General features: G+C 43.4%; 1 protein-coding gene and 1 long non-coding RNA gene across 2 annotated transcripts; one reads left to right on the top strand and one right to left on the bottom strand.

Moving 5' to 3' along the window:
• The first annotated feature begins 37,090 nt into the window (after positions 1-37,090).
• On the top strand, positions 37,091-126,855 carry LOC121550979 (heparan sulfate glucosamine 3-O-sulfotransferase 4-like). Its single transcript, XM_041863467.2, has 2 exons — positions 37,091-38,451; positions 124,755-126,855. Exons 1-2 carry the CDS (start codon positions 37,853-37,855, stop codon positions 125,407-125,409), a joined length of 1,254 nt encoding a protein of 417 aa, XP_041719401.1. The 5' UTR covers positions 37,091-37,852; the 3' UTR covers positions 125,410-126,855.
• LOC121550981 lies at positions 98,804-100,732 on the bottom strand. The gene is made up of 2 exons (XR_005997010.2): positions 99,278-100,732; positions 98,804-99,144 (listed from the first exon to the last, which is right to left on the bottom strand). It is a non-coding gene; the product is annotated as an uncharacterized LOC121550981 (long non-coding RNA).
• Positions 126,856-144,179: the final 17,324 nt, after the last annotated feature.

Genomic DNA, 144,179 nt, shown 5'->3' with positions numbered 1-144,179 from the left:
TTGCATCCAAAGAACACCATACCTACTGTGAAGCATGGGGGTGGAAACATCATGCTTTGGGGCTGTTTTTCTGCAAAGGGACCAGGACGACTGATCCGTGTAAAGGAAAGAATGAATGGGGCCATGTATCGTGAGATTTTGAGTGAAAACCTCCTTCCATCAGCAAGGGCTTTGAAGATGAAACGTGGCTGGGTCTTTCAGCATGACAATGATCCCAAACACACCGCCCAGGCAACGAAGGAGTGGCTTCGTAAGAAGCATTTCAAGGTCCTGGAGTGGCCTAGCCAGTCTCCAGATCTCAACCCCATAGAAAATCTTTGGAGGGAGTTGAAAGTCCGTGTTGCCCAGCGACAGCCCCAAAACATCACTGCTCTAGAGGAGATCTGCATGGAGGAATGGGCCAAAATACCAGCAACAGTGTGTGAAAACCTTGTGTAGACTTACAGAAAATGTTTGACCTGTGTCATTGCCAACAAAGGGTATATAACAAAGTATTGAGAAACTTTTGTTATTGACCAAATACTTATTTTCCACCATAATTTGCAAATAAATTCATAACAAATCCTACAATGTGATTTTCTGGAAAAAAAATTCTCATTTTGCCTGTCATAGTTGACGTGTACCTATGATGATAATTACAGGCCTCTCTCATCTTTTTAAGTGGGAGAACTTGCACAATTGGTGGCTGACTAAATACTTTTTTCCCCCACTGTATCTAGCTACCAACGTTGCAAATGGACCAACATTTTTTTTTACATGGACAGAAAGTGGGGTTGTTCTCACCATAGAATTAGGAATTAGAACTCTCATGTACTGTATGAGAAATGGCTGAAGTTAATGGGTGATCACTTTCAACAGGATAACTTGGATGGAAATACTATTTGGTGAGTGATAAATTATGTGTCCAGATGTTAAGGTTTGTGTGCATGTGTGAAGAGTACAAGGGGTGTGATATTGATGATTGGTTGGGAGTACTAGACCTACTCCAGGTGGGAGCTAACTTTCCAATTGAAATCATTGTATCCATTCAAATTAGAATATAGTGGAAAAAAACAGTAGAATACAGTGCTTCTGGATAGAAGTAACAAAATGTGGAATGAATATTGACAATGCGCTGTCCTTGAGCACATCAATGGACTCAATCAATATGTTTTGTCTTAGCATGGGCACTAGTGAAGCTCTAAGGATGCAGTGCCATTCCCCTTTACCTGTCTCTATATACACTAAAGGTCATACAGAAGGACAGTGAGCTAACTGCAGGACGACATTTCATGTTAATTATCCAGCTACCTGTCTCAGCTTGCACATTTAAATATATGTGTTCATGTTGATATAGTTCCCCCTACAGACCAGCATGGATATCACATCTTGAATCAGTGAAATGCTGACTAAAGTTATGTATCACTTCACATTTTGGTATAATTGACAGGATGTCTTTTGGAAAGTAAAATTGTAGTTGTATATGTAAATTTACATTAATTGAGTTTGAAATGATGTTGTTCTGGTGAATGTATGTTTAGAGCCCTAAACACTACTAGAGGAGAAAACCCCCTTGGATGAGTGGTTATAGCCATCAACATCTCTAGCATGCACTGCCAGTCCCCTGGTCTCCCTCTGAGTTCCACAGCATTGGTTTCTCTTAATGGAAGATGTCATGAAATCCCACGCAACAACACACTTTTGGAAGGATGGCAAATTGAATTTCTTCTCAATTTGCTGAATGCCCTTGTAAATGGATGCTTATTGACATCTGTACCGGAGAGCCCCAAATGTCCAAACCTCAAGTCAGATCAATAATATCTATCAGCACGCCTATGCAACCAGTCTACATGAATGAATGATATAACCCAAACTAATACCTATGCAAAAATATAGATTTATTGTTGGTCCTTAGATACGATTTCACATTATTGTAGACCTACTTTGATTCCTCAAGATGTGCCATGCATGTGGAACGACAATGGGTATCTTTGGCTCAGAACAAGATATGTCATATTACTTGACTCCATTCATCTTTGTCATTTCGACAACACTGTCTATCAATCAATAACTGTGGGCCAAAGTAGTCAAGATGAATAATGCTCTAAATTAGGATTCCTAACCGTTATCGATTATGAATTTGTCCCTGTCCTTGAACTCATTCACTGGGCCTAAATGCTTTTATGTGAAGGGAGTGCTTCAATCTCTTTATTTGCCAAATTTCTTTTAAACAAACAGTATCTATCCCATTGCCCATCATGTATATCAAGATGCAGGTTGTTAACATTACTGTATGTGTGGCGTGAGATTCCTTAACATTGCCCTTTAGAACTGAGCAAGGCAGTATTGCTGATTAATCATGGCTGCAGTGATTATCTGCATCTGATAACCTGGTGAGGGATGTAACGTGCAGAGTGCCAGAGAGAAAGGCCTGACAGCTGTGAAAATCAGCCCAGAATATTTCAGGCTTTGTTGCATCATGGCATGAGGCCTTGGCAAAGTGCAAGCCAGAAACATGGAGTCTGAAATTATGTCTCTGTCTCCCTGGGTAAACAAGCCAGCACATATTCATTACTCAGCTCTTGACTGGGCCTCAAATGTGTATTGACCAGCTGGGGGCAAATGGGAATCATTTCCTTCAATGAATTGAACCCATTTGTTATATTTTAGGATTGATTCTTTGTCATGGCAACCATCAATACCAGTATGTGGATGTGAAATACGAAATTAAGTTATCTCAACAAAATTGATTCCCATAAAAACGTCATCTCTCTCTGATAGATTGAAAAGCCTTATCAAGATGCCACCCAGTTGTGACCGTAAACATCAAAAGAATGTGGCTGTATTTTTTTAAACATAACATTTGCATTTTCATGCATTTAACAGTGTTATTGTGAGCCTTGGCCTGTCCAGCAGCAACAGTCTTTGCCTCCCTCAATACCCTGTAGAGAGCTATCCAACAAAGCAACTCTGACATGGCATCAGTGTTACATTTAACTGGTGTTTGAGAAGCCATTACCTTGGCACAGAGTAGACAGCTTTATTTAATCTACAAACTGCCAGGCCTGTCGCCTTCCCAGACTGGCCAGCAGGTGCTTGTTCCACCAATCTGCAGGGGTTGGCACGAGCCAGGTAATTTTATTAAATCTGGTGGGGCTGGAAAATCTGGCAAGGAACAAAGTTCAAAGCTGACACCTCCAGGTAAATGTATAATTATTGGTACCGACCATACGGTTTCAATCTTCCAGTAAACACCAGACAGAGGACTGCAATGGAGTCAAATTAAGAGTTCAAAATGAATGCATTGCTCTGGTGGAATTTTTGCCATATGGAGCATTTGATATACCTGATTATGTATTTAAACCTTTTTTAATGTATATTTTCCACATCTAAGCAAAGGAGGTTTGACCAAGTAATAATAGATATGTCTAGATATTGAGATGGTAAAATACCTCCCATATTGAATAGATATTCCCCATCTCTTTTTCATGTAATCTCGATTTAGGATCGGGGGAGCATTGTCCAAGACTGTCATTCAGAGTGGACAATTACCTCGTCTTATACAGTGATCATTTTTTAAATTAGGGAGAGTAGGGCCAGGTGCTGAATGTAATGTTAAGTTGTCAGAGCCACAGTGTGTCTGGAAATTCGGATCGAGCATTTGAATCAAAGTTAATAGTACATAAATGGCGTTTGTAGACCCTTCAACTGAATATGACTCATATATTCATGTAGCTCATAGAAGTGGTTGTATGCTCACAATCATTTTGGATAAAAGCATCAACATCAGAGACATCAGAAACAGACCTTTTGTTGCACCTCAATGGGAACATTACCATTGGCCATTGGACAATATGCTTACAATGGTTGACATTTAAAAATTGATAAATATTAATTTGACAAGGCCTTCACAGTATCATTGTTTCTTTAACCCCCCCCTCCCCCCCGCACACTTTTTAACAAAGCACCTTTTATGTATTTTTTAAACAGCATTGTCTTTTATTTTCTCATTTTTCTTGTTCTAATTTCTTTTTAAGTTCAGTTATTCTGACTCATGTCTCCCTTTAGTGGTACTGCATCTCTCCATTTCTATTTTTCTGATAGACAGAATATAAATTGAACATTTATATTGTCTTACATTTCTCATGACTCTTGAAGAAGAAAGGACGTGCCAGTGTCATCTGCTATCTGAGCTTGTTCGTTTTCCCCAGACTAAATGTGATTTGTCCGCACCAAATCCCCGCCATTTATTATGGGATGTGATCAAGTGTGCAGGCCGTATCTATAATGCATCACTGTGTTGCTCCGAACAAGGCAAGGGCTCTAATAAGTCCTCTTTCCCACACCATTAGAGAGCATGTCTCTTCTCATTTCAGTGTACACTGGTAATTTACACAGGGTCTGACACAGTAAATGAGAATAACCAGGGTTATTTGTTGTTTTTACTCTCCTTTTCCAGTCTTATCAACATACTGCTGGTTAAGGTTTTTCTTCTTCATATACATTGTCTGAAAATGAGTTATTGTATTCTGTAATTGTTGAGCGGTAAACACAATGCTTGTTGACATTTGCAGAAAATCATTTAGGTGTTGATCACTGATCCAGAGCAGATTTGCAGGGCCAGTAATTGAATAGTGAGGAGTGCAGTGAGGGAGGGAAAGATGTGGGTAGGGTAGGGTAGTGGGTTCGATCCCCGGGACCACCCATACACAAAAATGTATGCACACATGACTGTAAGTCGCTTTGGATAAAAGCGTCTGCTAAATGGCATATTATATTATTATGTGGCGAAGCCTGCTGTGAACAGCAGATGGCACTGGTTGAGCAGGAATGAGTGTGAGAGCTGAGCTTGGTCTATCCATGCTCTTTGAGGCTGGCTGGTCCATCCACTCCACTAAGGTGAATAATGACGGTGTATAACCCACCCGAACACTAGAGTAGCACTTTTTAATCTCGTTCAGATTTATGATGTCAACAGCGGGAAAATGCCCCCTGCTTCTTGTTCGGGATGAAATGGAATGTATGTGTGGGCATTTAATAAGAGGAGGGTGTTTTGAAAGGTGATAGAAAAAGGCCTTTGCCTCGGCACTCACTGAAGTGAGTGGAGTTGTGAGTCATCTCTCAACCTTTTAGATGTGCGAGTGAGGAGGAAAAGCATGAGGTGAATTGATAACCAAGGACTACATCAGACAGGAATGAATTGAAAGACGAAGTGTAAATTGCAGCAACTCCAAGATAGATGAAAGGCAGAAGCGAAGAAAGTTGAAATTGGAACTCAAAACAGGGCCGGAAAGAAAGATGATGAATAGCAAATATAGACTGACTGTGTCTAGTGCCTCATTCACCATGTGCAGCCCTGTGGCAGAGTTCCTCATTTCCATAAAAGTCTACAACCTCCATCTGAAAAGAGAGAAAACACTAGCTGCTGCTTTACAAGAACACTGGGCATGCCATTAAGAATTCTCCATTACATGGCTGTACATGTACTGTGCGTCTAGGGAAGCGTGTACTCCATTTATTTATTAATGAATTTATTAATTCACTAATTAATTTCATAATGATACCCATGGAAGCAGTTCAATATGAAATCCAACACTGGAATATATGGAAATACAATGTTTTGTTGCAATTGGAAGAATAATTTTAAGATACAGAGTAACTCTGCAATTGTTAACAACGAACAACAAAGAACGGATTAATTGTATTGCACAAAAGTAAATGCAAATCCAATTTAGCATTCATTTCAAAGGGATTGTCGGAAGGGTTAATGAACTGAAGACCTGATACTCCAACACCAGCCTCTAGCAACAAATGAGGGGTCAACCAACAAATAGACAGATTGTGAAAAAAGGTTGACAAGCCAGAGTGCGAGAGATTAATGTGATAGATCAATCTAAAGATTATTTCCTTCTCAGCCAAAGGTCTCCATTTCTGTCAAATGCCTTCTCACTAGATCACACAGGGCCATATCATTATCTCCCTGAAATAATTGTTTTGTTGGCTGACAAACAGATACCAGCGGATGACCTTAATTATCATGTGCCAGCAATGCTGGGTTTTAGATTACTGATTTACTTGAGCAGCCTGCCTCAGTAAAGTATGCTGCATGTTATATTGTGATTGTGTGGGCAGGTGCCGATAGCCCCTCTCCTTTCTCCTGTATGGAACCTGATGCCAGCACAGGGCACTCTGGGGAAGGTTTCAGCAGGACAAGGCATTCAGCCAAATAGCACTGCTGCTCCCACACTGGTCTGCAATTTGTCTTCCTGCTCCCATGGATACACCTCATGAAAACAAATGAACTCTCACCTTTGTTGCTACGGCGAGGAAGTACACAACATTGTTAGTGACAATGATTCATTACAGGATGCTCAGGGTTATTATGGGATTGTTGAACTCCACCCCCTCAGGATCCAGATGCCCTACTGTACGGCTGCATCTGAGATTTGATTGTGGTGAAAATTGGATGGGGGAGAAATAAAAGTGAAGGATATTTAGTGACCTCAGTTGTCCAGTGATGTTTTGGCCTAAAGGGTTTTCAGGACTACATCAAAGACAAGAGCAGAGAGCAAGTGTAGAAAATTCACTCCAGGGTCAGAGGTCATATGCTGTATAAGCACTCCCGGTGAGGGAAGATCATAAACCATGGGGTGTTAAATCGGTTTTCTGTGTTCCTGTGTGGCCCGTGGCTGAAACAGTGGGGGATAGACATGTCCGTCATCTTTATGTGTACGTTTATAGTGCCTATGAGAAACCGTGACCATCTAAACCTCGTATATCAATATATTTTAGACCAAGTAAAAATAGTATAGTAGTTGACTTTCAGTAGACTGAGCCTAATAAGAACATTCCTCTTTGTGTCATACGGCAATGAGAAAATTAAGTGAGCGATTGTAATGCACTATAATCATGAAATAGATTTATGAAATTAATGAATATCTAAAATGAGACTTGTGTCTTACTGTCATAACAGAAAAATTATAAAGTAGAATGTTAATCGTTATGACATTGTCTTTGTGTTGGCTTAGTTTAATCACAGTGCTATGGCCGTACCCCAAATGACCTTTTCACATATGTTGAAACTTTCTTTGGGATGTGCTTAACATGAAGGTACAGAAAGGTCAGCGTGGGATTGAGGGTAAAACACGGTAATCCCTGATTTTAAGGGATTTCAATGAAAATGAGCTTTATCTTTCATCACCTAATCAAAACTATAGTGGATTTTTTTTGTCAGCGACTGACTGGCCTCTGTGGTGCATCCCTCCAACCATGCATGCCTCATTGTTTAGTAAGACAGAATGAGTTCAAGAATTCAAGCTCAGATTCGGGCTAATTGAGTTTGTGTCTTCAAATAAATGCAGGTAGTCGCCTTTGTAGCTCAATTATAGGCTTTGGGGATTAAGTTGACCCAGGGTGGAAGTAAATAATCTAGCTCTGCATACATAAATGAGTGATTATCAATTATTGATCTATGGGTAGCATCCCAACGCAATTCACTGAGTGCTTCAATAGAAATGCTGCCATACTTTTATAGAGCTATTAAATGTTAGGACGTATTTTCCTGCCTAAAGCCTAACCATCAGAATGGGTTTCATACACAACCATTAGTATGTCATCATTGTTTTCCATCTGTCACCCCACAAGTGTCCTCCTTTAATGCCATTTCATAGCAAGACATCAGATGTTATACAGTTGAAGTCGGAAGTTTACATACACTTAGGTTGGAGTCATTAAAACTTGTTTTTCAACCACTCCACACATTTCTTGTTAACAAACTATAGTTTTGGCAAGTCGGTTAGGACATCTACTTTGTGCATGACACAAGTCATTTTTCCAACAATTGTTTACAGACAGATTATTTCACTTATAATTCACTGTATCACAATTCCAGTGGGTCGGAAGTTTACATACACTAAGTTGATTGTGCCTTTAAACAGCATGGCTTTAGAAGCTTCTGATAGGCTGATTGACATAATTTGAGTCAATCGGAGGTATACCTGTGGATGTATTTCAAGGCCTACCTTCAAACTCAGTGCCTCTTTGCTTGACATCATGGGAAAATCATACCGCTCAGGAAGGAGACGCGTTCTGTCTCCTAGAGATGAACGTACTTTGGTGCGAAAAGTGCAAATCAATCCCAGAACAACAGCAAAGGACCTTGTGAAGATGCTGAAGGAAACAGGTACAAAAGTATCTATATCCACAGTAAAACGAGTCCTATATCGACATAACCTGAAAGGCCGCTCAGCAAGGAAGAAGCCACTGCTCCAAAACCGCCATAAAAAAGCCAGACTACGGTTTGCAACTGCACATGGGGACAAAGATCATACTTTTTGGAGAAATGTGCTCTGGTCTGATGAAACAAAAATAGAACTGTTTGGCCATAATGACTATCGTTATGTTTGGAGGAAAAAGGGGGTTGCTTGCAAGCCGAAGAACACCATCCCAACCGTGAAGCACGGGGTGGCAGCATCATGCTGTGGGGGTGCTTTGCTGCAGGAGGGACTGGTGCACTTCCCAAAATAGATGGCATCATGAGGAAGGAAAATTATGTGGATATATTGAAACAACATTTCAAGACATCAGTCAGGAAGTTAAAGCTTGGTCACAAATGGGTCTTCCAAATTGACAATGACCCCAAGCATACTTCCAAAGTTGTGGCAAAATGGCTTAAGGACAACAAAGTCAAGGTTTTGGAGTGGCCATCACAAAGCCCTGACCTCAATCCTATAGAAAATCTGTGGGCAGAACTGAAAAAGCGTGTGCGAGCAAGGAGGCCTACAAACCTGACTCAGTTACACCAGCTCTGTCAGGAGGAATGGGCCAAAATTCACCCAACTTATTGTGGGAAGCTTGTGGAAGGCTACCTGAAACGTTTGACCCAATTTAAACAATTTAAAGGCAATGCTACCAAATACTAATTGAGTATATGTTAACTTCTGACCAACTGGGAATGTGATGAAATAAATAAAAGCTGAAATAAATCATTCTCTCTACAATTATTCTGACATTTCACATTCTTAAAATAAAGTGGTGATCCTAACTGACCTAAGACAGGACATCTTTACAAGGATTACATGTCAGGAATTGTGAAAAACCTGAGTTTAAATGTATTTGGTTAAGGTGTATGTAAACTTCAGACTTCAACTGTATCATTATAATAGTGTTCATTAGGGTTGCCTGTGTATAGTGGTAAGTATAGGTATGAACCACATTGCCTCAGTGATCACACAGCTTAGACAGATTCCAAGACTCACTTGCTGCCTACTGAGCAATCATGGATGGGTGCAGAGACCAAGGATTGGGTTTTATCCAGGACATATGCAACCTCTGACTACAGGACCCCTTGTACACTGTTGTTATTATGGACCTCTGAAACAGGTCTCAGTTCCTTTGATATTTCACGTTTGATGTATACCTGAAAGAGGAAAGGATTAGCAGGCTTCAACTGATATAGATCTCTATGCATATCTTTGATCCTAGACATAGAAGTGAACATAATCTACAGTATGCAGATTCAACACAAAGATATGTTATCTGCCCTTTATGAGTCGTTTGGAGTCATCTGGAGGTTCACACTGGTACTTCATGTTAGAAGTCACCATTGGTTGGATCTGAGGTATCTCCACAAGAAGCTTTTATACCATCTTAAGAGAGGATAGACAAGGTTGCAGGATCTCAGCACCAATTACACCAAGCCTGCATGTTGCATGCAGATATCCAGATGCCTTAACTGTATCTCCTCTCCCTCAGAGCCTGAATGGAGTTGTAGAAAGCAGAGGAGCCAGTGCGGGGTCAGTGACGATGAGTGCAGCTGCGCATGTGTCAGGAAGTTAATGGAGGCAGCGGTGGCTCCACTGTAACAGATTACAGCAGCTCTGTCAGAGGAAGAGTGGAGGCGAGGCCTGCAGCACATCCATCACTGGGCCCTGTCTCTGTGCAGCCTCAGTCTCCCTAAGCCGTGTGATAAAGGTGCATGTCAGCTCCCCTCCGCTGCTCAACTGCATCCAATCCCTGCAGAATCCACACAGAGGTTCCGGCACCTGCAACGACTCAACACTAGATAGGCTGGTACTGTACCTGCAGCCTGCTATGTGCACAGCAGGACAGAAACATATAGGCTTGAGCTCTCACCACTGTCTTCTTTCTTTGGTCCTTCGGATACCTCAGACTCCTCTGTCCAGATTATTTCCTGCATAAGACATGGTCCTCCCTCTGTTACCAAAGGCAATTATAAAGGGCTGAGCTTATTGTGTGGCAAATCCCCAATCGGCTTGTCTGCACAGGGGACTCTAGAATTAATCCTGTCTGAGAGAGGGAGAGAGGGAGAGAGAGAGAGAGAGAGTAGAGAGAGAAGAGAGCAAAGAGAGAGGAGAGAGAGTAGAGAGATAGAAGGCACATTGTGATTTCATGTCATTATTGTCATACTAGCAATGTGAGTTAAGAATCGTTTGTTCAGGTTAACAACCACTTGGTTGTTGTGTCTCTCTGCTCAAGATTACAACATCAGACATTCTTTAGTCCATTAGCAGCACAAGCTTATGTTTCTTTTAGACATGCTTGTGTAGGCAGCTGAGAAGTTGATTCATTTCTCATTCATATTGTTTCATTTTTATCGAGGAGGATAGTATGGAGTTGAAAAACACCAACAATTTATTTCTGCTAATATTCCTTATGACACTACACTGTCTGATCCCTAATGACAGTCATTTACCAGCTCAAATGTATGTTTATAGCACAAATACCAATAATGCTAGGCAATTCCACTTTTAATATTTCATACCTAGAGGCTAACGATGATACTCTGTGTTATGTAGATTGGTACAGTGGGGAGGCTTATAGACTCATCTGCACTGAACCCAGATGCCTCTGTAACACACTGATGTGGCATATCACCATTCATTGTAAATGTACCAATGCAATAAGCATTCGGTACAGCTCACAACTCCTAATATTGTAGCAGCTTTTACAGTTGAATACATGATTACAAATACATTCACAATGCATTACAGGTGGTTCCTCTATGCTGTTACTTACCGATGCATCGAAAACACTCTCAAAAACGGATTACTTATTTCTCTCAAAACTCTGCTTGTCAGATATCACTAGACTTCCTTGACTCCGGGAATATTCCATTTATTTTAGCTTGGCTGGCATGGGTTTTTCTGAGAGTGAAGCATATTTTATTTTCTGCAAGTCTCAAAGCAAATTGTTGAGTTCAGTGTGCAGGGGCGTAAATTGTATGCACTCTGTAGTTAAGATCAATCATATTGAAAATCTTGCTTTCAAAAGTTTGTGTTCCTTCCACAATTACCCCCCCAAAAATATTTCCTTTTTACATGAAATGGGAGGGACATCTGGAGCTCTACCAAAGCTGTGTGCTGGGAACGGACAGCATACTTTATAAGTTCAATTAGACCTTGTCCCACCAATATCTATTGATAATGTGATGTGAACATGTATCACAAGGCATACCTTTGATAATCAGAAATGGAGATAGGACATCTGCCAGTTACCATCAAACATGGTGTATCTTTAAAGAATAAAGTTCCAACTGGGTTTGAGAGAAGCCTTTAGTATTCAGTAAGCCATGTACTCAGATGTTCGATGTGGACAGAACAAAGATGACAACTGCCAGGGCTGAAGGTCAGCTACAAACATACAGGCAATCATAGATTTTAGCATTTGTTGAATTAACTGCACTGACTTCACACGGAAGCCTGATGGGAATCTCATAATTGTAATCAACTGTATTGCACATTCTAAATGATGGTATTTGTACAGGAGGTTATATTATTGGTATCGATCCCATGTTTTATGACGGAATGATTATTTTTCATGGTTGTGAAATAGAAGAGGTTGTGTGTTTGTGTTATGATTTAACTGGATAGAACCCAAATGCAGACAAGTACACCAAGCCAGAGAAGTTTTAACAGGTTTATCATAATGTTCAATAGTCCAGGTTTCCAATAAATGGGGAAGAGCAAGTCCAGGTTACAGGGAGGGTACAGATCCAGGTCAGGGCAGGTGTGGTACCGTAATGTCCTAGTGTCCGTGGTGAGTCCAAAGGAGAGGCCCGATAGTGGAGAGCAGGATGGTGGTGGCAGGAGTGAAGCGGAGGCAGGAGTCAGGTTCCAAATATATGGTCGTCTTGACTATGATCTGACGATGAGTGGAAAGTTTGACCGGGTCTTAAAGGCTGAGGTGATTATGGTGAATGAGCTGCAGCTGGAACCCTGACTCCCGCACACCAGACTTCACTCCTGCAATCAAGGACAGACAGAGGGGAGGGGGAGAGCAGAGAGAGCTACCTAGCAGCAGTAGGCCTAACAGTACCCCCCCCTCTACGGACGCCACCTGGCGGCCGACAGGGTTTATCAGGATGTAACCTATGAAACTCACGAACCAGAGCAGGATCCACAATGAAGCTCCTGGGCACCCAGGAACGTTCCTCAGGACCATAACCCTCCCAATCCACCAGGTACTGGAAACCACGACCCCGGCGGCGAACATCCAGAAGTCGCCGGACAGTGTAGACCGGACCCCCACCCACGATCTTGGGCGGAGGAGGGGGACGAGAGGGCGGGCACAAAGGGCTAACCGACACAGGCTTAATCTGGGAAACATGAAAGGTGGAATGAACCCGTAGGGAGGCAGGAAGCTGTAGCTTAACCGCGCAGGGGTTAACAATAGACAGTATCTTGAACGGTCCTATAAAACGAGGCGCCATCTTCTTCGACTCCACCTTCAATGGAAGGTCTCGTGACTTCAGCCATACCTCTTGACCAGGAGAGTAACCGGGAGCCTGGGACCGGTGACGGTTGGCTTGCCTCTGCATGTACGCCGAAGCTCGGGACAGAGCTACCCTGGCCTTCCTCCAGACCTTGCAGCAGCGGCGCATGTGGGACTGCACCGAGGGTACCGCAAGTTCCCTCTCTTGGGAAGGGAACAGGGGAGGTTGATAACCCAGAGCACACAGAAAAGGAGACAAACCAGAGGAAGCGTTAGTCAAGGTGTTATGAGCATATTCCACCCAGGGGAGCATGGAGCTCCATGACCCAGGATTAGACCCAGTGACACAGCGAAGTGCGGTCTCCATCTCCTGGTTCGCTCTCTCGGCTTGCCCGTTGGTCTGGGGGTGATATCCAGAGGACAGGCTGGATGTAATGCCCAAAGCTTTACAGAAAGCTTTCCACACCTGGGAGACAAACTGGGGACCCCTGTCAGAGACAATATCCGTGGGTAGACCATGAGAGCGGAACACATGTTCAACCAAAATATCAGCCGTCTCTCTGGCAGTGGGCAGTTTAGGTAGGGCCAAAAAATGAGCGAACTTAGAAAAACGATCAATCACCGTAAGAATGACAGTCTTACCAGATGAGGGGGGAAGTCCAGTGACAAAATCCATAGCGATATGCGACCAGGGCCGGCTGGGTATAGGTAGAGGTCGTAGATGACCAGCGCTGGCCTGGGTGGAGTTTTTACTTCGTGCACATACCGTACAAGCAGCAATGAAGGCTCGAGTGTCCGCCTCCATCGTGGCCCACCAGAACTTCCGTCGCACAAAGTCAAGGGTCCGCGAAACTCCAGGGTGACAGGTAAGGGGAGACGAGTGAGCCCACTGAAGTACCTGGGAGCGAGCAGACTCAGGGACAAACATCCGGTTAGGAGGACCCCTCCCAGGGTCAGCTTGATGATGTTGAGCCTGTCTAACAATCCCCTCGATGTCACATGTGATGACTGCAATACTGCAGGTAGGAGGCAAAATGGGTTCAGGGTTACTACCAGTATCAACAGCCGAATGAACACGAGACAGGGCGTCAGGCTTGACGTTGCGTGACCCAGGACGGTAAGACAGAGAAAAATTGAATCTCCCAAAAAATAGTGCCCACCTGGCTTGACGGGGGTTGAGCTGCTTCGCTGACTGGAGGTAAGCCAGATTCTTATGATCCGTCCAAACGATGAAGGGTTGTTCCGCCCCCTCCAACCAATGTCGCCACTCCTCGAGAGCCAGCTTAACGGCGAGCAGTTCACGATTTCCAACATCATAATTCCTCTCTGCCTGAGAAAGTTTCCTTGAGAGAAAAGCACAGGGATGCAGTTTGTTATCTTCAGGAGAACGTTGTGACAACACTGCACCTACCCCAGTGTCGGATGCATCCACCTCCACGACAAACTGGCGGTCGGGGTCCGGCTGCATCAGAATGGGAGCCGAGGCGAAGCGATGTTTCAGTTCTTCGAACGCTGATTCGGCCCCTTCATTCCAAGCGAACGGTCGTGAGATGGAGGTGAGAGCGGTGAGTGGCGCCGCAATGCGGCTGTAGTCCTTGATGAACCTCCTATAGAAGTTCGCAAACCCCAGGAATCGTTGAAGTTGTTTTGCGGGTAGAGGGAGCTGGCCAGTCCGTGACAGCAGAGATCTTAGCTGGGTCCATCCGCAGCTCCCCCTGAGCTATGATGTAACCCAAAAAGAGGTCTCAGACACATGAAATTCACATTTCTCCATCTTCACAAACAGTTTGTTCTCCAACAACCTTTGCAACACCTGGCGCACATGCAGTTCATGTTCCTGGGAGGACTCTGAGAAAATCAAGATATCATCCAGATAGACAAAAACAAACCGATTCAACATGTCCCGAAGGACATCATTGACTAGTGCCTGAAAAACAGCAGGGGCATTAGACAACCCAAAAGGCATAACCCGATACTCAAAATGTCCCAAGGGTGTGTTGAAGGCAGTCTTCCATTCATCACCCTTACGAATGCGCACCAGGTGATACGCATTTCGTAGATCCAGTTTCGTAAAGATGGTAGCACCATGAAGGAGGGGAAAAGCAGAATTAATCAAAGGTAGAGAATACTTGTTCTTAATGGTGATGTTGTTAAGTCCACGGTAATCAATACAGGGTCTGAGGGTCTTATCCTTCTTAGCAACAAAAAAGAATCCCGCTCCTACAGGTGACGAGGAAGGACGCATAATACCTGCCGCCAAGGAGTCCCGAATGTAGTTCTCCATAGCCTCCGTCTCCGGCCGGGAGAGATTGTACAGGCGACTGCTGGGGAGCGGGGCTCCTGGCTGGAGGTCAATGGCGCAGTCGTAAGGCCGGTGAGGAGGAAGAGAAGTAGCTCTGTGTTTGCAGAAAACGGATGCCAGGTCATGATACACGTCAGGAACAGCAGAAAGATCCATGGACTCCAGTGGAGGTTGAGGCACAGTACTGGCAGGAGTCTGAGCAGAACACAAACAATTCACATGACAAAATGTGCTCCATGAAACAATGCTACCTGTCACCCAATCAATGTGTGGATTGTGTTTTATGAGCCAGGGGATACCAAGGACCAGGGGAGTCTGTGGGCAGTCGATAATATGGAATTGAATGTTCTCCTGATGATTTCCCGACACTCTAAGACAAACAGGAACAGTCTGATGGGTAATGCGGGTCAACAATTGTCCATTTAGACCCTTAGCCTGCAGCGGACAGTCCATAGGAACAGTCTCCAAATCCATTTGTTGAGCCCACTCTCTATCCAAAAAGCTTTCGTCGGCACCAGAGTCAATCAGCGCACTAACAGAGAAATTCTGGGACTGCCACTGGAGGGATGCCTGGAGCAGAATGCGGGGAGAAGAGGAAGAATCCGCTGCTCGGCTCACCAAAACTTCTCCCATAAATGATGAGCCGGCCCTTTTCCCCGGACGAACTGGGCAGGAAGGAACGAAATGACCAGCTTCTCCACAATACAGGCAGACCCGAGCCTGAATACGACGTGCACGCTCCTCTGAGGACAACCGTGCACGACCCACCTCCATGGCTTCGGGTTCAGTGCTCCTCGTATCGACTCGGGAAGACACGGCTCTCTCCGTAGGGACGATGCAGGGAGGAGTTTGTTGATGACAGACAGGTTGCTTGGAACTAACACTCCTCTCCCGGCGGCGCTCCCGAATCCGATTATCCAACCTGATAGTGAGTGAAATAAGATTATCCAGCGTAGGCGATTCATCATATGACACCAATTCATCTTTTAAAGTCTCAGACAAAGCATTGATGAACACTCCTTGTAATGCCTCGTCATTCCAACCACTCACTGCTGCTAAAGTCCGAAACTCCACTGCCATCTCCGCCACACTACGAGCCCCCCTGCCGAAGAGAAAACAACCGTTTCGCAGCCTCCTTGCCTCGTACGGGGTGGTCAAAAACCTTCCTCATCTCCGTGGTGAAGGCCACGTAAAGCGTTGCAAATGTCCGACTGACTCTCCCAGACCGCGGATCCCCAGGCACGAGCGGAACCGCTAGTAGAGTTGATAAGGTAGGCAATACGGGCTCTTTCTGAGGCGTAGGTGAGGGGCTGTTGTTCAAACACTAACGAGCATTGAGTCAAAAAAATCGCCACAGGTTCCCATGTTCCCGTCATAGCGCTCTGGAGCAGGAACAAAAGGCTCTCTGATCTGGGCTGAAGGGGTAGTAAGGACAGACACTTGATTGGTGAGTAATTGAACCTGATTAAGCAGCACCTGACTGTCCTCAGCAATCGTCTTAAACAGGGTATCATGTTGGCCAAGTAGAATGCCCTGATTGGCTATGGCAGTCCAAATTTGAGTGCACTCTGGGGTGGTATCCGAGCTACTGTCTGCTGGGTTCATGTTGGTCAGATCATACTGTTATGATTTAACTGGATAGAACCCAAATGCAGACAAGTACACCAAGCCAGAGAAGTTTTAACAGGTTTATCATAATGTTCAATAGTCCAGGTTTCCAATAAATGGGGAAGAGCAAGTCCAGGTTACAGGGAGGGTACAGATCCAGGTCAGGGCAGGTGTGGTACCGTAATGTCCTAGTGTCCGTGGTGAGTCCAAAGGAGAGGCCCGATAGTGGAGAGCAGGATGGTGGTGGCAGGAGTGAAGCGGAGGCAGGAGTCAGGTTCCAAATATATGGTCGTCTTGACTATGATCTGACGATGAGTGGAAAGTTTGACCGGGTCTTAAAGGCTGAGGTGATTATGGTGAATGAGCTGCAGCTGGAACCCTGACTCCCGCACACCAGACTTCACTCCTGCAATCAAGGACAGACAGAGGGGAGGGGGAGAGCAGAGAGAGCTACCTAGCAGCAGTAGGCCTAACAGTTTGTGAACATGTACAGTACCAGTCAAAAGTTTGGACACACCTACTCATTCCAGGTTTTTTTTTTTTCTGCATTGTATAATAATAGTGAAGACATCAAAACTATGAAATAACACATATGGAATCATTTAGTAGCTAAAAAAGTTAAAGCTGTGTCCAGCTGAGGTATTTCTTTTCGGAGGGAATGTCATCCTAGATGTCTATATTTCAAACCATCTCAGTATCTGTCAGTCTGAATTTATATTCCGTGGACGTTGTGTTTTATTATACCACTTTGTTTAGTGAGGAAATGTGTGGTTATAGGCAACAGATGTACGGTCATAAACAACATGGCATCTGTATACGATTTGGTGACTATGGATTTTATTTTGCCTCAAAATTATGGTTTTATAGTCCCCAAATGATAAATCTGAAGACTACAGCTTTGCCACGAGGATATTAACATCCATCCATTATCACGTATCTCTCCATGTATATATACAGTTGAAGTCGGAAGTTTACATACACTTAGGTTGGAGTAATTAAAACTTGTTTTTCAACCACTCCACAAATTTCTTGTTAACAAACTATAGTTTTGGCAAGTCGTTTAGGACATCTACTTTGTGCATGACACAAGTAATTTTTCCAACAATTGTTTACAGACAGATTATTTCACTTATAATTCACTCTATCACAATTCCAGTGGGTCAGAAGTTTACATACACTAAGTTGACTGTGCCTTTAAACGGCTTGGAAAATTCCAGAAAATTATGTCGTGGCTTTAAAAGCTTCTGATAGGCTAATTGACATAATTTGAGTCAATTGGAGGTGTACCTGTGGATGTATTTCAAGGCCTACCTTCAAACTCAGTGCCTCTTTGCTTGACATCATGGGAAAATCCAAAGAAATCAGCCAAGACCTCAGAATTTTTTTTGTAGACTTCCACAAGTCTGGTTCATCTTTGGGAGCAATTTCCAAACGTCTGAAGGTACCACGTTCATCGGTACAAACAATAGTAGGCAAGTATAAACACCATGGGACCACGCAGCCGTCATACCGCTCAGGTGCGAAAATCAATCCCATAACAACAGCAAAGGACCTTTTTTTTTTTTTTTGTCATTTAGCAGACGCTCTTATCCAGAGCGACTTACAGTTAGTGAGTGCATACATTATTTGTTTTATTTTTTCAAACTGCCCCCCCGTGGGAATCGAACCCACAACCCTGGCGTTGCAAACGCCATGCTCTACCAACTGAGCTACATCCCTGCCGGCCAGTCCCTCCGCTACCCTGGACGATGCTGGGCCAATTGTGCGCCGCCCCATGGGTCTCCCGGTCGCGGCCGGCTATCGACAGAGCCTTGTGATGATGCTGGAGGAAACAGGTACAAAAGTATCTATATCCACAGTAGAACGAGTTCTATATCGACATAACCTGAAAGGCCGCTCAGCATGGAAGAAGCCACTGCTCCAAAACCGCCATAAAAAAGCCAGACTACGGTTTGCAACTGCACATGGGGACAAAGAATGTCCTCTGGTCTGATGAAACAAAAATAGAACTGTTTGGCCATAATGACCATCGTTATGTTTGGAGGAAAAAGGGGGTTGCTTGCAAGCCGAAGAACACCATCCCAACCATGAAGCACGGGGGTGGTAGCGTCATGCTGTGGGGTACTTTGCTGCAGGAGGAACTGGTGCACTTCACAAAATAGATGGCATCATGAGGAAGGAAAATTATTTGGATATATAGAAGCAACATTTCAAGACATCAGTCAGGAAGTTAAAGCTTGGTCACAAATGGGTCTTCCAAATGGACAATGACCCCAAGCATACTTCCAAAGTTGTGGCAAAATGGCTTAAGGACAACAAAGTCAAGGTATTGGAGTGGCCATCACAAAGCCCTGACCTCAATCCTATAGACAATTTGTGGGCAGAACTGAAAAAGCGTGTGCGAGCAAGGAGGCCTACAAACCTGACTCAGTTACACCAGCTCTGTCCGGAGGAATGGGCCAAAATTCACCCAACTTATTGTGGGAAGCTTGTGGAAGGCTACCTGAAACGTTTGACACAAGTTAAACAATTTAAAGGCATTGCTACCAAATACTCATTGAGTGTATGTAAACTTCTGACCCACTGGGAATGTGATGAAATAAATAAAAGCTGAAATTAATCATTCTCTCTACTATTATTCTGACATTTCACATTCTTAAAATAAAGTGGTGATCCTAACTGACCTAAAACAGGGAATTTTTACTAGGATTAAATGTCAGGAATTGTGAAAAACTGAGTTTAAATGTATTTGGCTAAGGTGTATGTAAACTTCCGACTTCAACTGTACCTTCCTGACTGACTTAATAGCCTCATAATTCAAGAATATGAGACATACTGCAATTAACCATGTCCCCTGACAATTTGAAATCTATTCTGTTTTGATTAAATGAGTAGAACACCAATCAATACAGTCATGCTTTGCTGTCTAAAAATGTAGCACTCTCATCCTGAAGCATAATTTCCTCCAAGGTTTATAGCAACCGGGGCTCAAATTAATACGAGATGACCAATGTGCTGCAAACCTTTTTCAGATTGCTTTTTAAATGCACCTATTTGTTTTAATCTCCAATCTCTGCCCTACCATTATGGTTTCCCATTAAGCCCTGAAAGACAGGCAGGAACCAGGCACATCATGGGAGCAGGAGTCCTAAACAGACATCTGTGTGCCACTCAGCCATGCCTTAAATACAATAAGGCTGTAAATACATGGAATTGAATTGGTTAACATAAACAATGAAACTTTCCCTCTAATTTGATTAAGTGATGGATGCCCTACTAGCATAGGGACAGACGTATAAGAACATCACTGATTGTTTCCATGGATTTTAGCTGAGGAAAAGAGGAAGGCTGTGATATGGATTGGCTGTCTCATAATGCAACCTGGTCTCAGAGCATTTGTTATTATTCTGTATGTAAATCCGAGATACTCCATTTAGTATGATATCTTACAAATTACAATTCGTATTATATGTTACGAATTTACAAAACGAACAATATGTTACGAATTTTCGAAACGTACAATATGTTACAAATTTGCTAAACTTATGATATGTTACGAATTCTAGCTAGGTGGCTAGGTGGCTAACGTTAGCTAGGCTAGGGGTTAGGGCTTAGGGTTAAGGTTAGGGTTAAGTTTAAGTTTAGGAGTTAGGTTAAAGGGTTAATGTTAGGGGAAGGGTTACCAAAAATGGTTAGGGTTAGGGTTAGGGTTAGGGAAAGCGTTAGCTAACATGCTAAGTAGTTGCATAGTAGCTAAAAACGAGTAAGTGGTTGAAAAGTTGCTAAAATGCCAAAGATGTCCATGATGAGATTTGAACTCGCAACCTTTGGGTTGCTAGACGTTCATTTTATATATGGGCTTTGCTTTTTTCGTTCTACATTCCATTTCGCTTCACCCCTCTGTTCTGGATCATGTGTCCTTGAGGGTGTGTTAAGGGATATGTTCCCTCAGAGCACCTAGGTGTTATGAAGGGAACCATGGTCAGGGCCTGGGCTCATTCTGCTAAGGCAGATCCCTCCTGAGCTCTATGACTCCTCACATGGAGGGTGCTCTCGGTAATAACTCTGCTAGAAGATATCTAATCCAGGTACTTGAAGTCTATCTGCACTCGCAATTGGTGTGTTTTTTTTTCTCAATTTCCCATCTCCCAACAACACATGGGTCTAAGAACTGCAGTACATATCAATGATAGCGAGGGCAATAGAAACATTATTAATGTGTTAATTTACAGGACAGGTGAGGTGTGCAGGGCTCAGGAGACTGCAGTTTTTTTGGAACGAAGGGAACAATTTCTATGATGATGGGGATCAAATAGGAAATATGAATGATTAATCACAAGCGTTTTGTCCCTGATGCCCCTGAGGAAAGAGAGACTGCTGCTAACACAATCCCCATCCCATTTATTTTTATGGAAAAGTTATTAAAGTATGTACTTGAGATGAAATGGTTAGCACAAGAGGAAACATGAAAATAATGAATGTCATAGTCCGGGTCCGGACATTTGGAGGCTTTTAACAAGCGATCAGACATTTGCTGCCGTCCAGCAATAAATTATGACCAAGAGAAAACTTAAATCCTCCCTATTTATTTCATTATTTAACTAAGAGTTGATTTTCAAAAGACAACAGTTGGCTGCCAAGTGACCGGAACTTCTTTGAGGGATTAGGAGAGTACACACAAAATAATCCAGTCTAGTTGGCCCTCATTAAACTAACCTGCACGTCTCTGCCTCAGCTCAGCCATATTCTCCAGATAAACCAGCCCCACCCCATTCTTCTCAATGTAACCAAATGTTTTACAATATTCTGCTGCATAGCATATATACCATAATTCATTATTTAAAACTCTCTAGCATGGAATTCCATTACAGAAAAATGGTCGCTCTGCTGTGCCAAATGATAATTAATCTGCTTGAGTGCAACTTTGTCGACTCAGGGTTGTGCTTACAATGGTAATCACAGTAATCTTATGTGAAATATTAAGCGGCACTAGAGAAATCCAATCAGTGTTGCCTATATAGCAAAAATAAAGCAAGTGTAAAATGGCATGGTACAGAGTACATCTAAAATCACATTACATCTTCTTCCTCACATGCGCCGAATACAACTGGTGTAGGCTTTACAGTGAAATGCTTGATTACGAACCTTTCTCAACGATGCAGAGTTTAAAAATAATAATACAAATAAAATAGTAACTAACACAAGAGGAATAAAATAAAATACACAAGAATGGAGCTATACTCTGTACAGGGAGTACCAGTACCAGATCAATGTGCAGAGGTATGAGGTACTTGTACATTAAGGCAGGGTAAAGTGACTAGGCATTTGGATAGATAATAATAAGAGTAAAATAAAGAATAGAGTAGAAGCAGCAAATTATGATTGTAAAAGTGTGCGTGTGTGTATGTATGTATGTGTGTTTGTGTTGTGTCGGTATACGTGTGTGTGTGTTATGTGTGTGTGTGCGTATGTAGTGTTTGTGAATTTATGAGGGTTTTATGTCAGTGTAACAGTGTAGTATGTGTGAGTGAGTGTGGATATGGTGTGTATATAAAGTCTAGTGAGTGTGCGTAGGGTCAGTGCAAGATAGAGTCAGTGCAGATAGTTTGGGTACCATTAATTTACTATTTAGTAGTCTGGCTATTTAGCAGTCTTATGGCTTAGGGGTAGAGCCTGTTGGTCCGAGAGCAGATGTTCCGGTACTGTTTGCCTGATGGTAGTAGAGTGAGCAGTCTATGGCTTGGGTGGCTGGAGTTTTTGGCAATTCTTTGGGCCTTCCTCTGACACCATCTGATATAGAGGTCCTGAATGGAAGGGAGCTCGGCCCCAGTGATGTACTGTGCTGTCCACACCACCCTTTGTAACACTTTGCGGTCAAGGGTGGTGCAATTGCCATACCAAGCGGTGATGCAGCCAGTCAAGTTGCTTTCGATGGTGCAGCTGTAGAACTTTGTGGGGATCTTAGGGCCCATGCCAAATCTTTTCAGCCTCCTGAGGGGGAAGAGGCGCTGTCGTGCCCTCATCACGACTGTGTGGGTGTGTGTGGACCATGTTAAGTCCTTAGTGGACAACAAGGAACTTGAAGCTCTCGACTCGCTCCACAACAGCTCCGTCGATGGAATCCATAAATTCTTTGCCAGACAAGGTAAATACCTTTCAGTTAAAGTGTCACGTGTAATTAATTGAGTATTTTACTCAGTTTCCCCCTAACTTCATAGCATACACTGAGTGCACGAAACATTTGGAACACCTGCTCTTTCCATGACATCGACTGGCCAGGTGAATCAATCAGTGTAGGTTGAAGGGGAGGAGAAAGGTTAAAGAATAATTTTTAAGCCTTGAGACAATTGAGACATGGATTGTGTATGTGTGCCATTCAGAGGGTGAATGGGCAAAATATTGAAGTGCCTTTGAACGGGGTATGGTAGTAGGTGCACCGGTTTGAGTGTGTCAAGAACTGCAACGCTGCTGGGTTTTTCACGCTCAAATGTTTCATTTGACATTTTAGTCATTAAGCAGACGCTCTTATCCAGTGCGACTTACAGTTAGTGAGTGTATACATTTTTCATACTGGCCCCCCGTGGGAATCGAACCCACAACCCTGGCGTTGCAAGCGCCATGCTCTACCAAGTGAGCTACAGGGGACCCGTGTGTATCAAGAATGGTCCACCACCCAAAGGACATCCAGCCAACGGCAGGCCAGTGGTCGAAAACGGGTCATTGATGAAAGAGGACAAAGGAGGCTGACACGAATTGTGCAGAGCAACAGACCGGCTACAGATAGTCAACTGACATTCCATAACAACATTGGTGCCCAAAGACCTATAAAAGAATGAACACCTCGTCGACTGCCATACGAATGGAGTATGGCAGCCGACAACCTTACAGAGTTGTAGAACTTTGTGGGGATCTTAGGGCCCATGCCAAATCTTTTCAGCCTCCTGAGGGGGAAGAGGCGCTGTCGTGCCCTCATCACGACTGTGTGGGTGTGTGTGGACCATGTTAAGTCCTTAGTGGACAACAAGGAACTTGAAGCTCTCGACTCGCTCCACAACAGCTCCGTCGATGGAATCCATAAATTCTTTGCCAGACAAGGTAAATACCTTTCAGTTAAAGTGTCACGTGTAATTAATTGAGTATTTTACTCAGTTTCCCCCTAACTTCATAGCATACACTGAGTGCACGAAACATTTGGAACACCTGCTCTTTCCATGACATCGACTGGCCAGGTGAATCAATCAGTGTAGGTTGAAGGGGAGGAGAAAGGTTAAAGAATAATTTTTAAGCCTTGAGACAATTGAGACATGGATTGTGTATGTGTGCCATTCAGAGGGTGAATGGGCAAAATATTGAAGTGCCTTTGAACGGGGTATGGTAGTAGGTGCACCGGTTTGAGTGTGTCAAGAACTGCAACGCTGCTGGGTTTTTCACGCTCAAATGTTTCATTTGACATTTTAGTCATTAAGCAGACGCTCTTATCCAGTGCGACTTACAGTTAGTGAGTGTATACATTTTTCATACTGGCCCCCCCGTGGGAATCGAACCCACAACCCTGGCGTTGCAAGCGCCATGCTCTACCAAGTGAGCTACAGGGGACCCGTGTGTATCAAGAATGGTCCACCACCCAAAGGACATCCAGCCAACGGCAGGCCAGTGGTCGAAAACGGGTCATTGATGAAAGAGGACAAAGGAGGCTGACACGAATTGTGCAGAGCAACAGACCGGCTACAGATAGTCAACTGACATTCCATAACAACATTGGTGCCCAAAGACCTATAAAAGAATGAACACCTCGTCGACTGCCATACGAATGGAGTATGGCAGCCGACAACCTTACAGAGTTCCACTTCTTTCAGGAAAAACAAGAAACTGAAGTTGCAGTGGGCTAAGGAACGAAAACACTGGACACTGGAGAATTGAAAAATCATGGCCTGGTCTGATGTATCCCAGTTCCTGTTGTTTCAAGCTGATGGGAGGACTAGGATATGGAGAAAACCCACATGAGTACATGCATCCATCATGCCGTGTGTCAAAATTGCAGGCTGGTAGTGGTGGTGTGATGGTGTGGAGTGTATTTTCATGGCTCACATTGGGCCCCTTGATAAAAGTGGAGCAACGTTTGAATGCCACAGGATATCTGAACATCATTGCCAATCAGGTGCATCCCTTCATGGCAGCAGTGTATCCATCTGCAAATAGATTTTTTCAGCAGGATAAAGCCCTATGCCACAAGGCTAGGATTGTCCAGGAATGGTTCCATGAACATGACAGTGAATTCAGCTTACTGCAGTGGCCTGCCCAGTCACCAGATCTCAATCCAATTGATAATCTGTGGGAGGAGATGGAACGAGCTATTCGGAGTAGAGATCCACTACCAGCCAACTTGACACAACTGCGGGAAGCATTGGAGTCAACATGGCCCAGCGTCCTTGTGGAAAGCTTTCGACACCTTGTAGAGTCCATGCCCTCACGAATTGAGGCTGTTCTGAGGGCAAAAGGGGGTGCAACTCAATATTAGGAAGGTGTTCCTAATGTTTTGTACACTCTTTGTATATTTATCATACTGCTAGATGACACTACAGTGTCATCTAATCCAATGCACTGGGTCAGTGGAATCCAATGCATTACGTATAGTACTTTGGGATGTGTCTGTGTTGACCAGGGAGTGTGTGTGCTCATCTACAGTACTGATGTGATGTGGATGCCTTCAGCTCTCAGCCTTCCTCTGTGGTTGTCCAGGGGAAGCTAGCTGGTGAAGAAGTACATAGCCATGGCCACCGGTCAGCAGTGTTTATGACTAGTGTCATCATGCCTGACAGGCTTCCCGGTGGATGATTTATACACTTCCCACAGCGAGCGCCACCTGCCGAGAGGGATGCAGATCGCCTGTGGAGGAATGGGGAATTGTTTCACGTGTCCTTCATGCCTAAGGAAGCTTGGCATGTGTTATGGATGCGTAGCTGTGCAATGTTTCTTTCTGAATATGAAACTCATTAAATAACATTGTAAATAACAATATTTTGGACCGGTATCTACTGTTGATGGATTGTATTTACTATGCTTTTCACTAGGTCTCCATTGAGTTAACTTTCCATCCACCACCAATGTACATCACCCACCAAATGTGGCAACCATTCTGCCAAGCACTTACCACATATCACAGTGGAGAGGTGAGGACTGATTGCACCAATTGAAGCTGGAGATGATTAGATGACCATGAAAATTGGAGGAGACAGGTTAGGAATTTAGCCAGCACACCAGTCAACACCTCAATATTTGCAATAAGTGCCATGGTATTTTGTCACCCTAGAGCCAGAACTGTGGTTCAAATGCCCAATCTCATACAACCCTCTAGATCCTAACTCACATGGAATGTCATGTGTTGCCAACTAAACTTGACAGTAGGAATTCCATGGATATATGATGATATGGACCATTCTGGCTTAGATAAGTTTTACTTACTTACTATGATGACGTCCGAAAGTGAACGCCGTGCTCTGAGATGGGCCTCTTCGTGCATGCATGTGCAAACTCACATATTGCCAAGCATATTGGTGTAGCGCTTTGTTTATAAGTTTGAAGGATGGCACCCTTTGCAGGGCAGTTTTTCAATCAGTACCCTTGGCAACTATGGTCTCTGATGTATGCTACTTTCTAATGTACACCTCTTTTCTTTCCCCAGTCCGATACTGCAGTTAATCAATAAAAGATGGAGTAACACACCTACAGGTCCTTGACACTGAGGCTTTGAGACAGAGCAGGATCATTTTCCTTCATGAACGCCATCTTTAATTGAAATCTTCATTTGTTATTTGGATTATCTTCCACAGTATAAAACAGTCCCTGACATAAGCAGTGCATTGGAATTATTATATAATTAGGAATTAAAAGGTAATACATTCTGAGCTTGACTCTGGGGACAGTTACATTCTCACATTTCTATCACATTTCTCTTTTGAATGACACATTTTTGTTCTTGCAAAGCAGAGATAAGGCTAATTGGACAGTTGAGAGGCTCATGAATTGATGATATGGCTTGTGTTGCTTTCCATTCAAGATGTGGACTGAATTAATGAATGAAAGGTCTTTCTCAGGTTCCTTGAGTTCTGTGTGACCTTGGGGATGTTTGTGAATATTTCTTAGTTTTTTTCTTCCCTTTTCCTTGTCTCCTTTTGACAATGACAAATGAGGCTTTACATGCATACCAATCTGACACATGGATGGAATATGGTGACACTCTGAATGTGAATTCTCTGAACGATTTGAGTCATCGCTAAAGTAGTCATTAGTGGTCAAATCAATGCCAATATAAAGACTGCATTAATAGGAAGCAGTACATTGGTCTTTAATAAGTCCCATCTTGTCTCTGCCATATGCTTTCTAAAAGTATGAATCTTTTCTCATCCTTGAAAGCCTTGTCCAGACATGAAATGCTATTTTTTATATATAGTGGATAAGCATCATGGAGGGGGTTTTCTGTCATTACAGATGGCTGTTAATAAACTTTGTATAGAACAGCTTGGCAATAATTGTTCTATTAATGTTGTTGTGAACAAATATGTTTCCATGAATCAATCAGCTGCTCACATTGCCAAAACGCCCAACTAGCTCTCACGGTCTCAAGTCTGAATTAGATCTTTATCCATGTTTATCAAATGTCAAATTTCTAAGTTGTTACAAACATCAAATGTTTAAGGTTAAGTTTACGCATTAACTCCGAATGGTTAAGGTAAGGGTTAATGTTTGGGAAAGGCTTAAAACAAAAATCTCAAAAACAACTTTCTATCACTGGATTCAATCTTGCAACCTTTGGAATCAGAGGCAGATGCTTATACCCATCCACCATCGCAGTCTACAATACCATTGCAAAACCGAAACCTACTTGAAGGTAAAAGCGCTCACTGTTGCCCCTCGTGCCAGTTTCCACGTCATCTCCCAACGTCCTCAGACATGGATGGACGTCGAATAGTGACTTGTATCACGGGTGAACTGGCTGAAAACGTGGTCCAGTATAGTATCACAGCCCCAACACAGTCTCCATTCTTCCATGCCATATTCATTGACCATCAGCAATAGGCAGTGATTGTGCTGTAACTCCTAAAGCAGAGCAATCAAAGTGAATCGACAGGCAGTGGAAGCATTATGCCACTTGTTATTGTGTTTCCTCTTAGTGAAGGGATTATGGCTGATGTTGTGGGCTGGAGGGAAGAGTGGGTGTTTACCTGAACTGATCAATAGAAAACTCTAAAAAGGGTTTATTTTTCAAAACAGAGATTTAGCTTTTTGAGTACTCACAATAGGATCACCAGCAACATTCTTTGAATAATCATAATTATAAAAGGGGTTGTTTGGATCCTGGATGCTGATTGGTTGATATGCGGGAGTTGTGGGACAACAACTCCCACACAATACCATGGCATGTTAGTCTCATAATTCCACTGTCCCGCAGCCCAGGCAGGAAATTAATCTCCCTCGGGAAAAACATTTTCCAATGCTACTATTTGGTTTGCAACAGTTGGGGGTTGTATAAATCTATCTGTCTGCCTCTACAACCTGTGCAACAATGTATCATTTTACTAATGCGATCTCTCCCATACCAGCAAAGAAGAGGCAAGCACTGGCCGTCACCAACCAGCTCCCGGACCATGGACAATTCTTCCACTCAACGGAAACGTCACTATTAACATCACCAACTAGATTGGTTAGCTCGGACTCGCCAACCATAATAGTTGTTGCCTATTTAGGCCTATTGGATATTTATTAAAGTTCTTGTCTCTCATCATTGAATCTCTGCTAGCTAGCTACATGCCAATGATTTGTTTAGCATAGCAACGTTGAATGAATAGAATTATTAGAATTAACGACTAGGTCAAAACATGAGATAATAAATAACTAACGACCAGCCCGCTTGGGTAGCTACTTCAGAATGCAAAAACAAACGTACTAATTAAAATAATATCTTTAATAAAAAAAAAGTATTAATATGTTTAGAAATATGTTGGCAACCGTTTTATAAAAGCAATAATGCCCTCAGGCATTATTGCTTAAATAGTATTCTATCTTTGTGTTTAGAATAACTGTCTGGTCTTGTGGTTGCTAAAACAGTTTTTTCTTCATCACAAAATGTCACACTTCAATGATAAGAACTCAATATGTCCTGGGTAGAAAAGGGAAAAACTAAAGCTGAATCTTTATATATTTTCTCTCAACACAGTAGATAATCTCACCACCTCTGTCCATGTGTTATCCAACTCCTGTGGGCAGAATCATATTTCTTAGTTCGCTGTCTGAAAATGTGTATCTTCCCACTCGCCCGGTATACAAAGGCTCTATATGAAAAGGTACTGTATCTCTATACGCTTAGTGTTTGATGAATAGCACCTTGTACATCGCATGTCTTATCCATACTAAATACTTAAACAGGGAGCACAACGTTCTGTTTCCCTGGAAGTCAAAGGGAATTATGCTCATGGAATTCTGTAGCATATGATATGTAATGCTGTAAATCTTCGCACGAACGCATCTGCTCTGCTGAAGAAATAAAGCGTTCTGTGTCTCGTCATCAGGACCCTTCTAAGCCCTCTAAGGTCACAGAGATAATTTGGCTGTTAAAAATGGCTTAACACCGACTGCAAATGATCACTGCTAGAGAATGATAAAGCTGATGATCTCTGGTGTCGATTCTCTGGGTGGTTCAGGGCGATAAATCTTCCTCACCAGGAAAACATTTTTCACCTTGTAGTTCTAACATAACATGAGAAATGATAAAAAGGCATGGTGGAACTCACTATTTTATAGGACTCCTAGCCTGAGGTCCTGAAAGGGCCACAGATGCCCAATGAATCATACACCTCCATACATTGTGCAGCCCACTACTCCCCCTCTGCTGTGGCCTACTGAGGCTGTGTAAATGACGTAGACTGGAGAAGCACAGTGGAGTGGACATGGCTCAGTGCTCACTATCTGAGGGGAAAAACGAGACTGGCATGGTGTTTCTGATAAATAAGACACGTTCAGAGAGGATGGGAGTTGTCAGAGGCCATGCTCTGGAAGTTCACAGTGAAGCGCTTCATGGAGTTCTGCAAAAGGTCTGTTGGGAATATCGCCTGAAGAAAATATATATCTCAGTGCCCTTATACCATACATACTGTGATGCATAGATAAAGCATAGCCTCCAGACACTGGTGAATCTTTTAACTTCACACACACATACAAACAGTACAAATTCTGTAACATATGTAAACATGATATTGTACACACAAGCTGCTCAGTTGCTATTATCTCTCCTGCTACAAAGAGTCTTTGTAATAACATCACATGCATGAGACGTCTACTACACGCTCGTGATGGAAGATCAACTTTTTTGGTGTATAGCTAATTGTAACAGCCAATTATCCCATGTTTTCATTATACTGGCTTGTCAATTTGAGGGTCATATTCAGATTTTCATGCTGCGTATGGAGAAAGCGAACAAGCTGTGATTTTTTTTTTTTAGCAGAGTAGCATGCCAAGTTTCTGATATGCGTATTTGTTTATGTCTTGGAGAAATATTGTGAGTATGTATATTTTTAATTGGTAGTGGGGGTGGTGGCAGGCAGGCAGGCAGGCAGGGGAAGCTGGTTATATTCAGTTTTTCTGCTGCATGCTTGTTGTGCATGGCTGCTGCCTTTCACTCCAGCTTGCTGTATGTTCACCCTGATATGCACCCTCAGGCAGTATGGCTTTCATTATTTCCTTTGAAACTTTCATCTGAATTCTCAGAGGGATTAGCCCTCTTGATTCCTGACACAGTCAATGAAAAACAAGCCTCATACACTGGGAGGCTTACAGCCGGCAAAGCCATACTCAACCCTCCCGCCCTGTCTTCCCTGGACTGTGTATGTTGGAGCTGGGATGATTTACACAACAAGTGGATGCTCTTTTTCTCTGTTGTTGTGTTTCATGTCAAAGTTAGGGTCATCTTCATTTTTCACTGAAATTCATCAAAGCTTCAGAGCTCGAGGTTAATTCAGGGGAAAATATGAGCCATTTCCCATTTCATATGAAATAATGAATTTGAGTAAGTCATGATTTGTTGCATAGCAGGTCCAACCCTCACCCTATGTTATTGGTATATGAGTCAACTATCAATATGAAAATAATGAGGTTGATTGAAAGGATGGAATTGATGATGTTGAAGAAATAGATTTAGTAGAACTCACTCCAAATGTGACTTTAAATTAATGTAAGCCGATTGAATTGATCTCTAATGAGAATTGAATGCAAACAATTATCTGGAGGATTTGAATGTGAGTTATCGGAATCGACCCTTACTTATCCCTCGTCTTTAGTATTCAATTCACATGTAGCTCTGAGCAACACTGTGCAATTGGTCTTTTGAGGACTGCCATGCCCCATTCTTCAATAATGAGTGGTGTGTAGCCATACAGGCTGCAGAGCACCTTGGAGAGCTGTATGTGAGATACACTGTTCACTTCATGTCTGCGAATAATAATTAGCCTATCTTACCTCCGGTGCTCCCAAACCAAGCATGTTCATTTAGAATGGACAGGGAACTATTATGACCTTCTGCGCCTGAAAGAATAATGTTAAGCCTTTTTATGTGGTAGTCTGGGGAAAATGTTGCAGTCCAGATTCCTACTGCTTTACGGAGAGTCGGTGGATTATTAAACAGTGTCTCTGAATCCTTTGGGGTTTTAAGTGCTGTGTGTTGTTGACACCCTCCCTCCTTCCAGTTCTCCTTTGTAGCTTATCTTTGTCAGCAGTTTTATTACTTTGCAATGTGCTACCAAGCAGGTGGAGCTAATCTATCTCTTTTGCCCTTCAGTTATGGTTTACTGTCCAGGGGACTGGACACAAGTGTCTCCAATAATCCCTTAATTAGGCAATGATGGACTGTTCATTTAGTATGCAAAGCTGCAAATCTGCCTCTCCACTGAGCGGGGAGTGCCTCTGCAGTGGTACGCCAGGCCAGCGCTAATGATCTTAGCAAGTGGCAGCAATCCATTGCAGCGCTGCAGCGAGGGCACATTAATCTTGCAGGTGATCTGGTTGATGAATGACCCCGGCCCAGAAGCCCTGGCAGATCCCGCCTTAATTATGCTGAGGGAGCCACACCTGGGAGGCAACGGGCCACACCGCACCGTGGGGATGTCTTGCAGATTCAGGGATGGCTGCCTGTCTGGGACTCAGAAGGAGTGGAGCCATCGCAGCAGCTTACAGGTTGTTCTCTTGTCACCATAGCCTACTGCTGGATGAGGAAGTAGAGGCTCCAAAGCACCCTGGGAGAGATGACAGTGTTTCCTGATGCCACCACTCCAGGGAGGAGATGATGTGTGGGACATGATCCCCAGGCGGTACTTAGTTTAAAGGGCAAATAGAAAGTCATCAATCCCAGACATATCACAATGATAGGTCATTAGAAGCCAAGTGATTTCGCAGGGTCTTCTCTCTGAATGTGAGACTCTTCGAAGGAGTTTTTATTTTATTTCTCGTGATATGGTTTCGAACGGTGCGGTGCATTTTCACTACTGCTCCAATGGCATTCCATTAATTCACAGTGCTCAGCAGGACAAGTGTTGCATCAGCTACACACCCAACGACCCCAAGACATATCAATAGTACCACAATGTATAAATACAGCATGAGAGAAAGAGAAGGAAATTATTTCATCTGACCAATTCCTGATTAACCTTATTTCTCTGAAAATGACTATAACCATTCCAAAATAGTCCATGCTAAGTGACTCATGTAGTGGATCAACAGACCAATTGAGTCTAAAGATCTCTGGCCCATTGTCTCTTTCAACATTCTTCTTGATCCTCTCTTGCTGTTTTACCAATGTGCAAGACCCTTAATACTGTAAAGGTCTGCTAGTGTTTAGGGACGGTATTATGCTTCTGTATCTCAAAGACAGATTGACCATACAGAATGTATTGCAAATTGCCATGAAGTATGTCAGGCAGAAACAACATGATAAAGTACAACCCATAGCATAGTCCTTAATGAAGCAAGAGCCGGGATAAAAGTTCTGCTCCCCAAGCACCTGCTGATGGTGGCCCTATGGTGATCCAGTGGGAGAGGCCTAATACATGTAACTGCCAAAATAAAGGAAACAGTTGAGTAAATGAGGAATACAAAGTATATTGAAAGCAGATGCTTCACACAGGTGTGGTTCCTGAGTTAATTAAGCAATTAAAATCCCATCATGCTTAGTTTGGCTACCATGGCTAGAAGAAGAGATATCAGTGACTTTGAAAGAGGGTTCTCAAAGGAGCATAGGGGGTTTTAAGTGTGTGTGTGTGTGTGTGTGTGTGTGTGTGTGTGTGTGTGTGTGTGTGTGTGTGTGTGCGCGTGCGCGCATATGCATGTACTTGTGTGTGTCTCAGACACCAGATCTCAACCCAATTGAACACTTATAGGAGCTTCTGGAGCGGTGCCTGAGACAGCATTTTCCACCACCATCAACAAAACTCCAAATTATGGAATTTCTCGTAGAACAATGGTGTCGCATCCCTCCAATAGAGTTCCAGACACTTGTAGAAACTATACCAAGGCCCATTGAAGCTAGTTCTGTCCCTATTAAGACGCTTTATGTAAGTGTTTCCTTTATTTTGGCAGTTACCTGTACATCTCAACTCTGGTGCTGCGTGAATATCAGACCCCCTCTGTCCTCCCTCTAAGTATGGTCTCTTGGTCTTCACTGGTTGCTATATCGAACATACAGTATGACCCATTCTGAGGTTATTGGATTATTTCGCCCAACAAACCCCACTGTGGATAATTTGTCCCTTTTCTTGCAGTCCTAGACAGTGATTTTTTATCAGGGCAAATTTGTGAAACCTCATTATCTTGTGTGTTTGGAATGAGGATCAATAGGGATTTATCCTTTGTTTTATTTATTACAGTGGAATCGAGGAAAATACCCATTGTCCATTTTCCAACTGCTTTCTATGTAGGATGTTGCCTTAAAAATTAGTTTAATTTGACTTCTTTTTCATTTATCATATTTATGCCTTTAATTGTTCTGCCGGCTTCCGTGGGCTTTTGAAGCACAGAGAGGCCACTCTTATCCGGCCACAATCTTGGAGCCAACTGCTGCATTGCAAACATCCAACAAATTGATTTAATTGCATTCACATACAATAAAGTTGGGATCTAAAAGGTCAGCAGGAAATGATCCAAAGCCCACAGGAGGTTGTTTTAAGGGGCCAGCTGAATTTAATTCACATCCATCACTTATTATCATCTAATTAGTTCACAGAGTGGCAGGCTGGTCAACAATGGGGGAAAACAGCATTATCGATCACATAAAGGCCTGGTATCTATCACTTCACCTCTCCATTGACAGACTCCAGCCATTTCTAACCATGGGATGTCTATGTGGCTTCAGCAAAGTGTTCTGAGCATCTCACTGAAGTGATGCTTAGCCAGACATCATGTCTCTACAGCCTGCTGCTGTCATCCTCTTGTGACAGTTTACAATAAATACTGTGTTTACTGACATTAATTATTTATATCATTGATTGATTCCAATCGATTTAAGGCAAATCATTACTTTGATATTGGACATGGCTGCTATCATTGCATTGCTTTTGCATACTGTATCTGTGACTGTGTGACTATATAGTGCTCTTGTGGTGCACCACAGCAGCTCATTATGTCAGAGTAAGGCTAAACCACCTGTATCGTTGGGAAATTATATGAATTCCAGTAAGCTCATAATGACTTCAAACAATGATTTGCCACATTGATGAGTTGGGGTATTTTTCTCTAATGAATGCATAGATATAATTTGGTAAGACAGGCACTAAAAATGAACTGTTCATTTTGAAATATTGACTCCATTTCATGCAAACTTTGAAGAATGCAATCAAAGTTGATTTATTGCAATAATCCCTCCCTAATCTTAAAACACAGACATTCTGAGACAGACTGTCTTCCTCCAGAAAAAGAAAAAGCAGCCAGGAGACAATGAGTCCTGGATATAGCGTCACAGTTATCCCCTTAGGCCAGGTCCAACTACCTCCACATTGTGCCAAAGTACTGTATAACTTTTCATACACATCTCCTGTTGACGCCAATACATGCATTATGCAAAAGTGATAATCTCAAGTTAGGTGTTATCAACCAGTTGTTATTGTGAGGACAGACGCTGGGAGACAGGAAGCAAGTACAGGGAGTGAACATTTAATGGAAAAAACAGACAGGAACAAAACACGGACAGCGTCTGGACAGGGGAAACTAAACAACATCAATGCTGACACAGGGATCAAACAGAGGAACAGACAGATATAGGGGAGGTAATGTACAAAGGGAAGGAGTCCAGCTGAGTCCAATGAGCGCTGATGTGCGTAACGATGGTGACAGGTGTGCATAATGATGGGCAGCCTGGCGCCCTCGAGTGCCAGGGAGGGGGAGTGGGAGCAGGCGTGACAGTTATATATAATTATAACTTACCAACCTTCAATTACCAATAAACAATTATTATATTAACAGTTATTATAACTTCTAACCAACCAAATGTCACATATGTGTGGACTGCTGTGTGGACTGGAGGATCCCTGATACAGTACTTGAATGGCAGTGGAGATACTGGTAACTGCCAAAATAAAGAAAACACCAACATAAAGCGTCTTAATAGGGCGTTGGGCCACCACAAGCCAGAGCAGTTTTAATGCACCTTGGCATAGATTTGACAAGTTTCTGTAACTTTATTGGAGGGATGCGACACCATTCTTCCACAAGAAATTCCATAATTTGGTGTTTTGTTGAAGGTGGTGGAAAACGCTGTCTTAGGTGCTGCTCCAGAATCTCCAATAAGTGTTCAATTGGGTTGAGATCTGGTGATTGAGACGGCCATGGCATATGATTTACATAGTTTTCATGCTCATCAAACCATTCAGTGGCCACTCATGCCCTGTGGATTGGGGCATTGTAATCCTATGGGTGCATAGCAATGGTACCCAAAATAATGGCCTGCCCAGCATTTTTATACATGACACTAAGCATGATGGGATGTTAATTGCTTAATTAACTCAGGAACCACACCTGTGCGGAAGCACCTGCTTTCAATATACTTTGTATCCCTCATTTACTCAAGTGTTTCCATTATTTTGGCAGTTACCTGTACATAACGTTACTATAATAAAACATACTGTATGCTGAAGTGGCTGTACAGTATGTACCACAACTGCTAAGAAAAAAGTACAAGGAAGGGTGTGATTTATCTGCCTTTCTCCGTGTCCTATTGGATTGTACAGCATTTCCTGTCCTGTGGGAGGCCATGGGTCTAATGCAAAAGAGCTGCACTTTGATTTTTTGTTCACTACTCCAGCATTATTGCGTTTTGCAATGTGCACCGTTTTGTCAATAAAATATCTTAAGTCTCACCTTTTTTCTTCTGTGCTCAGCCACTGTTTAATTTGCCAAACTACTGGTTACACGATCTTAGAGATGTGATGGGAAGAGAAATTTGGCCAAATAAGCATTCTCTCATACTTTTAGATGCTAAAACTTTAAGATGACCTCTGCCATTACGCTTTGAGAGCGATGAGCCCTCCATTTATTGTTGTCCAGGCATTGCTGTGGTGCAGATATTTCTGGTGTGTTTGAGGAGTATGATGAATGAGAGTTTCTAATAAAAGGAGACATTTCTCAGTGGCTCACAATCTAGAATCTCTTACTTTACCTCCCAAAAGGGCATAAGTCAAATTTGTCAACATTTTTCAATTCAGGGAACAATACTGACTGTCACCTCGTGTAATACATGTGGTATAGATATGTTATCCCTACATAAGCATCTTCAATGCAAAATGCCTCAGTAAGGCTACACAGCCCAGTGTTGGTTCCAGCTCACTTGCAATGCACTCCCTAGCACTGTCGTGCCCCTCCTTTGTATCAGACCAACATGCATGAGAAGCAACAACCTCTTTGATATGAATTGGTGGAGTGAAACGAGGATTTTTATCACACATAATTCTCCAACCATCCATCCTACCTTGTGTAAAATCTCCCAAGATCACGGTTACTGAAATTCAACTATTGCACTGTTCCAGAGAACACCAGTAGGGAGCAGCCATGAGCTGCTTGTAGAATCATTATTTAGTAGTAGTAGTAGTAGTAGAATAATAATAATAATAATTATTATTATTATTATTATTATTAGTTTTATTATTATTATTATTATAATTACACATTTTATTCAGTAAATAATTTGAGGCAATTCAGATATAGCCTACATTAGTTTAGCAAATTAACTTTAATATGTCTTCTCTACTGGGTTAAGTGTATACAGGGCAATACACCGCTTTCTAGGTTTCCCTACTCACCCTTACATTCATTCAGCAATATCTTTGCTGACCATAAGGCATAGAAAAAAGAGAGGAGGAATAGTCATCCCGCCTTCCCAATGCCATCTCAGTGCTATCTGGCTGTCGTATCTGACGTCTCATTGGGTTTCCTATACTCTGGCACGGATTGCGAAAAGTGGGTGTTCACTTACTGAGCTTGTGGTGCTCCTACTAATATAATAGTGCTTCGGTTCCGGTGAGCTCACACAGTTGATGCGCACATCGTATCTACCAATCAACAGAAGGCATTAGGACAGCAAGCAACATTCCTGGCCACTGAGAGAGAGGAGTCAATGAATATTTATGCAAAGGTTGCTCACTTTCTACTGCACAAAGTTAGCAGTGAGAGGACCAATGTGTGGCAGTTTTTTCAACCTTGTTGGGAAGAGCCTCCGGATTTGTAATTGGCCGTTTTGAATCTACTGTGGTGCTTGTCAGTGTATCGGGATGAAGACGTGCTTTGCACGCTACTTCAAACACTTTGCCGTTCCCTGTTTTATTTTCCAGTAAAATGCCAAGACTTCGTCCATCACACTCTGCCCATTTCAAACCAGGCTGCTCATTTGGAAGGACGCCAGACCGCAGGCTTTCTAATCTGCAAATTCAGGCCAATAAATTGTGACATTGCCTGCCAGCGTTGGAATAAGAAATCGATAGGCTACTCAAAAAAAGGGACGCGATATTCTTTCGGAATTTTAAAGATCTATTTCCTCTATCCTTATAACCATGCGAATTGGGGGTATGCTGGAGTGGTTCAGCTACTCTCATTTTCAAATGGAGCAGTGCTGATAGTGACAGATTATTGTTGTTGAGTGTCCATGCAAGACTTGGGGTGGAAACATGTCTGGCCACTTCTTTGAGAGGATCACTGCTATCAGAGATGGCATTTTGGTCCAGCACTTCGGTTTTTACCTCTAAAGTGCCCCGGAAAATTTTATTCATGTTCACCCTCTCCCTTTCTGTCACCTACTTGTTCTATAGCTTGATGAGCTGTTACAACTCGTTACAGTTCCCCTTGCAAGAGAACTACGTGTACCAAGGGAGGCTGGTGACAGAGGAGACAACTTTCGTGACATTAAGGGAGAAACTTTATTCCACTTCACCCCAGGGCTATTTGGACGAGGAGCTGATAGAGGTGACTGCTGCCGCCGAGCAAACGGTTGCAATTTCCACTGTCAAAGATAATGTGGAGACCGAACAAAGAACATTAGATTGGGTTAGGAATCAGGCGGCTCCAACTAAAGCTGCCGCTCTGGAAAGGCAGCACCAGGAATTCAGCACCAGGGACAACGAACTCCGGGTGAACTGCACCTCGGATTATGGGGTGAAAAAATTACCCCAAGCCATTATAATTGGGGTGAAGAAAGGAGGTACCAGGGCTCTGCTCGAAGCTTTGAGGGTCCATCCCGACATCAGAGCCGTTGGGAATGAGCCACATTTCTTCGACAGGAACTACGAGAAAGGGCTGGATTGGTACAGGTGCGCGCATCCACTCTCACTTCACCCTATCTGGTTCAGAGGTCTCACTACCCCACATAACATAAACCATGTGTTGGTAGTCTCTATTAGTTGATATATTAGATACATTTGATTATCTCTAATAATAATAATAATAATAATAATAATAAGTAGGCCTATACCACTGTATCAATGCCCTTATTCATGATAATCATAATCATAATACAAATAACAACTCTGCTTAAAAATAGCCTACCTATTAGATGGGTATCTGCCAAGGTAATTCTGCTTAAACATGTCTCTAGTCTAGGAAAATATCCCCCACTTGTTTTACATCCAACAATACAAAATGAGAGCTAGACTGATTTCGATGATAAGTTAAAATATGAACATCACTTAGAAACCACACCTAGAACAAAGTAGCCTTTATGCAGCATACATCTATATCTTGCTTCTGAAGTACAGTGAACCTAGTTTTACAATAATATACCATGTTTTATCATAGTATGAATTTATATGAATATAGCATACACCAATAGCCAAACTATTCAGTCAATCAGGTGTTCATGGGAGTGAATTTATTGGAACAATGTATTCCATTGCGCTTTTGCTTATTCAGATCCCCCCTAAAGTTGTGGTATTACCTTTCTATAGTGTTTAGAACTGCCCCTGTGCAACAGGTCTGGTACCTAAGCAGTGTACTCTGGGTTCGGGTAGTGATGTTGAGTTAGTATTCATACTGTACCATGTTCTAATGGTGTCCCAAATATAGACAATCTTGCCTCATTTCGACAAAATTTATTTCCTTGTGTATTTTTATCTGATACTAGCTAGTTCCCAACTATGGAATATTGAGTTTATTTAGCAAATGCTGTGTAATGTCCACCAGAGCTGAAACCAAATGCATGTAGCTAAAGGCCTATTAAAGTCCATCTATCTAAAGGCCATATTGCCAGCCTTTTGCTATACGATTGCATGGGGGTAGAGAGATCATCATTTTGATCTGCTAATCCAGATGTGTCTTTACTGATCCTGAGTGTTGTGCCATCCATGTCTTCTCACATGCAATACATTCAAGGTAAAGATTCCCCCAGTCAGGTTCATCACCCAGTCATGTCTTTTATTTGTTTTCCAACACTGCACATCTCACTTCCTCCTTTGTGATTTTTTTCTGTTTTTTAAAAGAAAAACAATCATGGCATTGAACCACGGTCTGTTTGAGGGTTCTTCTGTCCCTCTGTTTGGCAGTGACACTCGCTCAATAAAGCGCCAGCATCTAGCAAGATGACGATGGTCTGACCGACCAGGGGAATGCTGGATTTCAAATGGACTCAGTGAGCAGAGAATGAAAATGAAGCCAGCCAGTAGTACACAGAGTCCCTGACTGTGCCTGTGCCCAGAGGGATGAGGTGCTGTGGCTGTGAACCCAGTCTAGTACAGTGGCTCTGGGCTTTGGGTATACAGAGGACCATCTGTTTCAACTCATTGCAGTGTGGATGGGAGCTATGCTCTCCTCTCCTCGGCTGTTGGCTGTTCATTTAGCCCGTGTTAATGTGAGACGTTTCATTACACTTATGGTGTCAGGCTCATTAGATGACAAGATGACAGGCTTACATAAATAACACCAAAGTGTGCTTGTGTGTTTTAGTGCCCCTGAGCCAACCAAATCCCTTAAGCGCTCTTAACATTTATTTCCGCGTTTCGTCCTCTGAGTAATGTTAACCTCAGGATGACGTATGCAGAAATGTAAGTATTGGGTAGCGTTGTTTTTTACACCCATGGGGACGATATAGCAATGTGGCTGTTCAGTCTGCCAAATGTGAACAGTGTTGTAGTGTGACAAGGAAAAAAAAGGTTACACTCAGCTATGTGATCTGCTCACGTCCCGATGCTACAGACAATTCATGTCATTTTTGTGGATATTTGCTGTTTAAAAAATATACTACATTACATCTGTATGCAGGCTTACTGTGTAGGCTGTGTGCCTGATCATGACCATTTAACGTTAGCTTAGGAGGTTGAGTCCAATAATGTCATCAAATGCTCTGAATCAATTTGGTTGTGCAGCGGTGACCCATTTCACACTTTGTGATGGTTTGGAGTGTTAGACACTGGCAGAGGATGAATGTGGTACCGTTGTAAAATATTTAGAAGAAGCCAGTACAAATGCACAGCCTGAAGAGGTGTGCACTGAGAGAGCTATTCTGTGCTTGCCACAGTTATACAGTGCTTCAGAATCCCGGTATGCATACAGAATTCATCTTGTAGAAATATCAAATGAAAACATATTTTTATACCCCATCCACTGGGCATATATTTCACAAGGAGTAAGTTAATCTTCTTGTTCTTGAAATATGATGCAGCACCTTGGTGACACAATGTTTAAAAGGCTTGTCGGGGAGGACCTCATGCCTTGTTAAACTCCTTACCGCTTTTGAAAATAAGCTATAGTCTTTATTGAGTAGGTCATTCTTTCTGGGTGTAATAATAAAGCTATACCATCGTTAGAAGAATCCCGCCGCTGCCTGGAAGCCTATCTTGTGCTGCAAAACAACAGACGATTCATTGAGCTGGTATTTATGAACAACTCTATTGCTTGTAATACAATTGATTTTCCAGGAAGATTATTTGGGTTGTTCTACTGTGCTGCAGATCATATTGTGTGAGCTGTCAATGAAATGCAAGGCTCTGAAGCGGCTCTGAGGTCTCCGAGACCCTTATCATTGTGTTGGGAGAATGACACCTTGACCTTGTAAGCGATTAAAGCTGAGGCAATGTGACTGTAAATCTTTTAAGCTGTTTTGTAACTTTGCAAGGCTATGGCCCTGTGTTGCACAATGTGACAAACAATAATGTTAAATTACAGTGGTGCTTATAAAGTGCAGCACAGTGTTCTGAAAGTGTTTTCCTTCCCCAAGCTATTTCACCTGAGGTGGAGGCTTTTTTCCATCTTGGTTGCTGCCTGCTGGCTTTTATATGAGGTGGCCTTTAAAAAAGATGCCAAAGAATCAGCCTTGCCATCACCAAGGACTTTCTCTCTTTGTGTGAGTTGTAATACATTCTGATCAATATGGAGCTACACAGCTCTGAAGCACACACAGTGCAGGCTCTACACTCCGCCAAGGCCATGTAATGAAGTGCTCTCATTCTTTTATCTACTTTTTCATCGAGGCTCTCTTGTTTCCCACTGAATGGTGGAAAAAGCTTAAGGAAAGAATTTCCACGTTGCTGCTTCTTCTTTTTCTGTAAATATGAAATGCTAGTAGTGTAGAGACCATGTCAGAGCACCATGTCTTTGCACTGCTGCAGGCCCGTGGGGGACTCTGAGGAGAATAACATGAATTCCAGCCCCAGCTTTATCCGCACCCTTCAGTGTAGTAAGACAGGACCCTCTGACAGGAAGTGTGTGTCGGAGACAGCGATCTACTGCTGAGAGTAGCATCAGAGAGTCTAAATTCTGCGTTTATCCCTTGTTTACCCCTGCACTCCCACCTCAGCATGCGACTCCACAGCTCAGCTCCCTGACTCTTGCCACCAGACTAGGGGCCCGTGACTCCAGTCAGCGGGAGATGGGATGGAGGGAGGTGGGCCAGATCCCTGAGCAGCAGGCTGGAGACCATCCCTCCATCTTCCAGCTGGGCCTGTGTTGCTGCTGCTGTCCTCCGCTCCTCCCCGGCAAGCCGGAATCTGCCTATGCCTGATAAGGTGCCGCCAAGGCTCGCAAGGACGCACCTCTGGGTACTGGGATGCCAACGCGGCAGTCGTGGAATTCAACTTTTTAATTAGCAGCATGCCCCAGTGCCTGTCAAGAGAGTGGACCGCTGCAGTCAGGTCGGTCTCAACATTCACCTCCCCTTTTCCACTTGATTCAACTCCCAAGCACCACAGAGCCCAGAGATTCCACCAGCGTCCACAACAGAAACATAATGATTTCCCGTTCCACCGCCTTTGACTGGATGCAGACATGGCACAGCGCTATGACACAGACAGCAGAAAGCCTTTGTGTCATCTCTGTCTGGCTGTTAAACGTGATTATATGAAGGAGAATAATCAGAACCTTCAGATTGCTGCACCACCAATTACTGTCAGTCTGGATAAATATGGATATTGGATCACACTTAAATAACCTAATGTAACCCACTCTGTAGCAAGTTCCTACAACCGTGAATGGCAGGTTTGTGTAGCCATTTACTCTTGTGTATAATCACATGCACGATACCTGTTACACGGTAGCTAGCTAAATATCCTCTAGCTAGATATTTAGGTGTGTAAAGCTACCGTGTGTGTATGTATCTCTAAAGTCGTGGTCAAAAGTTTTGAGAATGACACAAATATTAATTTTCACAAAGTCTGCTGCTTCAGTTTTTATGATGGCAATTTGCATATACTCCAGAATGTTATGAAGAGTGATCAGATGAATTGCAATTAATTGCAAAGTCCCTCTTTGCCATGAAAATGAACTTAATCCCCAAAAAACATTTCCACTGCATTTCAGCCCTGCCACAAAAGGACCAGCTGACATCATGTCAGTGATTCTCTCGTTAACACAGGTGAGAGTGTTGACGAGGACAAGGCTGGAGATCACTCTGTCATGCTGATTGAGTTAGAATAACAGACTGGAAGCTTTAAAAGGAGGGTGGTGCTTGAAATCATTGTTCTTCCTCTGTTAACCATGGTTACCTGCAAGGAAACACGTGCCGTCATCATTGCTTTGCACAAAAAGGGCTTCACAGGCAAGGATATTGCTGCTAGTAAGATTGCACCTAAATCAATCATTTATCGGATCATCAAGAACTTCAAGGAGAGAGGTTCAATTGTTGTGAAGAAGGCTTCAGGGCGCTCAGCAAGCGCAAGGACCGTCTCCTAAAGTTGATTCAGCTGCGGGATCGGGGCACCACCAGTGCAGAGCATGCTCAGGAATAGCAGCAGGCAGGTGTGAGTGCATATGCACGCACAGTGAGGCGAAGACTTTTGGAGGATGGCCTGGTGTCAAGAAGGGCAGCGAGGAAGCCACTTATCTCCAGGAAAAACATCAGGGACAGACTGATATTCTGCAAAAGGTACAGGGATTGGACTGCTGAGGACTGGGGTAAAGTCATTTTCTCTGATGAATCTCCTTTCCGATTGTTTGGGGCATCCGGAAAAAAAGCTTGTCTAGAGAAGACAAGGTGAGCGCTACCATCAGTCCTGTGTCATGCCAACAGTAAAGCATCCTGAGACCATTCATGTGTGGGGTTGCTTCTCAGCCAAGGGAGTGGGCTCACTCACAATTTTGCCTAAGAACACAGCCATGAATAAAGAATGGAACCAACACATCATCCGAGAGCAACTTCTCCCAACCATCTAAGAACAGTTTGGTGACGAACAATGCCTTTTCCAGCATGATGGAGCACCTTGCCATAAGGCAAAAGTGATAACTAAGTGGCTCGGGAACAAAACATAGACATTTTGGGTCCATGGCCAGGAAACTCCCCAGACCTTAATCCAATTGAGAACTTGTGGTCAATCCTCAAGAGGCGGGTGGACAAACAAAACCCCACAAATTCTGACAAACTCCAAGCGTTGATTATGCAAGAATGGGCTGCCATCAGTCAGGATGTGGCCCAGAAGTTAATTGACAGCATGCCAGGGCGGATTGCAGAGGTCTTGAAAAAGAAGGGTCAACACTGCAAATATTGACTCTTTGCATAAACTTAATGTAATATAAAAAGCCTTTGACACTTATGGAATGCTTGTAATTATACTTCAGTATACCATAGTAACATCTGACAAAAATATCTAAAAACACTGAAGCAGCAAACTTTGTGAAGACCAATACTTGTGTCATTCTCAAAACTTTTGACCACGACTGTACAGTGGAACTGTGGGAATAATTCACAACACTTTATCTTTCCAGTTCAACCATATCAACAGCTATTATCAAAATAAGTCTAGTCATGAACACCATCCACACAGCATTGCGCTGCCTAGGAACATTGTTTTTCTTTCTGTAATGGAATCAGTGTTTTGTGTTGGGAGAATGTGGACTCAGTTAGTTTTGTGTTACTCCAGGGTCAGCCTTGGGGGTCTTAGTCTATTTATATTGTATAAGAATTATGAATAGAAGTAATACTGCTGCATCCTTTGTGGCTTTGAGAGAGGAACAATCTCTCTGGCAGTGGGTTAGTGCAGACAATTTCATTCTACTTGCTATTTCACATGCAATACCTTACCCTCTCTCTTTGACATTCATTTCATATTCCGTGCCGTAGACAAAGCAACAACCAAACACCTAAAGTGATCATTCTCCAATTCCAGTAAAGTTTACTTTACTTGAGCTTAGAATTTAATTTGCTGATTCAATTTGCCAACACAATGAATTGGCAGTGGGGCATGGTTGCCATCAAGGCTCAGCCTCCCTTTAGGTTTGTGTCTGTCAAAATAGAACTGGATGGAATTGTACTCCATTCCATCGCCAATGGGAAAACAGGGAATTCTTAGACCCCTATTTCAGTTCCATGTCATAGATGGATTGCCTGAAAATGACAGCCCCAGTCTCGCCTGTTAAATGATTTATTTTGGACCAAAAATAAAGTATAAGCCCAAGTCATTTTAAGCTTGAAAGGATTCCTATCTCCCAGGGATTATTTACTTGCTGCAGAATTGCCATGATGTGCATCTAGTCAGAAGGAACAATGATTCCATTCGGCAGAATGCTGCTTTACAACCATCTTTAAATCTCTCTGAATAAGACTTCCTTTTGTGACAAATAAGCATGTCAATCATATTCCAAGATTCCAATTTTCCTTTTGCCTCTCCTGGAGCACTTGGTGCTGTGCATGCATGCTCCTTATCAGTTGTGAGGGATGCAGTCTCATGACACAAACCCAAAAGCAAGCTGATGCATTGGTTCAGTCAGAGCAGGGTTCTCTCTGACAGGGCTGGCCATGGAGCTAAGACATCACGCAAGGGCTGTTGGGAGCATGTTTCAAATATGTGGCCAGGACCTGACATGTACTCCAGGAGTGTGTTAAACAGAGATGTGGGGAGAGTGGAGAACATAACTTCTCCCGCCACGCTCCACCAGTAGCATTATTCCGCCTGCATGCCCATGACATGTTACACACAGAGCGTATTCATAGGAAATACATCAGCTGGGCCATATCAACATGCAGGAATTATCTTGAGATATAGTCTAGGATGGGATGGTGTTATGGACATGGAAAGCAATTGTCTTTTTTTTTCAAGGCTCGCCAAAGAACAGGGCAGAATGAAAAGGCAGTTCTAGCTATATAAATATATGGGGGTCCTGTGAGCCCACATGCACCTCGCATCACTGACGCCATCCACAGCTCACAACAATCTTGACAGGCTTAATTCAATTATGGCAGCGCGATGTGCTGAGACTCCGGAGGTGTGAGCTAATTCCTCTGTTTCCACCCCTGAGTCACTGTCACAAACAAAGACCAACACATTCATTGGCTTCCAGGAGCTTGTTTGCTGTGATTGTCCCATTGCCTTTGAAGTTTCTCATCGCTTTATGTTGTTTATTTATTCATGCTCTTTCTTTGCCTGAAATCACCATGGGGTATTCCGCTATAATATTTTAGCACAGTGTGAAACAATGAAGGAGCTGAGTATTAGACGTGTAAACTACGCACAACACAGTCCTTACATTGAGATGGTATTCTGATTCAGAGGTGTTGGGTTAAATGTGGAAGACACATTTCAGTTGAATGCATTCAGTTGTACATCTGACTAGGTATCCCCCTTTTCCTTTCCTTTCTGTGTTGATTGGGATTTTCAAGTTGAACATCTTCATTGGGTGTTCTGTTTATAGAAACCCTTTTATAAGTATTTAGGTTCTCAAGTTTCAACCATATGTATCAAGAATACTTTATTAATCAGTCCTTCACCATGAGAATGCTGTCCTCTATCCTCTGTATAGGCTGGTGGAAGTGATTTGTATATAGAGGCTGCGGCATTGTGCCAAGCTCCTTTGAGACTTGGACTAAGCCGATGAAATGCAAAAGGTTGCTTTTAGGGATTATGCTAATTACTAATTGGTGTATCAGAAGGTGATTGTTTTTCCTGGATTATTTGGATCATTGGCATTAGAGATTTAGGGGCAAGTTGACGTGCTCTGCCTGTTTAATGGGGTCATTAGCTCCTCCCAACCATGTGAAGCCAACTCTTAGCTAATGTGGCTGATAGTTTTTCTTTATGCCTTTAACATGCTCAGCCACACACACATGTGCAGGGCGACACATGAGGAAATGTGTTTCAGTGAAATCATGTTAAAGATGATTGTGTGTTTAAAAGAAAAGTGACATATCCTATAATCCTTAATGTATGGGGGTATGTACAAAGGGATACACAGTCAGACATCACAGATACAATCATGTGTTTCCCATGGTCTTGTTTTTCTCTAAATATCCCATAGATGTCAAACTGTAGTTACAGTATAGTCACAAGATATGGTTCAGAGCAGGAAAAAAGAGAGGAGTGAAAACATGCCATCCCATACCCAGGGCTGTAGCAGGATTAGACTATTTCTTTTTGTCTGAGGTTTATCTTTAGATATGTAAGCTACACTCGGTTATTCACCCCGTTCATTTTCAGTATGCCTGGGATGACTCTGCTCACGGTCGCCTTCCACTCCCATCGACCTCCCGTTTGTTTCACATTTGCACAACTCGAGGAGGGAGAATGTTAAGTATTTAAATAAGCATGCATTTACCTTCAGACACCTGCAGAACATATTGGGCTTGTGCTGTATTGCAAAACAGGCTATTTTAATTGATCTCTGTGATGAACAATGAGGACAGGCCTCCCTGTCTTTGGAGTCAAGGTCACTTTGGCATCACAATCCTATACCGAGTCCCTTGTTTTTTTTTATGAAGGGACAACTTACCATGAAAGCGCATCTGGGCAGAGGTGAGAAGGTAACAGTGCTGTAACTAATGGGTTTATTTAATTTCATTTACTGGCTGTGGCCCCCAGATCATTGGAGGCATGCTGGCCACAGTGAGATTGAGGTTGCAGTGGGAAAGAAAGAAAGATTAACCCTCTTTTCAAGAGGGCAAATTTCACTCTCATGTCATGCTGGATTTTTTTGCCGAGATAGCAGGCCAGTATAAATCTGCAGAACTAAATGAATATAGGTTTGCGGTGAAATGGGCCTCTCAAGCTTATTTCGTACAAGCCACCTAAATAACGTCACACTGGGGCCATGCTCGCTTGGCTGGGGAATCGGTCATAAATGAAAGCTTTGTCAACATGTCCTCTGATCGATGCAATGGAGCATTTGCAATAACAATTGCTTGTTGATTCTAAACATAGACGTGCCAACGGAAGGTCAATTGGGCATATCTAACCCGACTAAAGTTTATTTGGGGGGATAGTCGTGAAGGCTAGTATTTTTCCAAATGATTATAGGTATGTCATTCTGTAGAACAGCTTGGTAGGGTTGTTGCTGTCATCATTAACACAGGCTTTTAGCTAAATATTATATTTGATGCCATTGTTGTAGTCACATGTCTCTCCGTATCTGTTTCTGGCCACATTGTCTCCAATTAACAGTCTCACAATTTTCTGATGCAATCTGTGGAATATAAATGAAGCAATCCCAGCAGCCCCTGGCTCTGCTTGGTCTCAGCCTCACGCTGAATCACTCGCTCTTAGATCTGTTTAGTAATAAACCCACTTTTTACAGGACTAAACACGTACTCACTGCACCTTGGGTAAACTCAACAAACGCTTCAGGGTTTCGAAATTAATGTGGCATAATAATTAGTTAACCAACAGAGCGATGCCAGAGGAAGGAATTTTACATCTTGTGTTTAATAACAGATAGTTTAATTTGCTTTGCTACTAATGTTGCATGTGTTTCTTCACACTATTTTATGGTTGGGACTCACTTAGCTGGCTCCTTCCCTCCACACAGCTGGATCTGCACAAACACACTCATTTGATGTTTTCTTTTTGGTTTGTGGTGGCAAGACAGTGTAAAACACTGAATATTGCCTACAAACCACTGATGGTTGCTCACGGCGGAATCAGATCAAAACAAAGAAGCTGTGTTTGGTTAGTTCACTCAGTCAGCCATTGGCTGCTTGATGGGTCGGTCTGCATTCCAGCTGATGTTATTGAAGTACATTTTTAGGACTGAGGCATCTTCTCTTATAGGCTTCACCAGGTGTAATACGACCAGTCTCCCTCTCACCTGTCTGTTGGGCTAACCCAACTCTAAAGCTGTGAGAAGGGTGTGTGTTGTTGTTGTGTGTTCGAGATGAGTGAATATCAAAAGCCAAACCAAAAAGACACTAGACATCCCACGGCACCACCCATACAGTGAGGGGAAAAAGTATTTGATCCCCTGCTGATTTGGACGTTTTTCCACTGACAAAGACATGATCAGTCTATTATTTTAATGGTAGGTTTATTTGAACAGTGAGAGACAGAATAACAACAAAAAAATCCAGAAAAACGCATGTCAAAAATGTTATAAATTGATTTGCATTTTAATGAGGGAAATAAGTATTTGACCCCTCTGCAAAACATGACTTAGTACTTGGTGGCAAAACCCTTGTTGGCAATCACAGAGGTCAGACGTTTCTTGTAGTTGGCCACCAGGTTTGCACACATCTCAGCAGGGATTTTGTCCCACTCCTCTTTGCAGATCTTCTCCAAGTCATTAATGTTTTGAGGCTGACGTTTGGCAACTCGAACCTTCAACTCCCTCCACAGATTTTCTATGGGATTAAGGTCTGGAGACTGGCTAGGCCACTCCAGGACCTTAATGTGCTTCTTCTTGAGCCACTCCTTTGTTGCCTTGGCCGTGTGTTTTGGGTCATTGTCATGCTGGAATACCCATCCACGACCCATTTTCAATGCCCTGGCTGAGGGAAGGTGTCACGAACGTTGACTGATGACTCGTGGAACCAAGGCGCAGCGTGATAAGCGTAAATTTTATTTCGTACACAACACACGAACAAAACAACAAAACGATACGTGAAGTCCTGAGGTTACACAACACAAACCTTTACGGAACAAGATCCTACAAACAATCTGGTGCCAACAGGCTGCCTAAGTATGGTCCCCAATCAGAGACACCGAGCTACAGCTGCCTCTGATTGGGAACCACCCTGGCCAACATAGAACTAAACGATCTAGAACAAAAAACATAGAAAACTAAAAATAGAAAATCCACACCCTGGCTCAACATTTAAGAGTCCCCAGAGCCAGGGCGTGACAGTACCCCCCCCCAAAGGCGCGGACTGCGACCGCGCCACACAAACACAAGAGGGTAGGGTCCGGGTGGGCATTCCGCCTCGGAGGCGGATCCGGCTCCGGGCGTGACCACCACCTTATCTCCACCTCCCCGTTGCGCCCCTGGTCTGGTCTGGCCCCGCTGACTGGAGCTGGACCCGACGATGGTGGACCAAACCTTACCGGCTCCGGACTGGAGCCGCTGGCCGGAGCTGGACTGGACACCGGTGGAGCGGATTGCTCTGACTCCGGAGTGGAGCAGCTGACCGGTGCCGGACCAGGCACTGGTGGAACAGGCACGGGCCGTGCCGGACTGGACACATGCACCACTGGCTTGGTGCGAGGGACAGGAACAGGCCGGACCGGGCTGGCGACGCACACCACTGGCTTGGTGCGAGGGACAGGAACAGGCCGGACCGGACTGGGAACACGCACCACTGGCTTGGTGCGGGGAGCAGGAACAGGCCGGGCTGGACTGGGAACACACACCACTGGCTTGGTGCGAGGAGAAGGAACAGGCCGGGCTGGATTGGGAACACGCACCACTGGCTTGGTGCGGGGAGCCGGAACGGGCCGGGCCGGACTGTGGAGGCGGACTGGAGGTCTGGAGCGGAGAGCTGACACAACCCGTCCTGGCTGAATGCCTATTTCCACACAATATGTGTGAAGCATCAGCACAGGACGTACAGGGCTGTGCACTCGTACTGGCGCTATAGCACGTGGCACTGGCGCAGGATATACGGGACCGAGGAGGCGTACTGGAAGCCACGAGCGTTGAGCCGGCACACCCCGTCCTGGCTGCATGCCCATCTTAGCAGGACACGTGCGTGGTGCTAGCACCGGACATACAGGACTGTGCCGGAACACTCGCGGCACAGTACGTGGCTCCGCATAACACGGAGCCTGCCCAGTCTCACGCTTCCTAGCCTGAGTACGGGGAGTTGGCTCTGCTCTAACTCTAGGCTCCGCCAACCACCCTTTTAGCCCCCCCAAAACATTTTCTTGGGGCTGTCTATCGGGCTTCCTCCTCGGCCGGTACCCTCTGCGTTGCCGCTGCTCCTCTCTGTAGTGCGCCTCCACAGTCTCCTCCCAAGGACGGCGATCCATTCCGGCCTGAATCTCTTCCCAAGTCCAGGATCCCTTCCCGTCCAGGATCTCCTCCCAAGTCCAGGCTGTCTGTTCCTGGACACGCTGCTTGGTCCTCTTTAGGTGGGATCTTCTGTCACGAACGTTGACTGATGACTCGTGGAACCAAGGCGCAGCGTGATAAGCGTACATTTTATTTCGTACACAACACACGAACAAAACAACAAAACGATACGTGAAGTCCTGAGGTTACACAACACAAACCTTTACGGAACAAGATCCCACAAACAAACTGGTGCCAACAGGCTGCCTAAGTATGGTCCCCAATCAGAGACAACGAGCTACAGCTGCCTCTGATTGGGAACCACCCTGGCCAACATAGAACTAAACGATCTAGAACAAAAAACATAGAAAACTAAACATAGAAAATCCACACCCTGGCTCAACATTTAAGAGTCCCCAGAGCCAGGGCGTGACAGGATGTTCTCACCCAAGTTTGACGGTACATGGCCCCGTCCATCGTCCCTTTGATGCGGTGAAGTTGTCCTGTCCCCTTAGCAGAAAACACCCCCAAAGCATAATGTTTACACCTCCATGTTTGACGGTGGGGATGGTGTTCTTGGGGTCATAGGCAGCATTCCTCCTCCTCCAAACACGGCAAGTTGAGTTGATGCCAAAGAGCTCGATTTTGGTCTCATCTGACCACAACACTTTCACCCAGTTCTCCTCTGAATCATTCAGATGTTCATTGGCAAATTTCAGAAGGGCCTGTATATGTGCTTTCTTGAGCAGGGGGACCTTGCAGGCGCTGCAGGATATCAGTCCTTCACGGTGTAGTGTGTTACCAATTGTTTTCTTGGTGACTATGGTCCCAGCTGCCTTGAGATCATTGACAAGATCCTCCCATGTAGTTCTGGGCTGATTCCTCACCGTTCTCATGATCATTGCAACTCCACGAAGTGAGATCTTGCATGGAGCCCCAGGCCGAGGGAGATTGACAGTTATTTTGTGTTTCTTCCATTTGCGAATAATCGCACCAACTGTTGTCACCTTCTCACCAAGCTGCTTGGCGATGGTCTTGTAGCCCATTCCAGCCTTGTGTAGGTCTACAATCTTGTTCCTGACATCCTTGGAGAGCTCTTTGGTCTTGGCCATGGTGTAGAGTTTGGAATCTGATTGATTGATTGCTTCTGTGGACAGGTGTCTTTTATACTGGTAACAAGCTGAGATTGGGAGCACTCCCTTTAAGAGTGTGCTCCTAATCTCAGCTCGTTACCTGTATAATAGACACCTGGAAGCCAGAAATCTTTCTGATTGAGATGGGGTCAAATACTTATTTCCCTAATTAAAATGCAAATCAATTTATAACATGTTTTTGTTGTTATTCTGTCTCTCACTGTTCAAATAAACCTACCATTAAAATTATAGACTGATAATTTCTTTGTCAGTGGGCAAACGTACAAATTCAGCAGGGGATCAAATACTTTTTTCCCTCACTGTAGATGATGACACTAACACTCGTAAAGGCCCAGTGCAGGCAAAAGTGTGATTTTCCTGTGTTTTATATATATTTCCATACTATAAGGTTGGAATAATTCTGTGAAATTGTGAAAATGATGATAATGCCCTTTTTAGTGGAAGAGCTGTTTAAAAATACCGCCTGAAATTTCAGCCTGTTTTGGTGGGATGCAGTTTTGGACTGTCTGGTGACATCACCAGGCAGTAAATTAGATAAAATAACAAAAATAAAGATAGTTCCAAACCTTTTCAGTTTTCCACCCCCCAACTCAGACTTTTAAAAAAAGATCAGTCTTAAAATCATAACTCTGATTATCTTCCCTTTCAGGAGATATAGACAGTTGTTTGCATCATCTCTTGTTTTGTAGCTTTACTATAAATATTATCAGGCGGAAAAGGTCTTTGTAGATCTCATTGAATGTTCCATTAATTTTTCCATACAGTATGGCATTTGGTTAAACTTGAATGGTAAATGCATTAGTTCCCAAATTGTCTTCGTTCTACTACATTCTAATAATCCGTGTTGAAGTATTTCATCATCAGTGCATGATGGCATCTGGCCTTTTTTTGTTTTAACGTAACAGCTCCATTGGACTACTGCTCTCACCGGGAGCCTTCGCACTGAGATTAGCCACACCGTGTCTCTAAATTGTTCTGACAGGTGATTTGCCCATAGTCTTTTGATGAGTTGTTCACATTCTGAAATAGCAAGGTTCCTGTACATAATAATTCCACCGTAAACGCCATTCACAATTGAATCATAGATGTTTTTGCTTGACTGGGTGCACCAGTTTACTTGTAGATGTCTGAACTTTTTGGTAAAGTCGCCTTAGATATGGTTGAAATACTTGATGCTGCTTCTTACTTAAACCACTTCCAGACAGTCCTAGCCAAATTCTTGCTTGCGAAATTTCTCATTGCTAAGAAGCTATTTTTGTTTATTTTTGACCATTTTCATTTTAACAATCACAGTAAGGTACTTAATTTTTACCCAGAAATGATTGAATATTGAGATAAAAATGACTGGATTGGCCCTTTAAATCTAGGTTATTATAAACCATTCCACTCAGGCTACCATCAGACTGCAGCTGAAGTGTAGGTTGAGTTTAGGTTATTGCTGTCACGCTCGTCGGGAACAGAGGAGGACCAAGGCGCAGCGTTGAATGCGAACATATTTATTTATATAATGATCACACGATCAAAAACAACAAAACGATGACGTGACAGTCAATGGTCAAACACAAACCAACACGAACAAGAAACCACAATGAATGAATGCCTAACGGCTACCTAAGTATGACTCCCAATCAGAGACAACGAGCTACAGCCGTCTCTGATTGGGAGCCACCCTGGCCAACATAGATATACAACAACTAGAACCAACACACATGAAAACTCACACCCTGGCTCAACATACTAGAGTCCCCAGAGCCAGGGCGTGACAGTACCCCCCCCTAAAGGCGCGGACTCCGACCGCGCCAACCAAATACCACAGGGGAGGGACCGGGTGGGCACTCCGCCTTGGCGGCGGATCCGGCTCCGGGCATGATCCCAACTCGCTCTCTAACCCCCCAAAGTACCCCTGGTCCGGGTCTGGCCCTGCTGACCGGAGCTGGACTGCACACTGGTGGAGCGGATTGCTCTAGCTCCGGCGTGAAGCAGCTGACCCGTGCTGAACCAGGCACCAGTGGAACAGGCACGGGCTGTGCCGGACTGACGACGCACACCACTGGCTTGGTGTGGGGAGCAGGAACGGCCCGAGCCGGGCTGACGCAAACGCACCCCTGACTTGGTGCGGGGAGCAGGAGCGGGCCGAACCGGCTGACGAAACGCACCACTGACTTGGTGCGGGGAGCAGGAACGGGCCGAGCCGGGCTGACGAAGCACACCACTGACTTGGTGCGGGGAGCAGGAACGGGCCGAGCCGGGGTTGACGAAGCACACCACTGACTTGGTGCGGGGAGCAGGAACGGGCCGAGCCGGGCTGACGAGCGCACCACTGACTTGGTGCGGGGAGCAGGAACGGGCCGAGCCGGGCTGACGAGCGCACCACTGACTTGGTGCGGGGAGCAGGAACGGGCCGAGCCGGGCTGACGAAGCGCACCACTGACTTGGTGCGGGGAGCAGGAACGGGCCGAGCCGGGCTGACGAAGCGCACCATTGGCCTGGTGCGGGGAGCAGGAACAGGCCGGACCGTACTGGGGACACACACCACTGGTCCTACGCAGGGATCTGGAATGGGCCGGACGGGACTGGTAACACACCCCAGTACCTCTCGCCGTGCCTCTACACCTTCCATCCCCTCTTCGACCAGTGGCCCCCGTAACCTGGCGGCCTCCTCTGCAAACCCGCTGGGCCGCTCTGCCGCGGTCTCCTGCTGGCCCGTCGTCCACGGCGTTAGCCCCCCCCTAAAAAATTTTTGGCCGTCTCTCCTACCCGTGGACCAGGTCTCCATGTCCCTCGCCAGCCTTTCGCCCTTCTGCCTCCATGTCAAGCCCTTCTCTTCCTCACCCGGCTTGACCCAGTCGAGGAGGCGAGGGAGATCTGCTAGAGATCTCCCTGGCGATGGCTCCTGGACACGCTGCTTGGTCCAGTCTTGGTGGTTTCTTCTGTCAAGCTCGTCGGGAACAGAGGAGGACCAAGGCGCAGCGTTGAATGCGAACATATTTATTTATATAATGATCACACGATCAAAAACAACAAAACGATGACGTTACATACACAAACCAACACGAACAAGAAACCACAATGAATGAATGCCTAACGGCTACCTAAGTATGACTCCCAATCAGAGACAACGAGCTACAGCCGTCTCTGATTGGGAGCCACCCTGGCCAACATAGATATACAACAACTAGAACCAACACACATGAAAACTCACACCCTGGCTCAACATACTAGAGTCCCCAGAGCCAGGGCGTGACAATTGCAGTGTAAGTTAAAATGATATGCCCCCTGTATCCTCACAAGTTTGAACAGGAGAAGAGAAGGTAGGTAATATAACTTTTTCATATTGCGACAGCGTCTTTAGAAAGGCAAAATTCAAAGAATAGCCCTAGTAATACAGGAGTATGGTAATGAATATCAGAGATATAGTGTTCAGACAAGCCTTGACATTGAAAGGGCATGCCCCCCACCTCAAATAAATGGTACCCCACAGAGCCAGACATGGCCCTCGCATTCCCTGATTTTAGTTCCTTTTGTTTCACGAGTGAAGGGCCTTTTTCTATCAGACTTGTCCATTATCTGAGTCTGAAAGACACAGCAAAGTCCACCACATGGTCTGTCAATTTGTGAAACTCACTAAAGCAGTCGTGATGTGATAATTCATGTAATTTTGTTCCTCCAATGGCACAGACACAGTTATTTAAAATGCAGTCAGGCCTGTGGACCTGTGCATGCGGCAAAGGGTAAGATACACCAAATAGTCATCTTCACCCTCTCCTAGATGAAAATAATCATCAATGATAATGTATTTCTTTATTATAATGAAAGTAAATGTTTTAATACAGAAACATATGGCTTCAATAGGGACAGGAGTATTTCCTAATAAGGTCACGTGGTTAGGAAAACTCCTGGCCCCAGCATCAGCCATGCATTGCTTTACATTCTACAATGCTGCCCTCTGTGCTGGTTCTTCTATCTGGCTTGCACTCAACCAGAACTGACAACCCACTGGATTGACTGACTGTCACCAAAGCACCCCCTATAAAACCATATCAGCCCAGCCTGCGGTTACGATCCCAGCCTCGTGTTGTGTCTGGCTGGGGCATGTTTGTTTTGGACAGCGCACTCTGCCTTCCTTGGCTGTCCTCTTTATTACAGCGGCCCCTAATGCCTTGATTTAATGCACTCTCAGAGGTCAGATATTACGCTGGCAGCCACAGACCACTTCCTTCCTCACTGCCCCATTAATAGCAGCAAACAAATCAGAGATGCACTGTACATTCTCTCCCTGGCATATTGGAGCTGTTTGGATGGGAGATGTGGACAGATTTATTATGGGGAAGAAGGATATCTCTAGAAAAGACTAGCCAGGTTTTTTTCCCTCTCTCTCCAGCACATGTCCAAAACATGGGCCGTGTGAACACTAATTAAAGGTACTATTCCCAGTAGGATAGCGTAGCTAGCGTTCCGTCACATATCGTCTGATGCGTATGGTATGTCTGTGCAAGATACTATACGTACTGTATGTAGAGTCATGTACAGAGTCACTCATCAACTTCTTTATTGATATAATAAAGGCTTGTAGCAAAGCCTGTTTATCCTGACCTGCTGTTCACAGGAATACTTCCTCCAAACAAGAGGCTCAATCTCAAGTGGTTTCTTTCGTCAGTGAGGTTCGATAATTGTGCCTTGTAAAAAAACTAAATGTGTACAGTGACAGTCAGAAGCATATCAGTCCAGAATCTTTGATATTGTGCATCTTGGCTTTGGAGAGTCATGTGTTGTGTTTAGGGGCTATCACCTAAATATATCTACCCGATAAGAAGCCGTCAAAACCATACAGAAAAAACGAAGCTTGTAAATTGGAAATAACCTATTCTCAGACATCCCTTTCCTTCCAATGACATCTCGGCTTTGCAGCAGTATGATGAAAGATTTCCTTTCATCAAATGATGCGTATTTGGTCAGACAGGATCATTATTATTCTTGTCAGCATGTGTTTATCTTGATGTAGCCCTCAATAATCAACTTGATCCAACAAGAACATTTCATTCAGGTGCCACTGCAGTCAAAGCCCTTGCATTTCTAAGGGGCACTGCACAACATCATTTTCAACAATAGTGGCAAAATTAGTTCCTTACACAATGTTAAACATTTTACTTATAATTCAGGCTGTAAATATAGCACAAGGGTCTATATAACTAAGCCTTCATTATTCAATATTTTTATTGTCATGACTACAGCATTTGAGAATCATCAGCTGTGTATCCTAGGCAGGGGATAAATGGAACAGAGTCTAACATGTGGTTTCCATATGTTTGATGTGTTTAATACCGTTCCATTTATTCCATTCCAGTCCTTACAATGAGCCTGTCCTCCTATAGCTCCTCCATCCAGCCTGCTCTGATCCTAGGGTACATTTACTGTAAAGGCATCACTGTATTTGAAGTGTTTCTCAGAGACCTTTCATAACCAACCTTCCCTTTTCATTAGGTATTGGGAATTGGCCACTACACTTGCCACAGGTGCCGCCAACAATCAAAGCTACATAACTGTTAACCCTTCTGTAACTTATCTTTAAAGGCCTTCCTTATGGGTTAGAGCCATTTACTTAAATATTCTTTAAATATATGAAACCAACTGGCCGGTGATCGTTAATGAATCATGTTGTGGTGAATAAACCCCAGACGGTAGTGATTTTTAGGCAGAAAGAGCTCCGGTAATGCTGAATCACTGAGGCAGATGTCTGTATTTAGGCAGGACAGGTAGCATATTTGAGCAACAGACACTCTAGGGAGTAAAAACCTTTCAAGAAGCTCTCTGTTAGAGCTTGTGATTTACAGTGTTGCCAATTACATAAATTGCCTTGGTAATGCACAGTCCTCTTCTTATACCCTTCTTCATATTGTTTATACACCAATCTCCCACTGCATTCTCCCCTTCATTTCCTTATGAAAGCATGAACTGCCCGGGGCTACTCTCATGCAACAATGGCTCACACTGTCCATAACACAGAAAAGCATTCACCTTACTCACAGGAGACCATGACTATTTCAACAGTGTGGTCCTCTTGTCACAAAAGAGCAGGAGCGAGGGAGGACGGTATTGTGTGCGATTGAAAAGTAGAGATTTTGCACATCCCTGTGTCACTTGATTATGTTGTGGAGAAAGAGAACTTCATAAGGAATGGTATATCAAATTTCTCTCCTGTTCTAAAAACGGCAGTAATCAAAGACTTGGTGTTAATTACACACATAAACAAAGCAGACTTTTTAATGGTGATCAACATCAAAGGTAGTGGTGGACTCAACTCAAATACTCCTTGGAGAATTCAGTGTGTGTGTGTGTGTGTGTGTGTGCGCGTGGGTCAGTGCTTGCTTGTGTGCATGCATATGTTTTTGTGTCAGCCCGTCAGTCTGTCTGTGTGTTTTTGTTTGTGCTGAATGAGAGTATTTTCAATGTGGAAAGTCTGTGATGATTCATACTTTGCTCAAGGAAAAAGGCAACATGTTGGTCTGCCCCACTAAATAACCAACATCATTATGAATTCTATTTCTCTCCCCTCGCTATTAAAAATGAACAGGCCCGCTATGGCTGCAAAGCTTGGCAGCAGGGACTTGGTCTTGATTTGCGGGGGAACCAATAAAACGGCTTGGCGGGGGCGGCCATTCTCTCAGATGTTAAGACATATGAATTATGCAGAAACCAGCTGTTCCAATATTTATCACTATGTGTGAATATTCTTTAATGCATACGGGGGAAGCCAAAGTCATTATATCTCTTACATATTTAGGCATACATTTGGTTGATGGATGCTAAAGGATGAAATATGAGGGTATTAAGAATTGCACTTAAATTCGGTTTGCAGTGTTCGGTATTGTGCTAGCATAACAATATACCAATAAACTGTCCTCAAATGCTCAATGGTAAGTGATCTCATTATTTAGATTTGGGCTTTATAGTCAACAGCAAGGAATTCTGAGACAACCAGGAGAGTGAAATGATCTCATCTTTCCTTTCTTTTTTTTAACACCCAATCTAAATTTTGCACCGTAGCATTGTTTATGCGTCAAACCAGGCCTCGTTCCAGAATCCTCACAATGAAGCTCAGTATTAATTGGCAACAACAGAGTGGAGACACAGTAAACAGACACCTTTCTCACTCGGTCCACGATGCTAATCATATTCAGTATGGGAAAAGCAGAGCCAGCTGTCTTTTAAGTTTCATCCCCTTGGTTCTAATGCCAAATTCAGTTGAGCTGTGCAGTGTTTAAGGTCTCCACCTCTGGATCCCCAAGGCTCTGAAAGGAATATCCTGCCTAAAATGAATGCAGGGGTGGATGGCGATTGGAGAGGTGAATGAAGGATTGTGAATGACGCTGAGATAATTGGGGTCTGCTGCAGCTCTCTATCCCCCTCTCAGATCCAGGGACAGCCAATGGAAGGGGAGACAGGGGAGAGAAGAGGTCAAAAAGACTTACTCAGCAGTGGAACACATTTGAAGTGGGATGCACACACCCTCTACTTCCTTGTACTCTCATAGTGGCCCCTTTAGTACACAGGGAGTGAGTTGGGTGGATAGATTGCATGCATCTCATCTATATTGAGAGTTACTCCTCAGCGGCGCTATCAGTGGCCCCGGTGGAGAGTGCTGACCACGCTCGAGGGGGAATGGGGGGAGTGGCTAAGTGGTGCACCTTGGCGAGGGCTGGGTTTACCAACGAGACACTCACAACACTAACACATGCTTTCACTTTGGCTATTAAATCATTGAAGGTCTGATGTGCATCGATGGGAATGCGGTGTCAGTTTTGATACTTGATTAGCATTTCTGTCACTTCGCTTTACGCTTAACATAACTCCAGCTGTGCAACCAATTCATACTGCCCATCGGCATGACAAGGGTGAGCCTTCCCTCAAACTGACAGGACGTCATGACAACATGCCCACTAAAGGGGAATTGCACTGAACATCCAGAACACACATGCAAAAATGTTATTTTCTTTGTGTATTGATCTCTGTGTGTTGAACACAGATTTCCAGTCATTGCTTCTGCCAACGGATTGGGGAGTCATGATAACTGCACAACATGTATACTGACTTATACTTTCTATCCGGCTCACTAGGTCCTTACCTATACTATAGTATAGTTCTATACTGTGAATGCTCACTCATACTCATGTGTTGCACGGAGAAGCTGATGTCGTGTCACACACAACTCACCAGCACTAAGATCTCAGACTACCGGTGGAAAACAAGGCGCAGCCATGACTATAAACTTTATATGAGTGTGGCTTATTCATTTATCAGTCCCAGTGGTAAAGCCTACTCTACTGGGAACTTCTCCTCTCAGGGATGGATCTGCAGAGCGCAGGCCAAGTAGCATGTCATCCTTGTTTGATTGCTACTGTTTTAATGGTGATCATGACTCTCCTCATTAAAACATTTCATTGTCTAATATTAACTTCAGTGTGGAAGATCAGGCTTTGACTTTGACCTTGGGCGCCCACCTTGCTCTGGTCTGTGGCAGTTGCTTAGCCTAGGTCCTAACACACACTCTTAGTATGGTAATGAGAGATGTTAATATTCCCTGCCTGACTTCCTGGTTCACCCTTGGTATGTTGATACCTGTCAGTCGGCTGCATAATTTCTGATAGCCCCCAGTCTGCTCTGACCGCTCCCTGTCAACTAGGAGATAGTTGCGTTGCTCTTTAAAATCAGGCTGGCTCAAAATTGATTATTATACTTAAACATATTACTGTGGACTTTACAGGACAATGTTACATTTAATATAATCAAGCTCTTTTGATTTTATGGTTCACTACCGTATTGGTGATATAACTCAACTTGAAACAATAAAATGATGGCTGTGTTTTATTGTTTAACAATAAATTGCATAACCCTTGGAATTGTTAAATACACTTCTACTACACAGTAAATACAAATGAAACAATAACTGAAGCATCATCTTCCATCTCTGCACAGACAAGTAGCGTCCAAAAATTGAAATACTAGGACAAATATTTGTTACATAACAGCCTAATATAATTATGTGAGTTTTTACATGGGGTTGTTTGTTTTATTACTGCATGTCTTTAACAATGTATAAAAAGGCCAAGCTGTTCTCAGTGGGTTTGGTTGGTACTCTCTGATTCTCTTCCAGAGCATGACCGTAGTATCCACTGGGGGCCTGACCGTTGCTTGAAGGCGCATGACCTACATTGTACTGAATATAGTAAGTCCTTTTTGTCTTCTCCTCAGAGGGCCTCTGATTCAAGAACATGAAGGATATAACGAAACACATGGTTTAGAGGAAGAAAATACACTCTAGGGTATGTTGCCATTCCTTGGCTGGTTTTGCCTGTCCATTATGTTTCAATTTTACCATGTCTTTATGTGGTGGAAATGGAAATAGCTAGCTACAAAGCATTACGCGTTATGCTATTAGCATTCAGCAGTATGCATATCCTGTGAAAAGCATTGTGTTCCACTTTCAGATAAAATATTGGAGATAGCTTGACGGTATGATATTTAGCTTTCAGAAGTCATTTCACCCTTCAAATGACAACAGACCTCAAGTCATTACATTCTTCCTGTATCCTCTATCCACTATGAAGGTCTAGACTGGAGAGCGGATCATGGTTAGCATCAGCATCAGAACAATAATGAAAGCCTTTCTAAAACTTGTGTGACCTGACTAACCTGCACAATGACTTTGACTAATTAGATGTCATGGAGCGTGGTGCGCTGGTTCAGAATGCTAAGGCTGCAAATTAATATTCCATCATGTTGTGCTTAACAAGATAATTAAATGCTAATATACGCTAACAACCATCTCTGTTTGTATAATTGGTGCTAGTGGCATTGTGCTGTATGTGGAAAGTATTTGGATGGAGAGAATGAATATTGTAGGATTTAAAATATGAAATAATACTAAGGAAAGTCAAGTTTAATACTTATCAAAGCATTTGTTGTGACAAGGAACCAGACATCCCGTTCAGATTATGGTCTGTCTTTAGACTAATTAATAAACAATAGATATAGATTAAACCAATTGTTTTGCTTGATAAGTAAGGGGGTGTTTTGTTTTCTATTTTAAGACAAGATGAGCATACAGTAAATGATTGAATCTTATTCTAGTTTTGTTTGACATGAACTGCGGTATGTTATTATGCATCGTTTCTGTCGCTGTATATTTTCCCATCACATCTTGGCTGTCACTCTGGGTGTATCCCTGCCTCTCACTCCATCATATTTGTTGCTGTACATATTTGAGTTTCACAGTAGCACCAGTAATAGCCTTTTAGTGCTGGCAGCTGTACATCTGCAGTGCTATTACAAGCCCTGACAGCTTTAGCGGCACAGCTACATTAACCCAACACTAAGGAAAAGAACTGAGAGTCTACCATGCCAGTCCCTCCTGATCTCACCCGATGCCATTTTTGCGAGTTGAGCTCACACCTGCCGAAACGCCACACATTAATCTGTCAGAAGTGAGTTCCGTCAGAAGACTTGTCTGGAAATGCGTGACAATGGAATAGTTTTTTTCGCCACACAGTAGGTTAAGTTAGGAATTTACATGTTTTGAATTGGTCCAAACTGACGAAGGAAATGTTTTCTGGTTGGCATGTTTCTTGGTTGTTGGATTTTTTTGATTGCATGTGAGCTACATTATTTTTCCTCCTGAATGGTTTCATTGGAGTCATTCATGTTTAGATGAAAACCAAATTGTTCCTCAGAATCATTAGTCAAGGTTAGACAAATATTGGATGTTGGCCAATGTTTTCAATATTCATTGGCACTCTAAATAATACAAAATTGACCATTTTACTGGCACAGTAGGCTTGGTTCTGGCCAAAGACTGTTATTCGGGAGTCAATTCGGAATCAATTTAGACATGTATGAACTGCAAGTAATGGTGGGACTAGAATTTTACTAGTGATTTAAAAGACGCAAATTCTCAGCCCTTTAATGCACCATACCAATATTACTATAATTGGCAACGTACTGCTTTAGACTAGAGTACACTAAGTTCATATGGTGATTAAAGTACACTGTAAGAGCTCATTCCCACAGAGACATGCAGATGCAGTCAGTGACACCCGGTCAAGCACTCAAAGCCTGTTGAATTTACCATTCAGACGCCTTGCCAAGAGATGAATTTTAGCCCCAAATTAACAGGTCTGCTGGCAAGTCGGAAAGTCCAAACTGAACTTTTCTAAATTCAAAAAGTCCTTATTCTTCATTGTTGATCTCAGCTGTAGCCATATCTTACTATGCTCTATAGTGTGATATAACAAGATTGGTTTCTGTTAATGGGTTTCACACCTGTCATTAAACAGAAAGTCAAATATTAGAAATAAGTGCTATTCAAATCATATGTAATTGAATAGTTGAATGGCCAATTAAAATCCCTGTTGCAGGGTGAGATAAGGGAAATTAGCCTTCCTTTATGCACCTGCTCCGAATATGCCTCTCCTTTTCCCTTGCCATTCCTCTCTATGTCGCAAAAGAAAGATTCATTTTCCCGGTCTGTCATGCTGGTTTAATAAAAGATAGCCTGGAATTAGAGTGAAGACAATACCCAGTGTTTGTACTTCCCCCCCACGCTGAGGTAATGGCCTGGGGAGACTGATGAAATAACACAGGAGCCTCTGTCCAACCAGCTCGCTCCGCTCCGTCCCCTAAACTGCTATATGTGGGTGAAGCATCACCATTCCATAGCGTTCACACCCGCCCCTAGAAAAGAATGAAATTAGCCACACATCCCACATATTCCAAGAAAGACTCCTCCTGCACGCTTTATCTTTAGATCCTGAAGTCTCTTTTCTTTCTGCCTTTCTTCTTGGTCTGTTTTTCCTTCCTTTTTTTATACTGCAATCAATCAAGTCGTCAAATCTATTGCATGAAGCCTTTTGTCTTAACGTTGCACGTTGGAGTATTTATAGAAGTGCAGTTAACAGTAGCACAGAAAAATCTGAATGTGTCAGCTTCTGCAGCTAGTATCAGCTCTGTGAATCCAGTCCCCTTGTGGGATCCATGGAAAGACGGGGGAAATTTGCGAATCTGAAAATAATTTTGCTTTCTGTGAAATTAAACAGATTTTCAACTCCCACTAGTCCTGACTGAGGTCTCACTCAAGTTGCAGGAATCCTGGTGACAGTAATGTGTCTTTATTCATTTGAAATGTGCCAACCTAAGATATCTCAGTGACTAATGATAAATCATATAACCATTTAGCCATTAAGAAAGGCAAAGTAAACTGATGTTAATGGCATGGTTACCATGATTGATTGATTCATTGGCCACTACTTGCCATTGTATTTATTGGGTAACCTCCCTTTTTACACTGTCAATGAGAAGACAGCAGTAATTCAGGCTGATTTAAAGAGAACAGTGCTTACAGTACACACATGTAGCACATGATGCAATTGCGAGCCAATGTTTTTTTTAGTACTTTTGGTAAGATCTCGGCTAGTTTTCACACTGGGAGAGCTGTTTAGCCAACTTCCAATTATCGCCAATGGATGAAATTAAAATGATAAGATCAAAGTGGGCCATAATCTGTAACACTGCTGAGCATAAAATGGCAGCCTCAAAGTGAGAGGAGGAGTTCAAACACACCATGTCAAGCTTTCCCTCACTTTCATATGAAACCGCATACATCAACCCTACAGTCAGTTGAGTTTAATTTCATTTAATGCAATCCTGGTGAATATTGTGTCATATGTACTATATAAAAACAGGGATTAGCCTAGGACTAGTCAGTAAAAAATTGCATTTCAGAGGTCACTGTTTGATGTGTGTCCCAGTACTCTGGTACTGATGTACCATTCCAACGTGTGCCCATGCTGTGGAAACTGCCAGAAAGCTCCGGTTGATTCTCTCTCATTTCAGTGCACTCAGCATGTTGGGCCCATAATGCCTTGAGTGCTTGCCTGAGCCACATGACATCACTCTGTGTAGCCACTCTCTCTGATTCTAGTTTGTCCTCCATTATCCAGGGTAACAAGAGCGGAGATAGTATGGGCGGGGGGGTGGGGGTGTTGGGTTCCCCACTAAGTCCCAAAGCAGCCCCTCATGCAGAAGGCAAAAGCTCGCCCGGGGCATGATACACCAGAGAGCTGTCTGGCTGCACGCTAATCTCGCCAGCCACCCACCAGCTCTGACACTTTTTTCCAGTGTCAATAGCAGACTTCAGGACAAGCCCATCCCTCCATCACTGTCAAAGCCAGGCCTAATGAGCACCAGAGGGCACAGGGTCAATGACTAAGCTGATTTGCCTACTGATACGCCGTCAACAGGAGACACAGCAGTAAGGAGCAGGAAAAGGAGACTTCTCTGCTGTGTCTAGGCTTGGTTTCTCCCGTTACAATGGGTCATGTGGTTTCCCGTTACCTGGGCTGGCGGTGGATGTGTCTACACTGATCATCCAACTACCCCTCACAATATACGCATGACCTACTGCAGGAAATCTCAGGGACACCTGGAACAGATTGTGAAAATCCAATGCTAGTACTTAGAGTACAATATATATAAACAAGGATGAGCACAAGGAGGGATTAACTCAAAGAATACCCCCTATAACATCCATCTTTCCTTCTCAACCTCAAAAGAGCTGAATTTTGTCTTCCAAGCTGCATGGTGCATTAATGACTTATCACATTTTTATTTCTACCTGATCTGTTGTTATTCTTAATGTTGGAATAAGTGATGTGAGACTTAAACTGCTCCTCTGTGATTTAAGAATGCCATTCAAATATGTCAGCGGTTACAGCCTCCGAGCTAATTTACATGTGATTATGCAGCTGTTTCTGTAGAAGAAAAATAAGATTGTCTACTTTAAGCATGTAATTATACAGCAATTTGCTCACTGTAGTCTTAGATGCTATGGTAAATGCTGTGTGGCAGAAATAATTGCAGAAAAGGGGTGCAAGTTGTCTCGATATACACTTTTCATTGTCCCCCATATTCAGATTGAAAATGAAAAGTGTTTTTAATAACAATCACCTGGCTATCTTCTCAGTGGAAACGTTCCTTTGTGTGGTAGAGACACAGGCTGTATGAACTCTATGTTTCCTTTCTTAAGAATACACCAGTATCAGGCTCCTACACTGTCTAAACCCACATCTAACATAGCAGGGGACAGAAAGTGATGAGCAATTATCCGCATACCTTCTGAGGGACTGAAAAGACTTCCCCTCCTTGTGTTGCATGGATAGCTCCTTATCAGCCGGTCACTTTGCCAGCTTATCTCCCCTCTCCCTTTTAACTTCACTGAAAGCGCCATCGAGCTGCTGATTACTTTAATCTATTGGAAATGAGGCCTATATTTAACAGGACAGTGGAGCTGGGAGCATATGAAATTTCAGGCAACCAGGGCTTATCCTCTGTCAGTCAGCGGTTGGATCCATCTGCTGGCCATGCCTCTGTCTGGGGGAGGTAGGCTTGGTAATTCTAGATACACACTTGATGCCTTTATTTTGGCAAGGCCTTCCACGTCTGACTCTTGATAGGGGGTATTGGCAGTTCTCAGGAAGACTGGCAGCAGGCGTAATCAATCGGGCCATCCTGTGTCAGGGGGAGACAGCTGAGCCTAGAGGCTGGCTATCCATCAGGGAGTGCAGGCAGAGCCGGCCTCCATGACTACCTGGATCTCCACCAGGCTTGTAAAAGTTCAACAGCCGTGTGCATAAATAAAACGGTTGTTTTAATTAGGTAGAGCACTCTTGAAGTTTATTCAATCCTCTGTACCTCCTAAGTGCCATTAAGACACGGTTAAATAATGCATCAGGTAGAACGGTGAAAGGTAGATTTCATGCCTTCTCCACTCCGAGGATTTGAAAACATTGTTACTCTGAGACATCAGGGGAGTGATTTGGCCACTTTTAGCCGCCCCCACTAGAGGCTTGAGTTGTGAGCGTGGGAGTTGTTGCTTCGAGGACAGGTAAAGCAGTTCTCTTAGCTGCTGGAGATGAAGGATTCAAGAATTGTGTAGAACTGAAGGTCAGTAGACCTTTAGTTCTGCACAATTCTGTGGATATTCAAACTGAGCTTTATAGTGTGAGGGTGAAAGAGTTCAGTTGGAGGTTCTCTCTCTGTGTTACTTGGTCTGCGTAAGCCACAGATATACAGTGGGCAAAGTTTGGTGAGATTGATTTCTGTTTGTTAAGTACTTGCCTGCAGTGGGAATGATATTTGTTTGTTCACCTTCCCACGGTGTGAGTCACTCTCCACTAGTAGAGCCGTAGGGGCTAGGGCACAGTGTCTGCTGCCCCACAGAGTGTGCCCTTGCCTGGCCTGACTCTGACTCTGTCGTATGGCCGGAGGGGGCAGAGTGCCAGGCTCAGGCAGCTTACTGAGGTGACATTTGTAGTAAGTGATCCGGCACCACAGTAGCCGGCCATTAACAGAGTATCAGCTTTCATATGAGTCAGCCCTCCCTCTAACCCTTGCATCCTGCCCCCTGCTATGACTATGATACAGTCAGGCCCACTGACATCAGTGAATCATAGGACATGACCCCAGTGCTCCCAAGTGCATAGGTCAGATCAACCCACCACTTTGTACTGCGTGGGAAGTCATGTTGAAAATTGTTGATAATTAAAAAGGACACATTGTCATGATGAAGAGCGAAGGAACAATTCCATCCGCCATAAACATTAAACAACAACAGACCCTGCAAAATAACCATTATCATCATCGCCCCCACCAAACAACACTCATTAAGAACAGAGCTTTCAGTGACACTCTAACCCTGTGACTAATGTGCTCCTACTGTGTGATAACCATAATGGTGAATTAATGCTCTGGTTGCACAAAGTGTACATTGTGAAACCCACCCGCTGTGAGTTCAGTAATCAGTGTTTGCATTATTGTGTGTGTGGCTTAAACATTGATGGAACATTTACTCAGGACCACACAAAAAGAGAGAGAACAGTACCACTGTCTCCCCCACTGTTCTTGAAAGCATGGAACTCTGATATTGGCATCTATGAAGTATGATTTCTTGAGTCATAGCTAGAAACATGTTTAATGCCATTAAAATCATGTATATTTTTTCCCTGCTTCATTATTGCCATTCAATTGCAAGTGCTTTTATATTCTTTCCCCATGTCTAAATGTGTCAGTGTCACTTTTGATATGTTTTATTTAGATCAATCATTTCAATTATGTCACGCAATACATCCTGGAAAGAAAATAAGGATAGAACGTATGGTGGAAGCAAGCGTTATCTCTCTACGTGTGGAAATAAATACCGCCCTCTTCCATTCATGCAGGCTAATAAAAGATGTGTTGAGTATAATCCTGCCAAAAAGGTCCAGCAATACTAATTACCTGCTGTTTACTGGGCTCTATACACCCCACCTTTCTCGGGACAATCGATGATTACACACAAAGGCTGGAGGAATCAAATCACCGCTGATAACCATTAGAATGAAACTGGATGAAGTTCATTAGAGATTCCTGGGGCATAGTCTGCTCTGCAATATTCAATATTGGTGAGACAACCCTCCCCTCCTATCCTTTGCTCTTTTGTTCTCGTCCTGTGTGGAAAGCATAGTCGGGAGTTCTAAGACAATTAATTAAACTCGCAGACGATAGGCAATCTCATGCACTGCCTGCCTCACAGCAATCTGCAGGAAGATTAGCTGAATTTGATTCTCAAGGTTTTTTCTACTGTTTGGTTATTTGCACACGCTGTCTCCAGTGTTTGTCATCTGGCATGACCGCACTGATGTTGCCATCCCATCGCTGAGTGTGTTGTTCAGCAGCGTCGTCTTAGGTTGGTCTAGAACAGCCTCCTCAGCCTCATCTCTGTTGCCAAGGCTCATTCTTAAATCCCTCGCCCACCATGGCACAAGAAGCACTTTTGGTTGAAGTCGCTGCCAAAGATGTTTAAAGAGAGCAGATTTTTTTGTCAACAATGTGGCACCATGATGTGTTTTGGTCTAATTATTATTTATACATTTTTGTTCAGTGTGTTGCGTAATCTGATAATTGCAAGGTTCGTTCCATTCTTTGGCGACTCTGTTATCAGAGGAAAAATAACATGGCCCGTTACTCTCAGCCAATCACAATAGCTTTGGGATTATGAAAGATGCCATCTGGCCAAAATTTCAGACTTGTATCATCAGTTAAGCATCAGTAGAGTATGGTTTCAGATAGTATCTAGCAAGTGTAAAAGTGTTTTAGGACGTTTTAGCTTTAGTGTTTTAAATCTCTGGCTGGGAGAAACAAAGTTTGCTCTACTGTGAAGACTTGAATTCCTCTAAAATTACTTCTGCAACCTGCACAAAGTGAGGTCACTGCAAGGCTTCCAGACAATATTTTCCAACCTTTAAAGCAGAGATTGTGCAGTTGGTTGCACTGATCCTTTTTATGACCAAATGTATGTGCTGCTTATAGTTCACGGTTCTATGCTGTATAATACACTGCACTGTATAATACATCCCTGGCATAACCAAATAATTAGCTTATATTTACTGTGGAGGGCTATTTGCATGTGCTGAATATTTATAATGAATGGTAATGTATTAAAATCCTGTGAAAATATGTTACCAATTCAAGTAAATATATGCACATGCTACTTATTAAATCATGTTAACTGTAAGGCATGACAGAAACACAAATTAGAGACAGTCTGTGTACCTTTGAATCGGTTCTCTTACAGTGCCTATTTTCACTTGAAATGGGTGGAGAAATTAGATTGCACTCTGACTACACTAGCACAGAACACAAACAGTAATACTCTCAATTACACTGCATCATTTTGAGTAATAAACATGTGTTATGACTACTTAATTCTACCTCTCTTTCATCTCTCTATTGTCATTTGAAACAAGTAGCCATACGAGGTAGATTAGTGTAATCCACACAATACTCTGGCATCCATGATTTTAAGACAATTAATTTCTCCATTGGACCCTCAGATTAGATGAGTTGTATTGGATAGAGTGACCCCTAATCTATGGCTTTTGCCTTCATCACAAAACGAATTAACTCACGTGGCCTATCTAATTAAGCATGCAACAGACCATGAGCATCTAGCCAAATACGAGTGAAGCGGGAACAATAGATGGGGCAATATCAGCTAGGGATACGCTGTGGATGTTTATTGTATAAAAGCCCTCTACAGCTCTCACTGGTCCTTCGAGCCGGATAGGAATGATTGTCCTGGAACATTCATTTTGTCTTCCTGTTTAGATGTTCAAACACTTGACTCATTTGTATTTGCACATGGAAGGCCCATTGTACTGAAGTCCACCTTTACCAAGGTGGAAAGGAGCATTGTGGGTATTTGTGTGCTCTAACCCAGGCTCCCTACACCTCAAATATTCAAGAGGTGTCCGGAGGCCATTCTTAGCAGGTTTAGTCCAAGTGTATCACCTGTCAAACTGCATCGATTCAGCCTCTGACTAAAAACAGCGACGCGTGTGTACTTAAGCACTGCTACTTTCCACGTACACGTGCTCACTACTCCAGGAAGGGAGCATTACGCCATGTGGCCAAGCTATTTGCTGTGCCTATAAAATGCTTGGCTGGTTTTCTCTTTCTCTCCCCTTTTACTTCGGTGAACGTATTGGAAACCACAGTCCGTATAAACTGTTAAATGCAAGGAGCGTGGACCATGTCACTTCATGTCAGAGAGCAGATAGGGCAAACTTCATTTATCACAGGAAAGGCCTTTTCACCTCTTAATACTGACTTCGAAACCATTGTGTATTTTGATTTTAGCAGTCGCTGAAGGTCTCATATGTGCTGTAGCTCTTTTTTTCTTTTTATACAATTTTAATACCAATACTCAATTCAGCCTCAATATTGCAGGTAGCCTAGTGGTTAGAGCACGTTGGGCCAGTAACTAAATGGTCACTGGTTTGAATCCCAGGAAAAATCTGTCAATGTGCCCTTGAGCAAGGCACTTAACCTTAATTGCTCCAGGGTTGCCGTTGATAATGGCAGACCCTGGCTGTGAGAGTGGGATATGCAAAGAATTTGTAGAATGTGGACAAATGTAAGCACTTACTTAATTATTCTTATTTATTTATTTACATATTGAGATACTCTTTTTATTAATTTTTTCACAGGCGTAGTACTTAAAAAATATATATATGTTAATGGATAGTATGTCTGGAGTGCAGGTTTGAAGGCCATCAGATGGACTGTTATTGACATAAAAACACTCAATGTTCGTATCCCACAAATGTGATTTGTTTTCTCTTCTCAGCTTCTCTCACCACAGGTTTATTTTACCTGTGCTATGTGTCACATATGTCCAACTTGCCCCCCAAAGGGGATTTTGGTGGTTCTAGTTCTACGTATCTTTTTCAGTAAAATGATTATTTACTGTGTGCCGGGGGAAACCTTACTTCACCCTTGTAAATGTACATCTTTCAAGTTTCTTCTCTGCAGTCGGTGCTCTAAATCAAATGAGCACAGACATTTTTTTTCCTCCCCCATCTCCTGAGAGACATTTTGTTTCAAGGTTCAGAAAATAAAACAGTTTAGGGTTTGAGGGCATTGTTTACTGCAGTAGAAATAATTCTGACATCTTATGATTTGAAACAGAAAGTTTGTTTTGTTGCCTCTTGTCTCTTGTACATTTACTGCCATGTCGCCCTGCTGTATCTCTCTGTTTACAAAGTGTGTGCTAGGGGAGTTATCTTGATAGAGATCTGTGAAGGCCACTGATAACATTTTAACATGCTTGTCCATGTCTGGTTGGGTGCTTGATGAAAAGAGAAGAGCGTCTCAAGAACAGAGGGGAGGTGAAAGTGCTGCCTCTGCCCTTCCAGTGACATTATCTCAAGTGCGACACTACTGGAGAGTGAGTGGACTGGAGTGCAGGGAACATCTCCGAAAAACTAAAGATGACATTGATCAAGGAGACAAATAGGATGCCTCCACAGAGCCATTCATCATTAGCTTCCGCTGATACTAAAACTTCTCTACGTTTCACAAACATACTAGTCAGATACAGTAGAAATAAAACAGATGAACTAAGACGTGCACAGTACAGATTGCAGCCCAAAATAGTACAAACAACCATCTTTCATGAGATAAGAATCATTAAACGAAAAAAAAGGATTTAAGAAACTAGCAATGAAACCGTGGACTTTAAAGCTGCATCGATCAGGTCAGGATGGATGGAATACAGGGAGTCTTGAAAGGGATAAAGAGAGTCAGTGACCTCATTAATAATTCCTTCCCATACCACTGGAGACCATTACCAACACAAACACCCTAAAGAAACAACTGCCATGGCCTAACTTGTTTCCATGCCATTAGGTATATTCTGGAGCAGGCATTAGTTTTGAGCAAACCTTAGCTTATTGTCTTTTCACCCGGGGCATATTTCTTACATGGCAGAACACAGTATTTCCATAAGAAATGCCCAGGCTTATTCAGGCTATTATGAGAAGTGTCCTCTGTGAATATATTTCCTGTCCTTTAACAACTAAAACAACACAATGAATAAGTAAAAACCATATGTCTGGTATACCCCCGGCCTGCAGTGAAATCACTGGTAGTTTCACTTCTAAGGTAAAGCCAAGTGTATGAACATTCTGGGGTGGGGTGGTGTTTGCTTTAGGACATACTGAAGCCCCAACTAAAATGGTTTTCTCAGTTCCATCCACTGTTTATCCATCACGCTTTCCCCTCCCACTCGGATTAGTTAGAAATCCATGCGCCAGTTTAGAGGGGTTAGCCTACTTGACAGCAATTGCCATCAAAGAATCTGGAGGGTATAGCCGTACTGTTTGGCTTGCTGTTTTTTCAGGTAATTAAGAGGGGAAGCCAACCGCCTCCCCAATGTCTAACAGATTTCACTATCAGCTTTGCAAAGAGCTAAATGAAATTAGTAGTCTGTAGGCTAGACTTAACCGTCAGTAGCCTGTCTCCTTCTTCAGACACTGTCCGTTGCATTTTCAGACAAGGGCTGCCTGTGATGAGTGTGATGGAAAGGAGTCAGGTGCAGGAGGGTAATCACCGAATACAGAGTTTATTCCTTCGTTACACAAAATATGCTGGAATAGCGACAAACGAAACAGGCACAGGGGAAACTATCTACCCTGGCAATACACTGTAACGGTATCTCTAACAACACATACTGTAGGCACAGGGGAAATATCTACCCTGGTAACAAACTGGTTACGAGTAGCTCCACCGAGCTCCACTACTCTCACATACAAACAATCACCCACAAGGACAAGGGGGCATAGGGAACACTTATACATGGACTAATGAGGGTGTGTGTGATTGACAAGACAAGACAAATGTGATGATAATTGGGGTGGCAGTGGTTAGTAAGCCGGTGATGACGAACGCCGAAGCCTGCCCGAACAAGGAGGGGAGGCAGCCTCGGCGGAAGTTGTGACAGTACCCCCCCTTGACGCGCAGCTCCAGCAGCGCGTCGACCCCGGCCTCGGGGACAGCCAGGAGGACGCGGAGCAGGGCGAGCCGGATGGCGATGGTGAATATCCTGCAACAGGGAGGTATCGAGAATATCCCTCACCGGGACCCAGCACCGTTCCTTCGGACCGTACCCTTCCCACTCCACGAGGTACTGAAGGCCCTCCACCCGACGCCTCAAATCCAGGATGGCACGGACAAAGTACGCCGGGGCCCCCTCAATGTCCAGAGGAGGTGGAGGAACCTCCCACACCTCAGACTCCTGGAGCGGACCAACCACCACCGGCCTGAGGAGAGACACATGAAACGAGGTGTTAATACGGTAATCATGGGGAAGTAATAACCTATACGTGACCTCATTGATTCTCCTCAGGACTTTGAACGGCCCCACAAACCGTGGGCTCAGATTCCGGCAGGGCAGGCGGAGGGGCAGATTCTGGGTCGAGAGTCAGACCCGATCCCCGGGTACGAAGACCAGGGCCTCACTACGGTGACGGTCAGCGTTGGCCTTCTGACAACGCACGGCACGCTGGAGGTGAACGTGGGCAGCGTCCCACGTCTCCTACGCGCGCTGAAACCAGTCATCCACCGCAGGAGCCTCGGTCTGGCTCTGGTGCCACGGTGCCAGAACCGGTTGGTAACCTAAAAGGTTAGTAGAGGAGTGGCGGAGAGAGTTCTGGACATATTCTGCCCATGGCAAGAACACCGACCACTCCCCCGGCCGGTCCTGGCAGTAGGACAGCAGGAACCTACACACATCCTGATTTACCCGTTCCACCTGCCCATTTGACTTGGGGTGGAACCCAGAGGTCAGGCTGACCGAGACCCCCAGACGTTCAATGAACGCCTTCCAAACCTTGGACGTGAACTGGGGACCTCGGTCGGACCTATATCCTCTGGCACCCCGTAGTGCCGGAAGACGTGAGTAAAAAGGGCCTCCGCAGTCTGCAGGGCCGTGGGGAGACCAGGCAGAGGAAGGAGGCGGCAGGACTTGGAAAAGCGGTCCACAACGACCAGGATGGTAGTGTTACCTTGGGAAAGGGGAAGATCAGTCAAAAAATCTATACTAAGGTGAAACCATGGTCGTTGTGGAACTGGTAAAGGTTGTAACTTACCTGCTGGAAGGTGCTTAGGTGCCTTACTCTGGGTGCACACCGAGCAGGAGGAGACGTACACCCTCACGTCCTTAACCAAGGTAGGCCACCAGTACTTTCCGATCAAGCAGCGCACTGTACGACCGATACCTGGGTGACCAGAGGAGGGTGACGTGTGTGCCCAGAAGATCAGACAATCACAGATAAGAGCAGGCACATACTGCAGCCCAGCTGGACACTGAGGTGGAGATGGATCTGTGCGTAATGCCTGCTCTATATCCGCGTCCATCGCCCATACTACCGGCGCCACAATGCAGGAGGCCGGGAGTATGGGGGTGTTGTCTCTGGGCCTCTCCTCTGTGTCATACAGCCGGGACAGTGCGTCTGCCTTCACGTTCTTCGTACCCGGAATGTATGACAGTGTAAAATCAAACCGGGTGAAGAATAGGGCCCACCTGGCCTTGCGAGGATTCAGCCTCCTCGCTGCACGGATGTACTCCAGGTTATGGTGGTCCGTCCAGACGAGGAAATGGTGTTTCGCCCCTTCGAGCCAATGCCTCCACACGGTCAAAGCTCGGACAACAGCCAACAGCTCCCGATCACCAACGTCGTAGTTCTGCTCCGCAGGGCTGAGCTTCTTAGAGAAGAAGGCACAGGGGCAAAGCTTGGGTGGTGTGCCCGAGCGTTAGGACAGGACAGCGCCTATCCCTACCTTGGACGCATCCACCTCCACTACGAACGGTAGTGATGGATCGGGGTGGGCCAGTCCCGGGGCTGAGGTGAACAGACCCCGCAGTCTCCTGAAGGCCAGGTCAGCCTCAGCAGACCAGCGGAGCCGGGACGGCCCACCCTTCAACAGGGATGTAATGTGAGCTGCGACCTTGCCAAAGCCCCGTATAAACCTCAGATAGTAGTTGGCAAAGCCAAGGAAGCGCTGCACCTCCTTTACCGTGGTTGGAGTCGGCCAATTACGCACGGCTGAAATGCGATCTCCCTCCATCTCCACACCTGAGGTGGAAATGCGGTATCCGAGGAAGGAGACGGACTGCTGGTAAAACATACACTTCTCTGCCTTGGCATAAAAGTCATTTTCCAACAGTCGGGCCAGCACTTTGCGAACCAGGGACGCATGCTCGGCGCGCGTAGCGGAATACACCAGGATGTCATCGATGTAGACCACCACACCGCGACCAAGCATGTCCCGAAACACCTCGTTCACAAAGGACTGGAAGACGGATGGAGCATTCATCAAACCGTAGGGCATCACCAGGTATTCATAATGCCCCGTGGTTGTGCTGAATGCTGTCTTCCACTCATCCCCTTCCCGAACACGCACCAGGTTGTACGCACTCCTGAGATCTAGCTTAGTGAAGAAGCGCGCCCCATGCATTGACTCAATCACTGAAGGAATGAGGGGGAGAGGATAACTAAATCTAATCGTCTCCTTGTTCAGTGATCGATAATCAATGCACGGGCGCAGACCGCCTTCTTTCTTCTTCACAAAGAAGAAACTCGAGGATGCGGGTGAAGTGGAGGGACGTACTCCCCGTAGTCCTCCAACACGGCTCCTCCTTCGTTCCACACCGCGTTGGCCCACTCCAGGGCTTTCCCACAGAGGCAGGAAACGAGGACGGACACCTTCTCCTGCTCCGATGCGCCGGCCTGATGCTGGAGAAGTAAAGCTTCAGTTGGAGGAGGAATCCTTGGCAGAGCGCCGCCGTCCCATCGAACGCCCGTGGTCGGGATATATGGATCCCTCCGGGTGCTGGGGTGTAGGTGGCTGGATCCGGTTGGCCAGCTGGTCTCGACAGATCGGGTCCTCTCCTCTCCAGGCGTTGGATGACCTGAAGAACCTGATCCATCGCTTCCCCCAAGCTGGCCAACATCGTGGAATGCTCCTGGACTCGTGCCACGACTCCAGGCATGCGCTCTTCTCCCGCTGACTCCATATCGGGTGGGTGATTCTGTGATGAGTGTGATGGAAAGGAGTCAGGCGCAGGAGGGTAATCACCGAATACAGAGTTTATTCCTTCGTTATACAAAATACGCTGGAATAGCGACAACCGAAACAGGCACAGGGGAAACGATCTACCCTGGCAATACACTGTAACGGTATCTCCATCAATACATAGGCACAGGGAAATATCTACCCTGGCAACAAACTGGTACGAGTAGCTCCACCGAGCTACACTACTCTCACATACAAACAATCACCCACAAGGACAAGGGGGCAGAGGGAACACTTATACACGGACTAATGAGGGGATTAGAACCAGGTGTGTGTGATTGACAAGACAAGACAAATGTGATGATAATTGGGGCGGCAGTGGTTAGTAAGCCGGTGACGACGAACCCCCGAAGCCTGCACGAGGCAGCCTCGGCGGAAGTCGTGACACTGCAGTCCCGTGTCGGTGACGCATCATTAGAAGGTCAGCGGCACACAAAAGAGGACAGCTTGCACAGTTACCTCTCAACAGGACACGTCTCATCTCGTTTACAGCACAGTGGGTACTCCGCTCCGCTCACAGGGCGCTACACTAGCTAAGGAATGTGACGTGGCTAATACTGACAACTACTGGAAACTATATAAATAAATAAATAAAAACACCTCCAGACGAACCACAGAGTGGCCTGCCTGTGTTTTGAGATGCAAATGTGTCATTAAGTATAAGCTTGTCACCTCGCGTTCCTGGCACCATTGTCACATGGCTGACTGCTGCTGTCTGAGCATTCAGTTTAATGATGCCACCGGTAATGAGACAGCTTTTTGATGAGAGACTATTGCTCCAATGTTAATGTCCAGTGGATGTAAACGAGGTTACATCTACCTTGAGTAATGTAATGAATGCTGTGCTTCTATACCACTTAGCCTTCTTTGAGGTTTCGGAAAGGTGTATCATGAAAGAGATATGCTATGTCGCTAGCTGTGCTGTAGCGCTGTAATGGAACTGTTAATTAAAATGGGGTTGAGCTTTGCGCTGCATGCTATGTTGGCTGGGTCATGTCATGTCACTGACCCACAACTGATTCCAATGATTCAACGTTGTTATGTTTCACACTAAAGCTAACACCTCGACTTACAGTCTTGCACAAGTTAAAACAGGGTCATACATGTAATTTCTTTACATTTATCTGTAAACTAATATATTTGACCTTTTTAAGCCACGTTTTTTTCCAATCGTCTTAAATTAGCTGCTGGACATGAATACAGAGCCCATTGTGATTACTATATGTGTGTACAGTAATGCGTGTGCCTCCCAACCAGCTCTTAACTGATGGCTGTGATTGACATGACGGATGCCACAGGGCTCTGGATCTCAATTATGACTCACACTCCATTCCTTTGTCAACCACACACACCCACAGACTCTCCTCTCTGAAGCACACACACACACACACACACACACACCCTATGTGAAGAACACACATCCACAGACTCTCCTCTCTGAAGCACACACACACAAAAACACACACACAAACCCTATGTGAAGAACACACATCCACAGTCTCTCCCCTGTGAAGCACACACACATAGCCTTCTGTCATACACTGTGTCTGACTGACATCAAAGTAGCAGAGTTGTATCCAAAATACTTCTAAATCACTAAAAGTCTAGCAATACATTCTTCATCGACAGCTTTGGGGAGCAGTTAAGTCCTCAGCATATTTAGTGACTGAGTATTTAATTACAACAGTTGTACACTGCAAGGCAGTTACTTATTCTCAGTGCTGCTTGTCAGTTTTAGCTCAATGTCCAGGCTATGAAGGGACACTTTGTATGGTGCTCTAAGGGCAAGCATTCTGGGAATGGCTGTTTTAGCCATACATTTTTCATACTTACGTCATATTTTAGCTTTTAACCGGAGAGAGAGGAAGTTGCCTACTGATTTGCTAGATTTATACAACGCAAAATGTGGAAAATGTATGACCTACTTTATATTTCTGGAATAAGATGGGTGGAAAAAATGTATGGGAAAAATTTGACCACCCTCATCTCTTCCTTTTAATTTTCAAGTGCTCAATCTTTGCCTCTTTCTCCCACTATATTACCTTCTTGCGTTCTCTCTTTTTTAATTCCAGCTTTGTATGTACACCTTGCTTTTTCTCTTCCCGTCTCTTTCTCCCCATCTTGTTCAGCTTTTAAACATTGATAATACCTGCAGAGAACATGGAGGCCCATGTAGGGAGAGTGTTGGTGACCTCAGGTGATGCGGAACACCTGCCTCTCTGAGGAGATGTGTGAGGAACAGCTAGCTTTCTATCCTCTGCTCTCTGAAATAACTCTTTTTTTCTGACTGATGATGAGGTATTTTTCCTTGTTGCCAGTCCCAGATGTGCCTTTTGATCGCTGTGTCTATTTTTAGAGCCTTTCATTGTCGCCAAGGAACGAAATTGATAGAACAAATACAGCGTTAGAACAAATACAGCATTATGCGGCATTCAAAATATGTAGAACAATTCAGTCTCATGCTTCATACCCGAAGACACATCTCAGATGTTTGACAGCAGGCGCTAAATTAGTGACACATTTATTTTCATTACTGGAAGTTCCTTGTGATTGATTGTGGCTCTAGCTGTTTGAAGTTGAACACCAGGCACTGCATCCACAGTGATGAAGAGGATGGTCATACACAACACACACCTCATTTAGAATTCCTATTTTAGCACCACATGTCTAAGCATCATAGATTTTTCCCTGGCACTCAGTTTTGCACTGATTGCTGTGTTTATGTAACTGACACGGACCAGCATGCCCCTGTATATTATCGGATGTGGTGCACAATGTCATGCCTCTCTTTGCTTGCCGTAGTAAATGGAGCTTTCTATTTCCAAGGAGACGTTTAGTCATAGCTCATTTGGTTTGAGGATACTCATCACGCTCAATTAGTTAAGTGTATGCTTTTGCTGTCAATCCTTTTAATAATAATTATTGTCTGTTTTTATGGTCAAATTAAATCATGACTGCTCGCTGTAGAGAGCTAGCCTCTACACTAAGGTTTAGACCAAACATTACGCCTGTAGCGAGAGAGGTCTCTAGTGAATTGACTGTTGTAGTTGCACAATGCCAACGAGTACAGACTTAGCCACACATCACCTACTGGTCTGCATTGATCTGTGGAACTGGGATTTACTGTAGATGCTAAGAGCACTGTTGGACCATAATGCTTTGTAAAAGCAGACAGATAGAGACAAATAGTGGATAAAAGTGGTCGTGCTTGGCGATTATTGTTCTAAATTCCCTGAATTTTGTGGATTTTAGAGGATTAATAGAATAGAGCTCAGTTGTGCTCCACCATTTCCAGATGTTGCAGCTGTAATGATTGATGCTTACTGCCTCCTAGTCAGTGGGTGGTTTTTATGTTTTATTTCACTTTATCTATGGAAATGTTATTTCCCGGATAGTTGAATTGGAAGCTTGTCAATGTCCATGAAGGTATATCACCGCCAAACTGCTTTGATAATGCACTAAAAAGGGATGTCTGTCTTACCTGGGACTTCTGACGGCATGTCTTGAGATAAAACAATTTCCCAAGCTGACATTCTGGCAATTAGTGCGAAAGGTCTTATTCTAATGGTTAGTGCCATGTAAATGTTTCCTTTTATCTTTACACCCTGCTTTATGGAAAAACCTACAGTGACTTTAAGGGTAAAGAAAAAATACAATGTCCACATGAAAATCACATTGAATATAAAAATTGCATATACTGTACATACACAAAACATAGAAAAATATACACATACTGAAGGGCTTCACATACACTATATACAGTACATACAAACATACAGTATGAACTTCAGTACACATATCTTAAATAGTCAGTGAGTATGGTTACATGCACACAATAATACGATTATTGTAAATAATCAGATTAATATAATAGTTTGATTTAAACGTTTACATGCATTGCAAGAAGAACAATTTCCCTAATAATCCTGTTTACATGGACACATCTGAAATCAGGCGACCTAATGGGACTTTGAAAAATGCAGAAAAACATCAAATAAACATTCTACCACAGCGGCTATGTTATTTTTGGGAAGCCTATTTCGTTCTGAGTTCGGACATATAAGGTTTGTATGGGAAAACTATTTCTAAGATGCATACTTTCAGTTTTTCCGAACTCACTTTACTCGCACATAAGAGGGAGGCTTGTGCTGCTGGTGCTTTCTGGCACATGTGCAGATCAAATACACTGCTGGAACTCAGATTAACATGTCCTAATAATTAGAAAGATTGCTCAGAAAACCAGGTGTTTTAATCGGTGTATGCTTAATTCGATTATGACCTTATGCCGATAAGATCAGCAGAGTAAGGTGTTTACATGACTAATGCCATACTGGGCCTACTGCCACAATCAGTTTAATATTGAATGATTAGTGTGCATGTTAACATACTAGTTTATGATGTATACTGTATGAGGGCAACTTGTCATTCCATGTGCCAGCTGAATGACATGGGTTCATTGCTTTAAGCCTCCTAAACAGGCAAGTGGAAAAGGATTACAGCCATTTCAGTTGGATTTAGGAGAAAATATGAGCTATAACAAATCTTGCTCTATGCCCAACCTAATCCTTGACATAGAATCTGATAACAGATGTACCACATGCAATCCTTTACATTCTATTGGCTGTACAGTAAAATCATTAACTGCTGTAGGTGCAATTGATTAAGACTCTAATCTAATCCCCATTTTAGGTTAAACACATTCCGACTGTATATGATATATTATTAATGACTGAACCAGTTTTATTTGTACGTACTCAGAATGCATGCTGGAGAATAACTACTGTACTCCAGGAGAAATGAATCACTTGGGGACCAGTTTTAATCTTCTGGAGAGTTAAGTCTATTCATATTGAGTTGTGGTCCATGGTAACTCAAAGCATATGACATGTCTACTGTGGAGTAATTTTTATTTAAAGAACTCAAGTGCATGAATTAAAATGGATCTGATGTGTTCAGCGAGCTAACATTTAATTAGTGTCAGCTGTACAAGTTGAGCCGAACAAACCCCTGCTATACCGAGCTTAATTAGACCCTGACTTGTTTTTATTTATTTACAAAGCCTCGCATAGACACTCAACTCCCCTGCTGACGACTCATTGTGACCAGCGAGAACTTACTCACTCAGTGCTATGCCTGCCAGGGGGGGCCTGCGGGTCGGCATTCTCATCCTCATATCAGCCATGCGTGGAAACAGCAGAACTCATGTCTGAAAGAGCTTTTTCCATTCCTCTAAGCGTTTTGCCTTTTGACACATTAGTCGTTTGGTTTGTGGGGTCCAGATTAAGTCAGCACGCTATCATCCAAAAGAGGCAGGAGAGATAAGTAATCTAATTTACATTTGTTGTTCTGCTTTAAGCATAAACAGCCAGATGCTCTATTTATGAGACTGTCACAATTAGCAAATTAACATTTTCACATAAAACCTGATTAAAATTCACAGTAGGAAATGGGTATTCAGTCAAAAGCAAGGTAAGAGGCGCTTAGTGGTAGCCCGATATGGTGTCTTTTCATAAGGTGTTCAATTCCATTTTAGGAATAACCTATTAATTCTAGTAAATATGTTTGGTACCTTAGTTCAAGAGGCATTATAAGAATGGTATCTGTAATCAATAGGGTTCATGGCAAAGAAAGCACACTTGCATAAATCATAAACCTGTCTATGGTCATTGTAAGCCATGTTGCTTCAAACTGAAACAAAGATAAACTTACATCATCCAGAAACAATGCTTCCCATTCAGTCCTTTAAGAGCCAGTCCATGTGACCTGTTGATAAAAGCTCAAGATGTGACCAGTACAGTCTGATTATATGTTAGTGAATTTGATTGATATACTGTACTTTGCTCAAACACTGCTAAAAATACATGTTATTATAATTATTATGAGCTTGAGAAGCATTGGTGCACTTTGCTAGACATTTTAATAATTTGCACAGCTCTCAGATCCCTCCATTTAGAATGTTCATGACTATGTGTCATTGCAGATATGTCTGTTAGTTAGTAATGTTCACAGGATGAGAGTGTACATTAAATGTTCTGTAGATTACAATTGCTAGCGACCTTGGAAATCCATTCATTCCTACATTCTACATGGTACGGTATGTACATACTGACAGCATGTTTGCGCAACTAGCCTATGCTTCCCTTTTCAATACAGATGTGATACTTCTATTGAGTCTAATTCACCCACACACCACAGTTACCCGACTTTATCAACATTATTCTGAAAAACATGTTCAAAACTATGATTATTCTGTGGTCATTGTCCTACCATTTCGTGTTCAATTGATTCCTCACATTACATTTGCTTTCCCCATGGTTTGGTGATTACTTTTGGGTCCACTATTAAGTTCTACCAATATCCCGGTCAATTTTTCCAACATTTGCTGAGATTTGAGCCTCTCCTTATTGTTACCGTGGTAACCACTCTGAGCAGATGAAGGTTTGCTGTAAACATGTCCCCCACAATAGGTCTGTCTCTCCCAGTAGAGATGAGAGTTTAAATAAGAGAAAAAACAAGTATACTGTATATTGTTCTTTTATAAACATTAGCTGACTCCAAGTCCACACTTGTCAAGGGAAATGTCAGTGTGCTCCTCAGCCTTTAATCATGCTCGCCGCTGCTGTCATAATGAAGCGCCATTTCATTTATTTTCCCCCAGATGAAGTGATAAGAGTTCAAAAGTGGTTTTGACATGTAGATGATGGAGGAGAGAGGTAAATAAGTCCAACAGCTCTGTGGAGCTCTGTACACTTCAGACAGTGTCTGAAAGCAGGATTGCACAAGGGTTATGTCTCCTCCGGAGATGAAAGAAACCAGGCTTGATTTTGTCTGGGAAACACTTTATATAAAAGCCATATATCGTGCAACTGTAAAATGTTGATCAGGAAATAAGAAGACAAAGAAAATTGTGACAAGGTTGTTTTCTGTCAAGCTTGTTGAAGATGACATGAGGAGGAGGAATATTTTTAACTGCAGTTGATGGGAAAATACAACAAGCATGTCTTATTATTAAACAGCAAATTGGAGAACACAGAAGATGGCCAAAGTAACTACTACTGGATGGTAGTGAGGTTTATTTCAATATGCTATCATTAATAATGATGAAGGTGATGATGATGACAATTATGGTTCATAATGGCTGACAAATCTTGCGTTAATGGATATGAGATATTGTTGGCTATAAAGTGGCAATAAATAAACGAACCTCTTCAAACAAAAGTCTGTGCTGCCCACTGACATTGAAGGATGTGCACAGTGCTCAGCCACTCTTGTGCCTGTGAGGAGGAAGGCCAAGACAGTTAGCTACAGTATTATGTAAAGAGGATTAAATTGTAAAGCAACTGTAATTGATTAACCATTCAAGAGTTGACTGCATTCAAAGCAGGAAAATTGAATTCTGACCTCAATGATGTAGCATTTCAAATGACCTGGCTTATAGAAGTGACTTTGAATGTGTGCTGTGTGAATTGCGTCGGAGTGGCCCAGTTTTGTGCCTGTGGTTTGTGCACAGAATCTCTGATTAGTTCTCAGAAATGTAGACTTGATAACACTGTATAGCTAATATTTCAGTTGAATTCTTTTGACATTACATTTCCCCAGAGTAAATGAAGCCTACTGACTAAAAGGTCTTCTCATTTCATGTTTTCATCACCCGTTTCCGTTTTTGGAACTTTCTGATACACTGTAAAAGTAGTCATGCCTGTGTTTAAAATGCATTTGTAGCTCTCCTTCAGTCGCGACTCTCCCAGGGCTTGTGTATTCCTTGTCTGTGCATTGTTTCTCTTGAATAGCCCTGTCTCTGTGTCTCTCTGGATTACCATGTAAAGGAACCATTTACTTGGTCAAATATTGTGTTTTAGAAGAAAAGACAATCATGCATTTTTGATGATATTGTTTGTTTCTGTCTTTCCTTTCTCTCCAGAGTGCCATCCACACTGAGCCAGGGTAGTTCTGGCATCAGTTTATCCAACACCAAGTGCATTTTTCATGGGGCAATCTGTGTGATTCTTTTCATGTGAGCAATTCCTGCCCCCCATCCCCCACCATCCTGCTTCTCTGTGCCTAAGCAATGTGGCATATGAAAGGGACTCATCAGAAATTAATTGTTTTGTGTGCAAGAGAAAGAACAGTGTCTACAGGTCAATTTAGATGTCCATGGCAAAGCCTCAGAAAGGTCATCTGTGGCATTTCTTTATTTTGCCAGTTTATAAAGGGCATATGTTGTAGGGCATTAATGGCAGCAATGAGCAAAGGGGATGGTGACTGGCAGATTGGCACATTGGTTCAACCCCTACCCGTGGCATGTGCTCGCTACAATTCTATAAAGGACTGTCAGAATGACCAAGCAATATTGGAGGTAGCAAAGGTCATGGACATTGATTCCAACTAACTGATGTCATGTTACAGGTCTGTGGAACTCTTTACATGAAGCTGAACTGCTCAGCAGTCGGAGAAGCTCCCAGTCTTCTGCAAACTAATTGCTGTAAAATGGAAGTGCCCTGAACCTGATGGCTCTCACATCAATCCATGGCATATTTATCTTTAATTGGGCGCAAGAAAGTTTTAGGGCCCTGATCTGTGCCATTTTTCTGATGACATTTAACTGCCTTTGACTGCCATTTTATTCACCATTTTTGTTCACAAGATTTCACAAGTTCACGAAGACACCCATCAAAACACTTCTGCCTATGTGGGTAATAGCTTTTTTCCCCTGGCAGTAGTCTTCTTTGTGCATGCTTTAGAAATGGCTGTACTCTGAGGGAATGACAATAATTTGCAACTGACAATAATTTGCAACAGACATTAGGCAAAGATAACATAGTATTGAGCATAGAATTGTTAGGCTATGGTTAAACCCAGCACTCAGAGATACAAAACACGACTAAGGGAGTGGAAGAAACAAAAATACTTTTAATAAAGATTCAATTTGTCTTAGTCCAAAAAAACAACTGAAGAAAAGGAACAGAGTGGGCTAGTCGGCTCCGGAGGAAGGAGAGGCTAAGGCAGGCAGGCAGGCAGGCAGGCAGGCTGGGAGGTATGTCTGAACTGAAGACAAAACAAACGACAGGTTAAGGAGAGTAAAGAGCCAGGCTGAAGACAAAGACAATTAAACTCTACTGGTGAGCTAAGTTACCGCTCTAGTAAGAACAACGATCTGGCGCCGGTGGAGAGCCATGCCCAGGAATTAGTAGTGCAGGTTGATGAGAGAATAGGATGCAGCTGCGTAGGCAGGAATCACTGGAAACAACCCGCAGCTGCACAGGGAGAGGCAGATCCTGAGCACGCCCCCGATCCACTCCAGACACACACCGGCAGACGCACCAACATAATGGGGACAAACCCACATACAGATACGACAGACAAAGAGGGGACAAAACAAGGAGGAAGGGAAACAGAAAAGGGAGAGACAAGCTGCCCACATAACAGTACCCCCCCCTCAATGGTCGCCACCTGGCGACCCACCAGGCCTGTCAGGGTTGTCGTGATGGAAGTCCGTGATCAACTGAGGATCCAACACAAAACGCTTAGGGACCCAAGACCTCTCCTCAGGTCCATAACCTTCCCAATCGACTAGGTATTGGAGACCCCTACCCCGCCTCCGAGTGTCCAGGAGCCTACTGACGGTGTAGGCCGGATGGTCGTCAATGAGGCGAACAGGTGGAGGTGGATCTGCCGGCGGACACAAAAGGCTGGAGGACACAGGTTTCAGTTGGGAGACGTGGAAAGTAGGGTGTATCTTCATGGCTGAAGGCAACTTCAAACGAACCGCAGCGGGGTTAACGATGGACTCCACCACAAACGGACCCAGGTAACGAGGAGACAGCTTGCGTGATTTGGTACGAAGAGGTACGTTCCTTGATGACAGCCAAACTTCTTGACCAGGATGAAACACAGGTGCGGGAGTCCTGCTCTTATCCGCTGTCGTCTTGTTCCTGTCGGTGGTCCGAAGCAACGCTTCCCGAGCGTCGCTCCACACTCTCTGGCAGCGGCGGAGGTTCTCCTGAACCGAAGGAACAGCCAATTCCTTCTCCTGAGCAGGAAACAGAGGGGGTTGATAACCCATGGTTACTTCGAAGGGTGAAAGGCCGGTGGCAGAGGTGGTGAGGGGAGTTGTGGGCGTACTCTATCCAAGGCAGATGTTTGGCCCAGGATGATGGATGTTGAGCAGCCACACAACGAAGGGTTGCTTCGAGGTCTTGATTGGCTCTTTCTGTTTGACCGTTGGTCTGGGGATGAAACCCTGAGGACAGACTAACGGAAGCACCCAAAGCAGAACAGAAAACCTTCCAAACACGGGAAGTAAACTGTGGGCCTCTATCAGATACGATGTCCACAGGTATTCCATGGGGACGGAATACATGTTGGACTAGGAGGTCCGCTGTCTCACTGGCAGACGGTAATTTTGGTAATGCTATATAGTGAACAGATTTAAAGAATCTGTCCACAATGGTAAGTATAGTATCATTACCTTCAGACTTGGGTAGGCCGGTGACAAAATCCATGGCTATGTGGGACCAGGGACGGCTGGGAACTGGGAGGGGTAGCAGCAGCCCCGAAGGGGGCCCGTGGGGAGGCTTTGCCCCGAGCACAGGTTGAACAGGCTGCCACAAAAGCCCGAACGTCAGTTTCCATTGAAGGCCACCAAAAATGTCTCTTAAGCAGCGTCAACGTGCGTCTCATCCCAGGGTGACCAGCAAAACAGGAGGTGTGAATCCACTGCAACACCTGAGACCGGACCGTCTCGGGAACAAAGAGTAGGTTGGGAGGTCCATCACCCGGTCCCGGGTCCGTGGCAAGTGCAGTCTTCACAAGAGACTCGATCTCCCACTGTACTGCCGCCACGACGCATGAGGAAGGTAGGACTGCCTCAGGCTCGCTGGTCTCCGAAGGGTCAGCAAACTGGCGGGACAAAGCATCTGGTTTAACATTTCTTGACCCCGGTCTGTATGTAAGAATAAAGTTAAACCTACTAAAAACAGGGCCCATCTGGCTTGGCGTGAGTTGAGTCTCTTAGTGGCTTGGATGTAAGCCAAGTTTTTGTGGTCTGTCCAGACCCCAAACGGCAGTTCAGCTCCATCCAGCCAGTGCCGCCATTCTTCCAGTGCAAGCTTGACCGCCAGCAGTTCCCGGTTTCCAACGTCGTAATTCCGTTCTGTGGGTGACAATTTCTTGGAGAAAAAAGCACAGGGGTGAAGCTTTTGGTCAGTGGGGGAGCGCTGGTAGAGGACTGCTCCCACACCTGAGTCAGACGCGTCCACCTCCACAATAAACTGCAGAGAGGTATTGGGGTGTATCAACACGGGGGAGGTGGAAAACAGTTCCTTCAAAACCCCTACCGCCTGCTCCGCCTCAGGGGACCACAGAAAAGGGACTTTTGGGGATGTGAGTCTAGTAAGGGGTGCCACCACTTTACTAAAACCCTTAATGAATCTACGGTAGAAGTTAGCAAAGCCCAAAAATCGTTGAAGTTGCTTACGGGTGGTGGGTGTGGGCCATTCCGTCACTGCCCGGATCTTCTCGGGGTCCGCCTTCACCTGCCCGCTCTCAATGATGAAACCAAGGAACGATGTAGACCGTTTGTGGAACTCACACTTTTCTGCTTTGACGTACAGCTTATTCTCCAAGAGCCGTTGAAGGACTTGACGGACGTGTGACTCATGCTCCTCGGGTGACTTGGAAAAAATAAGAATATCATCCAGGTATACAAAGACAAATCGGTTAAAAAAATCCCTAAGAACATCGTTCACCATGGCTTGGAATACAGCAGGGGCGTTAGAGAGCCCAAAGGGCATGACCAAATACTCAAAATGCCCCAGTGGAGTGTTGAAAGCGGTTTTCCACTCATCTCCCTTTCGGATTCTGACAAGGTGATAAGCGTTCCTGAGGTCGAGCTTGGAGAAAACCGTGGCGCCATGCAGAGGTTCAAAAGCTGAGTTGATGAGTGGAAGGGGATACTTGTTTTTAACAGTTATGTTGTTTAAACCCCTGAAATCGATACAGGGGCGTAACGACTTGTCTTTCTTTTCAACAAAAAAGAAACCTTCACCCAAAGGAGACGACGAGGGACGGATTATGCCCGAGGCCAGAGAATCACCAATATACTGCTCCATTGCCTCTCTTTCCGGTCGGGACAGATTATATAAGCGACTAGAGGGCAAGGGAGCACCAGGAAGCAGTTCAATAGGGCAATCATAAGGCCTATGTGGTGGTAGAGACAGAGCCTTGTCCTTACTGAAAACCTCCGCTAAGTCATGGTATTCCTTGGGGACAGACGACAGATCGGGAGGAGCTGAGGGATGAGTTGGGTTACACTTAGTGGGGGGAACCGCTGACCTAAGGCACTCCGAATGGCAGTTAGTGCTCCAACTGAGAATGGTGTGACGTGTCCAATCCATTTGTGGGTTGTGAAGAGCCAACCAGGGGAAACCAATGATAAGGGGGCTAGCTGAGCCAGACATAACTCTTAACTGAATGCTTTCACAATGATTGCCAGAAATCACTAGGGAAACGGGGGTGGTTTGATGAGTTATCTCCGCGAGGAGGCGCCCATCAAGGGCTGTGACTCGAATGGGGGTAGGTAGTGGCTCCACGGGGATACGAGCTTGTGTAACGAACTGGTGGCTAATAAAGTTGTCTTCTGCACCTGAGTCTATGAGAGCTGAGAGTGGCAGGGAATGACTCTGGAAACGTAAGGTTACAGGTACTTGTAATCGGGGAATGATGGGTTCAGGATCTAACTCTGGGCTCGCAAGTAGACCCACCGTTACGAGCGAGCCTTGTCTTTTGGTCGCTTAGGGCACGTAGCCAGAATGTGTGTGGCGTCTCCACAGTACAGGCACTCACCCGCCTGGAGGCGCCGTTGCCGCTCTGCTGGAGGTAGTCGAGCTCGACCCACTTGCATTGGTTCCTCCTCTGTGCTCGGGATGGGATCAGGAACAAGAAGCTGCCGGCTCCGGGGAGGCGAGACTCGAGTGGTTGAAGGCTGGGGAACTCGTCCTCCTAGATGTGGCCGACCGCCTCTCTCCCGACGCCTCTCCCGCAACCGGTTGTCTAGCTTAATGGACAGGGAAACGAAAGAATGTAAATCATGTGGCTCGTCACGAGCAGCCAGTTCATCCTTAATGGCTTCATTCAAACCGTTTAGAAATGCTCCTTGAAGTGCCACATTGTTCCACTTGGAGTCCGCTGCCAAAGTCCAGAACTCAATAGAGTACTCAGCCACACTGTTAGAACCCTGCCTCAAATTAAAAAGTCTCTTGGAGGAATTACCCACATGGTCAGGATGGTCAAAAACAGTCTTCAATTTAGCAGAAAAATCAGCAAAAGTCAATCCAGTCAAAGTTTGATTTGAGCACACAGCCTCAGCCCAAACCAGAGCTCTCCCTCTTAACAGCCCCAGAACATAATATACCTTAGAGGAATCAGTAGAAAACGACAGTGGTCTCTGCCGAAAAATCAAGTCACACTGAAGCAAAAATCCCCGGCACTTGTCCAATTCTCCATTGAACGGTTCAGGCGACGTGACAAGGGGTTCCCGATGGAACGAAGCCTGCATAATGTCAGAGGAACCAACTTGGGGTGCATCAAACTGGGGGTCAGAGAGAGATGGAGAACTGATAACAGACAATGTAGAGACTTGTGTAGTTAACTGAGTCACCTGGTTCAGCAGTTGATGATTCTTTTCCAAAAGAGTCCGAATCAATTGGTCATGCTGTCCTAGCAACGTTCCTTGAGCCTGGATAGCTTGTTGGAAGCTGTCTTCGTTTGCCCAGTGCCGTTTCTCTGTTGGGTCCATGGCCAGATCGTTCTGTTAGGCTATGGTTAAACCCAGCACTCAGAGAAACAAAACACGACTAAGGGAGTGGAAGAAACAAAAATGCTTTTAATAAAGATTCAATTTGTCTTAGTCCAAAAAAACAACTGAAGAAAAGGAACAGAGTGGGCTAGTCGGCTCCGGAGGAAGGAGAGGCTAAGGCAGGCAGGCAGGCAGGCAGGCAGGAAGGAAGGTTGGGAGGTATGTCTGAACTGAAGACAAAACAAACGACAGGTTAAGGAGAGTAAAGAGCCAGGCTGAAGACAAAGACAATTAAACTCTACTGGTGAGCTAAGTTACCGCTCTAGTAAGAACAACGATCTGGCGCCGGTGGAGAGCCATGCCCAGGAATTAGTAGTGCAGGTTGATGAGAGAATAGGATGCAGCTGCGTAGGCAGGAATCACTGGAAACAACCCGCAGCTGCACAGGAGAGGCAGATCCTGAGCACGCCCCCCGATCCACTCCAGACACACATCGGCAGACGCACCAACATAATGGGGACAAACCCACATACAGATACGACAGACAAAGAGGGGACAAAACAAGGAGAAAGGGAAACAGAAAAGGGAGAGACAAGCTGCCCACATAACAAGAATGATGAAAGCAAACCAATGAATTTCTCTCTTATACCAAGTGGCCATTTGTATGCAGTGATGTCAGTTCTGTAGGTACAAGCATTGCTACTGATGTGCTCATGTGTTTTCACATTTTGACAAAAAATTCATCCAAATCAGAAATATCCTGTAATCCCTTAATTTCCATAATACTGACTAAAATCAATTTACCCTCACAAGCTAAATGCATTTTACTCTGTGCACACACTGTAATTGTAATCTACATTTGTTAAATAGTCCATTGAAAACATGTCAAAATGATTTATAGGGCTAGCTGGTTGTGTATACTGTACCTGTAATTACCATTAGTGCTCTTCCATAATCTATTTCAACCCTTAGAGACTGTTGAACATAAACACCAGCTAAACAAGTATGACTTTGATAATGAAAAGAGTGAGAGACACTAAAAGCAGCATCGTACCAAATAGTCCAGGCGATGTGCCAAATTTTAGGTGATATGTTAATTTTTTCATTAAAGCATGAAACTTGTACAGTTTGGAGGCCTGAACATTTTCACTTATGGAGCCATCTCAAAAACGCCTCCTGGCGGCCATTTTCCATTCCACCATAACCAAATAATGTATTTTGCGTTATATCTCCTGAACCAAACATAATAACACAGAAAAGGTGATGTCTATACATAAGTTTTGATGGTCAAGAATTACAATGATGCCATGCACAACATCAAAAAAGACTCCAGACTGTCACGCCCTGGCTCTGGGGACTCTTAAATGTTGAGCCAGGGTGTGTAGTGTCTATGTTGTATTTTCTATGTTGTTGATCTAGATCGTGTAGATCTATGTTGGCCAGGGTGGTTCCCAATCAGAGGCAGCTGTTTCTCGTTGTCTCTGATTGGGGACCATACTTAGGCAGCATGTTTGGCACTAGTCATTGTGGGTTCTTGTTCCGTATGGTTTGTTTTGGTGTTAACCTAGGACTTCACTTATCGTTTGGTTTGTTGTTTTTGTTTGTTTGTGTGTGTTAAGTAAATGTACGCTTACCACGCTGCGCCTTGGTCCGTCACTTCCTTGAACGATCGTGACACAGACAGCCGTGGCGGACATTTTGCGATTCCGCCATAACCGGACAATGTATTTTCCGTCATATCTGTATAACCAACCATGATAATACAGAAAAGCTGATGTTTACACCTATGCTTTCATGGTCAATGATTACAACAGTGCCATGTACAACATCATAAACAGTTCAGATTATTATATAATGGTGGACTGCCATGTTAAGCCATGGGAAGAAATTAAATAAAATCGTTGTTTCTGACAACGTACAGAATTGAATATTATTTCTGTGGTATACAGAGCCATACAGTTGTCTACTGCTGTCGTCTTGTCCCTGGTTGTGAATGTGGATACTGTGTGACACTGTGTAAATTCATGGAACACAAGGGAGGCTTTTGAAATTGTCTGGACCCAGGGACTTGGTGATTTCACGGGCATGTATGTACCTCAAGTGCTTGTCGGTCCCAAATGCCACACACCACTCCTCAAATTAGATATCAGAAGGGAACATTTCCATTTTGGAGCACTTCACAATTGTCATTTATGCACACACAACATCAGAAACAACTCCAGGCGGCCATTTTGCTATTCCGCCATAACCGAACAATGTATTTTCAATTATATCTGCTGAACCAAACATGATAACAAAAAGATTATGTCTACCCCCATGTTTTGATGGTAAGGGATTAAAATGGTACAACACCTTAAACAGTTCAGATTTGTCACGACTTCCGCCGAGGCTGCCTCCCCTCCTTGTTCGGGCAGGTTTCGGCGTTCGGCGTCACCGGCTTACTAGCTACTGACAATCCATTTATCATCACTCCATTTGTCTTGTCTTCAATCACACACACCTGGTCCTTATTCCCTCATTAGTCATGGAATAAGTGTTCCCTCTGTTTCCTTGTCTGTGTGGGTGATTGAGTATTGTGGTGGTTTGCGTAGCTTGGTGGAGCTTGTGTATTGTGTATCGACGGTAGTATTTTCCCCTGTGCCTTGTATTTTCCAGTGCGCCTGTTTTGTGCCCTGGAGTGTGTTTGACGCATTTCTGCGTAAACCTGTATTTTGCGGATTAAAGCCTGTTATTCTGTGATTTACCCTCTTGCACCTGACTTCTTCAACACCACCTCATCACAGAATCACCCACCCGATTATGGAGTCAGCGGGAGAGACGCACATGTCTGGAATCGTGGAACGGGTCCAGGAGCATTCAACTATGCTAGCCAGCTTGGGTGAAGCGATGGGTCGGCTTCTTCAGGTCGTCCAACGCCTGGAGAGGAGAGAGCCCGATCCGTCGAGACCAGTTGGTCAACCGGATCCCGCCACCTACACCCCAGCACCCGTAGGGATCCAGATATCCCGACCAGGGGAGTTCGACGGGACAGCGGGGCTGTGCCAAGGATTTCTTCTCCAACTGGAGCTCTACTTCTCCAGCATCCGGCCGGTTCCATCGGAGCGGGAGAAGGTGTCCGCCCTCGTCTCCTGCCTCTCAGGGAAAGCCCTGCAGTGGGCCAACGCGGTGTGGAACGAAGGAGGAGCTGCGTTGGAGAACTACGGGGAGTTCGCTCGCCTCTTCCGGGCAGTCTTCGATCACCTGCCCGTGGGTCGAGAGGCGGACGGGCGAGCGGCTGGTCCACCTGAGGCAGGGGACGAGGACTGCGCAGGATTTCGCATTGGAGTTTCGAACTCTGGCAGCTGGGTCCGGGTGGAATGAGCGGGCCCTGATCGACCAGTTCCGGTGCCATCTGAGAGAGGACGTCCAATGGGAGCTAGCCTGCCGTGACACCATGTTGTCCTTCTCGTAACTGGTGGACATGGCCATTCGTTAGGACAACCTGCTGGCAACCAGAGGACATCCTGGAGGAGGTCTGCCCGTTTCCATCCCAGCTGACTCGGTTCCAGAACCGATGGAGATGGGTGGAACCGCTAGCCGAGAGAGCGGAGGACGAGCGCCAGTGCCACACTGGTGGCGCGAAGGGACATTTCACCACACGTTGTCGTCAATGCTCTTCTGGGTTTGGAGGCGGCAGGCAGGGCACTCTCGCATCACCCCAGGTATCGAACACCCACACTCGTTCAGAGCCCTCTGCTGCGCACTGTAAAATACTTGTCTCCTTTCCTGAGCACATGGATGTTCCCCAGTGTAAGGCACTAGTCGATTCAGGCGCAGCTGGGAACTTTATGGACAGGGCATTCGCACACCGTATAGGCATTCCATTGATTCCCCTATCCATTCCACGCCCCATCAGAGCACTTGATAGTCGACCATCCGGGTTGGTTAAGGAAGTTACTGCACCAGTCACCATGATTACCCAGAAGAGCAGGTTACTTTTTCCATTATTGAGTCTCCTGCTTTCCCTGTGGTATTAGGTATCCCTTGGCTAGCACTCCACAACCCCACCTTCTCATGGCCGCAGAGGGTTCTCACGGGGTGGTCGCGAGAGTGTCAGGGTAGGTGTCTAGGTGTTTCCGCTGGTGCAACCACGGTGGAAAGTCCAGACAGTACCTCCACCGTGCGCATTCCCCCTGAATACCTCGATCTGGCGCAAGCGTTCTCTAAAACGCAGGCTACTAAATTTTCACCTCATCGGGTGGGGGATTGCGTGATAAACCTCTGGGTAGACGCTGTACATCCCAGGAGTCATATATACCCCCTGTCACAGGCTGAAACGGTGGCTATGAAAACATGTGTTACCGAGTCCCTGCGCCAGGGGTATATACGTCACTCCACTTCACCCGCCTCCTCGAGTTTCTTCTTTGTAAAGAAGAAGGACGGAGGTCTGTGCCCGTGCATTGATTATCGACCACTGAACAGGGAGATGATAAGATTTAGTTATCCTCTCCCCCTCATTCCTTCAGTGATTGAGTCAATGCATGGGGCGCGCTTCTTCATCAAATTAGATCTCAGGAGTGCGTACAACCTGGTGCGTATCCGAGAGGGAGATGAGTGGAAGACAGCATTCAGCACAACCACGGGGCATTATGAATACCTGGTGATGCCCTACAGTTTTCCATTCCTTTGTGAACGAGGTGTTTCGGAACATGCTTGGTCACGGTGTAGTGGTCTACATCGATGACATCCTGGTGTATTCCGCTACGCGCGCCGAGCATGTGTCCCTGGTTCGCAAGGTGCTGGCCCGACTGTTGGAAAATGACCTTCATGCTAAGGTAGAGAAGTGTATATTTTTTCAGCAGTCCGTCTCCTTCCTCGGATACCGTATTTCCACCTCAGGTGTGGAGATGGAGGGATATCGCATTTCAGCCGTGCGTAATTGATCCAGAAGAACACATGTCAAAAATTTTATAAATTGATTTGCATTTTAATGAGGGAAATAAGTATTTGACCCCCTCTCAATCAGAAAGATTTCTGGCTCCCAGGTGTCTTTTATACAGGTAAAAGAGCTGAGATTAGGAGCACACTCTTAAAGGGAGTGCTCCTAATCTCAGCTTGTTACCTGTATAAAAGACACCTGTCCACAGAAGCAATCAATCAATCAGATTCCAAACTCTCCACCATGGCCAAGACCAAAGAGCTCTCCAAGGATGTCAGGGACAAGATTGTAGACCTACACAAAGCTGGAATGGGCTGCAAGACCATCGCCAAGCAGCTTGGTGAGAAGGTGACAACAGTTGGTGCGATTATTCGCAAATGGAAGAAACACAAAATAACTGTCAATCTCCCTCGGCCTGGGGCTCCATGCAAGATCTCACCTTGTGGAGTTGCAATGATCATGAGAACGGTGAGGAATCAGCCCAGAACTACACGGGAGGATGTTGTCAATGATCTCAAGGCAGCTGGGACCATAGTCACCAAGAAAACAATTGGTAACACACTACGCCGTGAAGGACTGAAATCCTGCAGCGCCCGCAAGGTCCCCCTGCTCAAGAAAGCACATATACAGGCCTGTCTGAAGTTTCCAAATGAACATCTGAATGATTCAGAGGAGAACTGGGTGAAAGTGTTGTGGTCAGATGAGACCAAAATGGAGCTCTTTGGCATCAACTCAACTCGCCGTGTTTGGAGGAGGAGGAATGCTGCCTATGACCCCAAGAACACCATCCCCACCATCAAACATGGAGGTGGAAACATTATGCTTTGGGGGTGGTTTTCTGCTAAGGGGACAGGACAACTTCACTGCATCAAAGGGCCGATGGACAGGGCCATGTACCATCAAATCTTGGGTGAGAACCTCCTTCCCTCAGCCAGGGCATTGAAAATCAGTCGTGGATGGGTATTCCAGCATGACAATGACCCAAAACACACAGCCAAGGTAACAAAGGAGTGGCTCAAGAAGAAGCACATTAAGGTCCTGGAGTGGCCTAGCCAGTCTCCAGACCTTCATCCCATAGAAAATCTGTGGAGGGAGCTGAAGGTTCGAGTTGCCAAACGTCAGCCTCGAAACCTTAATGACTTGGAGAAGATCTGCAAAGAGGAGTGGGACAAAATCCCTCCTGAGATGTGTGCAAACCTGGTGGCCAACTACAAGAAACGTCTGACCTCTGTGATTGCCAACAAGGGTTTTGCCACCAAGTACTAAGTCATGTTTTGCAGAGGGGTCAAATATTTATTTCCCTCATTAAAATGCAAATCAATTTATAACATTTTTGACATGCGTTTTTCTGGATTTTTTTGTTGTTATTCTGTCTCTCACTGTTAAAATAAACATACCATTAAAATTATAGACTGATCATTTCTTCGTCTGTGGGCAAACGTACAAAATCAGCAGGGGATCACTGTACATCTCGGGGACGAAGAACGTGAAGGCAGACGCGCTGTCCCGGCTGTATTACACAGAGGAGAGGCCCAGCGACAACACTCCCATACTGCTGGTCTCCTGCATTGTGGCGCCGGTAGTATGGGCGATGGGCACGGATATAGAGCAGGCATTACGCACGGATCCCTCTCCACCTCAGTGTCCAGATGGGCTACAGTACGTGCCTGCTCTTATCCGTGATCGTCTGATCTACTGGGCACACACGTCACCCTCTTCTGGTCACCCAGGTATCGGCCGTACAGTGCGCTGCCTGACCGGAAAATACTGGTGGCCTACCTTCCCTAAGGACGTGAGGGTGTATGTCTCCTCCTGCTCAGTGTGCGCCCAGTGTAAGGACCGCTTTTCTAAAGCCTGCCGCCTCCTTCGTCTGCCCGGTCTCCCCACGGCTCTTCAAACTGCGGCCCTGTTTACACTCATCTTCCGGCACTACGGGGTACCAGAGGATATAGTGTCTGACCGAGGTCCCCAGTTCATGCCAAGGTCTGGAAGGCGTTCATGGAATGTCTGGGGGTCTCGGTCAGCCTGACCTCTGGTTTCCACCCCGAGAGTAATGAGCAGGTGGAACAGGTAAATCAGGACGTGGGTAGGTTCCTGTGGTCCTACTGCCAGGACCGGCCGGGGGGAGTGGTCGGTGTTCTTGCCATGGGCAGAATATGCCCAGAACTCTCTCCGCCACTCCTCCACTAACCTAACGCCTTTCCAGTGTATTCTAGGTTACCAACCGGTTCTGGCACCGTGGTACCAGAGCCAGACCGAGGCTCCTGCGGTGGATGACTGGTTTGGGCAGCTGCCCACGTTCACCTCCAACTCGCCGTGCATCGTCAGAAGACCAACGCTGACCGCCACCGCAGTGAGGCCCCCGTATTTGTACCGGGTTATCGGGTCTGGCTCTCGACCCAGAATCTGCCCCTCCGCCTGCCCTGCCGGAAGCTGAGCCCGCTGTTTGTGGGGCCGTTCAAAGTCCTGAGGAGAGTCAACAAGGTCACTTATAGGTTATTACTTCCCCCCTGATTACCGTATTAACCTTTCATTTCATGTGTCTCTCCTCAGTCCGGTGGTAGCTGGTCCGCTCCAGGAGGCTGAGGTGCGGGAGGTCCCTCCACTGGACATCGAGGGGGCCCCGGCATACTGTGTCCGTTCCATCCTGGATTCGAGGCGTCGAGTGGGGGGCCTTCAGTACCTCGTGGAGTGGGAGGGGTACGGTCCGGAGGAACGGATCCCTCCATGTTACGGGATTTCCACCGTCGCCATCCAGCTCACCCTGCTCCGCATCCTCCTGGTCGCTGCTGGAGCCGCGTGTCGGGGGGTGGGGGGTACTGTCACGACTTCCGCCGAGGTTGCCTCCCCTCTTTGTTCGGGAAGGTTTCGGCGTTCGGCGTCACCGGCTTACTAGCTACTGCCGATCCATTTATCATCACTCCATTTGTCTTGTCTTCAATCACACACACCTGGGGCCTCATGTACAAAGACTTGCGTTGAATTCATACTAAAACATTGCGTACGGACAAAGCCATAAATGTGCGTACGCACCAAAAAAATCTGATGTATGAATCTCTGCGTACGCAGCATTCCACATACATTCTCTTTGTACATCCCAATCAACGCGAAATTGAGCGCACATGCACGAGCACCACACCACACCCTGCCTCCTCCCTCAATTAAATCAATTTAAATATGGTAATTAGTCCAATTTGGCAAAAGAAACCTGCAAGAACATGGCTAAAGCAAGCAAGAAATGAAATATCACATTGAAAAACGAATTAGAGGTGCTACTATCAGAGGTAGAAACAAGAAAAAATATTTTATTTGGAAATCTGTCCTCTGGAATTAATAACAAAAGAAAGAAAAAAGAGTGGGCGAGTTTGTCTGATGCCGTCAACGCGGTGGGATCTGAGAGTCGCACCGTAAATGAACTGAAGAAGAAATGGTCAGACATAAAGGTGGAAGTTAAGCGGAGAACTGCTGCGCACCGACAAAGTGTGGGCAGAACAGGCGGTGGTACAGGGACCGATGAACTTGCACCCTTTGATCAGAGAGTTGCCTCTATTGTAGGAGACACGTTAATCTCTGGAATCGTATCCGCTGATGTAGGAGACTCGGATATACTACAGGACTGCCAGCAAGGTGACTCAGATTTATTTCCTTAACTTTGATATACATAGCCAGCCACCGTTTAATTTTAAAATGCATGCAATATAGCAAAAGGTACACCAGAGATTTCACGTATCCACTGCTTTTATTGCAAATGCGTGTACCATTAATAAGGAACAGACTCAAATTACTGTTAAGATGTGCCTGTGTTTAATTGGACTTAGGAACCGCAGGAACGTCCACTGGCACGCACTCAGAGTCCGCACCACCTGAGCAGCCAGAGCCCATTCAGTCCAGCGTCTGCCGTGTCTCTAATGTTCCCCCCAGTGCTGAAGCCCGTCCATCTGGCCGTGTCTTGACGCATGCTGTTCTGGAGTCACAACAACAAATTGTTAGGGCCATTGAAGAAATGAACAGTCACCTTAAAAATGTCACTGACGCACTCACAGAAATAAGCCATTCATTAAAAGAATTGGTCAAAAATGAACTTTGTGTCTGAGTACCATTTATATTGTCGCAATTACACGTTGACGGGCCTGAATGGCTTGTTGATTGTGCTGCACATATACTGGTCCTGGGTCAGGGTCATCTGGCGGTGCCCCCACCTCACCAAGGGGTATGCCATGCCTGTGCGCGACATTGTGCAGCACTCCACAGGCCAGTATGATGCGGCAAACCTTGTCAGGGCGGTATAACAGCATCCCCCGGTCCTGTCAAGGCAGCGCCACCGACATTTCAGCTGCCCAATCGCCCGCTCCACAACTGACCGAGTGCGGGAATGGGCATCATTGTATCTGCGCTCTCGGTCAGTTTGTGGGTTGGTGAGGGGGTTAACAGCCACGTCTTTAGTGGATAACCACTGTCTCCTGATGGGCAGTAATAATAATTACAGACACAAACATTTTACTTTTAGATAGAACCATACATTTAAATGCATAACTTACCAAGTAGCCACCCATCGCGCACCCTGCCAGCTTGGAGTCTCATCCCAACCATGCTGTTTGTAAGGATATATGAATCATGGGTTGACCCAGGCCACCTTGCCACAATATTTGTTAGGCGCATTTGTGCATCACATATAATCTGCACATTTAGTGAATGGAAATGTTTCCGATTCACATATGCAAATTCGTCTTCAGATGGCGCCTTTATAGCAATATGTGTGCAGTCGATCGCTCCGATTACATTAGGAAAACCGGCTATCGCTGCAAATTGCGCTTTGATGTTTGGCTGGTCACCTGCATCGTATGGGAACGTTATATACCTGGTAGACAAGCGGATGATGCCGTCCCATACAGGTGGCATTGCACGGCTCAAACACGACTGGCTTATTCCTGAGCGGTCTGCCAGTTCTCTTTGGAAAGAACCGGTTGCTAGGAAACCAAGTGTAGTAAGCACCTGTAAAGGAACGGGTAATGCGTGGCTCCTCACTGTCTCTCTTTCCAAATTCGGACCCAACTCAGCGCAGAGCTCCAAGAGTATAGCCCTTGGAAATCTGAAACGGCTGATGAGCCAGTCATCGTCGTGGGCCAGAAAATCACCGTGGTCCCTAAAAACTCGTTCTCTCCGGATTTGTCCATTGAAAATGTCTTCTAATAAAGCCAAAGCTGCCATTGCTAGACGGGTTGTATCAATTTTCACATCCTTTATATATGTTCTTACTTAATTGCATAATTAATAGAATATTCTAATAAGACTCGTGTGACAATAATATGGCAAATCATTTATCAATTACAAATTATAAGCAATATCTGGCAGGTGCCTCTATGAGTCGCCAACGGACAAACATCACAAAAATGTACGTACGCCAGGCCTGAAGTTTACGTGGAAGAACGCACATTCTTACGTTAATTTCACTGTTAGTACATCTGACCGTGAACGTGAAAGCTGGCGTACGCCGTGTTTTCGTGCGTACGCAAGATTGATACATGAGGCCCCTGGTCCTTATTCCCTCATTTGTCATGGAATAAGTGTTCCCTCTGTTTCCTTGTCTGTGTGGGTGATTGTGTATTGTGGAGGTTTGTGTAGCTCGGTGGAGCTCGTGTATTGTGTATCGACGGGAGTATTTTCCTGTGTGCCTTGTATTTTCCAGTGCGCCTGTTTTGTGCCCTGGAGTGTGTTTGGCGCATTTCTGCGTAAACCTGTATTTTGCGGATTAAAGCCTGTTATTCTGTGATTTACCCTCCTGCGCCTGACTTCTTCAACACCACCTCATCACAAGATTATTATATAATGATGGACTGCAATGGTAAACCATGACAAGGATTCCAATGAAATCGCTGTTTCTAACCACCTACCAAATATAACATTATTTCTGTTGTTGATTTGAAAATTGATTTACATTTTTATTTTAACATAATGTTTGAAAGTGAAGCTCAGGGGTAATACCACAGAGGTTTCAACCCCAGAGTTACAAGTGGCCAATACTACCGGGAACGTCTGGAGAAGTAGACTCGACAGACCAGACAGGGGTTTGGGGAGTCAATGGGAGAAGTGAAAATGTCTTCCTTAGTTGTTACTTTTCTCTGAAGGCACATCCTAGGTTAAAGCCAATGTCTCAAGTAGCTGAACATGTCATTACTACAACTTCATAAAAGTGACAAACTGACACGTTTTAATTTGAGTCAAAACATATATGTTTTTATTTTAGTCTTTGAGAAATACATATTTGTCCATCCATTCAATATCAACCCCTCTGTCAAACTGTTGAGAACCACTTCTTGTTTTTGCCTTTGATTTGATGGCCTGCACATGCGCAGACCGGCAGGACACGACTATTCGACCTGATTACGTCTTTCTGTGCATGAGCTTAACTAGCTAACGTCTCGATGACATCGCCTACAAGTGTAATGGAGGATTTCTATTGGAGAAGCAGTTTATGGACCTCTTCATGTATGTTCTCTTTGCAGTACCCTCTGTAAGTGGTTCCCTGTGCAGTCTGGAGTGAGACAGGCCCGGGGTCACTCATCTCTCCTATCCTCTTCCTTATTAACGTTGACTGGATCATGACCAAAACCAATCATACAAACCCAGCGGTATTGAGTGCACTCTGTTCTCCCAGCAGGAAGATCTCTAGACAACAATCTCTCATTGTGCATTTGCCAAACTTGTCCCATTTGGAGGTCTGAGCAGAACAGCCTCAAAACAAATATCCACCTAGAATAGAACAGCATGGATATGCTTGTATCGTTTGGAGTGTTGCCCTGTTGTCAAGAACAACATGAGAAGGAGTCTTTCAGCAGTGGTTGTCTCAAGATAATCTGCTGCGTCTTGTGGATACAATATACTACAGTAAGCTATACAAGAAGACCAGTTGCCAAAATGTCACAGCATGACTCTGATGGCTTGGCCACATTCTCAGAATGCCCAGATATAGACTCATTATGGACTTATGTCCCAATGGGCATGAAGTGGATTGAGCGGATTGAGGCCTATTTATAATATGAGATCTTTGTCGGCCTATGTGAACAACCCTCTGGCTAAAGTGTCTTGTACACTCTGATCTACTATGACCCTGTTGGTCATCCATGCCGTGAGTATCGCCTAAATGAACAACTGGTTCATTAATGGTCACATACTCTACCATAATCTCTTGCCTAAATTGTCAATTTGTCTGGCCTAGATGGTCATACAGTGGGGGAAAAAAGTATTTAGTCAGCCACCAATTGTGCAAGTTCTCCCACTTAAAAAGATGAGAGAGGCCTGTAATTTTCATCATAGGTACACGTCAACTATGACAGACAAATTGAGAAAGAAAATCCAGAAAATCACATTGTAGGATTTTTAATGAATTTTATTTGCAAATTATGGTGGAAAATAAGTATTTGGTCACCTACAAACAAGCAAGATTTCTGGCTCTCACAGACCTGTAACTTCTTCTTTAAGAGGCTCCTCTGTCCTCCACTCATTACCTGTATTAATGGCACCTGTTTGAACATGTTATCAGTATAAAAGACACCTGTCCACAACCTCAAACAGTCACACTCCAAACTCCACTATGGCCAAGACCAAAGAGCTGTCAAAGCACACCAGAAACAAAATTGTAGACCTGCACCAGGTTGGGAAGACTGAATCTGCAATAGGTAAGCAGCTTGGTTTGAAGAAATCAACTGTGGGAGCAATTATTAGGAAATGGAAGACATACAAGACCACTGATAATCTCCCTCGATCTGGGGCTCCACGCAAGATCTCACCCCGTGGGGTCAAAATGATCACAAGAACGGTGAGCAAAAATCCCAGAACCACACGGGGGGACCTAGTGAATTACCTGCAGAGAGCTGGGACCAAAGTAACAAAGCCTACCATCAGTAACACACTACGCCGCCAGGGACTCAAATCCTGCAGTGCCAGACGTGTCCCCCTGCTTAAGCCAGTACATGTCCAGGCCTGTCTGAAGTTTGCTAGAGTGCATTTGGATGATCCAGAAGAGGATTGGGAGAATGTCATATGGTCAGATGAAACCAAAATAGAACTTTTTGGTAAAAACTCAACTCGTCGTGTTTGGAGGACAAAGAATGCTGAGTTGCATCCAAAGAACACCATACCCCCATGTTTTCTGAACAAAAAATAAATAAATAAATCAAAAGATTTAAATAAATAAATAAATATATATATACAGTACCAGTCAAAAGTTTGGACACACCTACTCATTCAAGGGTTTTTCTTTATTTTTACTATTTTTACATTGTAGAATAAAAGTATAGACATCAAAACGATGAAATAACACATATGGATAAGAGCGTCTGCTAAATTACGTAAATGTAAATGTAGTAACCAAAAAAGTGTTAAACAAATCAAAATATATTTTATATTTGAGATTCTTCAAATAGCCACCCTTTGCCTTGATGACAGCTTTGCACACTCCTTGGCAATCTCTCAACCAGCTTCACCTGGAATGCTTTTCCAACAGTCTTGAAGCAGTTCCCACATATGCTGAGCACTTGTTGGCTGCTTTTCCTTCACTCTGCAGTCCGACTCATCCCAAACCATCTCAATTGGGTTGAGGTCGGGGGATTGTGGAGGCCAGGTCATCTGATGCAGCACTCCATCACTCTCCTTCTTGATAAAATAGCCCTTACACAGCCTGGAGGTGTGCTGGGTCATTGTCATGTGGTAGCCATGCTGGTTAAGTGTGCCTTGAATTCTAAATAAATCACAGACAGTGTCACCAGCAAAGCACCCCCACACCATAACACCTCCTCCTCCATGCTTTACGGTGGGAACTACACATGCTGAGATCATCCGTTCACCCACACCGCGTCTCACAAAGACACGGCGGTTTGAACCAAAAATCTCTGATTTGGACACCAGACCAAAGGACACATTTCTACAGGTCTAATGTCAATTGCTCATGTTTCGTGGCCCAAGCAGGTCTCTTCTTATTATTGGTGTCCTTTAGTAGTGGTTTCTTTGCAGCAATTCGACCATGAAGGCCTGATTCACACAGTCCCCTCTGAACAGTTGATGTTGAGATGTGTCTGTCACTTGAACTCTGTGAAGCATTTATTTGGGCTGCAATTTCTGAGGCTGGTTACTCTAATGAACGTATCCTCCGCAGCAGAGGTAACTCTTGGTCTTCCATTCCTGTGGCGGTCCTCATGAGAGCCAGTTTCATCATAGCGCTTGATGGTTTTTGCGACTGCACTTGAAGAAATGTTAAAAGTTCTTGACATTTTCCGTATTGACTGACCTAAAAATAAAGAAAAACCCTTAAATAATTAGGTGTGTCCAAACTTTTGACTGGTAGTGTATATTATTATTTTACATTTTCATTGTTGGACATAAGACTGTAAAAACACCATGAAATCAGCTCCAAGTGATTTTAATTTAAGAAATCTGTTCCCAAGTATTCGCACACATGATCGTGATTGTATACAAATGTATGCAAGGTTTTAAATTATTATGTTTTAGTCAAACATTATATCTGTTTGGGCTTCTTGTTGTCAATTTGCAGTCTACAAATTATTTGTCATTATGTTCTGGCTCCCTGACCATCCGCTCAACAAAAAATTGTTCCGTTGCTGAATCTAGTTGATGATTCCTGCTGTATATACAGCTAGTTAAGTCTAGGGTTGTTAAAATAGCTAGAGTGAAGGACACACAGCTTGGCATAGCTTGACAGGTATTCAGAACCTCCCCATACCTCTATTTTAGACAGCCAGGAGTTGCTCCCAGGGCCTTCAAACATAGCTCATCCCACATGAGATGGACTGTCACAGTCTGAGGCAGCAGACTCAGTGCAGGGGGAATTTATGCCTCTCTGTCATCGTCAGGGCCAGTGACAGCCAGGCAGGCAGACAGGAGCTGGGGGTTTCTGTGACTCAGCTTTCAGTGTCAGGATCAGGAACCCAAAGGGCCCTGTGCTGTGTTATCTCATATGGGAGCGGGAAGACAGGGAGGAGAGAGGAGAGGGAGGGTGAGATGGGGGGCTTTGGTCAATGATGAGCAAACTGCCCATGGCTGATTTATGCAATATGCATGCAAGCTGTCAGATCAGAAATATCACTGTGAGTGAGGCTGTTGAATGAGAATATTATTTAAGTGATAAAATGTTGGGGAAATGTAAAGCATCTGCAATTTAAAGTGGGGTTGTTTTTTCCTTTTTCTTTCTTTTTTTTATCAATGTGATTTAGAAAGAGTACGACATTGGTTCTATGTAGGCTACAGATGTAGGATCTTAATTTGAGCCAGTTTGCTAAAGCAGGAAAATGATCCTGCAGCAACAGGCAATGTGAATTATTATGTGGATTATAATTAATGGATATTGTTGTAGGGGTTGTAAGGGAAAATCAAGTCTGAATTTTCACAGCGGAAATTACAAACTTCAGAAGCCTTTTTAAACCTCAAATACGATAGCCGCGGGAAGTAGTTTGGGGGTGGGGGTGCTGCAAAAATGTTTTTGCCCGCGCTACAGATGGCTTTATACTAGTAAAGGCCCAGTGCACTACTTTTGTGATATATATATATATATATATATATATATATTGTTTAACATGTTTGTTTTAAACATATTTTTTTATTATTATGATTTTTCAGGGGGTACTGCATCACCCTCAGCACCGCTACTTCCCGTGGCTATGTCAAATACACTACAAGTTTAAAATGTCCATTGCAGGAAAGTTCTCCTGCAAAAGGGTGATAAAATGAAGATCCTACATCTGTATAGGGTATTTTTAGTCAGTGCTGCTCTTGTGTCTGGGCTGACTGGTAAATGGAATGTTTAGGCTAAACAGGTGCTTGAAGAAAAGAGAAGGTGCTCCAAAATTGTTTTTTCAATCAGTTTCTCTCTTTGGATCTCATCTCAAGTAGCAATTTCAAGTCCATTGTATTCACTATATGGAGAAATAAATACCCAAGTCACTGACTTTCTCTCTGAAGCAAATTCCACCTAACAAATTATTCCAATGTCTGGTTCAGAGCACTTAAGCTGCATGAATAATTACACTTTTCAGTAGGATGGGGTGACAACAGCTTGTGTGTGTGCGTGCATGTGGCGTGCGTGCATGTGTGTGCGTGTGCAGTGGTAGAAAAAGTACCCAATTGTCATACTTGAGTAAAAGTAAAGATACCTTAATAGAAAATGATTCAAGGGCCTCCCGAGTGGCACAGCAGTCTAAGGCACTGCATCGCAGTGCTAGAGGTGTCACTACAGACCCGGGTTCGATCCCGGGCTGTATCACAACCAGCCGTGATCGGGAGTCCCATAGGGCAGCGCACAATTGGCCCAGCGTCATCCGGGTTAGGGGAGGGTTTGGCTGGGGGGGGCTTTACTTGTTGCGCTCTAGCAGGCCGGGTGCCTGCAGGCTGACCATCGGTCGTCAGTTGAGTGGTGTTTCCTCCGACACATTGGTGCGGCTGGCTTCCGGGTTAAGTGGGCGGGTGTTAAGAAGCGTGGTTAGGCGTGTCATGTTTCGGAGAACGCATGACTCTACTTTCGCCTCCCGAGCCTGTTGGGGAGAAAAAGGGGGTAAAATACACACAAAAAATTACTCAAGTGAAAGTCCCCCAATAAAATACTACTTGAGTAAAAATCTAAAAGTATTTGGTTTTAAATATAGTTAAGTATCAAAAGTAAATGTAATTGCTCAAATATATTTCAGTATCAAAAGTAAAAGTAAAAGTATCAATAATTTCATTAAGCAAACCAGATGTACTGATAGCCACACTCCAACACTCAGACAACCTTAACAAACAAAGCATTTGTGTTTAGTGAGTCCACCAAATCAGAGGCAGTAGGGATGACCAGGGATGTTCTCTTGATAAGTCTGTGAATTGGACCATTTTCTTGTCCTGCTAACCATTCAAAATGTAACGAGTACTTTTGGTTGTCAGGGAAAATGTATGGAGTGAAAAGTACAACATTTTCTTAAGGAATGTAGTGGAGTAAAAGTAAAAGTTGTCAAAAATATATAAATAGTAAAGTAAAGTACAGTGCCCGGTTACATAAAACATCTGAAGTGTTTCCCTTAAGGGTTTACCTTAATAAATAATGTTCCCTTACCTAAGGGAATTGTTTAAGGGCGTTGCATAGAGCCCCTCAAATATTTCCTTAGGTAAGGGCATACTTAAGGGGTTTTACGGTAATTTGAAGGCATGTATGGCAGAAAGAATATCTGGCTACCATGGAGATGGCCTGATTCACTGACTAAACCTGTTGTCAAAGAGATCTCTTTCATTTTGTGAGATATAAAAATAGAACTTCTACAATCAAGACAGGATAACCAAATTGCTTCAGAAGATAGTAAACCACGTTTCTTGCTACTTTTTTTAATCAACTTTTTATATTACTTTCTAGTACATCAAGCTAGCTTACAGAGTAGCTACAGTATAGCTAACTAGCCAGCTAGCTTTGTAGCCATGGATTGTGCACGTTCCATTGTTTATCTAAGTAGCTAGCTGGTTGAGGTTTTCCTTTTGTAAACAGATCAGATGAAAGCAACATTCACCTCCACAAATGCTGTTTACATTGATATCCATACTGAATGAAGCAGTAAAGGGACCTCATGGGCACCCTTAACTTTTTCACTTAATTTAAGGGGGGAATTCACCTTAAGGTGTTTTATACAACTGGCCATGATACCCCCCAAAACAACTTAAGCAGTACTTTAAAGTATTTTTACTTAAGTACTTTACATCACTGTGTGTGTGAAAACAGCATCACTAGTGAGTGTGTGTATAAGGTCTGATTGTGTATGACTGTCACCAGCTGCACATTAGGGCAACATGTGGTTTCAGCACTGTCCAACTGGGGCTGTTGTCACATCAATAATGAAAGGCAGATTCAGACCTCCCATTGAACTTGTATCGTGCTGCTGTAGTAATGTCTTCAAGGCCATTGAACCCTTATTGCAGTATTCTTGTTCTAATGGTCAAATAAAATCACAGAATGGCTTTGAGTACCGTACAAACCAGAGGAGGCTAGTGGGAGGCGCTATAGGAGAACAGGCTCATTGTGATGGCTGGAAGGGAATAAATAGAACTGAGTCAAACGTGGTTTCCATATGTTTGATGTGTTTGACCCCATTCCATTAATTCCATTCGAGCCATTACAATGAGCCTGTCCTTATATAGCTCCTCCCACCAGCCTCCTGTGGTACAAACATACTAATAAGACCAGGGCCGGCTCTAGGCATAAGCCAAAAACCTGCTGTTGAGAGACAATAATCAAATACACAAGGTGCAAGTTCGAAATGTGGTTGTGCATCAGCAATTTTTCAAGGGGGCCCCCATTAATTTGGTTAGTCACTCTCACTCAGATATCAATAGCATGGCATACATAATGGCAAAATGTTTCATAAAATTATAATAAAATTCTCTCTGACCTATGGCAAAATGTGTAGAATTACAGTGGGGTGCATCCAAATCTTGGTTAGGGCCCCCAAAAGGCTAGAGCCGGCCCTGAATAAGACACCTGAATAGACATTGCTATGAATCCGAACTCCTCCTCAATACAACCACAGATTCATACACTATATCGGTGTAGATTGCAGCACTGATGCACTGAGAGATAATCCTTCCATGGAAAGTAATGTATTGCTGCATGTGAAACGGACGTCAGTGTGCTGATAACAGTTTAGCTTCCTCCACTGTCCCTGTCCACATACTGGGCTCAAACCACTGTTTCTCTGCTCGCTGACACACGTGACCGCCCTCATTGACAACATACCAACTTTGACATCGGCGAAAACCAAACTCTGCATTCCACAGTAAGAACATCATACCAAAGGTCAAGCATGGTGGTGGTGTTGTGATGGTTTGGGGATGCTTTGCTGCCTCAGGACCTGGACGACTTGCCTTAATAGAAGGAACCATGAATTCTGCTCTGCATCAGAGAATTCTACAGGAGAATGTCAGACCATCCGTCTGTGAGCTGAAGCTGAAGCGCAGCTGGGTCATGCAGCAAGACAATGATCCAAAACACACAATCAAGTCTACATGAAAATTGCTAAAAAGCAACAAATTGGAAGTTTTGGAAAGGCCTAGTCAAAGTCCAGACCTAATCCCAATTGAGATGTTGTGGCAGGACTTGAAACTAGCAGTTCATGCTTGAAAACCCACACGTCACTGAGTTAAAGCAGTTCTGCATGGAAGAGTGGGCCAAAATTCCTCCACAGCGATGTGAGAGACTGATCAACAACTACAGGAAGCATTTGGTTGGAGTCATTGCAGCTAAAGGTGGCACAACCAGTTATTGAGTGTAAGGGGGCAATTACTTTATCACACAGGGGAATTGGGTGTTGCATAACTTTGTTTATGAAATAAATTAAATACATGTATTTGTTGTGTTATTTGTTCACCTATGTTCCCTTTATCTAATATTAGGTTATGGTTGAAGATCTGATAACATTCAGTATCACAAATATGCAAAAGTATAGAAAATTAGAAAGGGGGCAAATACTTTTTCATAGCACTGTATACCCAGTCATGCTGACCATTTAGACCACCCCCTGCTGACCATTTAGACCACCCCCTGCTGACCATTTAGACCACCCCCTGCTGACCATTTAGACCACCCCCTGCTGACCATTTAGACCACCCCATGCTGACCATTTAGACCACCCCCTGCTGACCATTTAGACCACCCCCCTGCTGACCATTTAGACCACCCCCTGCTGACCATTTAGACCACCCCCTGCTGACCATTTAGACCACCCCCTGCTGACCATTTAGACCACCCCCTGCTGACCATTTAGACCACCCCATGCTGACCATTTAGACCACCCCATGCTGACCATTTAGACCACCCCCTGTGTCATGTTGAAATGTGGTATTGGCATTCCTCATTATGATCAATCTTCAATGAAGAATCCACATTTACTCTAAACTAAAGTCTGCAAGTTCTCAGACAGGGGAAAATAAAAATATGTGTCCTCAATCTAGGTTGACTCCACTCCCTCCCTCCTCCCTCATTATAAAGACTCTTCTCTTTGAAATAACATCTGTTTAGGATTCCTCGCAGTAGGGGAGACACCAGAAAGCCGCAATGCAGTTTACTGTATCAAATCATCAGATCACGGTACTTAATTGAATGTTGTTCAAGAACCAGACAGCAAGGAATAGCCAGCTAACTAAATTCAAAGTAATTCAAATGTACAGCTCAGTTCATTGAAAATTATTTGGATAATTTTACCCTTTACCCCTCTGTACACTGTACCCCTCTGTATAAGCACTTTGTGACAACTGCTGATGTAAAAAAGGGCTTTATAAAATAAATGCGATAGATTGATAGATATATACTTTGGTTGTAGAGGAATAGGCCTGATATCATTATTATGGAGGGATACTGCCCTTCTACAGTCAGAGGTGCATGGTGATGAACTATCATTGAACTTTCATGGAATGCAAATCTATTCTTATAACCTACAGTTCCGCAGCATGACGGGGCTTGACATGTGCTGTGGTCTCAGAAACAGGGTCTTATTATAACAATAGTCTGGATGGGGAACATGTTCCTGATGAGTGGAGTACCCTCCACTTAAGTGCTCTCCAGTAACCAAGCTGGAGCACAGGTAGCAGTCCCCATGAGCTTTCCAGGGCTTTACTAGGATGTTTTATCCCTTTGTACCCTGTCTCTCTCAATTTAATGGGGCCCAGGGACGGTCTCTGGCACTGGGATGACTGAGGTTATAGGAAGTTCTCAGGTACCAAGTGTATGGTACAAAGCTGCTAGTGAACCTTCCTTGCTCCCAATGATTCAGAAGTGCTATGGAAGTGGTTTATCTAATCAGCAGAATGATTCCTGCCAAGGCGTTATTATGTGATTATACATATTCAGTACCACAAGTAGACAATGTAATGAACAAGAAAAGAAGTCCACAATTCCTGGATAGTTTTTTTTTTAGCTTGTAAAGTCATCAAATTCTCCATAATGTTTGATCACATTAAACAATCTTTGGTCAGATTTGAGATCTGTTATTATATACAGTGATTCTGACACTCAGGTTAATTGACAGGCAGTGGATCGTCCTAAAACAAAAGAGACTCTCACAGCAGTTGAGGAAAACTAAAGTGGGTCATGAGGGAGTTGTTTGAGGGTCGAGTGTTAAAATGAGGCTGATGGAACTACAATGGTGCATAAGAGGAAGGCTGTAATATTACATTGAATATATCTGCATGTATTATACAGTAGGAAGGGAAATCAGCCTCAGTGGAAATGATGCCATAGGCCATCATTTCATTACCACACAAGTAAGATGACTTTCCCCTCCTAAATTATTATTATGTCTTATTTTCTCAAATATTTGCAGGGGTTAGTTGCTAAACTGTTATTTTGTAAATACGTGCCGTATATAACGGGAGAAGGCATGGACTGACACTCTACAGAAGTACAGACATTCAGTTGCATCGTGAAATCTGTGAAAGTTCAGAGCCACTAGCCATGTCAACACATTTACTTGTTTAAGGTAAATATTTTTTTCTGCAGAAGCGGAACATAGGCCAATAAAATGGAAATTGTGAAATGTACTGTAGCTAGCTGAGGAAAATATACAAAACACCAAATTCAGACTCGTTTATAGAAAAAACTGGTGCCTGTCTATTATACTATTCATGGATGAATCCAGCCTTTCAAGGAGCTAACTGTAATGGAAAATTGTAAATATACCATTTCACTTTTCTTTAAAGTTATTTATTTTATTCTCCTGAGCTACTGTAGAAAATGTGATCTAACTGAAGCGGTATATGGATAAAAGTGGGGACAGTAAACTCTCCAAGAGGTTATTCATCAGCCAGCCACCTTTTAGTCCACATCCTTGCCATTTCTGAAGTGGAGAAGGCCCTCTATGTGGCAAGCTTCAAGTGTTCTGACTGTGCTGCATACCATTCCAGGTCAATCACTCCATCACACAGACACAGAGCCAGAGATATACCCCTGCTTCAACTAATCAGGACCATCACTGCCCACAAAGTCATGCAATCCTAACAGTTCGCATTTAGTATTAGACATTTGTATGTGTATTTCTGCAACTACTTTGTGATGAAAGATAATCTGCATTAGTACAGAAGGCCACCTGAAGTTGCTGTTCCACTGCAGTGATCCACCCAGTGAAATGTCTTCTGTTTACATTTTTGAGGTGATGTCGGCTGTGTTGCTTAGCAGTCAAATGTTTTATATCGCCCTGCCTGCTAAATGAAGGTTTTTCAAGGTTGGCTGTGCAGCTGGTGATCGAAGGACAGGATCCTCCATCAGTGTCTGGAGATGTATCTTATTTCCAGTTAGGAAATGCTCGCTGATACTGGACCACTCTTTCATCCCACAAAATCCTGGCTCTAAGCCTTCGCTTGGCTGAGTTAGCTTTACTCACTTCACTTCCTTTTAACGCCAATATTTGGTGAAAAAGGCACATTTAGGCACAACTCAAATCCATCAAAAGTCCTTTAGAATAATAGTCAGGCATTTCAGACAGTAAAACTGCTGCTGATAATGGTGAATAAGTCAGTTTAGCCTCGGCAGTGTGAGCCAGCCCACTGACATTCTGGAAAAGATTGACCCTCGCACTCATTTTTCCCCATAACCTTGGTGAAATGTGCTGTTAAATAGTTTATTTCAGCTGTGGTCAGAGAAACACTGCTTTTACTTAGCACTGTTTTAACCCCGGGATCACAGTCATTTGTCACCATGGATACTGTGACTTATACGAGTCATTTTTTCCCCTTTTGTTCAGAAAAGGGAGATTTTCAGTTCTCTTGAGAGGGAGAAGATTTGTCAGTGATCTTGCAGATACTCCTAGAAGAGAGCAATATTTGAGATTACAGCAACAAGAGAAAAAAAGCCCCCGGAGCTGAGATGAGGGTTAAATATTTTGGTTTTATTTTGTCCATAAACGTTTGATACGTTCCTTTTTAAGCTCTCCCTTTGGCAGCGGGGATTACACAAGTTAATCTGTATATCTGTAAAACATTATCCTGCATTTGCGATGTGTGTTTATGGCAGATTCACCCACAGTGTCAGACTACCTCTGCTGGAGAGATTAAGGATGTGTACAGTGGTTTATTGGAAGTGCTGCTTATTGGCCCAAAGCCGGCCTCGGAGGGATGCACTGAGATCCATTCCAGGATAACAAACCTATCTCCACCCATCTTTAGCATTGGAAACTGTGTCTGAGTCTGCTCAATGACTTGGGATGGCCATTTCACATCTGACATGTTCCCTGTCCCTTTTCCCAAAGATAAGGAATGACTTTATATTGAGTTGGCTCAGCATTCTGTTGGGGAGATATAATGGTGAACTTCAACAACAATCTGTACTGAGTGCTCTGCTACAGCATTCTACTCTACCAATGTGGAATATTGTCTAAGATTCTCTTTATAACATGGTTGCAAGTGCCGTACTTGAGCACAGTTCAATTGGATTGCAGATGCTAGGTTTTGATCCTGAGAATCATAAAATATACAGTGCCTAGTGTGTCTACACACCCCTTGTAGAGTCTTCACATTTTACTGCCTTAAAATTTAATCTAAAAAGGGATTAAATTGAGGGTTTTCATACAAATCTACACAACCTACTACACATTTCCAAAGTGAAAATTGTGATTTAAAAAGAAAATGAAGATGTCTTGATTGTGTATGTCTTCACATCCCTGTAGGTATGGTGCCAGGTTTCCTCCAGACGTGACGCTTGGCATTCAGGCCAAAGAGTTCAATCTTGGTTTCATCAGACCAGATAATCTTTTTTCTTATGGTCTGAGAGTCCTTTAGGTGCCTTTTGGCAAACTCCAAGCAGGTTGTCATGTGCCTTTTACTGAGGAGTGGCTTCTGTCTGGCCACTCTACCATAAATGACTGATTGGTGGAGTGCTGCAGAGATGGTTGTCCTTCTGGAAGGTTCTCCCATCTCCACAGAGGAACTCTGGAGCTCTGTCAGAGTGACCATTGGGTTCTTGGTCACCTCCCTGACCAAGGCCCTTCTCCCCCGATTGCTCAGTTTGGCCGGGCGGCCAGCTCTTGGTGGTTCCAAACTTCTTCCATTTAAGAATGATGGAGGCCACTGTGTTCTTGGGGACCTTCAATGCTGCAGAATGTTTTTAGTACCCTTCCCCAGATCTGTGCCTTGACACAATCCTGTCTCGGAGCTCTGCAGACAATTCCTTCGACCTTATGGCTTGGTTTTTGCTCTGACAATCAATGTCAACTGTGGGACCTTTTATAGACAGGTGTGTGCCTTTCCAAATCATGTCCAATCAATTGAATTTACCACAGATGGACTCCAATAAAGTTGTAGAAACATTTCAAGGAGGATCAATGGAAACAGGATGCACCTTTGCTACATTTCAAGTCTTATAGCAAAGGGTCTGAATACTTATGTAAATAAGGTATTTCAGTATTTTTTTGCTAATCTGCTAACATTTCTATAATAATAATAATAATATAATATGCCATTTAACAGATGCTTTTATCCAAAGCGACTTACAGTCATGCGTGCATACATTTTTTTTTTTGTGTATGGGTGGTCCCGGGGATCGAACCCACTACCTTGGCGTTACAAGCGCCATGCTCTACCAGCTGAGCTACAGAGGACCACATTAAAACATTAATTTCTAAAAACCTGTTTTTTCTTTGTCATTATGGGGTATTTTGTGTAGATTGATGAGGAAAACATTAATTTAATCAATTTTAGAATAAGGCTGTAACGTAACAAAATGTGGGAAAAGCGGTCTGAATACTTTCCGAATGCACTATAATTACTTGGTAGAAGCACCTTTGGAAGCCATTAAAGCTGTGAATAATTTTGAATAAGATTCTACCAACTTTGCACAGCTCTTACTGCAACATATATCCATTGTTTTTGTCAAAATTGCTCAAGCTCAGTAAATTCTGTTGGGAGTCATTGATGGACAGCAATATTCAAACCTTGTCTCTGATTTTCAAGCAAATTTTAATCAGGACTCAGACTAGACCACTCAGGAACACTCAACACCTCTTGGAAAGCCATTCTGGTGTGTCTTTGGCATTAAAATGTGTGTAGTTGTCCCGCTGAAAAATAAAACTCTATCCCAGGGTAAGGTTTTCAGAAGGCTGGTGCGGATTTTCCTCTCACTTTTTACCTAGGCTTTGCTCCTTTTATATTTATTTTGATCCGGATAAACTCCCCAGTCTCTGCCGGTGACAAGCATACCCATAACATGATGTCAAAATGCAAAGACTGCAATGGGTGTGTAGACCTTCACTAGGCACTGTACATGAAAATAGAACCTAGACTGAAAAAAACACTTTCAGTATTACGTGAACCCTGTCCAGCATAGAGAGAGAAATTAAATCGAGTGGTCTGGCCATAGCATTTTTTTATCTTGAGTTGTTTATTTTGTCAGTGTTGTTAACCCTCTTGCCCTTATGTTGTGGAACAACGTTCCCTCCCTTAGTGTGCCCTGTTTCTGATCCACATCTCCTGCCTTGTGCAGGTGTGGAATCTCTATGGGGATTCCTATAGAAGCAATCTTTTGAGATAAAGTTGTTCTCTGGTGTTTTTGTGAGATCAGATTGCAATTAAATATGGGGCGGCAGGTAGCTTAGTTGTTAAGAGCGTTGTGCCAGTAACCGAAAGGTCGCTGGTTCTAATCCCAAGCCGACTAGGTGAAAAATCTGTCGATGTGCCCTTGAGCAAGGCACTTAACCCTAATTGCTCCTGTAAGTCGCTCTGGATAAGAGCGTCTGCTAAATGACTAAAATGTAAAATATCAACAGAAAAGCCAGTGGCATGTTCACTCAAATGTACTCAAACTGAACACTGCATCAACCCATCCATAAAGAGCCAGGCTTGCATACACCAACCCACATAGAGTAATGGTAATAAGACTATTCCCTGAAGACAGGCCAGAACTCAGTACAACAACACATCTGCCCATACATATTGAATAATCTCAAACCCATTTCAAACCATTTTGTCAGACATTACCAGGAAAAACAATCCCTGCACTAACCAGATGTAAGTAAACATAGTTGTCGTTCTTACATAACCATGCATTTCCTCTGCTTCACTTACTCTACTATTGTGCCTGTGAAAGGTCTGTCACTCAGTACATCTGTGTGTGATGTAACTGTACACAGCTGTGGAAGAACTATGAAATGTCGAAATGATAGCATGCTAAAGTCCATAGATACAGTCAGGTCCAGAATTATTGGCACCCTTGATAAAGATGAGCAATAAAAACTGTATAAAATAAATAATACAAATACTGAGCTATATTGTATAAAATAATACAGTTCAGAGAAATACATTTTCTTTAAAAAGTAATACTTTTTTTCCTCGCAGTTTTTGTCTCCTTGGTTCTCTATAGAACTTTCAGATCTTGTTATGATGAGAAATCAGGCCTGTGCCAACGCTAGAAAAACGGACTCAGCATTTGATCTCGGCAGGCTTTTTATTTGAAAGAAATGGCGGTTTAATTTACCCTGGTTAGCCAATAGACTGCCTGCCCTTCTCCCAGCCTCTAGTTGGCTCGATGGAAGTTCTGTCAACTTCTAGTGAATCTTTGTTTTCATTTCAACAACTTTATACTTGTTTTCCAAATAATTTTGTATGGTGCCCTCATTGATCGTGTCCCCGCATATACTGTAAATATATGGGAATCTGGATTGACGAAAAGCTATCTTTCAAAAAGCATGTTGATAAGTTAGTTAAGAAATTAAAAATTAAAATATAGGAATATAGGAATTGTATTGTATTAGTATAAAATAATATAATTTTCAAAAAATTGTAGCATACAATATAGCTCAGTATTTGTATTATTTATATACAGTCTTTTTGCTCATCTTTATCAATAGTGCCAATCATTCTGGAACTGACTGTATATGCCATCAAATGAACATTTGTATATCAAAAGAAAAAAGACTGGCCTTTGTGTACTGAGATAATCGAAAGGATACATATTTGCATAAATGGCTATAGCCGTTCACAATCCAGGTCCACCATTTCAGAGTATTTTCAGCTCAATGGTTGAATTGAGCAATCTGTGCCAGCTAAAGCACAATTTGGATTAGCAAAGGTTCCACTGATAGGTCAGCTTAGTCCTTAATGGAGCGGCTTAGGCCTTCTGTACATGATTATAACATTCTTAGCAGCCTATTTCCTTGTGGCCAGATGTTCCGGAATAAACACCATGGTGTAATCATGTTGCTTTTTCCCTTAAACCCAGGCCTGGTGTGCTCTTTTTGTGACAGGGAAACTAAGCCGCGCATACAGATGTCTAAGTAACTTTCTTAATACAAATAATATAGGAAAAATCTACTTAAATAGGTGGGCAGGTAAAGAGCAGACATTGCGATTTAGCTACTGAACAGTGCTGACATGTTTTGACAGGAATGGTCTTCCTTCCCACTGCAACAGAAATGCATTATAAAAACTCATTATCTTCTGACCAAGGTTCACCTCTCTTCTTCTCAGGACTGCTTAGGAAACAAATACCTTCCATTCATATATTTAATTTAGTCAAACATATATTTTTGAGGAGCCTCCTGCATATGAAGAGCTTCTGTGAGTGGCATAGGATTCTGAAATAGTATTCCGATACCGTAATGAATGTGGACAGATACTGTCATCTTCAGATTGCAGCAAATAGCTTTCATTCTAAGTGACCACCTACTACTGTATGTTTAAAGGCTTGCTGGCAGCCCTTTGCTGAGTAACTTTATAAATAGTTTCAGAAAAGAGCTCAAGATTCTGAAGGGAAGTTTATAGCCTACCACACTTAGAAATAATGTATACAAAACTTAGAGGTTTATACATTTTTTATGACATATTATAATAGAGTATAGAGACAGTTGTGACTTAATTCTCAATATAGCTTTAAATATTTAAAGTGTCATTCGGTGCTCTATTGAACTGATCATGCTGGTTTAATGGAGAAGATTAATAGGTGAGTGAATTATCTCCACATTCTTTGCACAGGCATCTTTGCATATCTACTAACCTCTGTGTGATCTCACTCAGAAACCAAAAATCGAAGAATATTGTGAATCATCCCATGTGCATGATTCCATGAATGACTCCATATCCTGGGGGTAATTAATTAATCGACAACAAAAAGAGACTAGAGGCCAACTGGAGGTTCAATATCATAATTGGAGTGTGATTGTACAATTTGAGTCAGATTAGGGGTAAACCAGGTTAAACTGACAAAAATTATGTGAAATTCTGACCCCCAATGAAATTGATCATGAATGATCTACAGTAGCTTCTCTAACTCGATGTGTCCTGATTTCATACGTTAAACGACGAAATAATGCCTCAGCAACACAGTAAATGTTTGAAGGTTCCTGCAGGCCAGTCCTTTTCTCACAGATGAAGAAAGTACATTGAATCATGAGCTCATTTGAAGCCTGGGGGAACAATTGACAAGTCAGAAATAAATTGAATGGGGATTCATTGGTGGGTTTACATTCAAAGCAATGCAACCTCTATATTGTAAGGACTTATCAACACCCACTACAACACAATAGAAAAGGATGGAAGAAAAACAGTACAGTAAATTGGAGGCCGATGATTAAGGCTGATGATTAAGGCTGATGATTAAGGCAGATGATTAAGGCTGATGATTAAGGATGATGATGACAATTCCAAAACGTATCATAACTATAGAATTATCTGCAACTTGGAGCAGATGCTCTCAGGGATATCATCAGCATTATTTTTTATTAAATCGATACACTATGAACAGCAAACAAGTGTTTGATATTAAGTTTGTGGGCGAGAGGCTATATCACATCGGTCATATTACACCAACAAATTGACAGTCATAGAGCGTGAGTTGAGTCTTGACCAGCTCCAAATCCTGTTTGGACAAAGCAGTGCTGTGGAGTTCTGGCTAGGATTGCTGACTCAAGCCAATATCAGGACTCCACTTGTTGAAGTTAAGCAGTTTCCATGGAGTAGTGGGGGATATCATGGGTTTGGCATAAGCTGAGAGAATCGAACAAGCTATTGCTATGTTCTACAATCTAAAAGACATTCAGTCTTTGCTTTTCGTGAACTAACACTCACACCTTTTCCTACTAGAACTGACTTTGCTGATGGATACTTTATTGAGGAAAAATGTACTTATTACGTGGTCCTCTGTAGCTCAGCTGGTAGAGCACGGCGCTTGTAACGCCAAGGTAGTGGGTTCGATCCCCGGGACCACCCATACACAAAAAAAAATGTATGCACGCATGACTGTAAGTCGCTTTGGATAAAAGCGTCTGCTAAATGGCATATTATTATTATTATTATTACTATGACTGAGATATGTGGTTATCCCACCTAGCTGCAATATCTTAGGATGCATGCACTAACTGTAAGTCGCTCTGGATAAGAGCGTCTGCTAAATGACTCAAATTCAGAATCTAAAGCCATTTGAATTAATAATCAACATTCAGACTTTGCTTTTTTGATTCCATGATTCCATGATCAAGAATTCAACTTAATACTTCCTGTAGCGAAACATGTATAGCAAAATAACAGTGTGCACTTTACAGTATGGGTAACCCATATTGAGTGTTATCCATGGATGGTTTTATGTAACTTCGTTCGGAGGGTGGTGTGAGCCATATGGGGCTTTCTCTGATGTGAAGTGGTTTTATATATTTTATGCCCACATGCTTATCCACGCACTAATAGATGTCCTTCACTCTTGTCACTCATGCAGAGGCCTTAGTATGAGAGAGATGTGTTGAGTTTTATCCATCCATGGTCAACTGCAGCCAAATCTCCTTAGTGGCAGGATGAGCTGTTTTTCCCATGCAGGATAGGAAATATATCAAGTTCAATCTGTCATATTGTTAATTGGTTCTGCTTAACTGAAGCAGATCTGCAAAAATGTCCTGGATGTACATTTTACTTGTTTCTGACATGCTCAGGTGTGACCAGCAATTACTGTTTGGGCTTTGTTTTATTCCAATAAATTCTTGACTGTGTTTGGGTAAGGTAAATAAATTACATTGAGAGACAACGAGGGAGACTGATAATTTGTACTTGTCTATTCACTGTGGTGCTCTGAAGCAGAATACAGGCCATCACATCTACTTGTTGTTGTAATTGCAACACCAATCATATAATATAGAGGGCTATTGTGAGCAAATTGTATGTGTGTAGCCTGAAGCACTCTCATCAGCTCATCCAAATGCACATAAACAGACACAAAGCGAGGAACATTTAGAAGTAACAACATACATATTCAAATGAGTGTTAGGTTCCTAGTATTGTACACCTGTATATCTGAGTGCTGAGAAAAACAGTAATGTTTGCAAATAATATTTGCTTAGGGATGGATCTGCAGAGTACGGTTTTGGTTTTGATCTAAGCCACTGAACTTAAAAGAGTGACACAGAAAATGAACTTGAAAGCTGCCGATAATATCTTTTGAATCCTTGAAATGCGATTGCTCCTATTCTCCTCCTCTGGCTTTAATCTTGTGAAAAATAGGCTAATTTACTGGCCAATGTATAATAATAATGGCCTAATCATGCAGTTTATTATGATATTCCAAGGATCCATAAAGTTTTTTTTCCTCGCCTTTGTTTTATTTCATGATGTTCTATGTCCAAAGGGCATGTGAACATTGCTTCAGATCTCAGCGCAGCAGTCTGCTGTTGTGGGTAGAGAAAGTGCCAGGCCCCACCACTGTTGGAAGTGGAATGGTCTTCAGGGGATCTCAAGAAGAGAGCGGGAAAAGGTTTTGATCAGGACCAGCTGTCAATTCTCTCCTTAACTGTTTCATTGAAGCACACAGTTCTTCTGCAGTATAATAGGCTTATTTACAGCGGGGAGGCTGTGTTATGTTTTAATTAAACTCACCTCTCCCCCTTTTCTCACTAGCAAATTGTACGCCAATGTTGTGCTCATTACACGTACCAAGTAAAATTCCTAAAGCTGGGAGATGGAAGTATGCCAGAAAACAGCTGCTACAAGTGATTTGCACCATGCCCCCGCTTTTCTTCTCAAAATAATGCCTTCATCCACTAACAAAGAAAGAATAAGTCCATTTACAGTATACCTTACGAGAAAAAAAGGAATGTTGTTTTCTCCCTGGATAGTACCCACTGTGTGTGGACTGCTCAGGGATTGTACAAATGCAATTGGCATGACATGGCTTTGTGGAGTTAGATTCAGTACCAGTGCCACGATGAAGCCAAATGAGAGATTTGGAGCAGCTTTTATTACTGTGCTGGTGGTTTATTAAAAATGACCAAGCCTCCTCTCAGCAGCAATGCTTTCTATGCTCCAAGAAACAGCTTGGCCTTATTAGTATCTGGGATGCAAATGAATATGATCCTCCAACTCGTCATGCCTCAAAATGTTTTTCTTTTACGGATTTGACAGGGCGTAATGAAACATATTCATTGAGGAAAATGCATGGGCATATTCCAGAGCCCACTCATAGCGTAGCAGAATACTTCCTCAGTAGGCGTTTAAGAGATGGTCATGAAATGGCACTGTTGGTAGTCTGCGTATTGAAAGAAGAGATGCATTTCCTGAATCTTTTGTAACTGCTCCAGACATGTGAATTTAGCATTCATTTTGTCTCTATGTGAAATGGTTTAAAGCTGTGATGGTTGGTGAAGTGAACCTATACCCAGTTCACAGTACACTAATAGTGGCACCCAACTTGGCGAAGCAACTATATTACAATAGGTGTTTGTCTGAGTCTGGCCCAACATCTGTAGCCATCTATTGGTCGGAGGATTCAAAGGACATTCCATTTGCATGAGTTTGAAATACCTGGCAGTAATGATCAGTGCTGTCGTCCTCTTTTTTCCTCTGTATATTAGAAATCATGAAGAGAAGCAATTCAATTGCTTTTAACTTCAAGGCAGCGAAGGAAATGCATTTAAAAATCTGTTTTTCCTGTTTACAATGTACTACTTCAGAACAGCATGTTTTCAAACTACTTATTGAAATGACCGTGTCTACTCTGTCATATAACCACTGCATCCCCATATTCTTCAGGAGCAGGAAGTGAGTGACTCACTGTCTTTCAGGAAACATGAAGTCCTTACACTTATGTTAGATAGGACTGGATTCAATCCGTATCGCCAAAGTTCCGCGTTGTAGCCCTATTGTCATTTAAAGGCAATGTTCCCACGTTAGTGGAGACTGCATTCACGGTAAACGCTGCATATGTTGGCTCAATCGGAAATTACATTTACATTTCAAGCGCGCTATATCGCGATAGGGATTAAGTTCAGCGATAGGGATTAAATCCAGCCCTTAGTGTATAAATTAGATGGTCTGCCGTTATGGTACAAGAGGTAAATGTTAAGAGATGTGTTATGTGGTCTGACTGAGTAAACAGCAGATGGTTCGCCGGGCCTCTTTAACATTCCGTGTTTAATTTACTTACCCACCTGAATGACCCACGTTGAGCTCAACAGCTGATGCGTAGAGAAATGAGAGTTAACTCTTTGCTGTTGTTTACTTCAGTTCCGCTAGAGTGCAAGGCCAGAGGAGTCATCTGCCTGGCGCATGCAGGAAAATTAGCTTGTTTATCAGCATTGTGATTTCTGTTCCGCCTCTCTGTTCCACTGACATTTTCGATGTACACGATCCATGACTGATTCATTCTCAATCAAAATGAGTTCGACCTCAATCAGAGATGAAGGTATCGCGCTTGTGCAATCTCCATATTTTTTAAATTAAGCCTGATGAGGACAATAGCTTGTTATGTGGCTGACTTATATAGAAGAGGTTACCTTGAGCATAATTTATCTGTCCTGTCAATGGGATGTTTGTGTCAAAGAGGCATGACACATTACCGTTGAGACATGTTAGCTTGTCCTTATGTTTCTATATAGGATGTGCAGTACATAGGTTGTTTCAAGGTGATTCATTGTGGTGTGTTTTATTGAGTTTCCTCTCTCTGTGTTTTAGTTCTCATACACAGTGATGGCACACCCTCACTACCATCTAACATGCTTTAGACTTTAAATAGCCATCAGCTGAAGACCTTGAAGGGAGAAAATAATCTTTAGCCATTCATTACCCACCCCACTGAGGAAGTGTGGAACATTGATGGAATATAATGAAAACTAATACTCCTTCCAGTCACTATCCAATCTGTAGGTATGTTTTAAATCCCATTACAGCCTAAGAAATAGCCACAGCCTCTATAGTATCTTGAGCCAAACAGAATCCAGGGGGAAATTACCAATCAGGAGTGCAATACTGTTACAGAAATGACATTACCAAGCCAGACTTGAGGGCCAGTGTCCATGTGGTGTGAGGGGGGTCGATATGTATGTACATAACACTTGATGTGTTTCTCCCAGTAAATTTGATTATTTGCAAAGAGAACAGTTCATTTAGAATGTGTCCAGGATGCAAATGATTGATGTGGCTATATTGTACCATCTTAAGTCTATGCTGATGACAATCTAAATTGAGAAAACAATTGTTTTATCTGAGATTTATGGAGAACACCGTACCCTCTGTATCTGTGAAAGTGGAATCATTTCTTTTGAAGGAATGGAACAATTATGAGCTTTAGTTTTCACAAATTCAAAGAAAATATAGCATGACTAAGGTTATAATTACTTTTACACAGCAATGAGATTGTAAAACATGATCAAATCAATAGCATTTATTACGGTGTTCATAAACTTGTATTGTATTTCATATTTCTATTTGGTGTAAGTATATAAAGGCTATACAATTCACAGGTTTTAATGTGGCCAATTTAGAGCATAATCATGTCTAAACAAATAGAACAAGGATTGCAATGAAAGCATGTAAATCATTTAATATCGATTTGCTTGAGGCAAACATAATGCTTTGTTATCCATAGAGAAAAAATAGAAACTGTAGGTACTAATCTCTATTTTGTATGTATGAATTACATTTGCTTCCACGTTGATTTATCCCCCAACTTAGTCCCAGAGACAAAGTTGAACATAATATTTGCGGCACTGGCAAATGGTTTCCCGCTATCCCTGAGATAAATCTCTCAAGACAGGGGCATTTCTGTTCTACTACAAATGATAACAAAGAATCTCATAATGAATCACTATTCCCTTCAATGAACAGCCTCTAACCTTAAACATGGGATAGAGGGAAAGAAAAGGAATGTGTCTTACACACAATGCAGAAGTGGAAGTGAATGCTAAGGAATGAAACTCAAGGCAGGCACACAGAATAAATGTACGACAAAACAATACCCCAGGCACCAGCAGTATTAATGATATGCAGTGAACTCATTATTAAAGTCCCAAAACAGCTCCTAGAGTAACACAGATGGAGCCAATTAGGCAATGAGCATACTTGCTCACTTGCCGTTACATCTTCTGTTTCTTTTATCTTGCACATATTACTCCACGGATTAAATAAGCTATATTTTTTCCTGGCTACATAATGTCCAGTGATAATAACAGTTATTTCACTTGTAATTTCAAATTATTTATTGCTCCATAAATACCAAATTTGCTTGTACCCTGTCCTTGAGTACCTAATTTGTGTTGCAGTAGGTGCATAGAGTTCAGTATTAACTGAGCTGAGCTAACTGCTGCTTTGTGTTCACAGAGACCTGATGCCTTCGACGTTGGAGGGACAGATCACCATGGAGAAGACACCCAGCTACTTTGTGACTAGCCACGCCCCCAAGCGCATCCACACGATGGCCAGGGACATCAAGTTAATCATCGTGGTCCGCAACCCTGTCACCAGGGCCATTTCAGACTACACTCAGACTCTGTCCAAAAAACCTGAGATCCCAACCTTTGAAGTTTTGGCCTTTAAGAACCGGACGCTTGGCCTAATAGATGCGTCGTGGAGTGCTCTACGTATAGGGATCTACGCACTCCACTTGGAGACGTGGATGCAGTACTTCCCTCTCGCCCAGATGCACTTTGTCAGTGGAGAGAGGCTTATCGTTGATCCCGCTGGCGAGATGGGCAAGGTACAGGACTTTCTGGGACTCAAGCGGATCGTCACGGATAAACACTTTTACTTCAACAAAACTAAGGGATTTCCTTGTCTCAAGAAGCCAGAGGACAGCAGCACCCCAAGATGTCTCGGCAAATCTAAGGGGAGAACTCACCCTAAAATTGACCCAGATGTTATCAGCCGACTGCACAAGTTCTTCAAACCCTTTAACATGATGTTCTACCAAATGACTGGCCAGAACTTTGAGTGGGAGTTGGAGGGGGGCAGTGACTCTCGGAGCTCTCAGAACTAACAGACTGCTGCCCCATGGCACAGCCACAGCTACACCACCAGCCTTCTCAATAACACAACTACTGTCTGTCCCTACCACTTCATCCTCTGAGAGAGTGCTTGAGTACGTCAATCAATCATGGCTGTCTTTGCAAAAGTGTCTATATCCATAGAAAAAAAGAGTTTACTGACATGCTTCTATTCTCTCCCTCAATACTAATGTTGTTGATGGTGGCAAAACATTATTGTACATAGTATACATAACATAATATTTATATTTGTGAAGAGGAGATTATTTTATTCCTTTTGTTTTAAAAACATAGAGCTGATATATGAATCATGTCGAGTATGACAATACATGCATGCGATAAGTTAAGTGTCCTTACCTCCTGAGCCCTAAGGGTGTATTCTGCCTGCTTCTTCTCCCTTTAGTTTTCATGTAGTTTGTTGCCCTCTCACCCACACCCACCAGCGTACATTACAAAACAGTCATACTACTCAGATGACTGAGGCCATGAAGTATACTGGATGATTTATTTCAACACTCTGCTGTAGAGAAAATAAATGAGTCTTACAGTACAATAATCCCTTGACATGACACTCATGTCGTATTTGAGGTTGTCCGTGTATGTATTATAAATAGAGACAATCCCTTTTTTGTCAATCCAAGTTTACCAAAGCATAGCTTTAATTTCCTCAGAATCCATATTTTTGTTGACCTGCACTCGTAAGTAACATGTTTTAAGCAAATGTACAGTACATATATTTCAAATTGTTTTGTATATCATCATTTGTGAAGCTGGAATTGGCATACAGTATACTGTATCAACTAGAATGCATTTCTTACAAACATCAATGGATAACTGTAAATGTCACACCCATTCAAAGTATGCCCACTAATCTGAAGTAACAATATTTTGATGTGTACACAAAGTATATTATAAATGGAGGAAAACTATTCTAAAAACTATTTTATATAGAGCTATTATATGATAAATGTGACAGAATTTGCAGTGAGATTTGCGAGCCAATAGGGTTCTCCTGTTGTTATGGTTAAGTCGATGAGGTGAAGAACAACAGAGGAGGACCCAACAGAAGGGTGTTAACAAACATCTGGTGCCACGCAGTCTTCTGTCATTAAGAGATTAATGGATTAATTAAGTAAACTTGGAACAGCATTGTCAATGTCAAAGTGATGATTTGCTTCAGACAAAATGCTATTATGCACAGGTTTACCCAGTAAATCTCCCATATTGTTATGACAGCATCATGTATCTGACTGGAATCTGTCTGTTGAGGAAACATTATGCACATCATCGCATCGTAACCCACTTGTGCTGATCCTCATCCAGGTTTGTATACATGGCACGGATTATAATAACAGAGTTTTACAGTGCTTTTCTGCTTTTCTATAAATGTTACTTTATGTTTCACTCCATGAAATAAGAACCGTCATCCTTTTTGCATAGCTTGCTGTGCTTCTGTCTGCTGTCTTACTACTGTCTCTGGACTTTTTATCAATTGAGACAATCAATACAGTCATTGAGTCAATAAATACAGTCTTCTACACATCAATGGTCGCCCACAGCTATGATGCATTACTGTTAATCTTCCCTGTTTTCTGGCGGCCATGACAGGCTGGATAGGTTCACTCTCTGCCGGCCTCCCTGTCACCCAGGGGAGGCTGGGTGCAGCAGCTAGTTACACAGAGCAATTGATTCAATCAAGGTAAGAACTATACTACCCTTTCTAGCACTGAGCCTAAACACTTACCTCAGAGCCTCAGTTTCCCAGTCACACTTTCCACTGAGGCTTCTCTGTGCAGATATCCCCTGGTGTCTTCCTCTGAACCTCTTTCTCTCTCTCCGTCCCGGAGCACACTCCCCCATTCCTCACATGATTCTTTCTGTCTAGCACTACTCTCTCTGTTCAGTTTAGAACAGAGATGTGGGGTCATAAATAAGATTGTTTATAGTTTGACTACTTTGGGGAAAATGGTAGGTTGCATCAAATAATCAAATCAGAATGGGATTCTGCTGCCTGTTTTAATAATGTGTTTGTTTTATTCTGATGAAGAAACTGCATTGAATGCATATGCTGAGAGATGGAGAAATGGGATTTCTTGCAAAAATAATACTTTCCATTTGCCAATTAAACACAAACAAAATATTCTAGCTAGCTAATCACTATATTGCACACAAAAGCAATGCTTTTTCTGGCAACTCATTTAAACATTTTACATTCTAAATATGTAACAAACTTTTAGATATTGCTTGGAGAAGTTATTTCTCCCTTATAATTAGGGTCCATGCTATTAAGGCAATTTTTTTCTGCTGAGTCAGTGTGCTTGAGAAACTAGGGCTGCACAACTAAGAGATAAAACAAGAGGGTTGAGAGGAAAAAACGGGGACAGAAGACGGTGACATTATAAACACGTACAGTACCAATCAAAACTTTGGACACACCTACTCATTCAAGGATTTATTTTTATTTTTACTATTTTCTACATTGTATAATAATAGTGAAGACATGAAAACTATGAAATAACACATATGGAATCATGTAGTAACCAAAAAAGTGTTAAACAAATCAAAATATGTTTGGTATTTCAGATTCTTTAAAGTAGTCACCCTTTGCCTTGATGACAGCTTTGTACACTCTTGGCATTCTCTCAACCAGCTTCATGAGGAATGCTTTTCCAACAGTCTTGAAGGAGTTCCCACATATGCTGAGCACTTGTTGGCTGCTTTTCCTTCACTCTGTGGTCCAACTCATCCCAAACCATCTCAATTGGGTTGAGGTCGGGTGATTGTGGAGGCCAGATCATCTGATGCAGCACTACATCACTCTCCTTCTTGGTCAAATAGCCTTACACAGCCTGGAGGTGTGTTTTGGGTCATTGTCCTGTTGAAAAACAAATGCGCAAACCAGATGGGATGGCGTATCGCTGCAGAATGCTGTGGTAGCCATGCTGGTTAAGTGTGCCTTGAATTCTAAATAAATTACTGACAATGTCACCAGCAAAGCACCCCCACACCATCACACCTCCTCCTCCATGCTTCACGGTGGGAACCACATATGCAGAGATCTTCCGTTCACCTACTCTGCGTCTCACAAAGACACGGTGGTTGGAACCAAAAATCTCAAATTAGGACTCATCAGACCAAAGGACAGATTTCCACCGGTCTAATGTCCATTGCTCGTGTTTCTTGGCCCAAGCAAGTCTCTTCTTCTTATTGGTGTCCTTTAGTAGTGGTTTCTTTGCAGCAACTTGACCATAAAGGCCAGATTCACGCAGTCTCCTCTGAACAGTTGATGTTGAGATGTGTCTGTTACTTGAACTCTGTGAAGCATTTATTTGGACTGCAATCTGAGGTGCAGTTAACTCTAACGAATTTATCCTCTGCAGCAGAAGTAACTCTGGGTCTTCCTTTCCTGTGGCGGTCCTCATGAGAGCCAGGTTCATCATAGCGCTTGATGGTTTTTGCGACTGCACTTGAAGAAACTTTAAAAGTTCTTGAAATGTTCCGTATTGACTGACCTTCATGTCTTAAAGTAATGATGGACTGTCGTTTCTCTTTGCTTATTTGAGCTGTTCTTGCAATAATATGGACTTGGTCTTTTACCAAATAGGGCTATCTTCTGTATACCACCCCTACCTTGTCACAACACAACTGATTGGCTCAAACGCATTAAGAAGGAAAGAAATTCCACAAATTAACTTTAAACAAGGCAAACCTGTTAATTGAAATGCATTCCAGGTGACTACCTCATTAAGCTGGTTGAGAGAATGCCAAGAGATTGAATAGCTGTCATCAAGGCAAAGGGTGGCTACTTTGAAGAATCTCAAATCTCAAATATATTTTGATTTGTTTAACACTTTTTTGGTTACTACATGATTCCATATGTGTTATTTCATACTTTTGATGTCTTAACTATTATTCTACAATGTAGAACATTTTTTAAATAAAGAAAAACCCTAGAATGAGTAGGTGTGTACAACCTTTTGACTGGTACTGTAATATCAATCATACTTTTGGGAAACACCTCCTTGGTTTCTCATTCCGTAAAACAAAATTGATTTAAAATGTCTACCACTGGATTTGACAAAGTGGCAACAACAACTTTGGTATATTTACATTGTAGTCATTTAGCAGACGCTCTTATCCAGACCGACTTACAGTTAGTGAGTGCATACATTTTTTCTTCATACTGGCCCCCCATGGGAATCGAACCCACAACCCTGGCGTTGCAAGCGCCATGCTCTACCAACTGAGCTACACGGGGCCTATGTGGAAGTACATACATATGTAGGATCTTAATAAATTGTCTACAGCAGGAAAATAATCCTGCAGCAACGGTGACTTTTTTGTCGGGGTTGATACATTTTTCGTAAAGGGAAAATTAAGTCTGAAATTTCAAAGTGGAAATTACAAACTTCAGATGCACACTACAAGTTTTAAATGTCCTGCTTTGCAGGAATGTTCTCATGCAACAGGGTGATCAAAGTAAGATCCAACATCTGTATGCCCTGAATTTTTCAAATTCATAGTTGTTTTACTACGAAAAAACAAATTTCCTTCAAATTTGTTCAGAGATGCCACAGGGAAGAATAAAGATACCTAGCGTGTCATGAAAACAGATAAAAATGTATACAAAGCATGTAAGTATCTTCTCTTTGTGCACCAAATCACAGTCCACAGTCGGTGGAGTAGTCTAGTGCTTTGATACACCCTGCGAGAGTTCCATTGCATGAAAGGCATGCAAAGCTGTCCTCCACATGTTTCTCCCTATGGGGGTCATATGGTGTGTGTGGTTCGGCACGGTGGTGGTGTGAGGAGACAGAGGAGAGAGGAGCTCTACTTAGACGACGGGAGGAGCCTCGCCCACTCATCACAACCACTATTGTTTCGCTGTCATCATGCTCCATTAATGTACAAATGAATGTCTGTCACTCAATACCTGTAAGGAGATAAAAGAGTCCATGTGCAGTGGGGAGAACAAGTATTTGATACACTGCCGATTTTGCAGGTTTTCCTACTTACAAAGCATGTAGAGGTCTGTAATTTTTATCATAGGTACACTTCAACTGTGAGAGACTAAATCTAAAACAAAAATCCAGAAAATCACATTGTATGATTTTTAAGTAATTAATTTGCATTTTATTGCATGACATAAGTATTTGATCACCCACCCACCAGTAAGAATTCCGGCTCTCACAGACCTGTTAGTTTTTCTTTAAGAAGCCCTCCTGTTCTCCACTCATTACCTGCACCTGTTTGAACTCGTTACCTGTATAAAAGACACCTGTCCACACACTCAATAAACAGACTCCAACCTCTCCACAATGGCCAAGACCAGAGAGCTGTGTAAGGAATAAAGGGATAAAGTTGTAGACCTGCACAAGGCTGGGATGGGCTACAGGACAATAGGCAAGCAGCTTGGTGAGAAGGCAACAACTGTTGGTGCAATTATTAGAAAATGGAAGAAGTTCAAGATGACGGTCAATCACCCTCGGTCTTGGGCTCCATGCAAGATCTCACCTCATGGGGCATCAATGATCATGAGGAAGGTGAGGGATCAGCCCAGAACTACACGGCAGGACCTGGTCAATGACCTGAAGAGAGCTGGGACCACAGTCTCAAAGAAAACCATTAGTAACACACTGCGCCGTCATGGATTAAAATCCTGCAGCGCACGCAAGGTCCCCCTGCTCAAGCCAGCACATGTCCAGGCCCGTCTGAAGTTTGCCAATGACCATCTGGATGATCCAGAGGAGGAATGGGAGAAGGTCATGTGGTCTGATGAGACAAAAATAGAGCCTTTTGGTCTAAACTCCACTCGCCGTGTTTGGAGGAAGAAGAAGGATGAGTACAACCCCAAGAACACCATCCCAACCATGAAGCATGGAGGTGGAAAAATCATTCTTTGGGGATGCTTTTCTGCAAAGGGGACAGGACGACTGCAAACCTGGTCAAGACCTACAGGAAACGTTTGATCTCTGTAATTGCAAACAAAGGTTTCTGTACCAAATATTAAGTTCTGCTTTTCTGATGTATCTAATACTTATGTCATGCAATAAAATGCAAATGAATTACTTAAAAATCATACAATGTGATTTTCTGGATTTTTGTTTTAGATTCCATCTATCACAGTTGAAGTGTACCTATGATAAAAATTACATACCTCTACATGTTTTGTAAGTAGGAAAACCTGCAAAATTGGCAGTGTATCAAATACTTGTTCTCCCCACTGTATAATTCCTCGCAGGTGGCATCCACAGTACTTCGCAGTAGCCTACTGTCCAATACAAAAAGTTATTTATACACATAGCCTAGCTCATAGAATGACAGAGAAGAACATTAAGGCATGAACATAAACAACAATGTATGCAAATCTACCCTTGGAAAAACTATAAACTAAGGGCTGGATACAATCTGGAGCGGGGAAGATCCAAGATATAGTGCAATTGAAATGTAAAGGTAATTTCTGATATAGCCGACATACTGTATGCAGCTTCTACCGTAAATGCAGTCTCTGGGTGTTTCTCAAAATGCATACTACTGTGCTCCGAGCACGCAAATTGGAGCACGGGAGGGTCGGAGTATGAGTCCAAATCCAAGTATGCGAAACGGAGCATGGAGGGCACTTCTCGAATGCGTACTCCGTTTGAACAAACTTTGAAGCATGATTCGATGCAAGCTTTAACAGAAAGTATGCAAAGAAATATGACGCAACCACGTAAAAAACTACGCAAAATGTATTGAAATCAATGGCGGCCATTATTTGAGCTGAAGTGAGAGAAAATACACTCTGACTTCGGAATGAAATGTTTCCTAGTCACATTTCATTTGTTGCCTGACTACAATATTTTACCTGCCTACGTTCCATAGATCTCAAGCCCATAATAAGTCAAAAGAGCTAACTGGCTAACTATAATAACTAATGTTAGCTAGCCACGAAGAATTGTTAGCTTGCTACCCACAAAGAATTGACATCTATCTTGCATAATATTAGTTTGAGGTATTTTTGCCTGTTAAACTATCTGGTTAGCTGCATAATTACAATTCACATATAGCTAGCTGATAGTTATGAAATAAATCGGTTGCTTTGTGTATATCTTGTTCAATCTTTATTGCCATTGTCCTGGCTGGAAGATGGTTCAGTGAATGGGTAAGTCCAAAGGTCAATAGGGCTAACTGGTTAGCTAGCTAGCCACGAAAAATGTACATCTACCTTGCATAACATTTCGTTTTAGGTCATTTTTGCCTGTTTAACTAGCTAGCTAGCTAGATTGTTACGAATCACATATCTAGCTGATAATTATGAAGTAAAACTTTTGCTTTGTGTAAATCTTGTTTTCGTCTATTGTTGCCATTGTCCTGGCTGGAAGAAGGTTCAGTGAATGGGGAGGTGAAGCGTGAGGTAATACAGTAGGGGGAGTGTGAGTGCTTCTCAAATGTAATGTTTTATACATTCTCCACACTCTCGTCCTCACAAGAACGTTCTCCAGAGAACGTCATCGGAGAATGCACTCGGCGCATGAGAGTGTGGAGCGCGGTAGTATGCATATTGAGAAACACCCTCTGCAAATGCGGGAACATTGGCTTTCAATTTCAATCGTGCTATAGTGCGGATCTTTCGCACTCCGGTTTGAATCCATCCCTTACTTTCTCTCTCTAGTGAAATTGTTACATCATTTTGTTTTGTCATTCAAGATTGGGCCTTTTAAAAACATTCATTTGTCATAAAATATGTTAGGAGAAGGGGTCCTTTTTAACACAGGAGAGTAGTTTACCATGTCTAGAAAGAATCATTCTAGTTAGCTACATTGCAGTCCAATCTTACTCTGACTGGCTAAAAGCAAAATGTAATCTCAAATTGAAACAAACAATTACTGTAAAGTACAATAGAATGCATCTCAACAGGATCCAGCATATCATTTACATGACCTTAACTCATCTTGTCTAGAGTCATGAAACGTTTATGATCTAGCTATCACTGTAGGAGAGGGGGGACCTAAATAAATCAACTGTTGTTGTAAAGGAGGGGGAGGGGTAAACTTGTTTTTCATCCCCATCTGAGTATCAATTACAACACTATTTACAGTGCATGAAGGCCTGTATTGTCTGGGATCACCCTTCTGTTGCCACCAGGACAAAGTGTTGTCTATATAAGAAGCATTATTTTTCCAATCAATATCTCTCTGCATCCGAGATGCTCCTCCTCCTAAAGGAGACTAATTTCTTGATCCATCATTGTTGGTAATGGGCTCATTAATACACTGTTGATTCATTTTCTGCCAAGTGGATATTAACCTTTTGCCAGCAATCATTAATTATGTTTGTCAGAGGTGTGGTCAGTATGTATTGTGAATTAGATTCTTGGAGGCCAAATAAACAAACCTCTTAAAGAGGTTGCTCATTAAGAAAAAAGGTATTTCAGTCTTGGGGGTGTGGTTTGATGTGGCTGTTACTGATGTTTGTCCCCCATGAGACACCATAGGAACAAAGACAGTATTACTTCCTCAAAATAGCCAGAATGAATCTATTATAACTCAAGAAATCTGTAATGAATGTTGACATTTTTTGCAGAGGAGGTTTTGGTCATGCAATTTTACATCTAGTTAAGGTGTTTATTGCAGTATTTGTCATTGAAAATAATGTGCAATTAATTGTTTTATGCAAACAAAGTCAGATCAGATGTCCTGATGGGCAGGTCTGTCTCACTGTCTGTGTGTTCTGCGGTAGGAATGGAGAGAGCTCAATAATTTCAGCTGTGTATCGTGTTAAGCCTGTCGCATGCTTCCCAGTCAAAACAGTTCACACATATATTATGACAACATTTTGTGACGTTTTTTGTTCGTTTTGGTGTTTGGCAGATTTTTTTTCGTCTGTTCGAGTACACTTCGGTAGCCGAAGTCTACGCCCCTTCGTTGATGATTGGTCAACAGTACTACTCTTAGTAGGAGTGGTAGCTATGAATGGGATTATTCAATGAAGTGTTTGTTGTCATTCAATGAGAGATGACTAGTTTTCATGAAAAAAAAAAAACCTGAGAAATATTGCACCAAACTTTTTAGTTAAATGTAAAATTGCGCGACTAAGACCTCGGCAAAAAAGTCCACATTTATTACAGATATCTTGATTTATCTTAGATCAATTCGGACTATTTTGAGGAAGTTGTTTGGCTATGTTGTTGATATGGCATCTCAACAGCAATATTGCTCCTTTTTTCTCGTTTTTCAAGTGAAGGTCTTTTAAAGGAGTATGCGAGGCACAGACGTTCGCTTCGCCCTAGCCGAGTTCTGCTGGGAGCAAACCCAAATCTAGTGTGCGGGTGCCTTTAATGGGCAAGTGAGCATTGTCTGAATCAAAACCCAACCCTCAAGTAAGTCATGAAGAACTTACTTACAAAACTCTGTTTTGGACGAGACTGACTTTATGACAAATATTATCCTATCTACACTTTGTAGCCAATAAATGTTTCTGACTAATATCGATGCCACATAGGCCGTTTTCTATCAAATAAATTGCGCTTCAGTTGCGCTTTAAAAAACGTCTCATGTAACGGCCTCTACATAAATATCATCAAATGGAAATATTACAGTTCACTGCATTTACTGTCTGTTGATTACAATTGCCATACCTATATACTCGCTACTCTCTCCCTTTTCATATTCTGTTTTCCTTTGTACACAATCATGTAGGTTTGCCCTGAAAGTGGCAACAGTGGTCCCTCATGTTGCTTTGTTCAGTGATGCATGCCTTCGGGGGCAATTATTATGCTCTGAAAAATCTAAAACTCATGGTGTGTGATCTAAATGCCTGGCCTGATGCATCTGATAACTGCTTCATGTAAGGGGATAGGGTAAGGTTAGGTTTAGGCATACTAGCGATTGGTCAATGAAAGGGGTTGAGGACGCCTGGGATGTTAAAAGTCTGCAACTGGAATATAAACCACTTATGTTCTCAAAATAACTTTTCACCAATTATGCACTCAATAGATATCACATACGATGCAGCACTTATTTATTTTCTTAATTAGGCTTAGTGTCCATCCATCAATAACTCCTATTCTCCTATGAGGGTTTGGTCTCCACTCTCATTTGTCAACCAAGTAAAAGATTCTCAGCCTAATTAGAAGGTATGTTTTTCATGAGGGTATTGAGGGTACCAATTATCAATGCTTGTTGATTTTTAAAGAAAGACATCTTGCTAGCTACAATATACTCACTCCGACTTCATTGCAACGACATGGAAGGACACATGTGGGTGAGTTGTACAAGGTTGTTAATCTTTTATCAGATGTGTTATATGAATGACTTCATTATTGCATCTGAGCTCCTAGAGTGTGCGGCTCTCCTCTTCTTTTTCAATGAATGACCTAAAACGGATTCACTATTCCAACAGCATTATTTCAATGAGTTTATGATCCATTTGTGTCATGGGGAATGTCGCTAATGAGAGACCTACTTCACGTTGTTTCTTGAATCATCGATTTTTTATGAAAGATCAAATGTTATTTGTATATGTTTTTTGACTATAGACCTCTGATTCTAATGTATTTTTTCACCAATCTATGATGCATACATTTGCATTATGATTACTATCAGAAGCCTTGTAATTTCCTCTCAATGTTCCTCTTGCATGCAATGAAAATAAAATAAATCTCTGGAGAATTGTCTACAAAATCTTCATATTCTGTGAGGTACAGTAATTTTGCATGAACAATAAACCCTAAGTAGGTGATGAATTAGTCCTATCTGTTCCCACTAGGCTAAGTCAACCTGTCTCCCTTGGAGGTAACCATACAGTACCAGCCTCCTTCAAGTCACATGTAAAAATCAGCTTTCATTAGGTTTGTCTAATCTCCCAACAGTTTCATTTAGATGTAATCAGCCAAACACCATTCACAAAAACGTCTGAGGAATTAATGTTTGACAAAGGTTGGAACATTTCCATTTATCAGGTATGCATATTGTTTTGTATAGCCTTTTAATTCGAATGCTTATTGAGTTTGAGGTTGCTGGTATGTGATGGTTTGTGGTTTGTAATGTTAAACATATAGTACACAGTAAAGTAAACACAGTATGATGGATCTTGTGTATTGGGAGGAATTATCTGCCAGAATGCAACTATGGTCTGCTTTATGAAGATTGTCATCCAAGCTCCCCCTCTTAGTGTAGATCATGCATTAAATTATTTGGAAAGCCTCCATTATTAAATAGCCTCCTGTCCTATTTCTGAAAGTGTTACTTGAAATGAACGATGATAATGGAAATGCTTACCCTCATGGTTAACATTTATTTAGAATTGCCCCTGGTATTATTTGAATAATTTATCAAACTTTTCTGGGAGGTTTTATGCTGTTGTTAATCATAACACGTACATATTTGCTTAACATTGTTATGATTCTACATTTACATTACCAGTGATACAAAATGTATTGACTTAGCTAGTTACTTGCATTGTAAGACAGTTAAATGCACATAATTTTCCACAATAGTAGGGTTAGAAATCTCTGGTTGGCATTTCAGAGCATTTGCAGAAAAGGCATGTCACTCTGGACATTTCCAATGCATATGTATTCCACGTTTTTTGCAAGTGACAGTGAGAAGGGTACAACATGTTCCAGAACCTCATTTCGAACGCCTACAGGCCATACAAGAGCTGACACAAAAGCTGAGGTACACAGGCAAAGTTTAAACGTATTAGGGCTCTGTTCAATCTGTTAAACTGAAGCATTACAGATTCCACGATAGAAATGTAAAGTAATTTCCGATTGAGCCGACATATGCAGCTTTTACTGTGAATGCAGTCTCCACTAAAGCGGGAACATTGCCTTTAAATTTCAATCACGCTGTAAAGCTGAACTTCCACAATGCGGATTGAATAGAGCCTGTAGAGAGATACACTGACAGAAGGCAGGACGCCAAAAGTTGCACCAGGTTTTCTCATGTTTCGACATTGGACTGTCGTTCTGTTCCATCCTAACCCTGACACTACATAAATGATGCAAAAATGAAGTGATGTCTGATCTCTGAGGGAAGAGTGCCTAAAGCAAGCATACTTGACAAACCACAGACACATGGCACAAACAAACAAGGTGAGAAGTGTTGTTAGTGAGCAACAACAGAATTGGTGACCGCGTCATACCATCTCAACGTTGGTGGCTGTCTTCTGTTTGTTCATCCACATTTTGCCAGTCATTATTATATTTTCCTTGTTAGCACAACAGTTTTGAAGATTTACATGCAAGCTGTCATACATTTGTATGAATGGCACAGCAGGAAAACCTTGTAACACTGAAACCGTGAGTGGCATGGGCATAGCTGTGGCTGAAGGACAACCCCTTCAGCACCATTGACAGGGCCACAAGCTTGTCTTCCTGGGTCCGACTCATAACGAAAAAGACATTACAGACAAAAATACTTTACAATTGACATACATTTAATACATTAGCATAGACATATATATATATATATATATTTACAGCTCTGGAAAAAATTAAGAGACCACTGCAAAAATATCAGTTTCTCTGGTTTTACTATTTATAGGTATGTGTTTGGGTAAAATTAACATTTTTGTTTTATTCTATAAACTAAGGACAACATTTCTCCCAAATTCCAAATAAAAATATTGTCATTTAGAGCATTTATTTGCAGAAAATTACAACTGGTCAAAATAACAAAAAAGATGCAGTGTTGTCAGACCTTGAATAATGCAAAGAAAATAAGTTCATGTTCATTTTTAAACAACACAATACTAATGTTTTAACTTAGGAAGAGTTCAGATATCAATATTTGGTGGAATAACCCTGATTTTCAATCACAGCTTTCATGCGTCTTGGCATGCTCTCCACCAGTCTTTCACATTGATGTTGGGTGACTTTATGCCACTCCTGGCGCAGAAATTCAAGCAGCTCGGCTTTGTTTGATGGCTTGTGACCATCCATCTTCCTCTTGATCACATTCCAGAAGTTTTCAATGGGGTTCAGGTCTGGATATTGGGCTGGCCATGACAGGGTCTTGATCTGGTGGTCCTCCATCCACACCTTGATTGACCTGGCTGTGTGGCATGGCGCATTGTCCTGCTGGAAAAAACTATCCTCAGAGTTGGGGAACAATGTCAGAGCAAAAGGAAGCAAGTTTTCTTCCAGGACAACCTTGTACGTGGCTTGATTCATGCGTCCTTCACAAAGACAAATCTGCCCGATTCCAGCCTTGCTGAAGCACCCCCAGATCATCACTGATCCTCCACCAAATTTCACAGTGGGTGCGAGACACTGTGGCTTGTAGGCCTCTCCAGGTCTCTGTCTAACCATTAGACGACCAGGTGTTGGGCAAAGCTGAAAATTGGACTCATCAGAGAAGATTACCTTACTCCAGTCCTCTACGGTCCAATGCTTATGGTATTTTGCAAACCTCAGCATAGCTCTTCTTTGCTTCTCATTTATGAAGCGCTTTTTCTAGCTTTGCACGACTTCAGCCCTGCCCCTAGTAGCCTGTTTCGAACTGTCCTCGCCGTGCACTTCACCCCAGCTGCCGTTTGCCATTGTTTTTGTTGGTCACTTGATGTGATCCTATGGTTGTTGAGTGACATTCAAATGAGTTGGCGGTCATCTCGGTCAGTAGAGAGTCGTTTTCGCTCTCTGCCGATCTGTACCTTTGTTGTCCCCAATGTCTGCTGCTTGACCTTGTTCTTATGAACCGCCGTCTTTGAAATTTTAAGGATGGAAGCAACCTGACGCTCACTGTATGCTTCTGCCAGTAAAGCCAGAATTGAACCCTTCTTTTCCTCACTCATAACTTTCCTTTTCAACTCTTTTGGCAAGGTCAATAGTTATTGTTTGATTAATATTACTGTTGAGGTACTATTAGCACTGTTTTTGCCATCCAGCTGGTCCTATTGCAAGAGGATAGTGATGACCACAGCAGTGGTTTTTATACTTTTCCTCGTTAAATAATATTTGGTTCAGGTGATCACCAAATCAGTACCTAATTCAGTAGAATGAGGTGTGCCTGTGTTGGAATTCAACAGACACTGGAATGGAATGGCTGTCATACATGTAGAGATGCTGATTGAAGAAACATTTGCAGTGGTCTCTTAATTTTTTCCAGAGCTGTATATATAAAAATATATATTTAAAAGAACTAAAAACACACACACACACAAAAAAAGAAACAATACAACTAAGGAATAAAAAATGTGTGTGTGTGTTTGTGTGTGTGTTACACACAAATAAAATAAAATTGTATTTGTCACATACGTGTTTAGCAGATGTTATAGCGGGTGTAGCAAAATACTTGTGCTTCTAGCTCCGACAGTGCAGTAATATCTAACAAGTAACATCTAAAAATTTCACAACATATACCTAATACACACAAAACTAGTAAGGAATGGAATTTAAGAAAATATACATATATGGACAAGCAATGACAGAGCGGCATGGACTAAGATACAGTAGACTATTATAGAATAGAATGCAGTATATACTGTACATATGAGATGAGTAGTGCAAGATATGTAAACATTATTAAAGTGACTAGTGTTCCATTTCTTAAAGTGGCCAGTGATTTCAATAGGCAGCAGCAGCCTCTAATGTGCTAGTGATGGCTATTAAACAGTCTGATGGCCTTGAGATAGAAGCTGTTTTTCATTCTCTCAGTCCCAGCTTTGATGCACCTGTACTGACCTCGCCTTCTGGATGATAGCGGGGTGAACAGGCAGTGGCTCAGGTGGTTGATGTCCTTGATGATCTTTTTGGCCTTCCTGTGACATTGGGTGCTGTATGTGTCTTGGAGGGTGGGTAGTTTGCCCCCGATAATGCATTCGGCAGACTGCACCACCCTCTGGAGAGCCCTGTGGTTGTGGGCGGTGCAGTTGCCGTACCAGGTGGTGATACAGCCCGACAGGATGCTCTCAATTGTGCATCTGTAAAAGTTTGTGAGGGTTTTAGGTGCCAAGCCGAATTTCTTCAGCCTCCTGAGGTTGAAGAGGCTCTGTTGCGCCTTCTTCACCACACTGTCTGCGTGGGTGGACCATTTCAGTTTGTCGGTGATGTGTACGCCAAGGAACTTGAAGCTTTCCACCTTCTCCACTGCGGTCCCGTCGAGGTGGATAGGGGGGGTGCACCCTCTGCTGTTTCCTGAAGTCCATGATCATCTCCTTTGTTTTGTTGATGTTGAGTGAGAGGTTATTTCCCTGGCACCACACTCCCAGAGCCCTCACCTCCTCCCTGTAGGCGGTCTCGTCATTGTTGGTAATCAAGCCTACTACTGTTGTGTCATCTGCAAACTTGATGATTGAGTTGGAGGTGTGCTTGGCCACGCAGTCATGGGTGAACAGGGAGTACAGGAGGGGGCTGAGCATGCACCCTTGTGGGGCCCCAGTGTTGAGGATCAGCGAACTGGAGATGTTGTTTCCTACCTTCACCACCAGGGGGTGGCCCGTCAGGAAGTCCAGGACCCAGTTGCACAGGGCGGGATTCAGACCCAGGGCCTCGAGCTTGATAATGAGCTTTGAGGGTACTATGGTGTTGAATGCTGAGCTATAGTCAATGAACAGCATTCTTACATAGGTATTCCTCTTGTCCAGATGGGATAGGGCAGTGTGCAGTGTGATGGCAATTGCATCGTCTGTGGATCTATTGGGGCGGGTGACAGGTAAGGTAGAGGTGATATGATCCTTGACCAGTCTCTCAAAGCACTTCATGATGACAGAGGTGAGTGCTACAGGGCAATAGTCATTTAGTTCAGTTACCTTTGCTTTCTTGGGTACAGGAACAATGGTGGCCATCTTGAAGCATGTGGGAACAGCAGACTGGGAAAGGGAGAGATTGAATATGCCCATAAACACACCAGCCAGCTGGTCTGCACATGCTATGAGGATGCGGCTAGGGATGCCGTCTGGGCCGGCAGCCTTGCGGGGGTTAACATGCTTAAATGTCTTAATCACGTCGGCCACGGAGAAGGAGAGGCCACAGTCCTTGGTTGTGGGCCTCGTCAGTGGCACTGTGTTATCCTCAAAGCGGGCGAAGAAGGTGTTTAGCTTGTCTGGAAGCGAGACATCGGTGTCGGCGACGTGGCTGGTTTTCCTTTTGTAGTCCGTGATTGTCTGTAGACCCTGCCACATACGTCTCGTGTCTGAGCCGTTGAATTGCGACACTTTGTCTCTATACTGATGTTTTGCCAATTTAATTGCCTTGCGGAGTGAGTAGCTGTTTTTTATTCTGCCATATTCCCAGTCACCTTGCCATGGTTGAATGCGGTGGTTCGTGCTTTCAGATTGGTGCGAATGCTGCCATCTATCCACGGTTTCTGGTTAAGGTAGGTTTTAATAGTCACAGTGGGCACAACATAACCTATACACTTCCTGATAAACTCAGTCATTGTTTCAGTGTATTCGTCTAAATTATTTTCGGAAGCTACCCGGAACATATCCCAGTCCGCGTGATCAAAACAATCTTGAAGCGTGGATTCCGATTGGTCAGACCAGCGTTGAATAGTCCTTAGCACAGATATTTCCTGTTTGAGTTTCTGCCTATAGGAAGGGAGGAGCAAGGTGGAGCCATGGTCAGATTTGCCGAAAGGAGGGCGGGGTAGGGCCTTCTAACCATCCCGGAAGTTCGAATAGCAATGGTCGAGGATTTTGGCAGCGCGAGTACAACAGTCGATATGTTGATAGAACTTCGGCAGCCTAGTCCTCAAATTTGCTTTGTTAAAATCCCCGGCTACAATAAATGCAGCCTCAGGATATGTGGTTTCCAGTTTGCATAAAGTCCAGTGAAGTTCTTTGAGGGCCGTCGTGGTATTGGCTTGAGGGGGGATATACACAGCTGTGACTATAACCGAAGAAAATTATCTTGGGAGACAATACGGTCTGCATTTGATTGTGAGATATTCTAGGCCGGGTGAACAAAAGGACTCAAGTTCCTGTATGTTACTACAATTACACCATGAGTCGTTAATCATGAAACACACACCTCCGCCCTTCTGCTTCCCGGATAGATATTTATTCCTGTCTGCGCAATGAACTGAGAACCCCTCTGGCTGGACCGATTTCGACAGAATATCCCAAGAGAGCCATGTTTCCATGAAACAAAGTATGTTACAGGCCTTGACGTAAATCCTTGCCCAGAGTTCGTCTATCTTGTTAACCAAAGACTGAACATTAGCGAGTAGTATACTTCGAAGCGGTGGGTGATGTGCGCGCCTTCTAAGTTGAACCAGCAGGCCGCTCCGAGTGCCTTTCCTCCGCCGCCGATGTTTTGGGTCAGCCGCTGGAATCAGTTCAGTTGCCCTGGAGAACAAAGGATCTGCTTCGGGAAAGTCGTATTCCTGGTCGTAATGCTGGTGAGTTACCGCCGCTCTGATATCCAATAGTTTTCCCCGGCTGTATGTAATGATACAAAACACTTTCTGAGCGAATAATGTAAAAAATAATACATAAAAAAACTAAATACTGCAACGTTTCCTAAGAGCTAGTCGCGAGGCCGCCATCTTCGTCGGCGCCAGTTGCTGTACTGTCACAACATACACTATATCACCAAAAGTATGTGGACACTGCTCGTCAAACATCTCATTCCAAAATCATGGGCATTAATATGGAGTTGGTCCCCCCTTTGCTGCAATAACAGCCTCCACTCTTTTAGGAAGGCTTTCCAATAGATGTTTGAACATTGCTGGGGGGACTTGCTTCCATTCAGCCACAAGAGCATTAGTGAGGTCAGGTACTGGTGTTGGGTGATTAGGTCTGTCTTTCAGTCGGCATTCCAATTAATCCCAAAGGTGTTCGATGGGATTGAGGTCAGGGCTCTGTGCATGCCAGTCAAGTTCTTCCACACCGATCTCGTCAAACCATTTCTTTATGGACCTCGCTTTGTGCATGGGGGCATTGTCATGCTGAAACAGGAAAGGGCCATCCCCAAACTGTTGCCACAAAGTTGGAAGCACATAATCTTCTAGTATGCCATTTTATGCTGTAGCGTTAAGATTTCCCTTCACTGGAACTAAGGGGCCTAGCCCGAACCATGAAATACAGCCCCAGACCATTATTCCTCCTCCACCAAACTTTACAGTTGGCAGTATGCATTCGGACATGTAGAGTTCTTCTGGCATCCGCCAAGCCCAGATTCGTCTGTCGGACTGCCAGAAGGTGAAGCGTGATTCGTCACTCCAGAGAACGCGTTTCCACTGTTCCAGAGTCCAATGGCGGCGAGCATTACACCACTCCAGCCGACGCTTGGCATTGCACGTGGTGATCTTAGGCTTGTATGCGGCTGCTCGGCAATGGAAACCCATTTCATGAAGCTCCCGGTGAACAGTTCTTGTGCTGACGTTGCTTCCAGAGGCAGTTTGGAACTTGGTAGTGAGTGTTGCAACCGAGGACAGACGATTTTAATCACCACGCGCTTCAGCACTTGGCAGTCCCGTTCTGAGAGCTTGTGTGGCCTACCACTTCGCGGCTGAGCCGTTGTTGCTCCTCAACATTTCCACTTTTTGACAAACTGACTTGTTGGAAATGTGGCATCCTATGACGTTGCCACGTTGAAAGTCACTGAGCTCTTCAGCAAGGCCATTCTACTGCCAATGTTTGTCTATGGAGATTGCATGGCTGTGTGCTCGATTTTATACAACTGTCAGCAACGGGTGTGACTGGAATAGCCAAATCCATTCATTTGAAGGGGTGTCCACATGCTTTTGTATATACAGTACCAGTCAAAAGTTTGGACACATCTACTCCTTCCAGGTTTTTTCTTTATGTTTTCCACATTGTAGAATAATAGTGA

The sequence above is a fragment of the Coregonus clupeaformis genome, chromosome 7 (genome assembly GCF_020615455.1).
Source record: "Coregonus clupeaformis isolate EN_2021a chromosome 7, ASM2061545v1, whole genome shotgun sequence".
In the NCBI taxonomy this organism is placed as follows: Eukaryota; Metazoa; Chordata; class Actinopteri; order Salmoniformes; family Salmonidae; genus Coregonus; species Coregonus clupeaformis.
Note: the sequence above shows the minus strand (reverse complement) of the source record. Positions and strands in the feature narration are given on the sequence as shown.

Excerpts from the sequence above, each read along its gene's own strand:
- LOC121550979 (XM_041863467.2), top strand. The coding sequence starts at position 37,853 with ATGGCATTTTGGTCCAGCACTTCGGTTTTTACCTCTAAAGTGCCCCGG. Across the intron at positions 38,452-124,754 it reads AAAGGGCTGGATTGGTACAG|AGACCTGATGCCTTCGACGT; the intron begins GTGCGCGCATCC and ends TTGTGTTCACAG.